Source organism: Uranotaenia lowii, chromosome 2 (genome assembly GCF_029784155.1).
Source record: "Uranotaenia lowii strain MFRU-FL chromosome 2, ASM2978415v1, whole genome shotgun sequence".
Lineage (NCBI taxonomy): Eukaryota > Metazoa > Arthropoda > Insecta > Diptera > Culicidae > Uranotaenia > Uranotaenia lowii.
Window position 1 is genome coordinate 83893658 of NC_073692.1, and position 144179 is coordinate 84037836.

A 144179-nucleotide genomic window follows, 5' to 3' on the forward strand; every position below is an offset into this window, starting at 1 on the left:
AGGGTTTTTGTTTGTTCAAAAGATGGTGTAATTGCATAATACACCCTATTGAAAGTGACTTGTTATTGAAACAAAATGTTTAACCTGAGTGAAAAAATCAAAAATGTGAGTAAAAAAGAAGAAGATTTGTGCATTATCATAACTCAGGCTTGGTTCCTCATATGAAATCTATTTGAAGGCTTTAGATCTTCTGCCCGTATGGATTATGGAATTTGTCGAGAATGGTACTTATTGTAGAACCAATTCCATCTGTTATTTTGCTCCACCTGCTGGGCGAAAATCAGCTGCCGAGAGATAGAAAGGTTCAGGAAATGCGATGATTGCTGTGATTGACAGAAAAATACCAATTTCCAAATATGTTTTGATCCAGGATATTCAGATTAGTAGCTGTTTCACGTTAAATTTTTTTACACTTTTATTTGAGAAAATGTAAACAAAGAATTGTTCGATCATCAATCTAACGAATTAACAGAAGAGTAATGAATGATTAATTGAAGAGTTTTCTATTATGAGTTATTTTAAAATGATTCTTTTCGATCACAACCCATTTTTAAGATTTTCGAAAGGGGATGTTTTTTTTTAATTTGAGTAGACGAAAAGATACGATGGCAAAATAGCTGATCTACAATAACATTCTAATTATTATTGAGGTGAGTACAATGTTGGTAAGTTTTGTAATTTTCTAATTCCTTAACAGCATTTATTGTTTCAATATTCCATATATACTTTCCCAAATGACATAAATTCATATTTAGGTCTTTACATATTCAAAATATTATATGAAGCGTTCGGTAGGGATCTCCACGCTTCATTCCTCCCCTGTATCCTGTATCTTTCGCGGTTTTCATCACATGGTTGGCCTGGCCGTAGTAATATCTGTAATGCATAGAAATATGTAACAGGTAATACGCTGAAAAGAAAAATGGTAGACGCAAGTCTTCCATTTTCCAGGATGCCTACATTTTTTGGCCTTGTTGATGTAAGAAGAAGAAGAAGAAGAAGTAGGGTGAAGTGGAGTATCATGGACCTCTTTTTATATTTGGTTCATAACTTCTTTATCATAAAAGATAAAAAGAAATAATAATTTATGGACAGGTTTTCTACATTTTGAAGGTAAGGCTTTTTTTATAATTTTTAATTGCAGTAATTTCCCGAGCTCTGGCTGATTTAAAAAAAAGTTTTTGGATTTTGTAAAACTGAGGAAAAACGTGGACCACCAAATCCAAATTGACTAGATAACGTGCAAAGTTTATGAGTTGACCCAAAACTGAAATTTTAAAACTCATTTAGAGTTGAGAGTTGTGTATGAACGAATAGTTCCTAAAACCTGACACGTGAACGTTTCGGCAAAATTCCATATATAGGATTAACGTTGGTCTCTATCGCATTAGAAAAGATTGACAAAACATTTTTCATAACTCTTAATTTGGCATAAGAAAACTTTACATATAGTAATAAATAACGTATTTTAAGTTAGGAATGTGTATTAAAACACCAAAATAAAGGTGGCCCAAGTTACCCCACAAAATGTGGCCCACGATTCCCCACAAGCAATGATTTGAAAATTGGTTGCGTTTGTGTCACTTATGTTTCATCAAAAATTTCTTTTCCACGTGAAAGAACATGACAAAACTCAGATCATAAGCGTATGAGCCTATTTTTGTTAAATACTTTAGGTCTACCACGGATGCAATTTTGCGGGTGCTTGTTCAATTATGTAAGTACATTTTTCCAGGCTAGTGAAATAAAAGAAGCATATGATACGTACATAAGTCAACAACATATAGAAAAACATGCTTTGGCCAGCGGCTTTGGCGTAGTGGTTAGAGTTCAAGTCATCTACGCCGAAGTTCATGAGATCGAATCCCGATCATGGCATACAAAGTACACTTTCTGCGGTCTGGTGCTTTTAGCATTTGTAAGATGCTAGCCATCATTACTTCGAAAGATGTGCGCTTAGAATTAAGGATAGAAGATCTCTTCAAAGAAACATGAAGTGTCACTGAGATCATATGTGTGTGTGTTCGTTAAAAAAAAGCGACGACGATGACAGTTGGATTGGGATTTTTATCTCAACACACAGCTGAGATATGTAGAGTGGCCCACGTTTCCCCATGGCCCACGTTACCCCACTCTCCCCTACGGGTTTGAAATATTTCAAAAATCAACATCGAAAACATTCACACTTGTGTAAAAGTATTTTGTATGTATGTCAAATTTATAATGTAGTGAAAATCAAAAAAGATACCTGTTCGGGCTCGGCCGATGGGGGGGTTCGGATTCGGGGTATTTCTTCCCGTCTCTCGTCGACGGCATCTACCAGCAGCAGAAACTCAAGTAAATCACCAATCAACTTTGCACAACAGCTCGTTCACCCGCTGGGGGAGTGATTTTGTTTCACTTCGGTGTACCTTGATTAGGATTTATTCAATAAGCACCACTGCACAAGCCGCGAATTTCGGATGTTTTATAGATAAGTCGCTTGATTGGACTTTAACTAATCGGTTTATTATGAACGAAGTGAAAATCCGTGCGATTCGTTTTACGTTACTTTCTATTCTCACTACTAAAATGGCTTACATACTATTGTGTGTTTCTCTCTCGGCGAAAGTTCTTATGTTGCGAAAGAGTACATATTAATGCTAGGGTACGTGTACAGAATTTGGTGTTTACGAGCAAATGGATTAAAGTGTCAAATGAACATAGAACTAGAAACATGTTACAAAAAAAAACTTAGATCCTATTTCCTGACCGGTACAGTACCGATCAATGCCACTGAAATTATTTTGCAAAATGAGGATTCTTAAAAATATCTTAAATTATTTCTGAACTAGGGCTCTGTAACTTTGAAAAGCTTTCAATTTTAATTTTTTTTTTTTTTTTGTTTCGATTATAGTCGTTTTACCATCTTTGTGGCATTCGCGACTTTATCAACGTTACAGTTGGCGGATCGTTATTGAAAAACTTATCCGGTACAACTGTGTTCGATGTTTACTCTTGGGCTCGATCTCGCGGACATCGGCTCAGGAGACAACAGACTTGCCAACTGAGCTATATCACAAGCCCATTTCAATTTTAATATTCTTTCTCCATAATATAAATTTTCACCAATATGAGGAAAATAAATTTACGAACTTGAAATCCGAATGATGATTGAAATTTTAGATAAATAATTCAATATTCACGATTCATAATTCTTTGTTCAAAATTACATTTTTTCTGAATTCAAAACTCTTAAATCGAAATTGTGAGCTTCAAATTCTCTTTCAAAAACTCATTGCTCACAATACGAACACTATGTTTTTTTCTTGTTTTCATTCTCGTATTACGAATAACAGTAATATTTGAGATATTATGTGTATTCAGTGAAAATGATGATCATATTAACAAAATAAAAAATATATTTCAATTTGGAAATCGGTTTAATTAAGAATGAGATACAACGCTAAGAAGCAAAAGTTTAGAAAAAGAAGCCTTTTTTCAGAAATTCCAGGCTAGCAACCGAAATTTCCATATGATTCTCAAATTTTATGTATGTTTGATAAGATTTATTTTACACACTTTCAAAACTTATAAAATAATTTCAATACGCCAAAGCGATTAGAAGATATGGGAATTCTGAGAAGACATAATTTTCGGGTTTTTTTTCCGTTCGGAGCAGAAGCCAGACGTTCTGATAAGTTACAACAACTGAAACTTTATATATTCAGAAACTAATCTGAATCTCAAATCATGAAAATCGGTTGACATATATCATCAGGGGAACGTGCGCAAACTCTCGGGTCATATTGATTCGAACGGCAAATGTGTAGGTTTTTTCTCGGCATGCCAGTTGGGGCACTTCCGGTGGTCAACGGAAGTTGCTTTTTCTACAGATTATTTATCTCTCTGTTTTAGTAATATGATCCAAATTTCAGATTTTTCGTTTTTTTTTCGAAAGAGTTACGACGAATGTGAAGTTCGCTTCGGGTCATATTGACCCGAACGGCGTGGAAGGTTAAAAGCGAAGTTATAGAGTTTGTAGAATGTTTAGACTTCAATGACATTGTTAAAAAACAAAAAGACTCTGAAACATTCGTATAAATTTCGTATGCCACATGTTTGGTAAATCGTGTTTATAATCAAAGGTATAAGTATAACGATAAAATAGATTATTAACTCAGAAGATGAATCAAAAGTATGTACTTATGTATGTTGGTTTGTTTTTGTTCTTTCCCAACCCAGCCTTCAGACGGTGTTTATGTTCCATCTCTTCTACCGAACTTCATTTTTTAGTAAATAAATCAATCCAGAATGGTTGTAACTCTTGAACCTATCTGGCAATAAACTTTTTAGATTGAAAAACTCGTGGACCAAGGATTTATGAGGTTTTATAAAAGATAATTTTTCGAAAAATACATACAGTTTTTCATGTTTTTTAGCTTCTCTTAGCTGTGGCCTTTGAAAAGTGCCAGTCAAACAGTTTTCATTAGTATTGAAGTAAAAAAAAACAATGATTGGCTTTGGTTTAAAGCCAATTTTACTTAGTAAACCCCCTCAACACACGAGATTGTGATTATGATAAGGTTGCCAGAATTTTTCCAGCACGTATCCGGGCCGGACGAATCCGGGCCATTTTATCTGAAAACCCGGCAAAATTCGGACTCTTGATTTCCGGGCAAATTTGGTCAAAACGTAGGAATCACTTATCGAAAATCACGAAAAAAACCTCTGCGAAATATTTTTTCATTAAAATTTATCAGTAGATTTTAAATTGTATTTTAGGCTTTCAATTTGTTTTCTTAATTTGATTTGAGAATGAGAATGAAAATAAACCCGGACAAAATCAGAGCTTTTCCAATGATATCAGGGCAATCGGGACGTATCGAACTTAAACAAATTTTATATTAAACTAGCTGACCCGGTCTGCATTGCTACACCTCAAATAAGGCCGGAACAAATTTCAAATCCATCTTTTGTCACCCGGAGTTGGAACATCGCGAGGGGGGAAATTTTAAATAATGCAGAAAACTGATAAATTGGAGTAAATTGCACGAAAGCTTGTATGCAACAAAATTGCATACTATATCATTGCTCCTATAAATCAAGTGATTTTCTATCAAAAATATAAAAGGTGATGAAACTCTCACCTTCCTAAATAAGATATTGCTCTTGTAATCTTTTGAATGATTGATAAATTTTTCAAATTTTCCATATAATACTTGAAACTTTATTTATTCCCCCCTTCGAGTTTTTTTTTTGGAAATTTCGAAGAAGGGGGGGGGGTGGGGGGTAACAAAAGAAGAATTTGATATTTGTTTCGGCCTAAATGAAACTTGTGAAAGTTATTAAAATACAGATTTGTTTAGTAGGCATTATTTTTAATCAATTCCAATGTTTTAAAATCATATCTTAATCTTATTCAGTAAAACTTGATTTTAAAATTTGTTTGAAAAGATCTGAAATTTTCACTGTTTTTATAAGTATCATGAGTTCTTTTATTATAGCAACGTGTATGTTTCATTGGCATAGATTTTCCACCCTTTCCGTCTTCCAAAATGAGAAGAGCTCATAAAATACCATAAAATATTGTTTGTAGATAAATTTCGTCATATACCACATTTGGCGTTATTGGTTTGATAAGGTTTCGAATTAATCCTAATAAAATATGGAAAAAATTGAGTCTTTTCCGACTCTGCCCTGAGTAAAGAAAAGTTTCAAATTATTCGTTCGCAATCAACCTCTCTTACAAAAGATGGTTCTTTTTGATTGATAAGTACCAAAATGTAGTATCGAAGTCACCCTCCCCTTTTCTCTTCCTCTCTCCCACTATGAGGGGTATGAGTTTCCAATAATCACCCAAAAACCTTCTAAAATCAAATTTGGTTCCATTGGCTGGTAAGTTGTAAGCGATACAATCTCTCCTTTCTGCAAAGTGGAAGAGTTAACAACAATCATAGATACATATCTCGAACTTTTCCATGCCAAACTTGATTCCATTTGTTTGATTTATTCTCAACGAAATTTCATTAGGGCCCTATCTCCCGATTGGAAGGAGAGGGTGGTATCAAATATCCAGAGAAACCTTTTTGTTCTCAAATAGCCTGTCATGCAAATTTCGTTCCATTTGTTCGATTTTTTTCTCCTCTTTCTTCTTGTTTCCACTTAAACTGCACCTCGCAGTTCGGGTTTAAAAGGCCACTGATTTTTTTTCTAGATATGCAATAAAAACTATATGGAAACCCCATTCCTCCCTTCGTATATCCCTGATAGAACAGGGGAGGGTCTCAAATAATCATAGAAATATTTTTCGCATTCAGATACTCATGCCCATGACAAATTTTGTTCCATTTGCTTGAATAATTTTCGAGTTATGTAAAAAAATATAGAGGAGCCTCCTTTCTCATACTATCCCCCCACTGGAAAAGAGGAGGGATACCGAAGATTAAGGGCGAATCTAGATAAAATCGGGCAATCTGGCAACCTTTGTTTAAAAGGATTAATTCATTTTAGTACCCGTTAAAAAATTCGCATTTCAGGTTAATTTAAAAAAAAATTGCAGCATTTCGGGCAAATGCTTGTAAGCTTGTTTCAGCCGTTACGTTCGCAGACACTCAGATGGTTATCAATAAGTTAACTGGATTCGAAATATTTGCTGCATTCATCAGTAGGAGAAAGGCGGACTAAATGCACATACTCAGGAAAAAAACACATTTTCTCCAATATTCCAATAGATAGAAATGTGAAAACTATACGCACATGGTCAGACATCTGTTTTATATTCGTTAGAACAATTTTACTGGTAAAATCCCCTACGATTTTTGAGAAAATGGTTTTATTGAAGAAGTAGTCGAAATAGCTGATTTCGGAAACCGGGCGGCTAAAAGCGCTTATTTATGATTTTAGCTGTATTTAAGTACGACTTGAAATATTTTCGTCTAATTTAACTGAAAATGGTAGAAACTGATGTAAAGCATACGTCAAAACTGAAGTTTAGGCGAAATTTTAGAGATCACTAAATAGTTCTTTTGTCTAAAACATAGTTAGGGAAATCATAAGGCCATATTTCATAGCAATATTTGGTTGTTATCATATTTTTATCAGATCAGTATTAAACTCTCCTATTTTCACTGTATGGTTGTTATAAATAAGAGTGTAGATTTAATGTTTCAGTGATGAAAAAAAAATATGGCTTATCTCTTTTTTCTTGATAGAGGCATTTAACCTACCTGATATGGGCATCCAAAACCTGTCTCTAATTCAATTCATTCATAGCTTAGTCTTAAAGCTTCATTTTGTTGAATCTTTGATTTTCAGATGAATTTGGAAGAAAACTGTACACACAATTGATAAAGTTTGATATATTTTAACAAAATGTGAAAAAATTTGTATTTATTTTTTTAATTTTTTTTGACAATGAATTACAATGAAAAAATTCATGCCATGTATCAAATGCGGATAACCCTCAAGCTAGTGCTCAAACTGCACCGATTAAATGCGTTGATCTATATAGATTAAATTTATATAGATTATATATACATATGATATCAGCCATTTCGTCAATCGGCTGTATGCGTATATTACCCAATATGCGCATTTAGAAACAATCCCCTCTACAAGTCTACATCAGTTACAATTTCAACCGCCAACTCTAAAAAACGGCCCTATGCGTTGTAAAATCGACGCGGGACCATTAGGTAAGTAAATTTTAAATACTTTGGCAATCAAAAAAAAGGTTTAATCAATGTTATTTCATTAATATGATAAAACAATGTGTCTTCAAATCATAAAACCAAATGAGTATGATTTATTGTGCAAACAATTGTTCAGATGAACTTGTTTTGTTAAAGTAGACCAGATCAACTGTGTGTTGTATTTTATTCATTAGTTGGATTGCTTCAACGCTATAAATTTCGGACATCGAATGTTAAGGCACTTGTTTAATTGTACAAGAGACACTTATATTTCATTGTTACAGGATCAAAACTTATCGCTAATTTTCGTTCATTTCATCTGCTAGACCTCGCGATCACGAACACAGTCAGGTAACGATGTTGTATTGCTGCTTACTCTCTACTGTAGAGAAGTGTCAGCTCTTAGTTGGCTCGCAGAACCTGCAGGGAGCGGAGGATTTCCTCTGGGATTGGGGGTGGAGTTGGCAGATGGGTTCCGGTGGGCTGGAATCCATTCTCATCGGCAACATAGTCGACGCGGTACTTGACACCATCATCGGCAACGAATTCGTAGTATCCCTTGGCACGGAGCACTTCGTTGTCGCTTCCACGGTTCTCAATGCGGCCAGATTCGGCGAAGTCGATGTTGTTCTCAGTCAGGATGCGGTAGTTGTATCCATCTTCGTTCAGGTCACGGGTATCTTCCTTGACTCCGATGGTGTTTCCGCTTCCGCTGCCTGAGCCGAATCCGCTTCCACCACGGGTTCCGAATCCACCGGAAACTGGAGCAGCGAACACTGGAACTGGAGCCGGGGCAGCAACGACTGGAGCAGCTACAACGATGGGAGCAGCCTGGAATCGGTTAGCATTGCCACCACCGAATCCAGCACCACCTCCGAAACCGGAACCGCTACCGAATCCTGAACCACCGCCAAATCCTGATCCACCTCCGAATCCTGATCCTGTAATTGGTTTTAAAGTAAGTGTTTGCGGAGATTAACTGTCGGGAATGAAGCATACCTCCAGAGCCACCTCGGTTGGAAGACCCGCTGCCAGTATAGGCACCACCGCCATTTGGACGGTACTGACCATCGTCGTATTTGCTGTTCAGGATATCTGGACGGTATTTACCATCGTCGAAGTTCTGGGCGAGGGCACAACCCACAACCATCAAAGACATCTGCAAAGCACATTGAAAATACCGTTTAGTTACTGTTATCTCACAATTTTACACTTTGAGTTCATCAGGCGAAGAATCCGTGTATGAGTTCACTTGACATTTATTTTTTGATCAAACAATAATTGATATTGCATCGAGATGGATCATCAAATATCACTTCTGTCGTAAAAATATAATCTTTTTCCATCAACTTAATCCAGTTGACGCCCCAGATGCATCATCGGTAATAAAACGATCCAATCCACTATTCAAACAGTCCATGTTTGTGCCGAATCGATTCGAAAGCCCCACAAGCTTAATCGCACTAATGGCCAAATAAAATGGCTCTTACCACAATGAAACACTTCATCTTTATTGACACTCGCGGTTTTTCTTAACGGATCACGAAGAAGGAACGCGTAACTTTCGATTTCAGAACTACTCTTCGTCGAGGGAGCAGGTGAAATGATGTGCTGTTTCCAATTTGTGGTCCAGTTTATATACTAATGGCCAAAAAGGATCCCAGCCATTAAACCTCAAAAGGCTTCTCTATCTCTCTTTCCACTTTTCGATATCTCTAGCACTAGGCACTAACGACCGGCTAGAAGAAGAACCCACCCGATCCGGACAATGCTATATTCCGGCTGGACCGGAGACATTTCAAATGTTCAAAGTTCAAACAGCAAAAAAAAATCCAAGAAGCTCCAATACATCTTCCTGCTGAAAAGCACGAGACATTTCGTACCGCTATAGAACCAAACGACCGCCAAAAAATTGTGATCTAGATATGGTATCAATTATGCATACATTCGGCCCCTCTCCGGTTGGTCCCTCTAATAAATAAAACAGTCTCGTACGCACGCGCCTTCTCGCTACTGCCGGGTTAGAAAAAAAGCTCGTTATAGATAGCTGGAACCGGTGAAAATTCGAAGAGAATTGCAAGGCGTTTTCCGATGAATGCGATCGTGTAAGGTTTTTTTTCGATTTTCGCCAAGCCTAAACCCCGGGGAGGACGACCGGAATGGCGCAACCTGCAACTTCTGGTTTTCGGATGGTTTTCAAACTTTTCAGTATCAAGGTTGCAGTTGAGGAGAAGTCCGCACAGCATCCCCTGAACCAGTTTAAAGGCCCCTCTTCAAACAAATCTTCTCTTTTTTCGAACACCCAACCCCTAGCCCAAACAACAGTGGTTAATGATAACGGCCGCCGGCAGATGGTCGTCGAAAGGGAAATTGGCTTAAAAATTCATTCACCCGACTGCAGCCAAAAAACGGTGGGATTCACACCGGTCATATTTGCATTTGAAAAGGGCGGATCCTTCAATGGGGGCCCTTTTGTCTACCTTGTGCCCATCCGCGGGGTGTGATAAACTCTGTTTTGGACTAGTAAATTTCGGAAATCAGACCGCGTCTTCGCCGTGGATGGCACAGGTTGTAGCACAAAAAAAAAAAAATATCTGGTGGCTTACAGCCACTGGCTTGAATATATTTTTTATGGAGCCACTGACCGAGGAACGGTGATTTTCAATGCCAATACTTGTGACTTCCGAGGGCCATCGATTTTGGTTTTATCACTACTGACAGATGAAATTATGATTTCAAGCTCACGATTGATGAGTCCACCTGATTTTGTCAGGCGGCACCGGATCGCATTTCGTTTTTCAGTTTATGGCAGTTCGGAACAGACGTGTGAATTATCGTGTTTTACCGTATGGCTGGGCTCTGGGAGCTTTGTTTATTCAAATCAACTAATATTTGGAAAAGTTACTACTTTACAGCTCTTTGTAGGTTGGCCGGAATAGAATATTTTAAAATAAACAACATTGTTTGGCGTTACCGTTTATTGACATATTTTCTAAAGGAACTGTTTTAAAACTTTAGGGCATAACAGGGACATTAACAGGGCTTCTTAGAAAGTTTGATGGATTAAACATATTTCAGGGACATTAATAATATGGACATGACATAAGAAAAGTTTTTTCCTGGAAACTTTAATGAAATAACACCTTGAGGCATTTTAAAAACAATTTTTCCCACCAAGAAAATGGCAAATTATTGCAAAAACGATCAAGTTCAAATGTAGCAGAAACCTTATACCGAAAAAAACGCGCTCTCATCGTGTTGAAATCTTTCAATGGCGGTGTCATTGTCATCCCATTAACAGGCCTCGATACGATAATAGGCGTGTAATTCGATCAATTAGCAGAACCATGTTAACTGCTGGAATTATCTATTTGGATTTGTAGTTATGATGCAGTATTCTGTTTGTGGCCAGTGTTTATGCATGCGTAGCTGCTATTGAACTTTGATTCAGACGATGATATAGGCAATCAATGGGTGGAAATTCCTCAGGCTTGTTTTTCATGTAATTAAAAGCTGAAGCTGTTCAAGAACTTGCAGCTTAAAAAAAAACTACCAGAAATTTAGTTTTGTTCATTTAGGGATCGAATTTTAGATACGGCAAAAGCGCAAAAATCATTTTTTTGAGAAAAATGCATTGAAGGCTTTCAACAGAAATATTATTTTGTTTTCTATATTTCTTGAAAACCAAATATCCTTCAAAGAACTTCGTAGATAAACAAAAATTGATACAATTAACAACAAGATTGTGAAAATTGACAAGATTTACATACTTGACAAAATTGCAAATAAAAATTATCCTTATTGACAAAATAAACAAAAATGGCAACATTTACCATGATGTCAATAATTGACTTAAAAAAGTCAAAAAAAAAATCAAATTGTCAAAATAGACATTTGAAATTTTTTTAATTTTGTCCATATCTTCCATTTAGTTTATTTTGTATTAATTTCTCCAATTTGTTACTTTTGTTAATATTTTCAATTTTGTCATTTTGCCAATTCCGTCATTTTTGTCGAAATAGAACATTTGAAATTTTGTTAATTTTGTCCATCTCTTCCATTTTGTTTATTTAGTATTAATTTGACCAATTTGTTACTTTTTTAAACACTTTCAATTTTGTCATTAATTTCAATTTCTCCAATTTCATCATATTTTTCGAAATTTATATTTATGTTAATTTTGTACATTTGCCCATTTTGTCATTCATGTCATTTTTGTCAATTTTGTGCATTGTATAAATTTAGTCAAATTTGTCCTTTGGCTTTTAGAAACTTTGGTCATTTTGAACAATTTTGTTTGAGTCAACAATGGTAGTTTTGTCCATTGCGTCAAATTTTCAATTACGAAAATCATGTTCATCACCAATAATTAAGTTAAATTATTTTTTATCCAGATTGATACACAAATCCATCTAAACTAAGGTTGCTAGAATTTTTCCAGCATGTTTATTTTACATAGCATTTTCTAGCATGTAGACGGGACAAATCAAGGCTATTTTATCTCAAAACCTGGCAAAATCCAGGCATTTGATTCCAAAATTTCGCTTAAAAATTCGGTTGATATATGGGCAAATTTGGTTAAAACCCAGAAATTACTCAACACAAATCAAGGAAAAAAACTTGAATTTTTATTTAAAAATTTGCATCCTGCATCTTATTCTAGGCTTTCAAAAAATTTCGTTTTTGGCGCATAAATGCAAAATTTTGCTACACAATTGTTTTTTTTTTGTTTGTTTTGGCAAATACAGTGAGTAAATCCGGGCAAAATCCGAGCTTTATTCAATGGATCCGGGTAACCGGGCTGGACCGGACTTTTGTCAAATTTGAATTAAATATCCGGAAAATCCGGATAAAACCGGGCAATTTGACAACCTTAATCTAAACCAACATTCAAATCCATGTCAAAAACTCATGAGTTTTAACATCGAAACATGACTGAACCATATTACAATATTCTATTTATAGAAAAGCCAAATCAAGTGTTGCGCTAATCCTGATGTTGGATTGTTTTTTGCGAGTAATTTTTCATGCTCCTGTTATTTTTTTTCAAGCATTCTATCATTCTACCGACAACATTTCATTGTTCTTTAGGGTCTTTCATTTTAGTGTAAACTTCGTGTTTAATTTCTTCTTTCCATACGCTCGATTTTGTTTAACCACTTATGGTTCTTGAATAACCATTTTATGGATTTTGCCACGAAACCGCCAATATGGTTATTTTTCAACAATTTTTCGAAGAGGAATTTTAACCATTTTAGAAGTTCTAGAGCATTAACCGAAAAACGGTTGAAAAATTGAAGTTTTTTCATCGCCATTTTGAAATAAGTTTCAATGGCGCAAGCCGGAGACATTCCAAGTTTTTTTTTTTCATGCATGAAGTTTAATAAAGTTAATTTGTGTTTGTGAATCGGGAACGCAAATATTAAAAGGTAATTAACTTATCTTAAATTTGGTTCTTTTAAAAATCACAACCAAACAAAATAACATTTCAATTTCAGTGTACCGAATCCGCTCCGGTTCCAATGGCAGCAAGCTCAGATGGAGGAATCACTACCGGAACAAGCTCACCTTCTAATCCCGATCAAAAGGATCAAGATGATCAAAGAATGTTCAGCCTCTGTTGATACAGAAGGAGCTGCTGACTGTTGCTACTATGGATGTGGTTGAAGCCGGTCTGTTTGCCTGGGAAACATTACCCACCAGCCGAGCTGGAATTGCGGTCGATATATAGTGTCTGAGTGCCAGCTGCTTCAGGAAAGGAATTGGTAATACGTACACCAAGCAGAAAATTATCGCGGAATATCGATTCTCAGCTGTTTTCCGAAAATTTTTGAGTGTCTCGTTTATGATGTGCTGTACCAAACTGTGCGACAAACAATCTCTGAAGATCAACATGGGTTCATGAAAAGAAGATCGACGACCACCAACCTCATGACGTACGTATCGAAATTAGTTGACAGGCTTGATAAACGTAAACAAGTTGACTCCGTGTACGTAGACCTGAGTAAGGCTTTCGACAAGGTACCGCATGATTTGGCTGTTGAAAAATTGCAGCGATTGGGGTTTCCTGATTGGCTCTGCAATTGGACAACCTCGTATCTTGTAAGCCGAACTGCTTTCGTAAGACTGGGCTCTGTTTACTCGACACCTTTCAAAATTACCTCGGGAGTGCCTCAGGGAAGTCACCTGGGACCTCTGATATTCCTTCTCTTTATCAACGATTTGACTGCTACTCTTGAGTCAGAAAAACTGCTGTACGCCGACGACCTCGAAATTTTCCGAACTATTTCTTCGTTAGTCGACTGCTGCGTTCTCCAAAAGGACATTGACAGTCTGCTAGATTGGTGCCATCAAAACGGCATGACTCCGAATATTACCAAATGTACTACCATCACGTTCACTCGACAACGAAGTCCCATCACTTTCGAGTACAAAATGTTAACGACTAACTTGAATCGCACATCGGTCGTCAAAGACCTTGGCATCACTTTAGACAACAAGGTCAACTTCTCCCAGCATATTTCCACGACAGTAGCCAAAAGTTTCGCAGTTCTTGGCTTCATACGACGGAACACGCAGTTTTTTAGTGACTTCTACAGTCTGAAATCACTGTATTGTGCTCTTGTGCGTAGCATTATCGAATTTGGAGTGCAAATTTGGGCACCATATCAGGCGGTGCAATCGAAAAAAATAGAGAGAGAGTGCAACGATGCTTCGTCAGATACGCTCTACACCAGCTACCTTGGAACGACGCCCTTGAACTTCCGCCTTACGAACAACGTTGCTTGCTACTTAATCTACCGACGCTGGCATCAAGGCGCGTATTCTTACAACGACTCTTAATTTTTGATATCTTGCACAATAACGTGGATTGTCCAGAACTGTTATGACTTCTACCGTTTAATGCTCCTCTGAGGACTACCCGATCCCAGGAATTGCTGAGACTCTCTCATCGTCGAACTCAATACGGTCAAAATAACCCTTTAGATGTATGTTGTGTTAGATTTAATGAAGTTGCTAGTGAATTTGATTTTAATATTTCGAAATCTGTTTTCAAATCTAGAATAGGATAGTTTAATTTCTGTAATCTGCAGCATCTGCAAAGATTGTTAAATAAATAAATAATTATTTTTCTGACGTTCCGTAAAAAGATTCCGGAATTGAAATAATAAGCAGCGGGCTAGTGCAATTGGTACTTAAATTCAGCTAGGGCTATGGCCTATAATGAAGAACAAATGTTACTCAGAGAATTCTTCATCCGTCCACTTCCGGCACTGCCTCGATTCGTCGTTAGATTCCGTTTCCGGTGAAAATCGACTTCATAACAGCTCGCAGGTGATCGCATATATTAGAACATACAGTCAAAATTATGTTAAAACCATGTTTGCATTAAATCAGAATTTCTATCTGGTGAAAATATATATTCCAGGATTCTTGAATATTGTGTTTTTTTAATCTCAGATGCAAGAAAAAGAAAAAAAAAACATGTTTGCAGCTTGGTTTCCAAAGTTTAAATTTGCTTAAAAATAACCAATTTTTACTTCTCCGCTCTTTCTGGTTAAGGTTGAAAAATAACCATATTTCTATTTCTCCCCGAATAGTCATTTTATGGGTTCTCATGGAGAACTCATAAAATGGCATTTCCCGGGAAAAGGTCAAAAATGGTTATTTTTGAATCTTAAATGGTTCAAGAACTTCTAGCTTCTAGCATTTGATAGCCAGTGTCATATCATGTTTGACTAGTAATTTTTGCGTTTTTCACTTAAACATGGTACATCCCAGTAAACATGAATCGGCAGAGAGGTAACTCAAATCGCCAGAGGGATCGTAACGATCTCTCTGGCGATTTTGCATCATCACATCGGCAGACAGGAACACACCATACGCGTGCTTTGAGTGAGTGCCACGATATAATCTAAGACACGCCCTCCAGAGAAACACACGAAAACAACCCGAATCGTGTTTGTACGTTTCCCTTCGAGACGCGTGTTTGCCTGTCTGAGAAGTCGACTGCACCGTACGAGCGTACGATTCAAACTGATTTCGCATGTACGCATTAGCATTCGTTGCCTCTAGGTATCTCGGCAGGACAAACCGAATGAGAATATTTGCGTTCTTGAAGTGTCGCCGAAATTAACCGTTTTATTCTAAGTTCGGTGACTCAACTCTCAATTTTTTACATGCTCTGTCGATTTTTGAGAGGACGCGCTTACTGGGATATGGTGTCGAAACATATTTCTTAAAACCATTTTCTTTATTGTTTTGTAATGTGTTGTAGTATTTGTGTACCCTTTCCTTGATGATCGAATCAGTAAAATATGTCGGGTAAAAATCGTTACTCGAAGTCGGATTAAATGGTTTAAATCGGATATGATAAAAAGTTCGCCATGACCCAGTAAACATGAATCGTCAGAGAGGTAACTCAAATCGACAGAGAGATCGTAACGATCTTTCTTGCGATTTTGCATCATCGTATCGGTAGAGAGGAACACACCATACGCGTGCCTTGAGTGAGTGCCACGGAATAATCTAAGACACGCCCTCCAGAGAAACACACGAAAACAACCCGAATCGTGTTTGAATGTTTCTCTTCGAGACGCGTGTCTGCCTGCCTGCGAGCGAAGTCGACTGCTACGATTGAAAGCACGCATATAAAAAACACAGATATAAATGCGACCACACCGTTCGAGAGTACGATTCAAACTGATTTCGCATGTACGCATTCGTATTCGTTGCCTCTAGGTATCTCGGCAGGACAAACCGAATGAGAATTTTTGCGTTCTTGGTGTGTCGCCGAAATTAACCATTTTATTCTAAGTTCGGTGACTCAACTCTCAATTTTTTGCATGCTCTGTCGATTTTTGAGAGGACGCGCTTACTGGGGATTGCTGATTTTGATAAAGATTTCGTTCCTTTTTTTCTTCCGCGCAGGTAAAGTGAGAGAACAGCTTTGATGTTCTCTCTGCGACCAGCAGTGCAACCAGATTGCTAAAAATCAGATGGTGTATTAATAAGAATTGCCCAATGACAGATTCAGCAAAGATTGTCGCTGGCAACGGTTCGCATGCGATGAGAGAAAAAACTTGTGCTCTCTTACATTCTTTCAGTACGTATGAGTATGGTGTCGAATATCGTCCAAATCGTAAACTCTTATCGCTTTTGTCAGAAGTTGAAAATATGTAGGGGAGAGTGGGGTATCGTGGGCCATGGGGAAACGTGGGCCACTTTTAATATCTCAGATGTGTGTTGAGACAAAAATCTCAAACCAACTGCAATCGTCGTCGCTTTGCGTGATAATATATTTCTATATGTTGTTAACTGAAATACACATCATATGCTTCTTTTATTTCACAAGCTAAAAAAAGTTAGAAAAATTTAGTTACATAATTAAAAAAACACCCGCTAATTTCATCGATGGGGAACCTAAAGTGCATAACAAAAATATGCTCATACGCTTATGATCTTAGTTCTGTCATGATCTTTCACGTGAAAAAGGAATTTTTGATGAAACATCAATAAGTCACTCAAACGCAACCAATTTGCAAATCATAGCTTGTGGGGAATCGTGGGCCACACATCTTGAACCTCCTATATTTTTATGTTTTTATACACATTCAGAACTTAAAATACGTTTTTCCTATCTGTAAATTTTTCTTATGCCAAATGAAGAGTTATGAAAAATATTTTGTCCATCCTATATAAGAAATTTTGCCAAAACGTTCGCGAGCCAGGTTTTCGAATCTATGCGATCACACACAGCTCTCTTTTTTATTTCATCATCTGAAATTGCTTTAAAATATCGAAATGAATTAGGAAATCACAGTTTTGGGTTAACTCATAAACTTTGCATGTTATTTGCTCAATTTGGATTTGGTGGCCCACGATTCCCCACCATTTTTCAAAATCCAAAAAATATTGCTTTTTTTCAAACGGTCAGAATTTGGAGACAAAAACTTATTAAAAATTATAAAAAAATATCTTATGATACCTCGAAAATGTAGAAAACCATACCATTTTTTATTTTCCTTTTATCTTTTATAACAAAGAAGTTATGGAACAACGAAAAAAAGTGGCCCATGATTCCCCACTCTCCCATATGTATATTGCCTCCACTTTGGTATGTTAATGCTATTTTTTCAAGTTTCATACGACCATTCTATAATGTAAATGAAACGTATAACAAAGTTGTTGAGAAATATACCTACAATAATGTTTGCTGGGAAGTTTAAGGGTGATCCAAAATAGAAACATACAATACAGACTAGAGTAATTATCGAATAAACGAGTTTTCTGGCTTGATGTATGGCAACAAACGATATATTTCGATAGAAATAGTCTTGATCATCGTAATTAATGGAAAAAGCAGTCAAAAATTCTATAATATACATTCTTATTTGAAAAAAAAAAAAAAAATGCATCGCTACTTCCCGAAGCTAGGTCCCTAATTGGTGACATTAAAGGGTGATTTCATTTTCAAGTTAAATTAGTGGTAAATTCAGAAAAAAAAAATCCGGTTAGGCTAGGGTTGCAATCCGTCCCGCCATCCGTTGCCATCCGGGACATGTCCCGCTTTTTTGTTGAATGTTCCGCTTTTTCCTCAAAATGTCCCGCTTTTATTCTTGGAAAATTTTTACAAAGTTAACTGACTGACATGGAAAAAAATCAAAATTTAGTCTCAATTTGAATTCTATGATGAACAGAAAAACTTTCAAATAAGCATTTTCCATAGCTTATATAAAACAATACAGAATAAATCTAAAGCTCTTAGCATTACAGTAAGATTCCAATTCACTTAAGTGTTCTTGCAGCACGTAAGCCAACGTAAGAAAAAAAATGTTGAAGTTGCCTCCAGATAATTATAAATTATACAATTATAGAGATAAACTTATTCGATGGAATCTTAGTTAAATTTCCAAATATTATACACCACCTTATTCGACTCAATTGTCCAAAGTATATAAAGATGTAAGTTTTCTTGATGTTTTCAAACTTTTGAACAAATTACCAAACAAACTAATTTTTATAAAAATTACACAATGGTTTTTAACGTGGTATCAAATCCGCTGTTCACATGTATAACTTGAAATATTTTCTCTTAAATAACGTGTTAATTTGCGGGATCCGTGAAAAAAACGGTGCATATGGGAAAAATCACTGTAAATATAAGTCATGTAAGAAAAACTGAGCAAAATCAATCTGCGTTAAAAAAAAACCTAAGTGTACTTTCTATGAACAACTTTGGCTTATGGTAAACGTTTAAGTTTGGCTACACATAGTCTGTTCTATGAACTCTGGTCGAAACGGGTCGAAACAAGTAGAAATGGATTGACAGTTGAACACCTGTCTCTTTTCAATTGATTTCGACCAATTTCTACCAGGTCGAAAGGAATCCTGCTGCCGAGCTGGATTGGTTTCGACTAGTTTCTACTTGCTCCATTGAACAACGACCTAATTAGTTTCGACCAAAACATTGACTCGTTGAACATCTACCAGTTGACAGAAACCAGTTGAAACCGATTTTTACCAACCATTGAACGAAGCTACAATCAAGCTTTTTTCCAATTTTCTTAAATGTCCCGCTTTTTTCTACTGTGTCCCGTTTTTTCATGAAATGTCCCGCTTTTTTTCTGAAAGCATCTGGCAAGCCTAAGTTAGGCTTCCGCTTTTCCAAATCCGAATTGCCGGGCCTCAAGCTTAACCCCTGCCATCAGATTTTGTACAGCCACCTTGTCCACCTTCTTCGCCACAGAAAGCCAGTTTGTCTTGAACTGCTGCTCGTCCTTAGCAGTTTTTTTGGTCTTCTTTAGGTTCCGCTTGACAATAGCCCAGTATTTCTCAATTGGGCACCTGCACGTTGTTGGCGGCGTACAAACAGTACGGAACAACCGTGTTTCTTCAGGAAAGGCAGCAGACGATTAGTCAAACACTCTTTCACGTAAATTTCTGTAAATGCTGCTTTTCAAGCCACAGTTACAGATGGCTTGCTAAACCAGATATTTCTTCGCGAACTTTGACAGTTTCATGTGTTGAAAATATCTGCTACATTTCCCCTTCCTTTGCCGTATAAAACTCCTGTCCCGGAAGCTGCTTGTAGTCGGCTTTGACGTAGTTTTCGTCGTCCATTACCACGCAGTCAAACTTCGTCAGCATCGTCGTGTACAGCCTCCGGGATCGCGCTTTGGCCGTCGTATTTTGTTTATCATCGCGATTTGGAGTCACTACCTTCTTGTAAGTCGATAGTCCGGCTCGTTTTTTGGCTCGATGCACGGTTGTAGACGATACACCCAGCTTATTTTCGGCATCTCGGAGAGAGAGGTTAGGGTTTCGCTTGAAACTACCGGCAACTCTCTGTGTCGTCTCAGCGGCTTCCGGTTTTCGATTTTCCCCCGATCCAGACTTTCTGGCTGTCGACAAACGTTCCCCAAACACTTTAATTACATTTGTAACGGTTGATTTGGCAACTTTTAGCTATTTTGCCAGCTTTGCGTGTGAGTAGCTCGGATTTTCGCGATGCGCGAGCAAAATTTTGATACGCTGCTATTCTTCCTTGGACGGCATTTTGACTATTGAAGAGTGAATTCCAAAATCAAAACAGGAGTAACATTCTACACACACACATCTTTAAAATGAGGGGTGTTCAGGTTTTTAAAATGCGAAATTGAAAGAAATACGTCAAGTTGATATTGACCAAATTATGACCGTATCACCCTTTATTATTATCTTTGGTTTCAACTATAGCCAACGAGCTTGTTCGGAATCACCTCGTATTTATTATTACTACAGTTGAAATTTCAATGGCATTTTAATAAGAATTTCGAAGAATACTACAAGTGAAAGGCAACAATTTTTCCAATATACAAATTTATGACACAATTCAATTATATAATACACACTCTATTAGTAGAATCTCATAAGAGAATGACTGAAGGTTCTGCTCGAAAGATCAGAACAAAAGCTCTGCGACTTATTGTTGCAGTTTCCGCACATACTCAAGTGCACGAAGAATTTGCTCCGGAATAGCGGGAGCTACTGGCAGATGAGCACCTTGAGGCACAAATCCATTTTCATCGGCAGTGTAATCAACCCGATACCGCACGCCATCGTCTCCAACATATTCGTAGAAGCCCTTAGCCCGCAGAGCTTCGTTGTCTGTTTCCCGGTCTTCTAGACGACCCGATTCGGCTACCTGTGCGTTCTGTTCGGTAAGATACCGGTAGTAGTATCCGTCGTTGTTGTACTGTTTAACCTGTTCCTTGATGCGATCAAAACCGGATCCAGCCAAATCGTAGTTTTTGATGACCTTCTTGGGGGCTGGAGCTGGGGGAGCGATTACGGAAACTGCAAGTTTTTGTCCGGAGTTTGAACCAGAACCAAATGCGGAGCTTGAAGCTGAACCAGAACCGGATCCGAAACCAGAACCCGAACCGGATACGAAAGCCGATGCACCAGCTTTGGTGTTTCCGGATCCAGAGCTGCTGCTAACGATGCCAACGACTGCACCCGAAGAGCCTCCCGTACGAGTTCCTATTCCCGAGCCTCCCGAACCTCCTGAACCTCCTGAACCGAATCCTGAAAATCATACACGGAGTAAAATTGGATGTTTCTTTTTACATATTTGTTCTTAGGAACTGACCACCCTGTCCGCCTCGTCCTCCTTGCCCTCCGAATCCACCCCCAGCACCACCACCAGCACCTGATCCTCCTTGTCCACCTACTCGGTAGTTGCCCTCTCTGTTTTGAAGAAAGTTACTTTTACTCTTTGACGTAACACTTTTGACCCTTGCTTACTTGTACGGTACATATTGACCCGAATATCTACCGGAACCATCTGGTCGATAAGCTCCACTGTTATCCGGACGGTACTTTCCATCATTGTATTTTCCCTGGTACAGTTCTGGATAGTATCGGCCATCGTTGAACCGGGCATCCTTTTCTTGAGCCAGAGCACAGCTCGCGAGCACCAACTGTAAGAATTTCCATTCGCCATAGCATCACTAAGTGTATAAACGCTCGTTTCCGCAATGCGCTGCAACCTGTCACAAACTTACCAAAACAAGACACTTCATTCCTATTCTTTGACGTGCAACCAACCCCTTATGCAATAAAAACCTAAACTTTCAGATCCAAACCCCGCTAAGGCAACCGAACTAATGCAGTATCCTCTGAACCGTAGCATGGTTTTTATAGTACGATATAAATATGGACTAAACGAAACATTTGATTCTTTCCGATTCTGATTTGACGAAATGCCAAGACAGTTCACCCCTCGGATGACGATTATGTGTCACCGCCAGCCAAAGCACAAACATAAGCTCATCCCGCTTATCGATCCGGTCGAGTTCACCCGTTGTGCACAGTTAATCCATTACACAGAGAGGCTTGACACAACTATACAAGTTTGAAGCCAAGTTTTTCTCCAAAAACTTCGTTAGAATAAAATCTCGTTTTCCTCATCGCTCGAGCTCAACCTCTGGGCCTTCACACCCGCGGATGAACTCGTGGCACATAAACCATTACGCCTGCTGCCGGTGGCTTCGAACCGGAATGTTTGATGTTCAGCATAAAATAATGATTATGAATATAAGCAATCGTCGTCTTTGTATACCCGAGCGAGCTACCCAAAGAAATGGCAACCATTTGCTCCCGGATTCGGTTCAGAATTAGAGTCCTGGAGGAAACCGACTAAATTTAAAGTTCAATCGGTCTGACGAACGGATAATTAAGGCGCTGGCGCCTCAGATTTTTATTGTCGTTTGCCAAATTTCGCTTTTGACATTATTAGTGCTTAATGGGGACTTTTAAGATAAGACATGTGTGTCGTGTGGCAAAACGACAGTGAACTGGAAAAAGAGTAGTCTCCTAAGTTAGGAGTAGAATTTCAACTAAAATGCGTCTCGTCATATACCAATTCATTCTGTGTTAATTTATGACATAATACTGCACCTAAGTCAAAATGTTAAATGTAAATCACAATATTTTAAATTGATTTTTATTAAAAATGTTAAATTGACGATCGAGCTTCTTCAGAGATAATCAAAAACAAGGTTTGTACTTATGTCTTTTTTTTTTTTTTTTTTTTTTTTTTTTTTTTTTTTTTTTAATTTTTTTATTGATGAAATTTTTTTTATATTTACATAACAAACTTAAAACTAGCACTTGTTCCTTAAATCTTATTGCACTCTTATCAACTAATACGCCTTAGTCAAATCATATTTACATAGTTCTGAAAATGTTTCTGGAAAATAAATTTATTGTTCCATCTTAGGGATCGTACTCTTTCTTTAATTCCATTTATGTTTATATCTTTTCTCATTTCTATTATGTATGTTATGCATTCTAGAGTCAACCACAATCCTGCCTTAAACTTATAATTGTTCTTATTAATTGTACATTGGAATAAATCTTCTGCATCGGTTATATCTAATTTGAATTTCGTTTTTAGTTCGTTGTTTAACCAGGACCAAATAATTTTAGATTTTTCACATTCTTTAATTCGATGCAGAGAACTGTCCTTTAAGTTACAAAGATCGCATTTCGAAGAATTTAGCCCCCTAACATTGTGCCTGAACATTTTTTCATTTGTTGGAATCAAATCTCTCAGCAGGATAAAAAAGGAAGACTTCTGACCCGAGCTAAGGTAGTTTTGATTGCAATTTTCAAAAATAATTTCCCATTGAAGGCTCGGCAATTCCTTTTCCATTTTAATATCAATGTCTAATCGGCTTAATAAAAAATCATAAATTAATTTACTGGTATTGAAATTTGGAAAGACTCGTAATTCATTTGCCAATGCTAACCATTCTCGCATATTTCTGGAGAAGATATTTTTATTGACAATGCGCAAGATAAAATCATTCGGATTTAACTGTCCATTTCTAGTGTATAAAACATTCTTTATAAATAATGCCTTTGATTTTGTTTCAACATCAGCAAGTGCAATTCCTCCTTTATAGACCGGCAGATACAATTCTGTGTGTGATACAAAATAAAAATAACCTTTCCGTATAAATTTACTAGTAAGCTGTCTCAAAATACTTATATGTTTGTTGTCCATTGGTAAAACTTGTGCAATGTACCAAAGTTTTGATAAAACATAGCTATTTAGAATCCACGATTTTTGAAACAAATTTAAATGTCTTTTACTATGATGGGCTAATGTCATTTTAATATTGTTTATCAGGCTGTTGTAATTTTTATCTATTGTAGTTTTAAAATTTGGAAAAAATTGCAATCCTAAAATTTTAACACTTTCCTGTTCTTTAATTTGCTGTGGTCCAAAGTTACAGTTATTTAATCTTAAAAAATTGGATTTGGAAATATTCATTTTCAGTTTTGAATAGATACTAAAATAACAAATTAACTGCAAAACTGTATCAAACTCATGATCATTTCTTATCAAAATATTGATGTCATCTGCGTAAGCAATAACTTTTATAAATTTATTGTTCAAGAAAATGCCATCAACATTTTGATAAATCATTCTTATGAGTGGTTCTACGTAGAGTGTGAATAAAGCCATGCTCAATGGACATCCTTGTCTTACTGAACTACAAATTTGAAATGAAGAAGTTAATAAGCCATTCACTAAAACCTTTGATGTTGCGTTTAGATAAAGTCTTTTCAAAAAATTTATAAATAAATCCGGAAATCCAAACTGATTCAAAATTTTCCACAAAAAATCATGATCAACACGATCAAAAGCTTTTTCTAAGTCTATTGTAAGTATTGCACATTTAAATTTTTTATTATCATTGGCTTTGAGAAAAACATCTCTTAGGTCCAATAAATTTTCAACACAAGATCTTGACTCTATACAAGCTGATTGTCCATGATCTATTAATTCTGTTAATAAAGGCCGAAGACGAATCCACAGCATTTTAGTCAAAATTTTGTAATCTGTGTTTAACATGCTAATTGGTCTTTTATTGTGAATATCATATTGATCTCCTTTTTTAGGTACCAGTGTGATAATTCCTTCTGTAAATAAAGCTGGTGGATATTGACCATCAATAAAATAATCGTTAAAAAGTTTCAACATTTCTTCTTTAACTTCTTCAAAGAAAATGTTATAAAACTCATAATTTATTCCATCTGGTCCTGGGGATGTTTTTGAAGATGCATGTTTTATGGCAAATTTCAACTCTTCATAACTAAAAGGGCGAGTCAGAATGTTCACCGATGACTCATCTAGCTTTTTAGTGATATAATTTAAAACACCTGCTCTATCTTCATCAACTGAAGAGATTTTTTTAAAAGTCTCTGCGAAATGAGCATGAACAACTGATTTTAATTGTGAAGAATTATGAATTATTTCGTCATTTATTCTAAGTTTTAAAAATTTTGATGGATCGTTTCTCTTCAAAAAGGATGTAAGCTGGAACAAAGAGATTATTTCGTCTGAATGAATAGTATTCGCTTTTAATTTATATTTAAATTGAGATAATCGTTGCTGTTCCAATTCAATAATTTTGGACTTAACAATCTTCATTTCATCAAGATCAATGGGTCCTGAATTTTGTTCCTCAATAATTTCCCTGAGACAATTGTAATAGAAATTCTTTGAATTATGGAATTGCTCATTAATATTGAAATTTTCAAATTTAAATAATTTTTTAACATTTTTCTTAAAATCATTATTCCACCAAAAGCTCAAATTTACAAAGGAATTTCGTAGTTTTAACTGCCTATACATATTTTTAAATTTTTCTTGGACTGATTCATTATTCAATAACGAAATATTCATTTTCCAAAAACCACGTCCAATGAATTGGTTTCCAAAATTTAAAGAGTTATATTTCAAAACAATACCATGATGATCTGAAAATGGCAAAGCAATTGTGTCTATATTGATAACAGAGGAAAAAATATCAGAAGATCCATAAACTCTATCTAATCTTGATTTGGAAGAACCACGACAAAATGTAAAGTGAGTTTTTCCCTTTTTAAATTTAAACTCAAAATCGATTAGTGAGAGCGATTCAACAAGAGTTTTCAATCCGTAACATAAGTTTTTGACTAAGGAGTTGGAATCACTTTTCAAAAGGATACAATTAAAATCTCCAAGTATGATATTTTTACTAGCGCTTTGTAAATGAATGAGCATATCATTGGTAAATAAATGATCACGTTCTTTCCTAAAATTTGTACCAGAATGGGCATAAACGTTGATAATATTCATTCCCTCAATTTCAACCGAAGTTATTCTGCCATTGGAATTTAGAATTGGGTTTCTGAATTCAATGTTTTTACGTATTAGGATAGCTGTTCCTTTTTTATCCTCACTGATGTTTACAATAGCAAAATGGGTTGTTAAAAAGCTAAAATCTTCGAAAGACACCTCTTGAACGCAAACAATATCAATATCATGGTTCCATATAAATTCTCTTAAAAGAGATTTTTTCAAAGCTGAATTAATAGAATTTAAATTAAGTGTTGCAAGTTTTCTGACTAAATTCATTAAAATAAAAATAATCGAAAAATTAAAAAAAATTTAAAAAGTTTTAATATTTGAGTTACTAAATAAAAACTTATTAAAAAACTACAAGGTTGAAAAGCAAAGAAGACAAATTAAAAAACTTTATTTAGATCGTGTTTTCAAATTACTACGATCTTCGATAGCTTTTAAAACAGACTCTTTTTTTGTCGTCTTCTTTCCCCTTTTACCTTTACCTGTTACCGACTCATCGCTGTCGGCCACTGAATCCGTTCGTCTTTTTTGGGTTGTCCTTTCTCGTCGATTTTCGTTGGCACCAGGATTGTCGTCCTCTTCTGTCGATGAAGCATATCGTTCGGGTTTCCCAAAATTTTTGCCAGCATTAGTGTGTGTAGCGGCAACTTCCGTGGGTTCCTTTTCCTCTGCTTCTTTGTTGGCTGTATTGGAGATGATAGGATTGGTGGCTAAATCGTCGTCCTCATCCAAATTCGTGCTGGTTTCTTTTGTATTTGTGTCGTCTTGAACGACCGCTGCTTTATTCGTTGCAATTGGATCCCTCTCGGTGTTTTCCAAGTTCTTAGTAGTGGTGATATCCGGAGATGATCGGCGTAGAACATTTCTCAATGGTAGTGTTGTCATCGAGGTAGTCGGTTGAGGTTGTTCGGTAACGGCTACTTTCAAGCTGGCAGCAACATGACTGTACAACGGTTTTTGCTGTTCAACAGTTTTTGAGCTGCCTGCTACGTTTTTTGTCTCGCCTTCTCTTACACTGATGAGTTTCGGGCAATCCACTTTCAGATGACCTTCTGCTTTGCACAAAAAGCAACGATTTTTCAGGCCATCGTAATAAATTCTGGCGCGAAAATGTCCGATGAATAAACTGGCCGGTATTTCTTTTTCCAGTTCCATATGAACACCGCGGATTCCACTGTAGACTGGATATTCATATTCCGCTGGGTATCGTTCACGAACGAACTGATGAATTTTCCCGTAGCGACTCATGGCGGCAGCAATTTCCTTATCCTCCGTTTCTGGTGGCAAGTTGAAGATCCGAATGTAGCGAAATAGCTTGCTGGCCATTTCAAATCTCACTTTTGTCACTTCTCCATCTTTATACTTAAACTGGTATTGGTCGTCCATCGAGTTATTTATCTCGTTGAAAGATTGTTCGTCTATCAGTTTCACATAAAAACTTTGGTCATTTTCATTCTTGTATACACTGTGCACTTTTGACGCCGGAATATTCACTGTCTTTGCAAAGAACCGTAAAACTTCCAAATGACTGGCACTTTTAGACTTGCTTGTAAATACTAACTTTAACGTATTCTTTCTGGATTCCATTTTTATTTTCCGTTTATTTTTCCGTTTTTTATTAAAGACTAACCACTCACGAGGAGTGAACGCAGGTAAAACACTTTCAAGGAGCGCGCTGTCTATACGTGTTGTTGCTTCCACGTCCAAAACGGAACTAAGTTGATATTGACCAAATTATGACCGTATCACCCTTTATTATTATCTTTGGTTTCAACTATAGCCAACGAGCTTGTTCGGAATCACCTCGTATTTATTATTACTACAGTTGAAATTTCAATGGCATTTTAATAAGAATTTCGAAGAATACTACAAGTGAAAGGCAACAATTTTTCCAATATACAAATTTATGACACAATTCAATTATATAATACACACTCTATTAGTAGAATCTCATAAGAGAATGACTGAAGGTTCTGCTCGAAAGATCAGAACAAAAGCTCTGCGACTTATTGTTGCAGTTTCCGCACATACTCAAGTGCACGAAGAATTTGCTCCGGAATAGCGGGAGCTACTGGCAGATGAGCACCTTGAGGCACAAATCCATTTTCATCGGCAGTGTAATCAACCCGATACCGCACGCCATCGTCTCCAACATATTCGTAGAAGCCCTTAGCCCGCAGAGCTTCGTTGTCTGTTTCCCGGTCTTCTAGACGACCCGATTCGGCTACCTGTGCGTTCTGTTCGGTAAGATACCGGTAGTAGTATCCGTCGTTGTTGTACTGTTTAACCTGTTCCTTGATGCGATCAAAACCGGATCCAGCCAAATCGTAGTTTTTGATGACCTTCTTGGGGGCTGGAGCTGGGGGAGCGATTACGGAAACTGCAAGTTTTTGTCCGGAGTTTGAACCAGAACCAAATGCGGAGCTTGAAGCTGAACCAGAACCGGATCCGAAACCAGAACCCGAACCGGATACGAAAGCCGATGCACCAGCTTTGGTGTTTCCGGATCCAGAGCTGCTGCTAACGATGCCAACGACTGCACCCGAAGAGCCTCCCGTACGAGTTCCTATTCCCGAGCCTCCCGAACCTCCTGAACCTCCTGAACCGAATCCTGAAAATCATACACGGAGTAAAATTGGATGTTTCTTTTTACATATTTGTTCTTAGGAACTGACCACCCTGTCCGCCTCGTCCTCCTTGCCCTCCGAATCCACCCCCAGCACCACCACCAGCACCTGATCCTCCTTGTCCACCTACTCGGTAGTTGCCCTCTCTGTTTTGAAGAAAGTTACTTTTACTCTTTGACGTAACACTTTTGACCCTTGCTTACTTGTACGGTACATATTGACCCGAATATCTACCGGAACCATCTGGTCGATAAGCTCCACTGTTATCCGGACGGTACTTTCCATCATTGTATTTTCCCTGGTACAGTTCTGGATAGTATCGGCCATCGTTGAACCGGGCATCCTTTTCTTGAGCCAGAGCACAGCTCGCGAGCACCAACTGTAAGAATTTCCATTCGCCATAGCATCACTAAGTGTATAAACGCTCGTTTCCGCAATGCGCTGCAACCTGTCACAAACTTACCAAAACAAGACACTTCATTCCTATTCTTTGACGTGCAACCAACCCCTTATGCAATAAAAACCTAAACTTTCAGATCCAAACCCCGCTAAGGCAACCGAACTAATGCAGTATCCTCTGAACCGTAGCATGGTTTTTATAGTACGATATAAATATGGACTAAACGAAACATTTGATTCTTTCCGATTCTGATTTGACGAAATGCCAAGACAGTTCACCCCTCGGATGACGATTATGTGTCACCGCCAGCCAAAGCACAAACATAAGCTCATCCCGCTTATCGATCCGGTCGAGTTCACCCGTTGTGCACAGTTAATCCATTACACAGAGAGGCTTGACACAACTATACAAGTTTGAAGCCAAGTTTTTCTCCAAAAACTTCGTTAGAATAAAATCTCGTTTTCCTCATCGCTCGAGCTCAACCTCTGGGCCTTCACACCCGCGGATGAACTCGTGGCACATAAACCATTACGCCTGCTGCCGGTGGCTTCGAACCGGAATGTTTGATGTTCAGCATAAAATAATGATTATGAATATAAGCAATCGTCGTCTTTGTATACCCGAGCGAGCTACCCAAAGAAATGGCAACCATTTGCTCCCGGATTCGGTTCAGAATTAGAGTCCTGGAGGAAACCGACTAAATTTAAAGTTCAATCGGTCTGACGAACGGATAATTAAGGCGCTGGCGCCTCAGATTTTTATTGTCGTTTGCCAAATTTCGCTTTTGACATTATTAGTGCTTAATGGGGACTTTTAAGATAAGACATGTGTGTCGTGTGGCAAAACGACAGTGAACTGGAAAAAGAGTAGTCTCCTAAGTTAGGAGTAGAATTTCAACTAAAATGCGTCTCGTCATATACCAATTCATTCTGTGTTAATTTATGACATAATACTGCACCTAAGTCAAAATGTTAAATGTAAATCACAATATTTTAAATTGATTTTTATTAAAAATGTTAAATTGACGATCGAGCTTCTTCAGAGATAATCAAAAACAAGGTTTGTACTTATGTCTTCGAATCATAATCTAGGGGACTGTAATATGTCATAAACCCAACACGAGACAACACGCATAATTTCACCTTATTTGGTCATTTTAAAGGGTCCTAAACATTTAAAAATAGGGATAAATCTTTCCAACAGTTGAAAATCTCGGAAAAATCGAATCCGGAACAAAATTCGTGTATGGTTTGCTAAAACTTTTCTCATTTTTTTCTTCTCCTCTCTATTTTGTGCATTCCTCGTTTTTGTGCAAAATGTGAGCTACAGTCGAACCTGGATAAGCGAAAGTCCAGGGAACTGAATTTTATTTTCTCGCTCAGGAAGTAATTGAAGATATTTTGCCTGAAAGAAGTATGTAAGAGCATAATATTACCTTAAATAATTACTAAGTCATATGAGGACGAATGCAATAGTCTTTCCTACTTCTTATATAAAATCACCTTAAGCATGCGAATTGTATCACTTATAATTAATTTTCAATGAGTGTTTATTTGTGTATATCGACTTAAATTCTTCATACTAGTTCATTTGAACGACTCACCCCAAAATAATTTTTATATATTATTGTTTAAAAAAAGTACAACACAACTGTTTTGGTACAATGACTTAATTTTCTCTTCATATTACGTTGTCAGTTTGGTACAAGAAATTAGTTTGATATAAAAACTTCAGTTGGGAATATTTAATTTCTAAGATTTCCTCAGTATAGCCAGAAATAAAAACAACTCCCGCTTGAAGAGGTTTTCAATCTCACATATAATGGTTTTGTGGTATAAAAATCACGGGACCTGTCGAATTCTCTCACTTATAAAGGTTTCTCGCTTATCTTGTTTTCGTTCATTCAGGTTCCACTATTTTTGTTTGACGCTTCGTTCAAGTCCTTAACACAATATTGTACCTCCCTGGAAAAATCCTTATGGTTTTACCATATTATTGTGCTAGTTTATTTAGTGCGCTACAAAATCGAAACACTTGTATCAGATATACTGTAACCGATATAAACCTCTTAACGAGAAAACGGGAGACACGGATAGCGCTATCTGGCGACAGAAATGGAAGTATTACACTGTGATTTTTTTCGGAACTTCGATCAGAGATGCCAGGTGTCCTGATTTTTCAATTGAAAATCGCAAGTGTGGCGTAGCATATCGAAAAGGCGGAAGTAAATTTGAATACATATGAATCATTAACAGCGCAAATTCTTACAATTCTTAGAACGTTATACAAACCCTTAAACATCGTTATTTTAATATTACTATCGATTCAGCGCAAAGTTTTAACAGAAGAAAGAATGGAATGTTATTAGACTTAAAAACGTCAATGCCAAATATAATAAATGACTAATTTATTATGACTACATAAAATACTTAAAACACATTGAACTACGAAATTAACGATTAAATCTGCCAGCACAGATTTGAGAATTTTGTCATAGCATGTATTGAGAATTTCCTCCAGCGCTTTACGAGTAAACAAACAAACTACATATTCTTAATCCAACATTTGCGCCTTTTAGTTTCTTTAAATCGATTTCCACAAAATTTATTTTATCTCTGTCTTCATTTCGAGTTTTTAACAAAGATCCGTTACCTCGAATATGTGCATACAAATGGGAAAACTAAAATAAGCTGAAGCTTAATAAAAATTAAAAAAGTTCACCAAGGAGACAAAAATGAAATATAGATAAAGTTTAAAAAAAAAAAGAAAAAAATGATTATTATTTATTATTCCTGGTTATATTTAAATAATTTTTATGTGTTTTGGATTATCATTTGTTTTGTAATAGTGAAAAATTAAGGAATGATAAAAATGTTTCATTTCAAAACCAACATTCATGCCATTCGGAACCTGAAATGAATTTTAGTGAAAACTTCGTGACATTCCATGGAGGAATAAGATTTTTTCCTTCTTGCTTATAACAAATCACATGATGCTTACTGTGCACTCAATTTTCGTGTTAACTTAAATAAAATGTGCTGAAATTTTGTTTTCTCCCCGATAATCGTTTCTGTGAAGCTTCTTCAGCTTTGATTTTTCATTTGCTTAGGCTTTTGTTTTACGTTCACGTGCAAAAATTAATGATAGGAAAACATTAAGAAATATGTCATATTCCAATTATTCATTGAGAATCGAAAGAGTTGTTCTGATTTATTTCATACAATTGGCTTAAAATGGAAGACAAAAAAAAACTCTGTTGCATACATTTGTCCCTATTAATAAAAAAAATCAATTTGTGCCCTTTCAAAATATTAATCTGGAGCTGCCAAAATGCTGCTCAGAGATGCCGCCCGAACCCAGGGGTGGAAAACAGTGAACAGGTACCAAATTTTGTTTCACTCGAATGATCATTCTTAAAACTTTGTTTAAGTCTTTGAGAGAGTATTGCATTGATTATTGTATTGATAAGTTTACAAGTATCGTATTGATTGTATTGTATTGATAAGTTTACAAGTATCGCCAAACTGAGCATGCATCATCTATAAAACAATAGCTTTGTTGATTTTGCTTGGTTTTGGCACGAATTTTTATCATAAATTAATTAATTTATGTTTATTAATTTCTGTTGAAGCCAAGTCCGATTTGTTTTTATTTAGTTTTATGATACAATAACAGGGGAAGGATTTATTCTCATTTATGCTTGTTGCAAATTTATTAATTTTTATTAATTTATGGAAGTAGCGAATTTTTTATCAAGGAATTTAACAGCAAGCTATAATCCTTCCCATAAGACGTTGCGATAAGAAAAAATATTTCAATTCAGTTATATTTTCTATTCTTTTCAAAAATCGCACCACCAGCCTACACTTCTTTCATGTTATTCGAAAACTTAAAGATATGTCACAAGTATCTTACGCATAAAGTCAAATCCATTATCAGAGTACATGGATATTAATTTTAAGCTTTTTGTTTTTTGGAGCACTGGCACTTCGGAACGATTTGTAAGCATTGATTTTTTTAATTAACTCATTAATTATGAACATTTAAAAAAAATTTCATGTCATTGCTGGATAGAAGCTCGGTATAATATCCTTTGACCTAAGATCTGGATTTGATAAATAATCTTTCAAACCTCATAGTTTGATGATGTTAAACCAATTTGTTTGAAAATTTTCAAATTCAAACAAGAAACATCTGGAATGAGACAATATCAATACCATTTTTTAGTTCGCCGAAAAATCAATTTTTTTTGCTAAATTGAAAAGCGAAACCTGTCAGAAACCAGAAATATTTACAATCATGGTATGGATATATTTTCTAAGAACCCCTTTTTGTTTGTTGATTCACTAAAATTGTTACAGTGCAAAAATAGAAAAAAAAACAATTTCATTTATTAAAACTGGCATCCCTGATCAGACGAGTCCGGAATACACGCTATTCACAAGTTAGACGAATTTCTCGAGTTAGTGCTTCCATTTAGTCCGCTAGAGGATGCTGATGATGTCGCCTTCTCATTATATGAAGAATACAAGTGTGGTGAATGTTGGTTTCTATTTTATTTGCTATTATTTTTGAGTAAGTTCTTGAGGTACATAATATATGAAAAAAACTGTTATGAAAAATGATAAATTTTCGTGTAATTTGTCGTTATTTAACGATTCTTACGATTCTCAATTCAGAGATTCATTCAGACACGTCGGTCGCCCACAAAAATGGTTCAATGACTGATTTTGATTTGATTGTTTTGCCTAGTGTTTTAAAAATAACGAACGTTGCCATAGAGATTTACTTTATTTAAGCCCAGTTCAAACTAGGCAACTTGAACTGCGATTTTTGTAATGAGATGAACTTTGTTGTCTGTTGTTGTAGTTGGAAGCCTGAGACAGTCTCAGTGTCTCCCGAATAAAATGGGAGTCGCTGAGGCCGTCTCGAGACGAGTTGTCTCCTAGTGTGGGCTAGTCTTTATTGATCTTCAGTGTTGCCGAATATAGTTATTATTAAATTTTATTTTATTAAATTATATTTATTTTCTGCATATCTTTCATCTAATCTCTACATTGTTTCTCACCTCTTTTTTCAATTGAAATTTTTAACTTATCAACTTTATTTTTTTCTAAGACAAAATATAATATGAAATTATTTTATCGACTATATTGGTGAAATTTTATATTCACAGAGAAAAAATATTTAAAAATTGATTAGTTATAGAAACTTTTTTCTATATCTAGCACTCCAAGGTAGTAGACCCGTTAGGAACAAAGTGATGAAATGTGATAAAATGTTTTTCGATTTAAAACAACCCTTCCGCTCATTTTCAACTTCTTTTACCTTATTTTAATCTTCTATGCGTCTAAATCTTTAAATTCTTAAATATTCTTTATCTAAGAATATAAAATTTCACAGATATATTCTCTAAAACAATATATTATTTTTCATATATCCTTCATCTCATTTGTAGACTCTTTTGTTACCAAAGGTTTTTAAAATTTTAAAAATTTCATTTATTTTCTGCAAATAGTTCATCGTAACCGAAAATATTCTTAGCAACAGCCTTTCTAATCTGTGCTTTTTCCGTCTCTCAGTCTTTGATTTTCCGAGCCAGAACAATCCGAAAACCATTCTTAGCAACAGCATTCCCAATTTGTGCATTTTCTGTCGCCCTGTTTTTGTCTATCAAAGCCAGAAAAATCAAAAACATTCTTAGCAACAGCCTTCCAAATCTGTGCGGTTGTTTGTAGCAGCAGCCTTAAAAATTTTAGCTTCTTTTGCCAATCCGTATTTCTATTGGTGGTCTCATCAGAAACAACCAATTTTGATAGCAGTTTGAATATCTGCGCAACCTGTGCCAATTCGTCTTTCATCCGCAGAAGAAGGCCGAATCAGAAACTAACAAACAGTAGCAGCAGCCGAAAAATTCAGCGCTTCCCGAGCCAACCTGTTTTTTTTTTCAAAAAATATTCCAGATTTTCAATCAATTTGAACAAATTGGGCAAAAACTTGCCTGCAACAAACTTGAATACAATTAACCAAGCACAAAAAAAGTTGTTCGAATTATTTTAGATTGAAAATGTGAGAAAAGTTCTTCTAAAATTTGACTTTCGCTCTTTCAATTGTTTGAACTGTTGGAAAAATATCAAGTTTTCCAATAAAATGCCTTAAACTTTAATTATTGCTCCCTTCTGGATTTTCGGACAAATCGAAGTTGGGGAGAAGAGGGAGTGACAAATGGAGAATTCGATATTTACTCCGGTAGAAGATTGTGAGGCGATACGAGTTGATTGTGATGAGTTATTTGCAATTGAATGTGTGATTGTAGCATTTCTTTGATAAAGCTTAGTTCTTTTAGAAATGGGACACTTTCTTTTGCTTATAGCTCGTTTAATATTAATCGGACATTCAAAATTTTGACAGCATTTTGTTGCCTGTAAAAAGTACTAACCGACCTATTTTTTTCAAAATTTAAAATTTACGCGTTTTGGAAATATTTACGATGTAAGAGAAAAAGGAAAAAATAATTTTGCACAGTTTCATTCAAAACCCGTCATTATCAAATTGATAGCCGACAAAACCGTTGATTATTCAAAGAACTACTGTGTGTGAGTGGCGGAAAAGTATGGAAATACTGTCAAAAATGTCCATAAAGTTCAAGTCAACCAATGGAGTGAAGCATATGATTGGGAACTTCGGCTAAGGGTCATCAGGGAAGTCAAGTCTCATACCAGCATTTTTAATTTTCAATAAGCGAAAAACTAAGGGTAGATCACTGCTATTCGCTGAAATTTCCAAAAAAAAAAATTTCCGATAAGCTGAAAGTGTTGCCTCTTAATGAGTCATTCAAACCTAACGTCAAACAATTTTTTTTTTGCTAGATCCACAGCTCGTATGCTGTATATCTGGTTCCGAGGCTATGGGACAGATGATTTCTGATGAACGACAAAACTTATGAAATACCCTATTTTAAACAAATTCCAGCGTTTGAATCCTATACCACGTCTGCTCGTGGCAAGGTCCCGAGTATATTAAATTATGTATTTGCTTATTATTTTGAATAAAATATAATGATTTGCCAAAATTCTGCTCCTGTGGAAAAAAAAACAACAATTTTCAAAACGAAAACTATGGTTTTCACTCTTTTCAAAAGCCTAAAAAGAGTAATCTTTTATGTACCCTTCGCATCCTACGATCTTTACTTACCGATTATACTTTAAGTTCAATCTCCTCATGGTTTTACTTCGTTAAGGCCAGATTTTGCCAGCAGAAATTCCATTAAAAACGCTCAAAAAGTGGCTCAAAAATAATCAAATTTGTTAATTTCAAAACAGCTGTATCCACTAAAGTTGCCTCAGTTTCTTTAAAATTAGAAGTATTGGTCCAAAAAGTATCAGAAATTGAAGGAAGGGGATATAGCCACTTAAAATACAGATTAGATGAAGTATTAGTTTGAAAAACTGATCATTATCATGACTGGAAAAAGTGTGCGCTGGCCGAAGGGAGGTACCAATAATAAAGTAGAATTTATTCTTACAAAAAAACGATAAATAATTTTTTTCAATTTTTTTCATAAATTATCATAAGATTACCTTCATTTCCTTCATAGAAAGTATTTAGATCAAACGAAAGGTTTTTGAGATACACGCATTCGTAACTGTCCCATTTCTAAAAGAACTAAGCTTTATAACGTGAACGGTGTATGGGCTAATAATCGCACTTATTTGATCGCGCAATGAGAATAAAATATATAAAATTTGTTTCCCGGCAAAGTTGTAGCTTATTTTATAACAAATAGTTGCAACTATGCCGAGGACACAAATTTTCTATCTGTTATCTCATTGTGTGATCAAGTTAGTACCACTAATAATCCACCTATTTACCGTTCACGATATATCGATGAAATGCGAAAAAAATCACACATTCAATTCAAAATAACTCATCACAATCAACTCGTATCACGTCATAATCTTCTACAAACTTGTTTGTCATTATTTGAACTACAATTCCTGAAACACTGAGCTTTCTAGTATACTGGAAACATATTTTAGAAAACAAAGAGTGAAGGTTTGTCGATTTTCCATACATTTAGCTGAAAATCTCCATACAAATTTCAAGTCCTTTGCGCCAGCTCGTGCTTCTGCCAAATGACCTGAAACTTTCAGAAAGTCTTTTTTTCACCTAAAGGCACCAATCTAGGGGGTGCCGCGTTGGAAACAATGTTGTAAAAATCATCCCATACAAATTTGGGCCAGTCTAATGCTAATGCTATGCTAATGCTATGCTAATGCTATGCTAATGCTATGCTAATGCTATGCTAATGCTATGCTAATGCTATGCTAATGCTATGCTAATGCTATGCTAATGCTATGCTAATGCTATGCTAATGCTATGCTAATGCTATGCTAATGCTATGCTAATGCTATGCTAATGCTATGCTAATGCTATGCTAATGCTATGCTAATGCTATGCTAATGCTATGCTAATGCTATGCTAATGCTATGCTAATGCTATGCTAATGCTATGCTAATGCTATGCTAATGCTATGCTAATGCTATGCTAATGCTATGCTAATGCTATGCTAATGCTATGCTAATGCTATGCTAATGCTATGCTAATGCTATGCTAATGCTATGCTAATGCTATGCTAATGCTATGCTAATGCTATGCTAATGCTATGCTAATGCTATGCTAATGCTATGCTAATGCTATGCTAATGCTATGCTAATGCTATGCTAATGCTATGCTAATGCTATGCTAATGCTATGCTAATGCTATGCTAATGCTATGCTAATGCTATGCTAATGCTATGCTAATGCTATGCTAATGCTATGCTAATGCTATGCTAATGCTATGCTAATGCTATGCTAATGCTATGCTAATGCTATGCTAATGCTATGCTAATGCTATGCTAATGCTATGCTAATGCTATGCTAATGCTATGCTAATGCTATGCTAATGCTATGCTAATGCTATGCTAATGCTATGCTAATGCTATGCTAATGCTATGCTAATGCTATGCTAATGCTATGCTAATGCTATGCTAATGCTATGCTAATGCTATGCTAATGCTATGCTAATGCTATGCTAATGCTATGCTAATGCTATGCTAATGCTATGCTAATGCTATGCTAATGCTATGCTAATGCTATGCTAATGCTATGCTAATGCTATGCTGATGCTATGCTAATGCTATGCTAATGCTATGCTAATGCTATGCTAATGCTATGCTAATGCTATGCTAATGCTATGCTAATGCTATGCTAATGCTATGCTAATGCTATGCTAATGCTATGCTAATGCTATGCTAATGCTATGCTAATGCTATGCTAATGCTATGCTAATGCTATGCTAATGCTATGCTGATGCTATGCTAATGCTATGCTAATGCTATGCTAATGCTATGCTAATGCTATGCTAATGCTATGCTAATGCTATGCTAATGCTATGCTAATGCTATGCTAATGCTATGCTAATGCTATGCTAATGCTATGCTAATGCTATGCTAATGCTATGCTAATGCTATACTAATGCATGCTGATGCTTTGTTAATGCTCAAATATTTATCCAATTTTCGTAACATTCAGGGCTGCTTGTTCATTCAAATCTTTGCTGTAGGTTGTCAATATACAGGCTTAAATTGACAATCTGCACACAACTTCCACGTTTATCACTCTGTACACTATGAACTTATTACTATGAAAGTAGCTATCATTTTTGTGATTATCTTCATGACAAGTACCGAAACATCTAGGAACTTTCAAGTGCTTGATCATAATCGACGAGTCAAACTAATCAACTAGTTAAACACTTTGCGTAGCAATTTATTTTATGTTGTAGTAAAGATTTTTGAAAAATTTGAGGATTTATTGTTTTTTATCAGCATTGTTTTTTTTCGACTTATTAAGAAAAGCTTTCATAAAGCATTTTTTTTATAGAATCAAGCAAAATATCTTTTTGTATTCCTCTTGTTAGCAAGAATGGCAACGACACAAAACTTGTTCTGTTTTTTTTGCCAAACCTCCCAATTTCGATCCAAATTTATATGATAATATATACCAACCCACTCGCCCACGGCAACACACGTTTCACGAAAGAACATCCCAGCAACGCATCTTCGTAGATCCATTTTTTCAAATCAACTTTTTCGATTTAACCTAAGCACATTTTGGTGTGAATTGTGGGCTTTGTTCAATTGGCAAATGGTGGTTCCAAACGGTTCAAAAACCGCATTCGGTTGCACTCAACTAATCAAGACCCCATGGAGCTTTTTATAATTCGTTCCGCCATTAAACAAAAGGTTCTCGATTCTAATCATTCGAAACACTTTCGTCTAAATCAATTTAGTATTCAGATACGGATCGAGGCAGAACGCTATCAGTCCGGTTTTTTGTTCGCTTTTCATTTCCAATTTTCAAACACTGGGAGCTTTATTAGCATAGAAGATACCGGGTGACATGGGGTAAAGAGACAGCGAAAAAAAGCAGAAGGAGTGGTATCATCCGATTCGGATCGGAGCAACTTCCTGGAGTAGCGAAATGAGATCAAGTTTTGTGTTTCGGTGCGGAAAACTGGTTCCACCACATCGTGACCTTCAAAAAGCACATTTTGAGGAATTTTATTCAAATTTTAAAACAAAATCGAGTGTCGACTTTTGGCGAGAACGCTTCTTGGCAATACTTGGTGTTTAAACTGGAAATAACCGAAACTGACGTTATTTCATACGAAATAGTTTAGGTAGCTATCAAAAATTCTGTGCAGTACAGTTTTGTCAAAAAGTCAATTCAAACCTGAAAAGTAATATTCATTTTGAGCACATTGAAATAATCTTATTTCTATATATCTAAGAAATGATCTAACAAAAATTAAAAAAAAAAATTAATAAAAGGGAAAATGTTGGATAAGTTTGACTATCTACCTCCTTCCTCTTAGGTTTCCTTATTTTCTGCAAATGTGACTGTTCCTGATTAATCGAATAATTAAATCCGCATTGATTTTATGAATATGCCACTTAAAAATCAACTTGAGAAAGCAGTCATGGATTATAACTTAAGTGGTTTGACGTTGATAATGGTATGGTTTTTTTTTCACGTATAATCCTGATTGTTTTACAAAACTTTTCCGATGTGTGTTCCATATGTCGCATTTAACCACAGCGCAACCCGGTTTCTACTATTTCCCATTTTGTTAAAAGAAAATAATAAGAACGTAGCTTTCAGATTAGAATTAAAGAAATATCTAAAGCTTTTTAATGTTTTGTATTTGTCAACTTCTATTTTGGGTTGTGAAGCTGGCAAAGTGCCCGGTTTTTTCCGGGCTTGCCCCCAGATTTTTGATACAACATTTTAGATAAGTCTAAACCGGCCCGGTTTCCCGAATTTCGTTAAAAAATGTCCGGAGTTTGCCCGGATTTATTCACTTCATTCGCAAACCCATTCCAAAAACTCGAATGTAGTCAATATTGTTTCAGATTTTATGCGCCCAAAAACAAAATGGTTTTAAAAGGTTTGCCAAAATAATTATGAACGGTTTTTGGAAGCTTAAAGCACGATTTAAAATCTGTTCTGTAATTTGAAAAGACACACACCGTCTTAGCCGATTTAGGCTTTACAGACTGAATAAATGACGTGGACAACTTAAGATTAACATTTAACACCCAGTACCGAGATGGGAATCGAACCCATGCCATCAGTGGACCAGCGATTACCGTCTTACCACGCTAACCACTCGACCACCGAGACGTACGAATTTTCAATTAAAAGAAAAAATGTTTCAGGTGTTTTTCTTCTTGAATTTTGTTGAATAATTCCATTTTTTTAACAAACTTTCCGGGATATTTTTCACATTTTGGGATGAGAATTTTTAAATCTTAATCTAGGATTTTGCCAGGATTTTTGATAAAATAGCTAGGATTTGCTCGGCCCGGATACCAGCGGGAAAAATTCTCGCAACCTTAGGTTAGGGTAAACTTGCCGCGAATTGAACTTTATAATTGTGATATATCAGGAATGGTTAAAGCTAGATAAGAACATGAAATTTCCTGAATTTACCTCAAATGTAAAGTTTTATAATCTCCCATTCGTAGATTTAAAAAAAGCGAATCGTCCCATAAAAAAGAGGAATTAAGCAGTTAGGGCCATTTAATGCAGTCTAACTACTTTAGTTAAAACATGTAAATAACTTAACCGATTTTCATTATTATTGAATTAATATAGTCTTATATCTGATGTCATATAAAAATAAATATTTCAAATATTTTGGTTATGGTTTTCGTGGTCTTCAGAAAACCTCCCTAAAACTGAAAGCATCATTTCAAATAAGCATTTCCATTCAAAAATTTCTAATTTTGCTTAGGAAATATTGGAAAACTTTAAAATTATTAGAATTGAGATTGAGTAAGTAACTATGTAGTAGTTCATTTGATAGTTATACAAATTGATTTGTTTCACATACAGATATTTCCTAATATATTTGAAAATGAAGAATGTAATGCAATTATGGATTATTGATAAAAAATGCTCTCAATACTTTCATGACATTTTATAAAAATGTAAAGAACATCAAGCTTACGAAAAAAGCACTACAAATTCGAAAACCTCTTACCGCTATCTTTTCGCAGTTTCTCATTTGTTGAAAAAATACTGACAAATAAAAACATGTTTCAAATGCTTAAAATCCCGGGAAATCCCATCGAAGCGAATAAAAAGCAGAGATGTTAAAATCGCGAGTCTACATACTCGCACTTTGCCCTTCTTTGCAGAACGATTTTATTTCGTTAAACTCAATCTGCAATGATGCTATCTAAAGTTCAACTCGGAAAGCATCAGGAAGTAAGCTTCGGGTAAACTCGGCAGGAGTAAACAGCAATCGGGGGAGAAACATCAGCGAAGCAAACGAACAGTTCAGCGAACTAAAGAAAAAATCGTTTTCGTTCGGCAGCCGAACACATCAATCGGACAACGCATGGGGGCGTGGCTAAAAGTGATAGATACAAGGGAACTGGAAACGAGCGAGAGAAGGGTGCGAGGAATGTTAACTCGGTCCGTCGGGCAACGATCGCTCGTGAGCATTCGTGTACGGTAAGCTTCGTTCTGTTGTTTCATTGGTGTGATTTTATTCCTGCGAGGAGGGGAAAACATCAACTCGGAACTGTTCTCTTTGTTTTGTGTGCAATCACGTCATGATTGGAACGAAGATAAAATCAATCTGCACACAACAAGTTAAACTCGGAAAAAATCAGCCGAATGATTCTTTCCGAGGCGAGTTTAAACACCGCTGATAAAAAGTACAAATTTATTTGAAATTTATTCGATTTTATTGGAAAAATGTATCAGATGGAGGAAGAAAATAATCTATCTTGATTATTTGGTGGGTGAGTGGGTGGGTGGCAGGGTTCAACAAAACGCACTCTTTTAGACGCGCGCGGCACACGCAAACCATTCCTCTCGAGCGAAACACTTCTTCGTTTGCGTTCTGGCCATTGCATTGACGCGCTCTCGCTCGAAACAAAAACACGCGCGCTCAATCTTTTCCCCTCGTTCTCGTCGACGAGATGCACTATCCGAAATCTGCGCGAGCGGCCGAGTCAAACAGGCACGGCTAGCTCTCGCGCGTCCTAATCGAGCGGCGGGTGAGGCCTCTCTTTTGGCTCAAAGAACAGGACGCAGCGGCTCACAATGCAGCGCGCGGCGGCTCTCCGAATGGTCCGAGGCGGCCCTCTTTTCGTCACCGGGCGGCGCGCACGGGCTCGAGTGAGGGCCTTGTGTTTCGTTCGTGTTTCTGTTTGCAGTGCCGATTGAGAAATCTGTGTGTATGATTTTATCAACAGGATAGTTAAAATATATGTAAGCGCGCAATGGGATTTGGCGGAGGGTTATAAGAATTAATGTAGGAGGTTAACGTTACCCATTAGTAACAGGTACCAGCACTACTAACTATGAAAAATTTACCATGCCATAGTAAAATTTCGCAAAAAACGTCAAATCAAAGAGCTTTACGCAAGGATTGTTAAAATGAATGTTAAAAATTTTTCTAGCCACTAGTAATAGTTACCAGCACTAGTAACTATGAAAAATTTACCATGCAATTGTAAAATTTTCAAAAAATGCCTAATGAAAAAGCTTTACACAAGGATTGTTAAAATGAATGTTACAAATATTCTCGCCACTAGTAATAGTTACCAGCACTAGTAACTATGAAAAATTTACCATGCAATAGTAAAATTTCGCGAAAAACGCCAAATGAAAGAGCTTTACACAAGGATTGTTAAAATGAATGTTAAAAATATTCTAGCCACTAGTAATAGTTACCAGCACTAGTAACTATGAAAAATTTACCATGCAATAGTGAAATTTCGCGAAAAACGCCAAATCAAAGAGCTAAACACAAAGATAGTAAAAATGGATGTTTAAAATATTCTAGCCACTAAAAATAGTTACCAGCACTAGTAACTAGGAAAAATTTACCATGCAATAGTAAAATTTCGCGAAAAACGCCAAATCAAAGAGCTAAACACAAAGACAGTTAAAATGGATGATAAAAATATTCTCGCCACTAGTAATAGTTACCAGCACTAGTAACTATGAAAAATTTACCATGAACGAGTAAAATTTCGCGAAAAATGTCAAATCAAAGAGCCTTACGCGTAGATTGTCGAAATGAATGTTAGAATATCCTAGCAACTAGTTATAGTTATCAGCACTAGTAACTATGAAAAATTGCTAAGTAAAATTTCGCAAAAAACGCGAAATTTTAATATTGCATGGTAAATTTTGCATAGTTACTAGTGCTGGTAACTATTACTAGTGGCGAGAATATTTTTAACATTCATTTTAACAATCCTTGTGTGAAGCTCTTTGATTTGGCCTTTTTCGCGAAATTTTACTATTTCATGGTAAATTTTTCATAGTTACTAGTGCTGGTAACTATTACTAGTGGCGAGAATATTTTCAACATTCATATTAACAATCCTTGTGTATGGCTTTTTGATTTGGCCTTTTTTCGCGAAATTTTCCTATTTCACGGTTAATTTTTCATAGTTACTAGTGCTGGTAACTATTACTAGTGGCAAGAATATTTTTTACATTCATTTTAACAATCCTTGTGTAAAGCTCTTTCATTTGGCGTTTTTCGCGAAATTTTACTATTTCATGGTAAATTTTTCATAGTTACTAGTGCTGGTAACTATTACTAGTGGCAAGAATATTTTCAACATTCATTTTAACAATCCTTGTGTAAAGCTCTTTCATTTGGCGTTTTTCGCGAAATTTTACTATTTCATGGTAAATTTTTCATAGTTACTAGTGCTGGTAACTATTACTAGTGGCGACAATATTTTTAACATTCATTTTAACAATCCTTGTGTAAAGCTCTTTGATTTGGCGTTTTTCGCGAAATTTTACTTTTTCATGGTAAATTTTTCATAGTTACTAATGCTGGTAACTATTACTAGTGGCGAGAATATTTTTAACATTCATTTTAACAATCCTTGTGTAAGGCTCTTTGATTTGGCGAATTTTACGAAATTTCACTATTGCATGGTAAATTTTTCATAGTTACTAGTGCTGGTAACTATTACTAGTGGCTAGAATATTTTTAACATTCATTTTAACAATCCTTGTGTAAAGCTCTTTGATTTGGCCTTTTTCGCGAAATTTTACTATTTCATGGTAAATTTTTCATAGTTACTAGTGCTAGTTACTATCACTAGTATGTATTTTAAAACTTCTAACATGGATTGTTATAACCCTCCACCCAAGGCTATTGCTTGCTTCAATCTGTTTTACCATATCTATTGATTTAATTATTCGCACAGATTATTCCGTCGGCCCTTAATAACGAAAACACGGCGAACACACCGTGTGCTAAAGAGAGCCGCGCGCGCCGTCCGGTGAGCCGCCGTGTCCTCTCGGTAGATGCTCGGTGTTCCTACACGCACGCGGCAGAAAAACGCAAACGCAGTTTCCGAACCGCTCGCGCTCTCGAATAGGCGCGCGCGAATTCGCTCTGCTCAAAAATTTTCAATCTGCGTTTTGGTCGCAAATTTCTCGAGAGAATTTCGAGCAATCAAATGTGCCCGTGAACCGAGAACGAAAGAGCTGCGTTTTATTTGCTCGTTCTCATTGGACGCACTCCTGCGTGTTGAACCCTGGTGGGTGGTATTTTTCCAAAGTATATCGAATTCATGAAAAGTCTAATTGCAGTAGTAACGGCATAAATTGCTCAGAACTTACATCGCAATAGCTTTAGCAACATTTTCAATTGGGAAAAAATGCTCATGTGCCTTTAAATTTTCCCTTTGTCATAAATCTATCATCATCCTTATGCAATCATTTTTATTATCATCATTATTACTCTGTAACACATTATTAAAATTTATGAACAGATTTTACAGATTTAGTTAAAGTTTTTACAGTCTTTCATGAGAATGATATGATTGGATGTACAACAATATATATTGGTAAAAACAATGACTTCATTTGGTCAAACAAAATATAAAACACTATCATAAGGTTTGCATTTCCAAAATTAAAACGAACAAATAGGAATAAAAAACTATTAAAAAATCAGTCGAAACTCAGCAATCAATACAGCTGCATGGATATGATCCGTATGCATGCTCTATCGTTGCTATAAGAATGTTGTAAATTTATGAAAACTTTGTTACTGCTTCGCCTGTAAAAAGGAAATGCTTCAACAGCGTTAAAAATAAAAACAAAAAAGTTCCATCAATTACCAAAAAATATTGATAAACAAATTTCACACAAACATTAAAACATGTGCTTAAATGCTGACTCAGTTGAAACATTTTATGTATGAAAACAAATGAGAAGGTTTCTTATCAATTTTCAACATTTTTGATTCTAAATTTTAAATTTGTAAAAGCCCGATACAAAAATTGTGGATCATGTCATGTGTTCGTATGTCCCCGATGCTCCGTACTAACCGAGAAGCAGACCACTATTATGACCCCGGCAAAGTTACTTGCCGGCTGAATGTTTTCGGTAATCTCTACTGGCAGACGGGCTTAGCTTCAATTGCAGAAACTGGAGGAGATGAAGGTACTCCAGGAGAAGCAACTAGAGCTCGACCAACGTAAACTTAATCTGGAACATTGTTCCGAAAACCAATCATTTTTACTGAGCCATGCTTGACTACATTCAGAGCCAAACATCTAAGCAGTTAATTTTTCCTTCTTCAACCAAATAATATAAACAATCATGCATGACAACGACGCTTATATTTGAAAGATTACCGCTGAACATAATGTGATAAAGAAGCAAGCTGTCGAACGTCTCGACGATTGCCTTCCTTGATGTTTTTCAACTCTATAGTATCATATTTGAAAGATTACCGCTGAACATAATGTGATAAAGAAGCAAGCTGTCGAACGTCTCGACGATTGCCTTCCTTGATGTTTTTCAACTCTATAGTATCACAACTGATATGTATCATTTTTGGGCGATCAGTGGAGGCTACCAGATATTTTTTTATTTTTCGCTTGCGTAGAAAATCTAAATCTTTACTAGGTATCTAGGTAACAGTCCAGCATGTGCTACAGCTTTTTTTTAACATGTGACCCTAGTATTTCTTTAGATTTCCCTTATGAGACATTCATGATCGTATATCAATAACAAACATTATGAATAATGATGCGAGGATAGACTTTAGTGAATGATTGTAGGAGAGACGTTCAAAATGTATCATCTAGTATGTCGATCATTGTTGATTGGCATGATATATTTTCTTGTATCTAGTTAGTGTTGATGTTCGATAAAATCCAACGGACACTACCACGTGCGTATCACAGCACTCGGAGGTATAGTTATTCTACCTTGAAACGAATACTGATTGCTTTTCTTGAGTGATTTTCCGAACATTGATCTGGAAAAAGATTTCGACACCGAGAAGTTCCGGGTGCTTGAGGAGGAACTAGCGGGCGAGGTAGAACGGCGTAGCAGGAACTCCGATCGAAGAAACTCGTGTCAAATTATCCAGTGGAAAGTGGATTGACTTCTAGGCAGCGTAGCGAATTCAACTGTTATTCCGCTGGCCAAAGAGGCGGTTACTATCGTGATGACGACAAACGATGCGATAAGTTCTGATGGTATCCAAGCTCCTGTAGAACCTGCTGGTTCTGCTAATAAATTACTGAAGCAAACCAGCGTCCTCGTAACATAACATAACTATCCACAAAAATCGACAACTTCACTTTACGTGCCTGGTTCTCTAAAATTGTCAAATCCGGTTGCCATGCCGAACCCGTTAGTATTTTCGAATACAGTTCCGATGTCACTGCCTGCGCAACCAACGAACCCCTCAAGGACGCCCCGGTGCATATGATAATTAACCTAGCGCTGAACCCTGGCAAAATCGCCCCATAACAAAAAAAAAAACCTTATATTCCACGCGGCACCCCCTAGGATGGTGCCTTTAGGTGAAAAAATTACTTTCTGAAGGTTTCAGGTCATTTGGCAGAAGCACAAGCTGGCGCAAAGGACTTGAAATTTGTATGAAGATTTTCGGCAAAATGTTTTAAAAATTGACATACTTTCACTCTTTTTATTCTAAAATATGTTCCCAGTATACTAGAAAGTTCAGAATTACAGGAATTGTAGTTTAAACAATGACAAACAAGTTTGTACAAGACCTGATGACTAAATGGCCAAATGACCTGAAACTTTCAGGAAGTCATTTTTTCACCTAAATGCACCAATCTAGGGGGTGCCGCGTTGAAAAAATATTGCGAAAATCATCCCATACCAATTTGGGCCAGTCTTCTGGCCAGATTGCAGCTCGACAAGTCATGGGCCAAGATCTTCCGTTGCTTTCGGGTGACCCCGAAGACTGGCCACTATTTAGCAGCGTGTACTACCATACGCCTCGAGCCTGCGGATATTGTAATGTGGAAAACTTGTCTTGATTACAACGTTGTCTGAGAAGACCAGTTATGAATAATACCGTGAGTAGCTACTTACCATCCCAGCAAGGCCGGATTAAGGGGGGGGCAAAGGGGGCAACTGCCCCGGGCCCCCCGGATCAGCGGGGCCCCCCGAGGGAAAAAAGTTTTAACATTACCTTAATAATACTACTTCAATTTATACAAATCTATGAAAAGAACTAAAACTAGAAAATCGGAATGAAAACTCGAAATACAACAACAGCCCCCGTGAAATAATATCTAGAATAGTTTTCTCAAGTTAAGGGGGCCCCATAGAGTAAACAGTGAAGGGCATTTTGCAGGCTTAGAATCTCGAAATTTCGGTATTGAATTTCAAAATTTTCAACCTAAAATCTGAACAAACAAGGTAAACCGAATTTTTAAAAAACTTGACAAAAGATTAAGAAGAATATGGGGCAATTATGAATTTCCATTCCAATTTCTGTTTAAGACTTAAAATTCGTATTGAAACATTTTCAATTGATTTTACAAAAATTTTATCATCTACTGTAGTAAATATCTTGAATTGCTAATATCATTGAGTGATTTTCTCAGCATAGATATTTCTTTGTTTAAAATCTTATCTTTTTACAGATTTTCAAGTCTTGTGTTGTTTCTTCAATTACTGAAGTTCAGTTTTAATTTTTTTTTCTGAGTTTTGAGAACTCAGAATCTTTGTTTAAGGTGTTAACTGATTTGGATTCCTTGTCTGTCTTTTTCCAATGATAACTCATTATGTGTTTTAAACATTTAATCTTATTCTATTCTATTTTTTTCAATTCATCATTTTTGCATCTATACCCCTTGGGCTTTAAGGACATCGAATGAAACTTGTGACCCATTAAGAATAACAGTTTGATAACAATTTTTTTATCTAATGAAAATAGTTTTCATAAACACCTCATGAAATGTTTTTTTTTGTGTTTCAATGACATTAAATTGAAATTCATCTTTGGTGCAATCCCTGCTTTGGTTCTGATTGTAACTTTGAATTTCTTTTTTATTCAATTGCATTCAAATTGTATTTCTCAAAACTTGATTAAGTGTTGAAACACTGAATTATGGTTCAGAAATTAATCTGATATCAAGCTTTGAATTCTTAAACTCTTATAGGTATCTGTGTCTCTATGGAATTTGATTTAAATTATTTTGTTTTTTTTTTGATTTTGTATTGTATGTTTCAAATCTTCATCTTAATACTTCTCGATGATGCACAAACTAGACGATTTATGGTGATAAGAAAATCTTTTTAAATAAATTAAAAATTTTTTGTTGGTGAGAAGGGTACCAAAAAATGAGAATTAAATTTTGCATTTTGTAGCTGAAATCAGAGATTTCATTTTTGAGAAACTTCTAAACTCTTCCGCAATGTTTACACGTGATTAATTAACAATTTATATTTGAAGATACCAGAAACTATTTTCTAAGCAGACGACATGGCTATTTGAATAACTCATCTCCAGTTCTTTAACACTTTCAAAAAATCGAATCATAGGGGCCCCCCGAGAAAAATTGCCCCGGGCCCCCCGATGGCTGAATCCGGCCCTGCATCCCAGCCACTGTTCTCAAGGTTATGGAACATCTGACAACCATGTACGGCCGTCTCGATATCCTGGTTTACACACTTCTGAAGAAACTGAAGGAGACACCACCCCCGGAACCCGATAGATTAGATTCTTTGAAGTCCTTCGAAATTCTATTCGGAAGTAGGGAGAGGAAAGCAGTTTCGTGAACAAAGAAAATGTGGGTGGAAACCGGGTCCGGTGAACAAAACTTTGGCCCCTAAAGTCATGAACCGAGTCAATAACAAGCTGCTTTCGTAAATTATATGACCAACTGCTGTGTGGAAAATCAGTGTGCGTTATCATCGACGATGAAACTTATTGCAAGTTTCATTACAAAACGCTTCCGGGTGATCAGTTTTACACTGTTTGGGTTGGCCAATGTATTGACGAGACGGATACATAAAGTTTTACCGAAAAATTCGGTAAGAATTCATTAGTTTGGCACATCATATGTGAGTCTGACATGCTTTCCGTGTCGATCGTTACTACTGACACAATGAATGAAGCTATTTATGTCGGAGAGTGCCTGAACCGGCGCCAGCATGATAATCTACTACTGTTTTGGCCGGATTTGGCATCAGTTCACTAATCAAAAGACACGATGGCTTGGTACAAATCCAACAAAGTCCAGATCGTACCGAAGGAGAATGATGGGTTACTTATATTGGTCGGAGTAGTCTTCGTTTCCTTAAAGGGTCAAACTGGTCGACACGGAGAGTATCACCGATACGGGGTTAACGATTGCCTCAGCACTTCTGAGCTAAACCTCACCGTGGAAATTCCTTTGTTGGCCGGGGATCCCTTTGGTAGGGTTTCAAGCCGGACACTAACCATTCTGCTCCGAAAAGCACACTACCGCACAGCACTCGATACGCGGAATCACGCTCCAAAATCAGTAAAAAAAATCAAGGTATCACAACTTGACTCATTCGATTCGCGCGGATTCGTTTTTCTCCCTTCTCTTTTGTTTTGTTTACATTTGTTGAACCATGTTATTCAATACATGATAAGTATGTTATTTCACTGACTATGTGTCTTCATTCATTCCGCGGGTTTGGGATGGGACGTTATCACATAATTCTCCCTCTTCTGACAGAGATGAATCCTACAAATTGTCCTTAAGAGAGACCGATTGCAACTTTTGGAACCCTTACCAAATCGTATTTAAGAAAATATGTAAAGCCTGCAGATTCTATCGATAACTTCGCAGAAGACTGGATAAAAGTGCCCAAAACCATCGAAATACAGTCTGTGCTTAAGCCAATGAGCAGTCTTCTATCAAAAATTCGATCAACGGCTTGCGATAAACTGGAATAATTTTTTAAATGATTCACTGTAGAAAAAGACTATAGAGAACATTAAAGAGAAGAAAATAATTTGCTTATAAATTGTGTTTAAACCGGTCATTTTGAATTGTGCAAAGACATATTAGGACTCTGTATATGAACTTTTCATTTGCCGTGGTTGAATTAAAAGGAATCTTTCGATTGCTTTGATTCAGACATATTAGGACACCCAATAGGTATGTAGAAGGTAAAGAAATTAAGCACTGCTGATAATGATACCTGGTCTCTTACTTATTTTACTTCACGCGATAAACATGAGAAAGCGATAACTTATCCTCCGTTTTCATTTACGATAATGATAACTCGGCAAACGTTTTTTTTTCTCTCAATCCGTTCTAGTTCTGAGTATGTTTGGTGACAAATCTATCGTGAGATACGGATTTTTTTTAAACCTTGCAAAACAGTGAAAGGTGCAATATATATCAACACTTAACTGAGTCTTTTGATGACTTCCTATGGGAATTCGAAAGGTCGATTTTAATGAAAATCGGACACAAAAAAAACTACAGAGCTCTCATTTTACACATGTTATGGTTTGTATAATACTTACTATGTAAGTTAAGAATTCATTGATTGAAGTTAGTACAATAAAAATCAACAGAATTATGGGAATGGAAAGCCAACTCTACAAATAAAATTATTCCTAGAACTTGAGATTTTCGCAAGGTCATTGCAGTGATTTGCTCAAATGAAATTAGTTGTCAAATATTTATAAGAATCAATATGATAGTGTATTTAATTTTTTGCTGTTATGAAGTTTTAAGAAATTTTTAGATTTTTTCTCCTGACTATTTTAAGTTTATTTATCATGTTCCATTGGAATTTCTGCTGTTGAATTATAGTCTTCGATACCTTTCCGTTCAGTTTATTTATAATTTGGCAAAAAACATTAATTCTCTTTATCGTCGCAAAACGTTGTGGTTGTCAAAAATATTCGATTCTATTCTCAAATTTCTATACAGAATCCCACGAGGCAGAAACCAAACTTAGCTTGTGGAATGATCTGCTCAAAATATTTAAATTAGAGTATCGTGGCGAATTAGCAGAGCACGCTCTTCTTTTCCAGATTTGAATTGATAATCAGGCAGGCAGTTCGGTGTGTGTATAATATGGATTCACTTTCATCGACCATTATAGCCGGAAGACGTTGGAGGAAAACAGGTTCAGCTTTTCGGAACCCGGCGAAGATTGCGTCGTCCAAGTTAAATTCGTCCGCGCCGAGACGCTACCTTAGAGCCGGGGCACATAATCCCATAGTTTATGGAACAACATTTTTGCGAGCTGTTACGCCTTGGACTTTTTTTTTTATATTGTCGTTGTTCTTTTGCTTAGTTTTTGCTGTTCTTGGATCCTACAAGCCATCATAAAGATGGCACTTGGCGCTCAGAATGTCGTTTGGATTTGTTTAGATGGAGACAAGGTCTGGTGGAGTTCGGATCGATCGGAGTGAATTGAAATGACATCGAGTCATCATCGATGCCCGGAGTCAATCAAATCGAATATTCCTTTCACCGTCACCACTCCGAATGAAAAGGCAACAATTTTGAGGGGTCGCATTTTTAACTGGGACTGGCAGATTCGAAGGACGATGCGCTCGATCGTCAAGAACTTGGAAGATTTGTCGATTCCGTGCATTGCGCCTATTTTTTTTACCATCGAATAATGTCAAACTGAATACAAAATATTTTAGGGAATCTAAATTTATGCTAAGCCAAATATTATATTTTTAAATTTTAATTTTATGAAGGATTAATCACCGTAATTTATATTTGTAGTTTTAATTGATCGGCCTAGCGGTGAAAAGTGATGTCCTTTTTTAGTAGGGACATCTAAAGATTATGAAAATTTTGTATATAGGTGGATAGAAGGTTAGACGAAATGAAAGAGGTTGAAAATGAGCGGGTAGAATTTTTTAATGTGTGGTGGAAGATGCAACTCTATCTGCATCTACCGCTTCATAGTAGTAGGCCCGTGAGGAACAAAAATTTGATATGTGATGATATGCTTCTAAATAAATTCTACCCGGTCATTTTCAACCTCTTTCATTTCGTCTAACCTGTGATCCCGGTATATTCTTCTTCTCAATGGTTCGTGATCATTGCTGATTACGAGATTACTAATATTTATCCAATAGCTTATATTCATCCATCAATTATCTGAAGAAAAAGGCTAAAATAATTGATTTTCTCTTGTTTATAAAAGATTGCGCCCGTAAGTATGCAATGTCATAAGGGTTGAGAATAAGCTATAGATTTTTTTTCTGACAATTATAGATTGTGAAATGAGAACATACATGACCAAAATAGTCAATTAACATTCTATCTTGGGGTTTTGTTTGATTTTTTCCATGGATTTGGGCTTCCTGAATAAAGGATCAAGTCTCCCATAACCTAAAAAATATCGCATTTTTTTTACTTCCACGAAAATGCTTCTAGTTCATCTACGGGTTCAAGTTTCGTTTTATTTTTAGGAGCATAGAAACTTGAAGTTACACGCTGTCAGAAAATGTAAAAGAGTGCGAATTGCTAATTTTTTCCAAAGAGATATGGTGAAAATAAGAAAAGGGGATCAAGTATCCCCACTCTCCCCTATTGGAGACAGTTCAGAACTTTAATTGGATAGAAAGTTGGACAGCGTACTGTAGATGGACAACATCATGCCCATGATCAGTTGACAAAATTGATTATTTTAAAATATTTTTGGCTTTTTGGCCAGTTTTGGGAATAACTGGAATATGAAAGATCTATGCTAATAATCAAGGTTTTTAGCATTTTTTGGTGGCAATTTTGAATTTAAAATTAAATTTCTCGATAGAATGGCAATTTTCTGAACCAATTGTATTTTGAATTAAGATTACTTATTTTCTATGTCACCAAATGTAAGAACTATTTCTCTTTATTTTTATCTTTAAAAAATTGACTTTGATAAATAATCAATTCAATAAATAAGATATAGTTAAATAAATAAGAAAAATGAGGCGTTTAAAAATGACGATATATCATTCAATAAACCATAATCAGTATTGTAATTTTATTCGGAGATCGTATGATAACAAGTACATTGAATATCAATGAAGGTCTGATCTGCTTTTTCCATCAGATGAATCATCTCCTTAAAATTCACACAATTCTCATTCTTGGCCTTTTTTTTTATATAAAGTTGAAAACACGATACAGTAATAAAATTTTATGGCACCTTATGGCGTTAGATATGTTAAGAATCACCTTGACTTTGCTAAGATACCAAAAAACGGGAAACCAATCATAATATTCCCGACTGTTGAATGGAAGTCATCATTGATTTAGACAGCTTACAGGTTTTTGATGTCAAGTAAAATAGTCGATAAATCTCCTTCAAGCCATAAAATATTGACACGATTTAAATAAACATAATAAATACATCTGTCGAGATGCTTTCATCGTTGGAGGAAGTGACATAATCGAAGCACCAAAATAGCGTCTCAGACCTCAGTCAAACTTCAAAAGAAAAAAAAATGCAGTAGCATTCGAATAAACGAAAATTAATGCAAATCTTCAAAATTATCTCCTACAAAATGAGCGTACATTAAATGACGCATCTTCTTAGCAGTGACAGACATATCTTTGAAGCTTGATTTTTTATGAAGTTTCCAAACGTTAAAACACTACAGATGAAGCCTAAGAGAAGTGATTGATTGAGTCCATTACCATTTGCATAGATTTCGAGGTGCTGAGTGATTCTAATCAGGGAATTGTGGAAAAGTATGAAAGATATCAATCTTTTTCTCATTAGTAAAATTTTCTGTCGATTAAAAGGTTCTTCTCGGGCAGTTTCATTTATATTTCAACAGAATGACTATCTCCTGTTTCGTTTCTTCTGAGTTTTTATCGCTTTCTCTATGGATGCTTAATTTCGAGTTCACTAAAACATTTGACATTATAAAATGTGAACGCCCACTCTAATTCTGGCTCTAAAACAAAAGCACATCTTTTGCGCTTCTCACCGGGGTGGTGCATAAATTTTTGCCAATGACCTGAACGCGCCAAACTTGTTTGGGTTTGCGCGATTCGGACATCACAAATCGACACATGCGTACCATCATATAATCAATCGCGGATGGGATATCAAAAATATCGTGTGATCAGAAAAAGGTTTGGCTGCATGCTTGAAGCTGCAAATTTTTCAAATGACTGACATCGTAAATCTGCCCCATAATCAAGTCCACAGTGACGTTGGAACAGTGTGATAGATTGATTTTTAATGTTGACATTTTTCATTCCGGAGTATAAATAAATTTGTCTTGCTATATTAAAGAATTCAAATATTCTAAGGATCTCAAGTGTTTTTGGGTTGTTACAGTGTTAGTTCAATTTCACACAATTGTAGATAACACTTGTTTTTTTTATGAATATTTAAATCTGTTATAAACTGTGAACTGACATGGACAATATGTTAATATTTGATGTCTGCTAACATTGCTTACTTTGGCAACGATTTTTAGCGTGAAAAAACGGACTAGAATTGGAACTTGGAATGTTTTGATCCTTGCCCAGCCAGATAAGCTGGCTCAACTTGCTAGAGATATTGGGACTGAGCGAAGTCCTTTGGCCAAACACTGGAAACACAAGGCACAGTCCGGGCAAGTTCTGGTTTACTCTGGCATACGAGGAGAACACGCTACTCGGGAACGAGGAGTTGGTTTCCTGTTAATCCCGCAGGCCCACGCGGCCCTCATTAGATGGGAACCGATAAACGAAAGAATAAGCGTAGCCAGATTCAGAACACGGGCATACCAATGTAACTTTTTGAAAATCCTTTCTATACGCTCGTGGCTGCTCCCTTCGGAGAAGAGGCATCCTAACAGGCGGCTGAAATATCTTGTAACCCCTACATGGATGTCAATGGTTTGAGTATTCAATAACGTCAACGCCAAAAAACATACAAAACTATCGAAGCAACCGCTGTTCGTATTCGCGCTGTTGGTATTGGCGATTTGCAGTTCAAAACGACTCTCAGAGGGCCCTGCGATCAAAATGATGATGTTAGGGACTCAAATGTCAAAACAAGTAGAAGTTTTCCAAAACACATGACAATTTTTGAGAATTTCGCAGTTAAATAATATATTTAGTCAGTTGGATTGGAGAATATGGTAAGAAAAAGAGAATTCTTGAATCGCTAATACTTTTTGTAACATTTTCATCATTTAAACTTCATTAATTTTTAGTTTTTCGGGAAAATTGTAAGAGTCAACCTGCAATAACTTGGAAGACCTACCCGGAGAAAGAATGTTTGAAGTGCCGCTATACATTAGCAAAAGTTCTCGAAAAGGAGCGATTTGGAAATAAACGACATGGAAAGAATTTTTTAGAAGCACCTCTGAGAGTTCGTTCTTATTGATTTTTTTTTAATTTTTAGATACATGTCGAGTTTCAGGATAGAAAATTTAACTTCTTAAACTTCATTCGAAAAGCAACTGCTAAAGAATGTTATGGAGCTGCATTCGCAAAGGATGTTTTGTTTTTCTACGGAATTAAAAAAATCTCTACTGACCGAATCAGCAACACAGTCAAAAACAGGCATGTCAAACTGGCTTTTTGCGAGCCGCATGTGACTCAGAGCTTTACAGTTATTATTAATATTTTGGTAAAACAGTTAACAAAAGTACAAATATACCATACATTGTTCGTTACTGATACATTGTTTCATTTTTCATGGACATTTTCTATAGATATATATATATTTCTTCTGTTTTGTTTAAAAGATCGTAAGTAATTGTGCATCCCTCGAGTCCTCGACACCTCATTAGGCGACCCATTTACCCCTCTGAGTTCGACATGTTTCCACCAAATCGATATTCTTCTAAAATAGCTTCACTTTGGTTTTATTTGAATATATCGAAATTAAATTTTATCTGGAAAAACATGCAAATTTATATTTACTAATGCGCAAAGCATTGAAACTAGTAAATTTATGATTTTCTAACAAGATTTAGCAGTTATTTTTGTCCGAAATTTGATAGTTTCCATAAAAAACTAAGTTTTTGAATCAATTTGTATTCACTGCCATATTGAAAATCTGCTATCATCACCCTTTTGTTAGTTCCATTAGTGACAATCAGTTGGCGTTGCATGTAAAACAGCTTTGCTGCAAATCGCCAATCAATTTAAACATTTTTGTATTTATGAGCGAATTGAATCCCAATCGAGCATTTAAAGAAGGATTTTCTTCTCGAAAAGAGTTAAATAAGAAAAGCTGAAATTCGGCTTATTTCAAATTCAACTCAAGTGTTTTCCAGATAGCAATATTAGATTACCAATTCGTCCGAAAAATCAATCAAAATATGTTCTCACCACTTAAATTATTTTAGATGGCTCTGCAGTACTAACTTCCTACAGATATACTTTTTATGCTGATTTGTTATTCCAAGACACACATTGGTTACCATGGCTAGATGTATGAATATTGTTACCGGAACACTTTAGATGACGTCGCTTACATCGAATGTCCATATAAAAGAATGATTATTCGTGGCAAAGCCATCTTCATTATCTTGAAGTGACGTTAGTTTTGACACGGGTTAGAAACCTTTCAAAGGTCCAGTATTATGCGCCAATTAACGTTGCCGATTTGCAGGAATGAGAGCCGTTTTACAGTTAACTGAACAGCGTGGTTGAAAAAATTCCAAAGGGTGATATTCAAATCCACTTAGGACCTTGAGCGCATCATGGGGCGCCATGGTCTAGGACAGATGAAGGAAAACGGAGAGCTGTTTGTAGAATTTTGTGGCAACGACAACATGGTGATTAGAAGATCGCTTTTCCCCCATCGATCAGCACATAAGGTCACTTGGATAGCCCGAGATGATCGAACAGAAAATCATATTGAACACATCTGCATCAGCTGAAAATGGAGAAGGAGCCTTCTTGATGTCCACAACAAACGAAACGCAGACATTGCATCTGCTCATCACTTCGTTCTTGACGAGATACGACTGACAGTTGCGAGTGTCCAACGGCGCGAAGAGAAAGTCGGGTGTCGATACGACGTCCGCTGGTTGGATTATCCAAAAGCGAAAAGGTTGGACAGCTAGAATCCCGAGCCATGAAATTGCCGACAGACGGAACCAGGGGACTGAGATAAACGGAGAATCATCGTCAATGATCAAACAAATTTTACAGCTATGATTGAATTTGTGGTAATTTGTTGCAATTTGTTAGAGAGAATTAGAAGGTTTAAGTTAAAATGAGAGAAACCAGTGCTCAGAGAGAGTGGAAATGTGCTAATTGTTGCAAATTGTTACAATTTGTTAAGCAGTTGTGGAATTTTGATCATTACCATTCCAAATGCAAAGAATTCTCTCTCCACTGCAATCCCTTGGACGGAACGGTCCAAGAACAGTGGTGTGGAACAGGGACGGGATAATGTCATAGTTTGGCTAGTTAACGGTAGACAATGTGCAACTCAAGACCCTATACACCCAACCTTCGGGTGGTGGTCATATCACCTCCTGTCTGTAACTCCGATTCTCTACCTCCCCGTGGTGCTAGCTGGGATTCGAGCAACCCTAGCGGAGATCGAGTACCCAACCCCGGTGGATGCTTTGGTCGCATGCAGACTGAGTTGGGGGGCTTCGTACGCGTCTGTTCTCCATGTCAGGGGCGGCGTGCGGAGTGCAACAACGTCCTGGTGGTGTTCGGGACCCAAAACAGCAACATCACGTAGGTCCTCCTGCGAGATAGTGGGGTTAGCTGCGGGCCTTGCGAGCCCGTGACTACAAAAAACATAAGCAACGAACAACGAACAACAAATTTCGGATGGAAATCGACAAGACCCACGCGACGAAAAGGGACTAGCGATTGGAAACTTGGAACATGGAACTGCCGATCTCTAAATTTTGTGGGCAGTACCCACGTGCTCTCCATCGAATTGAAGAGCCGCAAATTCGACATCGTAGCACTGCAGGAGGTATGCTGGAAGGGCTCCACGGTACGAACGTACCCAGATGGTCGTGCCATCTACCAGAGCTGCGGCAACACACACGAGCTTGGAACAGCTTTTAACAGCTGGAAAAGCTGCAAAAGCGCGTGATCGGGTGGTGGCCGATCAACTCACGAATGTGCCGGTTGAGAATCAAGGGCCGGTTCTTTAACATCAGCATCATCAACGTGCACAGCCCTCACCTCGGATGTACCGGTGATGACAAAGACGAATTTTACGCGCAGCTGGAGCGTGAATAAGACCGTTGCCCAAAACATAATATCTAGATCATCATCGGGGATTTCATTGCTCAGGTCGGCCAGGAGGAGGAATTCAAACCGACAATTAGAAGGTTCAGTGCGCACCAGCTGACCAACGAAAACGGCCTCAGACTTATTGATTTCGCCGCCTCCAAACGAATGGCCGTACGTAGTACCTTTTTCCAGCACCACCTCCCACACAAGTACACCTGGAGATCACCGTACCAAACGCAATCACAGATCGACCACGTTTTGATTGACAGCCGGCACTTCTCGGACATCATCGACGTCAGATCCTGTCGAGGCGCCAACATCGAGTCAGACCACTATCTGGTGATGGTTTAGACGCGCCTAAAACTCTCCGTAGTGAACAACACACGAAACAGGCGCCCGCCTCGGTTAAATATCGCACGACTGAAGCAACCTGAAGTCGCGGCAGACTACGCGCAATCGGTCGAAGCAGCGCTGCCGGCAAAGGGCGAGCTTGACGAAGCCCCTCTCATCAAGACAGCCATCAACAGAACGTGCGGAGAACGTCATCGGTTATGTGGAGCGAACTCGACGGAACGACTGTTTCGACGAGGAGTGTAGGAGGATGATGGACGAAGAGAATGCCGCGCGGGCGGCAGTAGTGCAAAGAGGCACCCGTCGAAATGTGGAAAATCACCGACAGCGGAAGAGGCAGCGAGTCCGAATTTTCCAAGAGAGAAAAAGCGTCACCTGGAGGAGGAGGAGCTCGAGGAGCTTGAGCAGCTGCATCGTTCCCAAGAAACACGAAAGTTCTATCAGAAACTCAACGCATCCCGCAAAGGTGGAAGGTGGAAGCAGCACTTCGATGAACACCTGAACGGCGCACATGCAGGAGATCAAGACGGTGGGGGAAGGTACATCGCTGGCGTAGCCAACGACGTAGAGGAGCCACTCCCAACGATGAGTGAGGTTAAGGAAGCCATTCGCCAGCTGAATAGAAACAAGTCGGCTGGGAAGGATGGTACCGCAGCTGAACTCATCAAAATGGGCCCGGACAAGTTGGCCGATTGTATACACCGGTTGATAGTCCGGATCTGGGACATAGAACAGCTACCGGAGGAGTGGAAGGAGGGGGTTATATGCCCCATCTACAAGAAGGGCGACAAATTGGACTGTGAGAACCATGCTTGGCATCGCTCCTCAGATTAGCCCGTTTAGAGTAAGAGCGTGTAATTTTTTCGCATCGCTCTTCCCAAACGGAGAAGCTTTAGAAAACGCACAGTTAGCTCCAGAGCGACCAAGCGTCCACCAAAGTGTGGGCAAGAGAAGCAAGCAAACTGATGAAGTGCGTTCTCGGTTCAAATAAACTCGTTCGAAAACGGGTTAAAGAGAAGCTTCACAGAAAACTATGTTTGTCTTCATCGGTTGCGCCTGGATCGAAGTTTCGAAGTGCGCCAAAATTTACAATGCACAATGATACAGAACATCAATCTAGCGGAACTAAATTAATAACCCCAAAAGTAGACTAGATAGACTGCTGGTGTCTTCGGCAACTTTACTCTCTATAACAAAGAGCATATTTTGATATAAAATATAAAGTCGAGGGGTCCACCATTAGCGAGATTTCTTTATAACTTTCTTATTTAGCATTTAAGAGCTTAAGTTTTTTCTACAAAGTTTTTTATATCAACAAAATACACAACTTTGCTTAGAATGTTCAAGTTCTTCAATTTTAACCCAAGGAGATACGGTTAAATTAAAAAAAAATACTAGAAAAATTCTTAGCAAAAAAAGTTATTGTTATTATCGCGCTTATTTTGAACCATTGACTTTAAATTTTATAAATAAAAAAGGGAAATTAACTGCTTTGGGCGATTTTGATTTAGTTCCCCTAGATTGAGTTTCTGCACCAAGACCAATTCTTTCTTCGGTCGAAAAATATCAAAATTGTAGCGGTGAAGGAAGATTAATCCTGATTTTTACGATTTGTGGAGGTTTTGCAGTTTTATTTCTAAAATTTGTCCCAGATCCCTGCGTAATTTTCACGGTTTGTTTAATAGACAAAGATTTTCGGATAATTTAAGTAAATGTTACCTTGCGAAGCGGTGCTTTTGTAAATTAATGTTACCTACGTACGAAATTAAAAGTACATAATCTTAAGTTTACAGATTCGGCCGGGCTAGCCCGGTTTTTCAATACTTGGATTTTGCCAGTTTTATTCGAATTATTTGGAGAATGAAACAAGAATATCAAATTCAGTTTTAAATTGTTTGTCGAAAATCGGATTTGTGAAAGTTTGTTTAATCAAAAATCAAACCAGAAGAAAAGCCGGGTTCGGCTACGTACATAAATAGATGTGGAATGCTAATCCATAAACCTACATCTCTTCAACTAATGCACCGTTTCGCACAGCATGACGGCTTTTTTTGAGAAAACATCCCTGCATTGGAATCTTTCTGGCCTGATGCACTGAGCTACACAGCAGCGACGCTAGAGCGCAAGTTTCTAGCCAGCTCCTTCTCTTTTCTTTAGAGCGAATGACGTCCACTCGACCGTCAAAGCAACCGCAATCGGGCGCACTCGGCAAAAAGATTTGTGAACGTTGATCGGCAGAGCAGTGCACTCGGAATCCGAAATGATAAAAGTGTAAGTCGTTCTCTGCTCTGTTCTGTTTGCGAGGTGTTGGACAAGCATGGTGAGAACTACCGAGCGATCACTGTCCTCAATGCCGCCTACAAAGTGTTGTCCCGAATCCTACTCCGCCGCCTAACGCTACAAGCAAACAGATGGGAAGTCATCAGGCCAGCTTCATGGAGGGACGGTCAACGACGGACCTGATATTCACATTACGGCAAATCCTCTAAAAAAGCCGGGAACACCAAGTCCCTACGCACCATCTATTCATCGACTTCAAAACCGCATACGACACGATCGACCGTAACGAGCTATGGAAAATCATGGACGAGAACGGCTTTTCCGGGAAGCTGATCAGACTGATCAAGGCGACGATGGATGGAACGCAGTGCTGTGTGCAGATTTCGGGTGAATGGTCGAGTTCATTCGAATCGCGCAGGGGGCTTCGACGAGGTGATGGTATATCCTGCATGATGTTCAACGTGGCGCTAGAAGTTGTTATTCGAAGAGCGGTGGGCGAAAAGCGGGGCACGATTTTCAACAGATCCAGTCAACTTATCTGCTTTGCCGATGACATTGATATAGTCGGCAGATCATCTGCTACGGTGGAGGAGATCTACCGTAAACTGAAACGCGAAGTCGGAAGGATTGGGTTGATGATTAATACGTCCAAGACGAAGTACATGCTGGCTTGCAGATCCGAGACCGACCGAACCCGCTTGTCCAGTAGTAACAAGGTCACGATCGATGGCGACGAGCTGGAGATAGTCGAAGACTTTGTCTATCTCGGCTCACTGGTGACCGCAGACAATGACACCAGCCGTGAGATCCGGAGGCGAATTATCAGCGGAATTCGTGCCTACTATGGACTCCACAAGCAACTGCGGTCGAGAAGACTTAGCCCTCGCACGAAGTGTAACCTGTATATGACGCTTATTAGATCGGTTGTTCTCTACGGGCACGAGACATGGATATTGCTCGAGGAGGACCTGCGTACACTCGGAGCATTCGAGCGACGATTGTTAAGAACCATCTTTGGCGGCGTACAGGAGAACGGAGTGTGGAGGCGGAGGATGAGGATGAACCACGAGCTCGCGCGACTATACGGCGAACCCAGTATCCAGAAGGTGGTGAAGGCTGGCCGGATACGCTGGGCGGGACGTGTTGCGAGATGGCCGGGCGACTGTCCTGCAAAACAAGTGTTCGCTACGAATCCAGTAGGAACAAGACGAGCGGGGCGCAACGAGCGAGGTGGTTGGACCAAGTCGAGCGTGATCTGGCGAACGTGGGGTGCCCGAGAAATCGGAGAACGGTTGCCATGGACCGAGTGAACTATAGGAATTACTAGCTGATTTTACCCGGCCTTGCTTGGGTTTGCATGAAATAAAAATCAAAATGAGTCTTTGGGCTTCTCAAAATTTGGGAAGCTTTGTATTCATCACTAGCTGATCTCGTACGAACTTTGTTTCGCTTTTAACTTTAAAGCTGATGATTTTGTATTTGGTTGGTAATTGGGACGCATTTTCACCAAAAAAATTGCTTAAAATACTAAACAGAATTTGCAAACGACCTATTTGCTTGTCTACCGAACGGAAGTTTAAAATAAGAAATTGATTGATCGTCGAAAAGAACACCCGTGTACAAATTTTTGTCTTTTTCGGATGCTTAACAACGAAATTATGTCTAATATATTTAAAAGGTAATATTACCTAACCATTTTCTGCCGTCTGATTAAAAAACTTCATTCATAAATCAATTGTCCGTTTTGTAAAACAACCGTGAATGAATTTTTGTCTGGATCTCATGCATAATATAACAATAATTGCAAAAACATTAAACAGTAAATGTGGACGACCCTTTTTTCTTTCGTCTAATAGAAAGTTTGTTATCTGTAATCGATTCCTCGTCTACAACACTTTCGTGTTAATTTTTTGCCTCTATATGATGCCCAACAACGTAATTATTGCAAAAAAAAAATCGAAAATTTTAAGACGAACCCTTTTACTGATTCCTTGTCAAAATTTGACTTGTGAAATCAATAACATGTGCTGTAAAACTTCCATGTGCAAATTTTCATTATAATCTGATGTACAATCAAGACAATGGGGCTTATTCTGAGAGTCACGTGGCGTGATGTGCAAAATTTCACATCGTTGTGCCGACTCCAGAAATCACTCTAGGCTAGAAGTTTACGCTCAAATGTCCTGTGATAAATTGATAAGCTCATTCATACCAACGTTTCTTTTCTGAAACATTTGAAACATTTCCTAGTGTCAGTGAAATTTTGCGAGTCACGTCACTCGACTCGCAGAATAATCCCCACTATAGCCAAAACAGTGAACAGATAATATGAACGACCATTTTTGCCAACCCCAGACTCGAGATTTGAAATCTGAATCAATTGAGCGTCCCTCAAAACTTCTATGTGGGAATTTTCATCTCTATACAATGCTTAATAACGTCAATCCCGCAAAAACATTGAACAGTTTATATGGACGACCCCTTTCGAAGACCTCTGAATTAAAATTCGACTCCTGAAATCAATTACTTGTTCTTTGAAACTCCCACGTACCAAGTTTTCATCTTAATCCAATGTATTTAAGCATTAATATCGCAAAAACAGTGTTAATATGGACGACCCCTTTGGCCGACCTTTGACCCTGAATTTAAAACCTGGAATCGATTGATCGTTCCTCATAATATAATCATGCAAATTTTCATAACATTTTTTTTTAATAACTTCAATATTGCAAAAACAATGAACAGTTTATATGGACGACCCCTTTTGCCAACCCCTTCTACAAAATATGATAACTGGAATCGATTGTCCGCTCCGTAAAATCCCCGTCTGCAAATTTTCATCTCAATCCAATGCATAATTACGCCAATATCGTAAACACATTAAAAAGTTCATATGGATGACCCCTTTAACCGACCGAACCCCTGACCCTAAATTTAATACCTGGAATCGACTGCTCGTCCCTCAAAACACTCATGTGCAAATTTCCATCTGAATCCAATGCATAATCAATATTGTAAAAACACTGAACAGTTCATATGGACGACCCCTTTTGCCGACCCCTGACACAAAATTCAATACCTGGAATCAATTTCTCATCTCTCAAAACCCGTATGTGCAAATTTTCGTCACAATCCGACGAAAAATAACGTCAATATCGCGAAAACAATATTTGTATTGTATGGACGACCCTCTTCAGAAGGGATCATCCGAGAATCTGAAAACATTTTTCATCATTCCTGGTCCAAATGAGCATCCATGCCAAATTTCAGCTCTCTAGCTCTTAAGATGGCTGAGTCTATAGAGGACAAACAAACAAACCCACAGAAATTGCTTTTTATAGGGGAGAGTGGGGTATCGTGGGCCATGGGGAAACGTGGGCCACTTTTGATATCTCAGATGTGTGTTGAGATAAAAATCTGTCGTCGCTTTGCGTGAGCATATATTTCTATATGTTGTTGACTGAAATACGCATCATATGCTTCTTTTATTTATCAAGCTAAAAAAAGTTAGAAAAATTTACAAACATAATTAAAAAATCACCCGCTAATTTCATTGATGGGGAACCTAAAGTGCATAACAAAAATATGCCCATATTCTTATGATCTCAGTTTTGTCATGATCTTTCACGTGGAAAAGGAATTTTTGATGAAACATCAATAAGTCACACAAACGCAACCAATTTGCAAATCATAGCTTGTGGGGAATCGTGGGCCACACATCTTGAACCACCTATATTTTGATGTTTTTATACACATTCAGACCTAAAAATACGTTTTTCCTATCTGTAAAGTTTTCTTATGCCAAATGAACAGTTATGAAAAATATTATGTCCATCCTATATACAATTTTGCCAAAACGTTCGCGAGCCAGCTTTTGGAATCTATGCGATCATACACAACTCTCTTTTTTATTTCATCATCTGAAATTGCTTTAAAATAACAAAATGAATTAGAAAATCACATTTTTGGGTCAACTCATAAACTTTGCATGTTATTTGGTCAATTTGGATTTGGTGGCCCACGATTCTCCACCATTTTTCAAAATCCAAAAAATATTGCTTTTTTATAAACAGTCAGAATTTGGGGAAAAATACTTATTAAAAATTTTAAAAAAATACCTTATGATACTTTGAAAATGTAGAAAACCATAAAATTTTTTAATTTCATTTTATCTTTTATAATAAGGAAGTTATGGAACAACGAAAAATAGTGGCTCATGATTCCCCACTCTCCCATATATATAGAAGATAAGATATAAGAAATTTGGCCTATATTAGGTCATGTTAGCTTTGTAAATTTTGTTAGTCTTTTTTAAGTTTAGATTGAGATTATTTATTGTTTTTCTCGTGTTCATAATTTTGAAAACGAACCTCATAGCGTTTGTGTTCAAAGTAACTCAAAATTATTTCCCTTGAATGCTTGTTCATCCTATCATAACAAACATTTTTTCCACCCACCATTTCTAAGGAAGCTTGAATAGCTTTTACCTGATTTTTTTTCTCTTCAGCTGATGAAACTGTTTGTTAAACTTTCACATCCCCCATTTGATGAAATCCTTTTTTTGGAGATCATCCCACTTTTCAAGCTGAGTGATCTTCCTGTGTTACTCAGAAATTTTCAAAAAAGAATTTAGAATATTGTTCAACCATGTTTAAAACTAACTTTGCATGTTTTCAACAGTATGTGTGCTTTGTAAAATCACACTGCTTTATGAGTACTTGTTTTTAAATGTTGAACTTCAACTTGAAAGTTTTACTTATAGTTTTTTGAAGTTATCGAAAACAAACTATCTCTGAACCGAAGTTACCATTATAATTTTAAGAAAAAGATTTAATTTGAGATATATTTCAGTGTTTCCATTGTTGGACACAATCATCCCTTTAATGATTTCGAAAGGTGTTCAATGCTGTCAAGTCACATTGATGACCAAAAATGACTCAAAACTTAGAAATTGGCCAATGAAATGGAATTGTATTAAACTCAAAACCTTGGATTTAATTTCCTTACCAATTTTCTAAACCCCCGTATGAATTCCTCGAAGGCTATCGAAGCGTTAAAACCGCAGCCTTCGACTTATAACTCTGAATCTAATCAATTTATCTTTCTCTATGAAAAATGCTAAAAATATAAAAAAGGTTGGCTCTTGAAAGCTGGAATTTATGAAAATCGGTTCATAAGTTTTTCAACACTCAGTGAAAATAGTTGTTCCGCTGAAAAAGTCAATCAATTGTTCACTGTTCAGTTCACAGTATGTTTTTGCAGACCCTCAAAGCCCCTCAGAGGCGGTAAAAAGCACTTCGAAAGCCACTACAATTCTAGTCCTTCTAATTATATTCCTAACAGGCTAGTTGTATTTTTCAATTCCAAATGTTGGCATATTTTGCATCCCAATATCTCGTACCGGTACCACGTGCTTTGAATAGTAGGAGGACAAAATACACCCGCCAAAATTTTCTCTCTCAAATTTTTAATACTCAGCAAGCTTTGATTTGCTATTCAGTACACGTAAACTCGGATGGTCGTTTCTAATGCCCAGCCCATGGTGATGGTGAAAACAACCCCGCCAAAGGAAACGAAAAACGGTTGGCAAAATGGGTGCCATGACTTTTGATTCGTGTGAATAAAAACGAAAGTTGTATGGGAGGGTCCCTTTTCTTAGGTGGGAGGGGCTCAAAACTATTACTAAAACCTTACCATGGTCCAAACACATAACTGTACCAAATTTCAGGCTGATCGGTTCAGCGGTGTGGATTTGTATAAGGTGCATACAAACAAACAAAGATATATAGTCCAACTCATCTTTATATATTAGAAGATGTTCGTCATTATGTCGTGATACGGAATACTACGTAAATTAAAAAAGATAAATAAAATAATACGGGCGATTAGCAGTTTTCAAATCCTGATCTGGTGACCATAAATAAAAAAAATTCATCACCCCTACCAAAATTCGCTATACAGACTTTTCCAGACATTTTTTTCAAATCAAACACTAAACATCTCTGGCTCTATTTCTGGTTGAAATGTTCTTCCGAAATACTTTTGCATTCATCAAAACACAGAATAAATTCACCCCATAAAAGTAGATACGAAGCAACGGGGTCTGGGTATGGTTTATTCTGCATTAAAAATATTGAACTAATTATTTTAGAAAAAGCATTTGAACATATACTTAGTCAGATATTGCAGTCAATTCATGCACTCACGGTGGATAACTAATATACTATATATTTTAAATTGTTTACACTCATAATATATTTTTGTCTTGTTTTAATAAATATTAAGTGTTCATTCAATCAATAAAAAAATTCTAAATTTAAATCGCTTGAAACGCCATCGGATCCCACTATATTGGTACAAACGGTAGAAAGAAGACGTTTTTCGAACCACTTTTCGAGGATGCTCATTTCTCTCTTCTTGGAATGCAAAATCAATTCAGATCGGATTTTGTTTTTCGTTCGTTGTCACGTCTGGGGGTTGGCAGATGCAAATGCCAAGGCCATCAACTGCCTGCGTTTAGCTGGGTGTTGTTCTTGTTGGATTTGTTGCTTCTTAGCCGAAGATCAATATGAGAGGAAAACAGGAAAACATTTTCGACATAAATCAGGCATTCAGTGAAAATTTTTTCGAATCCGCAAACAGGATTCAATCGGGAACGTTAACCTGTAGGAAAACTCGATTCGCCAGACGAAAATTCCTAGAGCGGTCGATCGATAACCTTGGAAGGTGTCCAGCAAGTTGAGCGAAATCATAAATTATCCTAAGAGCTATCAAATTGTCATTATGAATATTTATCCCCTACAAGCCTATTGGCTGCACAAAAATATTATAATTGGATTGGATGAGTTAGTTGCCGCTAGGCTACGCCGAAACTATTCTAGAGGAGGGGCTTCATCTCGAGCCCTTATTTGAATACGGCGAATATTTTATGTGAATCGTTAAGAATTTCTGCGAGGTTTTTATTCTATCGTTGGATCGAAGGCGGATTTAAAGGAGTCCGAGAACAGCATGAAGTGGCTGTTCTGATCCTGTTGTGAATGTTTAAAGAAGAGCGTCTGCCTTATTTAAATTAGAGATAACGTTTACAGCTATTAAAAATGGCTACGCATTTAAAAATGAACAGGAGTTTGGATTTTTTTTTATATTTTTAAACTTCTATGGGTTCATTGTAGTTCCGGATAGAAAACTTAGGGAACTAAGAATGTTCATTGTTGATCCAGAAGAAATAATGCTTGAAGTAGCATCAAGTAGCATCCAACAAATAACTGGCAAGTTGGAAATTTATAATCAACGATTTTTGTCATTTGTCATTTTTATCATTATTATTCCATTGTCATTTTTGTCATGTTGTTGTGTTTTTGTCATTTTTGTCATTTTTGTCATTTTTTTCATTTTTGTCATTTTTGTCATTTTTGTCATTTTTGTCATTTTTGTCATTTTTGTCATTTTTGTCATTTTTGTCATTTTTGTCAGTTTTGCCATTTTTGTCATTTTTGTCATTTTTGTCATTTTTGTCATTTTTGCCATTTTTGTCATTTTTGTCATTTTTGTCATTTTTGTCATTTTTGTCATTTTTGTCATTTTTGTCATTTTTGTCATTTTTGTCATTTTTGTCATTTTTGTCATTTTTGTCATTTTTGTCATTTTTGTCATTTTTGTCATTTTTGTCATTTTTGTCATTTTTGTCATTTTTGTCATTTTTGTCATTTTTGTCATTTTTGTCATTTTTGTCATTTTTGTCATTTTTGTCATTTTTGTCATTTTTGTCATTTTTGTCATTTTTGTCATTTTTGTCATTTTTGTCATTTTTGTCATTTTTGTCATTTTTGTCATTTTTGTCATTTTTGTCATTTTTGTCATTTTTGTCATTTTTGTCATTTTTGTCATTTTTGTCATTTTTGTCATTTTTGTCATTTTTGTCATTTTTGTCAGTTTTGCCATTTTTGCCATTTTTGCCATTTTTGTCATTTTTGTCATTTTTGCCATTTTTGTCATTTTTGTCATTTTTGTCATTTTTGTCATTTTTGTCATTTTTGTCATTTTTGTCATTTTTGTCATTTTTGTCATTTTTGTCATTTTTGTCATTTTTGTCATTTTTGTCATTTTTGTCATTTTTGTCATTTTTGTCATTTTTGTCATTTTTGTCATTTTTGTCATTTTTGTCATTTTTGTCATTTTTGTCATTTTTGTCATTTTTGTCATTTTTGTCATTTTTGTCATTTTTGTCATTTTTGTCATTTTTGTCATTTTTGTCATTTTTGTCATTTTTGTCATTTTTGTCATTTTTGTCATTTTTGTCATTTTTGTCATTTTTGTCATTTTTGTCATTTTTGTCATTTTTGTCATTTTTGTCATTTTTGTCATTTTTGTCATTTTTGTCATTTTTGTCATTTTTGTCATTTTTGTCATTTTTGTCATTTTTGTCATTTTTGTCATTTTTGTCATTTTTGTCATTTTTGTCATTTTTGCCATTTTTGTCATTTTTGTCATTTTTGTCATTTTTGTCATTTTTGTCATTTTTGTCATTTTTGTCATTTTTGTCATTTTTGTCATTTTTGTCATTTTTGTCATTTTTGTCATTTTTGTCATTTTTGTCATTTTTGTCATTTTTGTCATTTTTGTCATTTTTGTCATTTTTGTCATTTTTGTCATTTTTGTCATTTTTGTCATTTTTGTCATTTTTGTCATTTTTGTCATTTTTGTCATTTTTGTCATTTTTGTCATTTTTGTCATTTTTGTCATTTTTGTCATTTTTGTCATTTTTGTCATTTTTGTCATTTTTGTCATTTTTGTCATTTTTGTCATTTTTGTCATTTTTGTCATTTTTGTCATTTTTGTCATTTTTGTCATTTTTGTCATTTTTGTCATTTTTGTCATTTTTGTCGTTTTTGTCATTTTTGTCATTTTTGTCATTTTTGTCATTTTTGTCATTTTTGTCATTTTTGTCATTTTTGTCATTTTTGACATTTTTGTCATTTTTGTCATTTTTGTCATTTTTGTCATTTTTGTCATTTTTGTCATTTTTGTCATTTTTGTCATTTTTGTCATTTTTGTCATTTTTGTCATTTTTGTCATTTTTGTCATTTTTATCATTTTTGTCATTTTTGTCATTTTTGTCATTTTTGTCATTTTTGTCATTTTTGTCATTTTTGTCATTTTTGTCATTTTTGTCATTTTTGTCATTTTTGTCATTTTTGTCATTTTTGTCATTTCTGTCATTTCTGTCATTTCTGTCATTTTTGTCATTTTTGTCATTTTTGTCATTTTTGTCATTTTTGTCATTTTTGTCATTTTTGTCATTTTTGTCATTTTTGTCATTTTTGTCATTTTTGTCATTTTTGTCATTTTTGTCATTTTTGTCATTTTTGTCATTTTTGTCATTTTTGTCATTTTTGTCATTTTTGTCATTTTTGTCATTTTTGTCATTTTTGTCATTTTTGTCATTTTTGTCATTTTTGTCATTTTTGTCATTTTTGTCATTTTTGTCATTTTTGTCATTTTTGTCATTTTTGTCATTTTTGTCATTTTTGTCATTTTTGTCATTTTTGTCATTTTTGTCATTTTTGTCATTTTTGTCATTTTTGTCATTTTTGTCATTTTTGTCATTTTTGTCATTTTTGTCATTTTTGTCATTTTTGTCATTTTTGTCATTTTTGTCATTTTTGTCATTTTTGTCATTTTTGTCATTTTTGTCATTTTTGTCATTTTTGTCATTTTTGTCATTTTTGTCATTTTTGTCATTTTTGTCATTTTTGTCATTTTTGTCATTTTTGTCATTTTTGTCATTTTTGTCATTTTTGTCATTTTTGTCATTTTTGTCATTTTTGTCATTTTTGTCATTTTTGTCATTTTTGTCATTTTTGTCATTTTTGTCATTTTTGTCATTTTTGTCATTTTTGTCATTTTTGTCATTTTTGTCATTTTTGTCATTTTTGTCATTTTTGTCATTTTTGTCATTTTTGTCATTTTTGTCATTTTTGTCATTTTTGTCAATGACAAAAATGACAAAAATTTTGTCATTTTTGTCATTTTTGCCATTTTTGTCATTTTTGTCATTTTTGTCATTTTTGTCATTTTTGTCATTTTTGTCATTTTTGTCATTTTTGTCATTTTTGTCATTTTTGTCATTTTTGTCATTTTTGTCATTTTTGTCATTTTTGTCATTTTTGTCATTTTTGTCATTTTTGTCATTTTTGTCATTTTTGTCATTTTTGTCATTTTTGTCATTTTTGTCATTTTTGTCATTTTTGTCATTTTTGTCATTTTTGTCATTTTTGTCATTTTTGTCATTTTTGTCATTTTTGTCATTTTTGTCATTTTTGTCATTTTTGTCATTTTTGTCATTTTTGTCATTTTTGTCATTTTTGTCATTTTTGTCATTTTTGTCATTTTTGTCATTTTTGTCATTTTTGTCATTTTTGTCATTTTTGTCATTTTTGTCATTTTTGTCATTTTTGTCATTTTTGTCATTTTTGTCATTTTTGTCATTTTTGTCATTTTTGTCATTTTTGTCATTTTTGTCATTTTTGTCATTTTTGTCATTTTTGTCATTTTTGTCATTTTTGTCATTTTTGTCATTTTTGTCATTTTTGTCATTTTTGTCATTTTTGTCATTTTTGTCATTTTTGTCATTTTTGTCATTTTTGTCATTTTTGTCATTTTTGTCATTTTTGTCATTTTTGTCATTTTTGTCATTTTTGTCATTTTTGTCATTTTTGTCATTTTTGTCATTTTTGTCATTTTTGTCATTTTTGTCATTTTTGTCATTTTTGTCATTTTTGTCATTTTTGTCATTTTTGTCATTTTTGTCATTTTTGTCATTTTTGTCATTTTTGTCATTTTTGTCATTTTTGTCATTTTTGTCATTTTTGTCATTTTTGTCATTTTTGTCATTTTTGTCATTTTTGTCATTTTTGTCATTTTTGTCATTTTTGTCATTTTTGTCATTTTTGTCATTTTTGTCATTTTTGTCATTTTTGTCATTTTTGTCATTTTTGTCATTTTTGTCATTTTTGTCATTTTTGTCATTTTTGTCATTTTTGTCATTTTTGTCATTTTTGTCATTTTTGTCATTTTTGTCATTTTTGTCATTTTTGTCATTTTTGTCATTTTTGTCATTTTTGTCATTTTTGTCATTTTTGTCATTTTTGTCATTTTTGTCATTTTTGTCATTTTTGTCATTTTTGTCATTTTTGTCATTTTTGTCATTTTTGTCATTTTTGTCATTTTTGTCATTTTTGTCATTTTTGTCATTTTTGTCATTTTTGTCATTTTTGTCATTTTTGTCATTTTTGTCATTTTTGTCATTTTTGTCATTTTTGTCATTTTTGTCATTTTTGTCATTTTTGTCATTTTTGTCATTTTTGTCATTTTTGTCATTTTTGTCATTTTTGTCATTTTTGTCATTTTTGTCATTTTTGTCATTTTTGTCATTTTTGTCATTTTTGTCATTTTTGTCATTTTTGTCATTTTTGTCATTTTTGTCATTTTTGTCATTTTTGTCATTTTTGTCATTTTTGTCATTTTTGTCATTTTTGTCTTTTTTGTCATTTTTGTCATTTTTGTCATTTTTGTCATTTTTGTCATTTTTGTCATTTTTGTCATTTTTGTCATTTTTGTCATTTTTGTCATTTTTGTCATTTTTGTCATTTTTGTCATTTTTGTCATTTTTGTCATTTTTGTCATTTTTGTCATTTTTGTCATTTTTGTCATTTTTGTCATTTTTGTCATTTTTGTCATTTTTGTCATTTTTGTCATTTTTGTCATTTTTGTCATTTTTGTCATTTTTGTCATTTTTGTCATTTTTGTCATTTTTGTCATTTTTGTCATTTTTGTCATTTTTGTCATTTTTGTCATTTTTGTCATTTTTGTCATTTTTGTCATTTTTGTCATTTTTGTCATTTTTGTCATTTTTGTCATTTTTGTCATTTTTGTCATTTTTGTCATTTTTGTCATTTTTGTCATTTTTGTCATTTTTGTCATTTTTGTCATTTTTGTCATTTTTGTCATTTTTGTCATTTTTGTCATTTTTGTCATTTTTGTCATTTTTGTCAATGACAAAAATGACAAAAATTTTGTCATTTTTGTCATTTTTGTCATTTTTGTCATTTTTGTCATTTTTGTCATTTTTGTCATTTTTGTCATTTTTGTCATTTTTGTCATTTTTGTCATTTTTGTCATTTTTGTCATTTTTGTCATTTTTGTTATTTTTGTCATTTTTGTCATTTTTGTCATTTTTGTCATTTTTGTCATTTTTGTCATTTTTGTCATTTTTGTCATTTTTGTCATTTTTGTCATTTTTGTCATTTTTGTCATTTTTGTCATTTTTGTCATTTTTGTCATTTTTGTCATTTTTGTCATTTTTGTCATTTTTGTCATTTTTGTCATTTTTGTCATTTTTGTCATTTTTGTCATTTTTGTCATTTTTGTCATTTTTGTCATTTTTGTCATTTTTGTCATTTTTGTCATTTTTGTCATTTTTGTCATTTTTGTCATTTTTGTCATTTTTGTCATTTTTGTCATTTTTGTCATTTTTGTCATTTTTGTCATTTTTGTCATTTTTGTCATTTTTGTCATTTTTGTCATTTTTGTCATTTTTGTCATTTTTGTCATTTTTGTCATTTTTGTCATTTTTGTCATTTTTGTCATTTTTGTCATTTTTGTCATTTTTGTCATTTTTGTCATTTTTGTCATTTTTGTCATTTTTATCATTTTTGTCATTTTTGTCATTTTTGTCATTTTTGTCATTTTTGTCATTTTTGTCATTTTTGTCATTTTTGTCATTTTTGTCATTTTTGTCATTTTTGTCATTTTTGTCATTTTTGTCATTTTTGTCATTTTTGTCATTTTTGTCATTTTTGTCATTTTTGTCATTTTTGTCATTTTTGTCATTTTTGTCATTTTTGTCATTTTTGTCATTTTTGTCATTTTTGTCATTTTTGTCATTTCTGTCATTTCTGTCATTTCTGTCATTTTTTTCATTTTTGTCATTTTTGTCATTTTTGTCATTTTTGTCATTTTTGTCATTTTTGTCATTTTTGTCATTTTTGTCATTTTTGTCATTTTTGTCATTTTTGTCATTTTTGTCATTTTTGTCATTTTTGTCATTTTTGTCATTTTTGTCATTTTTGTCATTTTTGTCATTTTTGTCATTTTTGTAATTTTTGTCATTTTTGTCATTTTTGTCATTTTTGTCATTTTTGTCATTTTTGTCATTTTTGTCATTTTTGTCATTTTTGTCATTTTTGTCATTTTTGTCATTTTTGTCATTTTTGTCATTTTTGTCATTTTTGTCATTTTTGTCATTTTTGTCATTTTTGTCATTTTTGTCATTTTTGTCATTTTTGTCATTTTTGTCATTTTTGTCATTTTTGTCATTTTTGTCATTTTTGTCATTTTTGTCATTTTTGTCATTTTTGTCATTTTTGTCATTTTTGTCATTTTTGTCATTTTTGTCATTTTTGTCATTTTTGTCATTTTTGTCATTTTTGTCATTTTTGTCATTTTTGTCATTTTTGTCATTTTTGTCATTTTTGTCATTTTTGTCATTTTTGTCATTTTTGTCATTTTTGTCATTTTTGTCATTTTTGTCATTTTTGTCATTTTTGTCATTTTTGTCATTTTTGTCATTTTTGTCATTTTTGTCATTTTTGTCATTTTTGTCATTTTTGTCATTTTTGTCATTTTTGTCATTTTTGTCATTTTTGTCATTTTTGTCATTTTTGTCATTTTTGTCATTTTTGTCATTTTTGTCATTTTTGTCATTTTTGTCATTTTTGTCATTTTTGTCATTTTTGTCATTTTTGTCATTTTTGTCATTTTTGTCATTTTTGTCATTTTTGTCATTTTTGTCATTTTTGTCATTTTTGTCATTTTTGTCATTTTTGTCATTTTTGTCATTTTTGTCATTTTTGTCATTTTTGTCATTTTTGTCATTTTTGTCATTTTTGTCATTTTTGTCATTTTTGTCATTTTTGTCATTTTTGTCATTTTTGTCATTTTTGTCATTTTTGTCATTTTTGTCATTTTTGTCATTTTTGTCATTTTTGTCATTTTTGTCATTTTTGTCATTTTTGTCATTTTTGTCATTTTTGTCATTTTTGTCATTTTTGTCATTTTTGTCATTTTTGTCATTTTTGTCATTTTTGTCATTTTTGTCATTTTTGTCATTTTTGTCATTTTTGTCATTTTTGTCATTTTTGTCATTTTTGTCATTTTTGTCATTTTTGTCATTTTTGTCATTTTTGTCATTTTTGTCATTTTTGTCATTTTTGTCATTTTTGTCATTTTTGTCATTTTTGTCATTTTTGTCATTTTTGTCATTTTTGTCATTTTTGTCATTTTTGTCATTTTTGTCATGTTGGTCATTTTGGTCATTTTTGTCATTTTTGTCATTTTTATCATTTTTGTCATTTTTGTCATTTTTGTCATTTTTGTCATTTTTGTCATTTTTGTCATTTTTGTCATTTTTGTCATTTTTGTCATTTTTGTCATTTTTGTCATTTTTGTCATTTTTGTCATTTTTGTCATTTTTGTCATTTTTGTCATTTTTGTCATTTTTGTCATTTTTGTCATTTTTGTCATTTTTGTCATTTTTGTCATTTTTGTAATTTTTGTCATTTTTGTAATTTTTGTCATTTTTGTCATTTTTGTAATTTAATTGCTTTTGCTTTTTGAAAAATTCTTTCCACACTTTAATATTTCTTTGGATTATCTTTATTGAAAGTTTGAACTTTTTTATTCTGTGTCTGGAATGTGCCATGTCATCTTTCAATGAATTTATACCGACAAAAGCCTTGGAATCAATTTTTATTAGAACATAAACAACTACGGAATACGACCAGAACAATAAATACGCTAAAACTAAGTCGCTATCAGTTCGCTATCGCTACACATAAATTTGGTTTTCAAATGTTATCACTCCAATCGAACAAGATAATCTACGATCGATCGTCCTCAGCTTTGGGCCACGCACGCCATCTTTGCCAATCTTTATCCATCCTAAGTTTTAAGATTGAAGAGAGAGAGAGGGGTGGTCACATTTCGAAATTTGCTACCTCAAGGCCCATTTGAAGACGATCGCTTTGCTTAATATCTGATAATAACTGAATCACACCAATTTTGATACCCTATTACGGTTTCGAATGTTTAAGATTTTCAAGTTCCATTCGACATTGGAGCAGTTGTCGCTCGATGGAAGCACCTGTGATGCTGGAAGAGGCCGTCGAGGTCGATGACACCGTCGTTTTGGACGGTAGCGTGAAGGGGATTCTGCTGCTAGTCGTGTAGGCGTTTTCTGGAGTTTCAGTTATCAATTCTACTTTCGATTCTTCGCCACTGACCGTTGTCAGGGAGATGGTTCTGATGTCGATGTCTAAGTTGTTCTGGCCATTATTGGCTTTTTCTTGCTCCGATGAATCGTGCGGGGGCAGATATTCAATACCGGGGAAGGTGGACATCCGAGGGTCCGACTCGCCGCTTACCGAGGTCTTTTTCACCTGCTTCGAGGATGCTTCCGAGGATATTTCGAACTCTGGGGTCCCGTACTCCAGATATATGGAGGGTTTCTTGTAGTCAAACACCGTCGTCTTCGGAAGAAAATCGGAACTGGAATCGCTGCAAGTGTTGGAATATTGTTCTAGCAACCGAAGACACGTTTCGTTCTTCGGTTTTTGCACGTACGCATAGACCCCGGAGGCGTCGTACGGTGGATTGCGGTATGGCTCGTGGCCACCCTCATAGTTACCGTAGCCGCCATCATAAGGGATGTGCACGTGCACGTAGCGACCGCGATCACCGTCGTCATAGTGGACGTACCGGTACCGGTCCAGCGATTCTACATAGTCACCTGCAAACGGCAGTAGAGATGCAAATTATATTAAGACTGTCTTTCTGCGGTGACATTGGAACAAGGTAAAACCAAACAGCATGCAGCCATGCATTCCGTCCCTGAATAGTGTGCAGAGTAATTTCTAATGTTAGCTTTTATTTTTTATTTTGAGGGAACAATCTCAGTTAGTTTTTCGAAATAAATCATGCTTTGTTAGTTACTATAAGCATAACCAGATGGTCAATAAATCCACGGTGAAATTCACGTAGGCAAAGCGTTGAATCGCGTTAATTCGGCCAAAAGTTTGGGATCACCCCCTCGTAAACATGGAAGTTTTGATCGGCCTTTTCTCAGCCATCGTAAATATGACATATTGCATTTCTATTGATCTCATTTGAAAGATCGCGAGCAAAACCTTATTCGTATGATTTTAACAAAATGTATTCATGTTAATTTTATTTGACTTAAACTTAGCTTAAAGTTTGGACATTTTTCGAAAACTGCACTTAAAATTCAAACCCAATCATCTCAGGGTGGAGTGGACCAAATTTCAAAATTCGAGTTGCATTCGAATCCTTTTTCAAACTTATCAAAACTTATTTGTTTTATTTTGTGCCAAAAATTTGCAGTGAACTTTAAATAAATATAAAATAAATAGTAAGAATATTTAAAAAGATAAAGTTCATTAAACCTTAGCTAAAGTTTGATAATTTTTTTTTATAATTTTCACCAAATAGTCCGACCGTTAAAAACTTGCAAATTTGTTTTGACCACAACTTAGATGTCTTTCAAGTTATTGCAGATCGGTTGCAGGTTATAACGCAGAATGGTAAATATGAACCATACTAATTAACATTTCTCTTCTTCATTTTTTATTGAAGGGGTGATATATTATCATTTATTTTAAATAATATTTTAATCAGGATTTAAAGTGTGAATTTTATATAAGGAAAACTATCTCTATTTCAAACTTAAGAGTATTTATTGAAAACTAATAGATGATGATTGAATTAAAAGTTAGAAAAAATTCTCAATTTGTTTCAAGAATGTCAGTGATCAAAGTCAGAAATAAAATTATTTTTTTATTATTCAAATTCTTCCAGTTATCAGAATTAAAGGCTACAAAAGTTTTTTTCCATTATGTTTTAATCGATTTGAAATAGATGAATAAAGAATACAATAACAAACAATGATAATTAGTAAAACGTTTATAAATTTTCAAATGGATTTATTGTAAATTAAAATATTGGGCCCCGGAAAGCATCAATCTAGATTTCTAAGCATCCAAGAAGATGTTCACATAACACAAAAATTCAGAGTTGAAAAACGAAAGTGAACTTATTTAGAAGTAAACTTCAAATAAATAAGATTTATTTATAAAAAGTATTCATACAACGTTATTACATTACATTTAATTTCTGCCTGCCTGTCTGTCTGTCTGGCTGTCTGTTCCTTATACACTCGGAAACTACTGAACTAATTTACGTGAAACTTGGCAGCTGGAGGCTTCTGGGGTCGAAAAAGGTTCCTAAAAAGTCTGGGACCCCTCTCTCTCACTGGAATGTGGGAGGAAGTCTCTAAATAAAGCAACTAGTTTTCATAACTAGAGAACTGATCATCATGCAAATGGAACCGAATTTGGCATGGGAGAGAATTTTGGTACTAGAAAGATTTCTATGAATATTTGAAACCCCTCCTTCCTTTCAGGGGGAAGATGGGGCTGCCATATAATTTTCTTGCAAGAATCGAAAGCTATTGGAGTAAATGAAGCCAAAGTAAATATGGAAGGGGTGTTTTTTTCTTTTGGTTATGAGGAATATTGATATGATGGTTTTTACCCTGCCATCTTTCCAGGCCGGAGGGAGCTCCCATATGTTTTTTCCCGCAACTCGAACACTTATTGAGTAAATGGAACCAAATTTGACATGGCGAGAATATTCGGTACCGTAAAACGGGGTATGATCGATCACTTTTTTCAATATTTTTCGGTTATTTTTTCTGTTAAGGGGAATGTGAAATGTTTCATATTTTTATAACAGTACTGGACTTCTATGAAGGTAAAACATGGTAGCAGAAATAATTAGACAACTTTTAATTTGATTTAAAAATCGATTTGTATTTTTTTTAGAATTTAATGATTTGGGGTAACATTGATCAGTCTCTATTTTGATAGATTTAACGAGTTTTCTTGATCATAAAGGATAAAAAAAACCTTCATAATATTTACAAATGCTAGTTTATCAAAATATGTAACTTTTGGTCCAGTGAACTCTGAGATATACAATGCAGAAATTTCTTGGTTTAAATTTCTTCGCTGTTCAAAAAAAAAACAAAATAACAACGCGGTCTTTTATGTGTCGAAGCCGAGATACAATTGATTTCAACAGATGGATAATGATACTGCCTAAATTAAAGGGCTTAATTTGTTAAAATTTCTTATAAAATTTTATCTACCAAAAAAAATAAGATTTGGCCTTCATTCAATTTCCTATGCTCTCGCACTATTTCCCTTTATTTTTTTCCGTCAAATTTAACCAATTGATAGAGTTTTTTGCCTTTTGTGCTAGACTGGCTTACTCTTGGAAAATGTCCCTATATTTCAATATATAAAATTTACTTCAAACTAGAACAAAAATTAAACCAAGACTATACATGTACTAACGAAAAAAGTTGAACCCTCACATAAATCAACCTGTTGCTTCTAAACGCTTTGATTTCATAAGAAGGGGTTTTGGTTTGCGAGCCATCGAAAATATAAATATTTCAAGATTTTAAAATTACATTTTTACTTACATTTGAAATTTTTAAAAACAAACCAAGTTTTCCTCAATTTGAAACTCAACTTAACGTAGAAAAAAGAGTTGAGATATTTTTATTTTAGACTTAGTTAATGATAATTAAGTGGAAAAATTTCACGTTGATCAAAGTTACCCCGGTGATCAATGTTTCTCCGTTTTACGGTTCGTTAAATGTTTCTCTGATTATTTAGGACCTCTCTTCTTTTTTTAGTGGAAAGCTAGAAAGGGGTGAGATGCCTTGCTTAAAAATTATGGAACAATTTGAAAACCAATAAAGCAAATGGAACCCAATTTGGTAAGGGAGATTTTGTAAACGAAAAATGTTTCTATGACCCTTCTCTCCTGACATTGGAAGGATAAGGCTATGATCATCTAGTATCCGAGCACTTAATTTCGGTGATTGCTACGTTAATAGAGCTTGGATATGCAAAACTTTAGTAGCGTTGTGTTGTTTAAGAAAAGGAATATCTTTCCTATTTTTGATAGATTTTTAAGTTAACGCGTGTTTGAGATATTTACGATACAAAAAGGCATGGTAAAAATAATTTGACACGAATTTGCTCCTTTTACGCATTTTGCGCCTCGAAAATTCTTCATTGTTGACTTGAAAGCTCAAGAACTATTGACTATTTCTGATTTTTTTTCGGACCAAATGGTTAAGAATTATAAGAAGCCACTCTAGGATCCACACGAAGTTCAAATCAACCATCGGAGTGCAACCCTTGAGCTTAAATATGGTAAAAATACTATGGTTATTGGGAATCACTGAATGCAGACTTCTTAAATAATGCAAAAAATCCATTTCCGGCAGGCAAAAAGTGTTGCCTGACTAGTAGACACCAAGTAAATAACTAATAATGATCAGTTTCAAAGATCGCAATCTGTGCATCTGGTTTTTACGCAATATGAGTTTGTGTAAAATATCATGATTTTGCAAAGGTTTTGCTTCTGTAGTGAAAAAAATAAATCAATACATGACTGAAAAAAGTGTGCTAAGATAAAAAAAGAGATTTCATGAAAATGTTGGAGTATTTCTTGAAATCATTGATAAATATTTTTTTTATATTTTTACATTAAATGTCATATTAACACCTTCATTTTCTCCATAGAAAGTTTTTCGATCAAATGAATAGTTTTAAAAAAAAACACGTTTTTAAATGCCCGGATACTAAATGATCATTGCCTTAGGAATGGGGGAGTGGACCATTTTTTTGCGTACCTCGAACACTTATTTTTATTGGAACTAAATTTGACATGGAGAGATATTAGGGTAAAATATTTCTTAGTTGCACCCCTCTTTCCTCCTAATGGAGGGATACAAAATTCTATGGGAGGGGAGGAGCTTTTTTACATTTTTTTGCAAAATTGGAGAACTAAAAGGAAAATGGAACCGAATTTGGCAAGAGAGGATATTGAAATACCAAAAATGTTTCTATAACTATTTGGTTCATTCATTCCAGTTAGGAAACAGGAACTCAGTGAACATTTTGGTCTGTATATTTCAGTTGTTTTTGAGATATACACACTTCTGTGCTGGAAAAGTTGTATAGAATATTCTATATGAGCCTGTACGTACCAAAGTGGAGGCAATATACGGACCAAACTTTGCTCATCTTAAAAATATAAAACTTTGTATTGCGTTTTCAACAATTTGATAGCAACTTTGCATTGCACAAAATCTTAGGACTTACAACTTTCTATTGCCTGTCTTACAATTTGGTTACAATTTCCATTTGCAGGTAGCCTGAGGTTTGAAAAACTTTCTTCACCATTTTATACAATTTATTGTTACTGTATCCCAAAGCAATTATATTTTTCCCTTTTTACGATTTTACAATGAATCGCCGTGAACTTAAATACAATAGAATTTAATGTTTACTGCAAAAAAAAAATTGAACAATATACAACTTCATCTATACCTTCCCTCAGTCTCGAACTCAAAACGTTCCGATCCCTGTCCTTCGATACTTCCTCGGCGCCATTTCATGTTGATACATACAAGCTAATTTGTTCATGTACAGTTGAGAGTGCCGTTTAAAATTCAGTTGATCGTATAAAATACCAGTGACTGCATCATTTCGGACTCCAAATCTATTTATAGATGCCGTTTTTTGATATACAACTTTAACCTATCTCATAGACGATTCTATTACAATCAATAATTGTATTCAGTGCTGTGCGATCTTAGCTAGCTATTTACTGTACTGTTAAACAATTCAACAATCTGCAGATTGTTTAAATTTCATTATACGATGTTCTTACATTTACTGTACGACCTTTCATGGAAATAATATGTCATTATAGATCGCAAGCATGAAAGATTGTTTAATTGTACAGTGGGAATAAATATTAAGCTTTACACAATTCTATTGCGATTCAAAACAACTTTTTTTTTAATCTTTCTAAACGATTAACAAAATGTTATCGTATATAATGAACTATACAAACCATAAACGATAAAATAGCGGTTTAGCTACAACATGATGTTTATACAATTCCAATTTAAACTGGATGGTTATACAATCTACAATGAACATTACTCTACGATTTCTGGTTATCTGGGAAGGAAGAAGAGGGCCTTATATACATTTAGTTTTTTGAATAACTTCGTGAAGTTCGTGAATACATTAAATGTTTTGATTTAAGATCCCCCCCTTTTCTAGTCAGAGGACGAGATGCGGGGAGGGGTTTTCATATATTTTGTTTTGGGTGACTTGAACACTAATCGAATGAATCCAAATTAGGAATAGAAGGGTATTGGGAAACGAAAAGTGTGCTCAAGATTAGTTGGCACCCAATCTTCCATCTTATTTAGTAGGAATATGTGATGGAGAACTCTAGAACTAATCGAGCAATAAATGATCAATGGAAGTGTATTCCGATATGAGAAATTCTTCTATGATTGTTTGGGAACCCTTCTTTTCTTCCAAGAGATGGACAGTAAGGTGGCTCCCATACGAGGTTTATTTAACAACAATAAAATTTATCAAGCAAAAGGAACCATATTTTACGAGAGAGCATAAATGCATTCGAAAAATATTTCTTTAATGATTTAGGACCGCTTTTTTCTATCTTGGAGTATATGTTTATAGCTCGTGAAGTTTGAAACAATGATTTAAAAATAAATTTAAGATTAGGTTTTTAAAATGAAAAAAAAAATCACCTCAGAAAATTAAAAATATTTATTTTGGTATGACAATTTCAAGCTAATATTGCAGCTCTCATTTTAAAGAGTTTGCATCTGAATGGTGTAAAATTTTAATTTAATATGATGTACTAACAAATCAAAAAAAATTTCCAAAACTTCGTTAATTTCTAGAAGGTGTAGCAAATCACACCGGGTTAGCAAGTCCTACATAAATATGTCTACAAGAGCACAAAATGTTTGAAGGAACATTTACTATTTTTCAGCTAAGAAGAAGCCCCATAAAATGTACGCACAGTTAGAGCTTAGAGATGATATAGGTAGGCAGTGAAGAGCATCACTGATTAATAGCTTCCTACACGTACGCCCAGGAGGTTAGTGCTTCGATTTAGTTTGCGCTATCTATTCAGATGCTGATTTTCGTGACTTTTCGACTTGAAATTCCACACTTTTGGTGGTCGTCGACATTTGTGCTGCGAATGAGAATGAAAAAACCTTGCCCGAATGATTAATAATGTCTTCTGATAAAGCTTAGCGACCGAAAGCCGGTGGAAATTTTCAAACCTTTTAACAAGATCGAGTTAAAGATGTTTCGGTATTCTTTTGGAGGGTTGATAAAGTATAGGGATGATTTATACCTACTATTACGCCAATTATTTTGTGGCCAATTTGTGTTTCCTGATTCGGTGTGGTTGTGTGCATGTCTGAATCTCTACATTAATTGATATGGGGGATTTGAACAAAAAAGCTTACCATCGTTTCGATGAACGTATCTTCCGGAGCTGTATCTTTGCTTATTATATTTTCCATCGTTGGCAGCTCGTGCTTGCACCCACGAAGCAAGGCCGATTGAGGCAAAAAGGATCTGCGAAAAAAACGAAACACATAGAAACACAAGAGATCAGTTGAAAATACTCTATGCAATCAAAATGAACGCATATAGCGCACTGACCAACCCGCGGAATTAAGAAATCTATAGAATAGATCTTCCCTAAAATTGAAAATTTGTTTCATTTTTACGCCTCAAAAATATATATATTTTATTTCAGATTTCTAATATTTTCATTTTCTTAATAAGATTCGGTAAGATTTTTTTGTGGATAGAATAAAACCATATAACTCATAAGCATCATAACTCTGTTATTTTTCAATGGAAATCATAAAATAGCACATTGAAATGCATTGAAATTTTATCAGCTTTCCAAATAAAGTATTTTAAAAATTAACAAAAAAAAATCTAACCGAATCTAACTCAAATTTTTTTTTAGAAATCTAAAAAAAATTAAAAACACGTATAAACGAATCAAATTTCCAATTATGAGGAAGATCTGAAGACCCCCGGCGCAATCCGGTCAAGTAATAAAAAAATAATTCCAAAACCTTATAAGACTTTTCCATATTTGTATGGGATAATTGTTCTTACATTTTTTTCAACGCAGTACCCTCCAGATTGGTGCCAATAAGTAAAAAAATTCTTTAAATTACTTTCACTCGTTATGTTCAAAAATAGGTCTCCGGTATGCTATGCTAAGAATTACTGAATGTATAGTTCAAATAATAAGGAACAAGTTTGTAGAAGATCGTAACCCCATACGAGTAAAGCGCAATGAGATATTTATTCGCAATTGAATGTGTGATTTTTTCGCATTTTGTTATTATTTCGAATATGGTGTAGGGTAAGCTTGTCAGAAAGCCCGGTTTTCTGTCAAGCTTACCCTACATCATACCCTTACCCTTGAATATTTAATACAAAATTTGGGAAAAGTCCAGTCTGGCCCGGTAGCCTGGGTTTCATTGAAAAAGCCCGGATATTGCCCGGATTTATTCACCTTATTTTCCAAATCGATCAAAAGAAAAACAAATTTTGTGATAATTTTTTTTTATCTATGTGCTCAAAACGAACTCTTTTTGAGCAAATTTTTTGAAAATAAATATGAAAGGTTAAAATAAAAATTAAAATCTGCTGATAAATATTTATGAAGAAAGAAGTTTTTTCCTTGATTTTTTTTTAAAGTAATTCTTGGGTTTTTACCAAATTTGCTCTGATACATCCTAGATTTTCGGTCGGAAATTTTGAAATCAAACTCCCGGCACGGTGTCTCTGGGACAAAACTTTATTTAACGAAAATGAGCATCGCTAATTTTTGCATCATTCGAAAGCTCGTTAAAGGAAAAATCATTTGAGCACATATTTTAAATAATCCTTCAGGTTGTCTAAAAAAATTTATTTTTTGTAGAAGACATCAAAGTGATACAAATTGAGGAAAAAGAGTTGGAATGTCACAAACATTCCTATTATTTGATTTGAAAAATCTAATAAAACTTTTCATCACTGATTGTACGAAGATCAGAAATATTATCCTACGAGCTTATTTATTGATTGTAAAGTATATAAATCAAGGGATTGCAATCAAGAGAGAATTCTTCACATTTGGAGTGGTAATGATCAAAATTCCTCAACTCCTTCACAAATTGCAACAATTTGCAACAATTTCACTCTCTCTGAGCATTGGTTTCTCTCATTTAAACTCAATCCTTCTAATTTTCTCTAACGAATTGCCACAAATTACCATAAATGCAATTATTGGTTGCACAATTTGTGTGATCGTTGACAAATTTTCTCTTTTCATTTCAGTTCCTCGATATAAATGCTCAAGATTTACATTAACCAATCAGTTTTTTATAAATTTGTTCAGGATAATCTGAATTAAAGGGCATTTGTTGGGATTTATTATGCAAAAAATGTATCCCGCTTTTCTTGAAAATTGAAATATTTATATTTTGAGCTAAGTTAATGTGAGAACTTTATGAACAGATATTTGGGACTATGCAGAAAAATGAACTTTGTTCTTATATTAACGCCCAAATTTTAATAGCGTTTTTGGAGGCAATTGTGTATGGAAAAATGTGGACGAATATGATTTTTTAGCAGAAATTCATAATGATCATTTTTGTCGAAAGTACACGAACTGGACCGTATGTCTTTTATTGATTTTTTTTTTCGATAAAAAGGAAAAAAGACGACTACAAAATCTCAACATCAACTTTGTCTTAAACAATTTGATGTAATACTTTCACTTGAAAGTATTCTGTCAATCCAATTTAAATTGTCGGATCTTGAGTTGCCAGATTTTTTGCATTTTTTTTTCGTTTCTAAAAATTTGCATTTGTTCAAATTAACGATTTTTTAAACTTCCTAGGGAAAATTAAAATACATACATGAGTTTTCATCTGATTGTATGGAACTTTTCATACATTTATCTGTAGATTTCTGCATTTTTGGCTTCCCCTGGAATGTTATTTTCTAACTTAAATGTTGATTGTTTGTTTCAATTATGCTCGTTTTACTATCTCCGTAGCATTCGCGACTTTATCAACGGTCCAGTTGGCGGACAGTTATTGAATAACTTATCCGGTACAACTGTGTTAGATATTTACTCTTGAGCTCGAACTCACGGACATCCGCTCTGGAAGCAACAGGCTTGCCAACTGAGCTATACCACATGCCTTTCTAACTTTAATGGAAACAAAATGAAACATTCTTTCATGCATTTCATGATTAAAGCAGTTTCTTGATGCGCTTGAAATAATTTTTCTACATTTATTTGCCCAGATTATGCACATATTTAGGATGTTACATTGCTCAAAGTATATGAGCAACAATATTTTCAAGTAAAGCAGCTGCCATCTTTTTTTTTGTAGGCTGGGACTAATTTTAAGTCCTTCTTTTGTCACTTGGAGTATAATAATAAATATGAGTAATAACAATATTTTGCATTATTTACTCGAGAACCAATCAAGCAAATCTTACCAAATTTGGCATGGGATCTATGATTATTTTTGGACCCCTTTCCTCCATCCAGTAGAGAGATAGAAAAGGGGATCAAGCAAATGGAACCAAATTTGGCATGGTAGGGTATAAGACAACAATAATATTTCAATGAATATTTGGCACCCCACCCTCCTTCCAGAGGAGAGATAGGAAAATACGAGGGCTAATCTTTTACAATTTTGTGCACAACTGGAGAACAAATCAAGCAAAAATAATCAAATATGGAATGGGAGGGTATTTGAGTACGAGAAATGTTGTTCTGATTATTTGAGACCCCTCTCTTCTTTCAATCGGCAGAAAGGAGGGAGGGGCCCTCTTTATATTTGTTTTGTATTGAAGGAGATCAAATCGAGCAAATGAAACGAATAGTGGCATAGAAGTATATTTGGATACATTAACATAACTCCAAAACTATTCAAGCTAATTTATCCAAATTTGGCAAAGGAGGGTATTTAAATACAATAAATATTTCCTTCCTTTCAGTGGTGAGATAGGAAAGGAGAAGGAACACTTTTTAAATATTCTGTATATTTTGAAAACTATTCAAGCAAATGGAATAAAATTTGGCATGGAAGGGTATTTGGATAAGAAAAATGTTTCTATGATTGTTATAAACCCTTCCGCCTTGCAGTGTGAAGAAAGAGGGGGACGGAGTAGGCTCCATATAATTTTGTTGTATAGCCTATGAACTTATCAACCAATAATGGGACCAAATTTGATATGAGAGTGTTTTTGGGTACGAAAAAGTGTGTATGTTTATCGGTGTTCAGAGTCAAATGCGAAATGTAACGTTTTTGACATAAAAACTAAGTTTTATTAGTAGTTCGTGAGCCCTTCCAACTTCGGAAGAAGGAAAGGGTAGAGAACCCATACCAGTAAAACATACATTACATACATCAAAATAAAGTTTAGATATCAAACTTCAGTAAATAAAATGAAATCATGTTTGTATTGGATCTCGAAATTCCAGCTGCAGCTCTCAATTTTGTTTAAATTTTATTTAAAATGATGCTACAAAATTTAAATCTATATGAAAATAACTTTTTCAAACTTTATTTATATTTGGAAGGTGCAGCCAAGCACACCGGGTCAACTAATAGCAAGTAAAAATTTGTAAATGTGGTAATATAGTCTTATACAGTGGCTTATGTTTAGATTTTCCTTAAATGCCTTTTATAAAGTTTTAACGATCATATATTCACAAACATTAACAATTTTTTTTTTCTTTTTTAAACTGCGACCCAGAGATGAGTCTTGACTCAAACATTCAGTCAGCGAAACTTTTTTTTGTAGAGAAATGAAACCAACTGTGTTAGTTGAAATTTCAGAGACTAGACAAGATGAATCAACATTAATTTTCATCTTGTCTAGTCCCTGAAATTTCAACTAACACAGTCGGATTCATTTCTCTACATTAACAATACTGTTAATCGTACACAAAAGTGAATGAAATGAATGATAGCAGGTTTATCCTAAGGTTGTCATATTTTTTTCGGCACGTATCGAGGCCGGACCAATTCGGGCTATCTAATCTTTAAACCTAGCAAAATCCGGGCATTCAATTTAAAAAAATCTCGACCAAACCAAGGAGTTACTCGACAAAAATCTAGGACGAAATTTTAATTGTTCTTTCATAAAAATGTATCACCAGATTCTAAATCGATTCTAAGGCTTTCAAAAACCTTATTAGGATTATTTTTTAAGAAACTTGTTCAAAAAAATTCTTTTTGTACGCATACAAAATTTATACAGCACAGTTTGTTTTTTATAGTTTGATTTGATAATGAAAATGAGGATAACCCCGGGCAAAGTTCGGCCGACTCCAATGAAATCCGGGCAACCCGGCCGGACCGGAGTTTCCTCAAATTTCATATTAAACATCCGGGCAAACCCGTACAAAACCTGGCAATCTGGCAACCTAAGTTAATCCACATTCGATATGAGGGAAAAACACGTACACGAAATATCAACGAAATGCGGAGAAACCACACATTCGGTTGCGAATATTTCACCACAGTAAACACGTATCGCGTTACAATTTTCTGCAAACGTTTTCCTCAATTTTCGCTTCAAAACTTGTAATTATAGGTTTTTCGACAAATGAAGGGAGATCTCTTTATTGGCATTCTGGGATAAAACGTTTATGAAGTTAGAAGAGCCGTTGCTGCATAACAAAGATTCGACCATTGAATACAAAGCACTGGAACAGTTAAAGCAAAACCAAGTCCATATTCACTCAGTAGAGAAGCTGGTGTACCTTAGAGTCAAATACTTTGGCTAGGTAATGCAAGAGTATATAGTATATAGTCATCCAAGGCAGAATGTCGCGTGCATTTGAGGTTAGCCCCATGCATCGACGGTTAGTATTCGAGTAACGAAACTTACTACGAGTGAATCTCCGGGAATAAGATAAGACCTTCTCAACAGTAGTTTTGTGCTTAGTGCTGTGACAGGCACAAAAGCGACATTTAATCTGCACGAAACGAGTAGAACTGTGGAGTTCTAATCATAATAAGAAAATATCAGCACTTGGTCAGACGCTAGAGAAGGGGTTTAGCCTTGAGTTGTCCTCACATAAGATGCGTGTCTTTAAACCTTGTGTATGACAGTACGAACTTTTTCCGGAAATCCAGTCCCAACTTTAGAATCTGAAACCTAGTAACGATGGCTAGGTCTAACATTGAGTGCTTGAAAGGCTTTCATATTTGCGTCTGTTCTCTGTATCGCGATGTATTAAGAAAAGTTGAGACTGAAGATTCAAACAGGCACGCAGATAGTCATATTGAAACAGAATTAAATGCCAATGATAACTGGCGACGATACAATAAAGCAGAAAGAAGACCTAGCGAATAGCGACTGAGTATGTGGAATGGCAAGGAATCTGGATGAGATTAGTAAAGCTTCCGATAGTCCAACAAAAAACTTTTTTGGTCAGTCTTTTGAGAAATTTTCGATATGATATTTTATCAAATACGATATGCCGAGAGCCCAAAAAGTTTCATTCGGTCTCGCTTAAGGGCAATATATCGGATAAGATCTAGACTTTGTTGAATTTGTACCAAGTCATCGAGTCTTTTGAGAATTGAACTGATGCCAAATCCGGCCAAAACAGTACTGGATCATTTAGCTAGCAGATCATGGGCAACAGGTGACAGTTCAAGCACTCTCGAACGTTAACAGATGTATCCATTGAGTCAGTAGACACGAACTGCTCGAAAAGCATGAAACACTCACATATGGCTTGCAAAACAATAACCTCTTTAGCGTTTTTTCCAGTAAAAATTGATGTGTCGTCAATACTTGGACCATCCTAAAAAGTGTAATTCTGATCACTCGAAAGTGTTTTGTAATCAAACTTGCAATAGGTTTCGTCTTCGGTGATAACGCACACCGCTTTTGCACACAGTAGTACTGATAGAACATCCACATCCACATCCAGCAGTTAAAGGAGTTCGATGAGAAAGATATGCTGAACTTAATATACGATACGAACTTTTTGCTATACGGAAGATTTTGGTCCTCGTTCTAGTATCAAACCTTCATTTCAATGCAATACAGCATAGGGTGAAACCCCAAGCCAGAATTTAAGGTGTTGTGAGCCTTAAAACGAAAAGTATTGGGCTATGGTCTATCTTGTAGTAGCTAAGTGGACACTAGGGTTAGTGATGACGGTGTATTCACTTTCAGAGTTGAGAGAATTCGCCCGTCACCTTTGACTAGACTAGCTATTTTCCATCAACATAACGGCTTCGTACTCAATTGACGGAACCTCACTACTCACTGGCGAAGCTCTCCAAACTTCGAATGAAGAAGGCAGGAATGACCTTGAAAGAAAACAAGAAAACAACCGTTCCAGTTCGGCTACTGGCAGGAAGCAACAATAGCAATAACAATAAATGCTTTTCTTATTCGTCTTTGGTCATTTGAATGTGATTGGTGAATGTTTGAGTGTCAAATTCTTTTAGTTATTCATGGGATGAATAAACCCAAGAGGCTTAAAATCCCAAATAAAACAACAAAACGAATCAAGCTTCACACGACTGAGGAATGAGTGACCGGCAAACGAAGAGGAACCTATTTGAGGAACAGTCAAATGAGTATGATGAACCAAGAGGCAGCACAGTCACAGCTTCACGCCTCATGACATTGAATGATCTCTAACCTGTCCACTTGCTTTGCTACTCCCAAATCGACATATCTTGTTGACTCATGATAAGATGGAAAAGTTTCACATGTTTTTCTCAAGTCATTTATACAGATGACTTGAAAAGTATTTTCTCTCATTACAGTTTCATTACTTACCCTGGAGAACTTAGTTCTGAAAATGTTCAGGAGTCATTTTGAACGCACATTAAAGTCCCCTTTTAAAATCTTCATGCTTATTATTGAGAATTGAAGCCTTCAGTTAAGCTATTCAATTTTATTATTGAGAACTGTTTAGACCACTTCAGCATTCAATCGAACTTTGCAGCTTGCTCACATTTGAAGCTATTCCATTTTTGCACCCAATGAAACAAGACCAATTTTCATGAACTTTATCTTGACACTTACAACTTAAGCAATAAGTTAGCTTCCTAGTTCTGCACATTGTAATAAATTAGCAGCAATATTGCACCGCCGCTAATTTGTCGTGGGAGCACAATCATCGGTATTTATTTTTTTGCACGAGTTGCAAGGCCATTTGCTAGGCTGCTGCTAGCAACAACAACTGTTAGAAACTAAACTTTTTCCACGAGGCAAACGCGCTCTTTCCCATGTGCGTTCTTCCACTTAGCTAGTGAGTAACACTTTTTTTCTGATATCGAACATTTGCATCTTAACCAGTCCATATATCGGATGCTGCCGTTAAATAAATCTTCACTTGGTAGTTCGGCCTGATCGTTACCAATTAACTACACTCGGACTGGGCGGCGGCTTTTTTTTTCCTTCAACGACATCAACAGCCGGGAAAAAAGTAACATCCCCGATATCTTTCCCGGCTTAGATGTGTTCGCAAGAATTTGTCTAATCCGTCTGGAATTCCTAATGGTTCCATGATGGAGCAAGCACACGCCTTGTTGCCTGTCAGTTGTGGACCCTTGGCATTCGGGACTCGGCTCCCCGGCATAAATTAGGAGGAATTATGATATTTGACTCACCAGAGGTGTTGACGGGACGATTTTCATCTTGAATATTCGATGTGTTGAAGCTACTGGTTCTGGATCCCAGGTTCTGGAGGAAAGTATATAGAGGTGTGGGTGGGACGATGGTCTTCCTCTCTCGGGTTTGTTTTGTGAACTGTGGACGCCCTCTGGAGGACGTTCCTTGCCACGTACTTCTGAATTCCTTAGTAAGTTAAATCAAACTAAACAGAGCTTCCAGCAATGTTCTCGTTAAATAGCTGCAACTATACTCACTCAGTAGGTACATTGTCCAGCTTCAAGTAACTAGACGCTGCACCGATGCACTTAGCGCCATGACATGACGTAGCGTCCCCAACGTAGGCGTCTCGTTCTCGTAGTCGTTCGTTGTCAAGGAATTCGAAACTGGCCAATTCGTGGGGCCATTATTGAATAGTAAAAGTGACGAAGGACCTGACGGTCATTATTGATAGGTGGTACCTGAAAATACAATTTAAAGTGTAATTGATGGATATGTCAGGGTAGATGAGTTGGTGCGGAAGGATGCGCATTTTTTGGCGGATATCTCACGATCAGATCGGATATCTTTTGAGCTGGGATTGAGAATGGCTCCATTAATATTAGCAAATATATTTTTTGTTATTGATCGTAGTGGTTCGTGGAAGACGAAGTAGCGTATTTTACTTGATATCAGGAGAAAACTATTCCTTGAGATTCTATATATTTTTTGTTTTCAATAGGAAGATGATTAGAATTTGTTTTCGCCAAGTCTTTAATATTAGATTTATAGAATTCCCCTAGAAATCCAGAGTTATCCTTTGTTCGGTGAAAAAACATGGTGTTTCTAATAGTTTTGACTTTTCTTCGTTAAAGGAAACAAATTTCAATAACAATACAATTAGTTATTTTGAACTACCGAACCGATCTGATAAGGCAATAATAGCAGTTTTAGATTTAGTCAGCGAGAAGCCCTGCAAAATTTTTTCCAAAGGAATCCTATAACCACAGAGAACAGACGTACAAGCTCGAACAAAAACTCTTCAAAAAAGTGTTTAAAATTTCAGATGCTGTCATCCAAAAAAATAAGTTGGAAATTGACTTGAAACAGTGGCATCTATCGCGCCATTCAAAAGTTACAAATCAAATTTTCAAGTGCCCAGTTTTCAAAAAGGCGTAATCGTATATGAACTGATTAATAATTAAACTAATGCCGCTTTAAAATAGACGGGTTCAGTTTTTTGCTAGATAAATTCAATAAGAGTAACTTTAGACTGGACAGAATTTCACTTTCTTTATTTTATAGGGTTTTTACTTATTGTCCTTTTTCGGTGAGTGAAATACCTTCTCTTTTTTTTTTCTATTTTAAAATTTACGTAACGTTTCGGCTTTACCCATCATCAGATCGCCCCCAGAGTAACCCGGAACGTTACATAAATTTCAAAACAAGTTTCACTTTTGCGTCCCATTGTCCAAAATTTTGCACTTCTAGCTTAAAGCAAAAAGCGATAAACTTTTAAGATAATTTTTCATCATGCAACCGGACAAAAGTGTTACGAAACTTTAACAGCAATTTGCTTGAAACATTTCTTGAAATTTTTCTCAGTTGGGTTTTGACAGTTTTCTATGGTGTGTTTGGTGACAGCTGGTGGCCCAGCCAATAAACAAAAATAGGTTCAAAACGTTTGTTGGAAATTTTATACAAGTTTGGTGGGCTAGCATGTACATCATCTGTTCTTTGTGCTATAACCTCAATTTCTGTTAACCCTCAAGTTCAGCCTTAACAATCAGATTTTAAAAATGATGTTTGAATTTTTAATTTATTTTTAAATAAATTTCTCTGTGTACACAAAAAAATAGGAAAAGAAAATAAATCATTTTTTAAAATTTTTTTAAATATAAACTTATTTTGGTATTCTTTGACATAACTTCAATCTGATTTATTTCTGGATAGTGATTTGAAAAAAAAAATCGTAGTATTTTCTTAATATTTTAAATTCAATCCGAGTTGTGAATTTTGGTCGAAGGATTAATTTCTAAATCAAAATTAAATTCTATTGAGTTATGATTCTGAACTTTGGAGCTTTCCCAAGTAACACAGATTATGCCAACTAGCATTAGGAAGTTTTATTATGGTTTAATTATGGCATTTTTTGTGCAGCTCGTTTTATGACGGTTTTATTATGGTCATGCAGAATGCTTATATTTTTTTTCGACCATATGTTTTCAGATGGTTTTGAAAACGCTAATAAAACTTTTATTAAACATACTGTTTTAGTTATTCTGAAAGAGTTATGAATGCTCTTTTTAAACTATAATAAAACACAAACTTTGAAGTTTGCTCCAAGCTTTCTTTTGCATGTTCTATAATAGCACTCAGTGCATGATTATTAAACCGCCATAAAACTTAGTGACAGTTCTCGATCAAGGTGTCAAAACAGGACACGCTCAGATTAGATAGCACATATTTGAATGGGAACTCCCATTTTTACACATTTTTTGGTAAGTTATGCGTGTTGGTTTTGAGTTAAATTGAAAAAATACATCTTTGAAAACTTGAAATCACCGAAAGTGATATGAATATCTTTACAATATGAGTATTGAGTGAAAGGGCCCAAATAGTTGGAAAAAAATTGTTGCTTGACGCCATCATCAATTCAAGATGGCGGCTTCCGCTTTTATTTTCAAAGCTGTAAATTACTGAAAATATCGTGAAACCTTCACAATATGGTTATTAGGTAAAAGTAATAAACGAGTAGAAGTCAAATTTCGTTGCCCGTCGCCATCTTAAATCCAAGATGGCGGCTACCACTCAACTTGAAAATACTGTAAATGACTGAAAATCGCATAAAACCTATATTATAGGGGTATAAGTTGAAAGAAATCAACCGGTAGAAGTTGAATTTTGCTATCTGACGCCATCTTGAAATCCAAGATGGCGGCTTCCGCTAAACTTTAAAATGTAGTGAATGACTTAAAATGACATGAAACCCAAATTGGTAGTGGGTGAAAGGACTTACAGAGTAGAAGTCGAATATTGCTATCTTACGCCATCTTGAAATCCAAGATGGCAGCTTTTAATAAACTTTAAAAATGCTCTAAATTATTGAATATCGCATGAAACCTCCAAAATATGGGTATTTGTCAATTAGGATAAGCTATAAAAAGTTTATTTTTGCATTCTGACGCTATCTTGAAATCCAGAATGGTGGCTTCAGCTGAACTTGAAAATACTGCAAATGAATGAAAATATCATGAAACTCCCAAATATATTGTATTGGGTGCTAAGGCTAAATGATAGAAGTCAAATATCTCTTTTCGCGTTTCTCTGAAAAGCTGTAAGTGACTGAAAATCCCACAAAAACCACCACAATACAGACCCCGTTCGTTTTTGACAACATTCGATTTTGGCAACATCGAATTTGGCACATTTGCCAAATTCAGACGGTTAACAGAAACAACATAGCCTTATAGTTTTCGCTAGAATAAGACCAATACAATTTAGACATAATAGCATGTTATGAATAATAGAATTATATAAATGGCAAAAAAATCACAAACTATAAACAAAACAAGAAAAGTTCAAAATGCATTAGAAACATAATGAAAAAACAATAAAAGTGATTTAAAATGATCTAAATTGTCTTATAATAGTAGTTTAAATGTAGTATTACGTGAAAAAAAGTTGTGTTAAAGCGATTTTCATTGATTAACAGCATTTTAAATTCAGTGGAAACTGCCATCTTGGATTCCTAGATGGCGTCGGAAAGAAAAAAAATCGACATCTTCTAGCTTAGCCTTTTCATTCAATACCCGTATAGTGGTGGTTTAATGCGACTTTTTGTCAGCATTAAGCATTAAAAGTTGAGCGGATGCCGCTATCTTGGATTTCAAGATGGCGTCTGATAGCAAAATTCAACTTCTACTCGTTTAGCCCTTTCACCCGATATCCATTTTGTTGGGGTTTCATGCGATTTCAAGTCATTTACACCATTTTAAAGTTCAGCGGAAGCCGCCATCTTGGATTTCAAGATGTCGTCAGACAACGAAATTTGACTTCAACTCATGATTTATTCCACGGGTCATTCAAAACCAATTCCTTTTCATTCGAAAAGTCTGTCCTTATTTACTGTACTTATGATTAACAACTCAGAAATGAGGAACTCAACCTTAGCGTGTAATTGGTTTGCTGGCGAGAGAAACGTCAAATCGTAGCTTTTTCTGGGGTCATCATTAAACCATAATATAACTATGAATTGACTCACGCCATGTTGGTTGCAAAATCGAAGGGCACAAAATGACGCCATGTTGATGGATTCACAATGCAAGCATTGGTAAATATTTTTTCAGGCCTTTTTTCTATCAATTCCATCATGATTGACCATCAGATTTGACGAGGCGCATTTATTTTTAGATACTATTTCATATACATTTTACCTAAAATCTTTACTGGCAGTAGAAAAGTCGCTCATAATATGGTTAAAACATTAGTATTTTAGCTATTAATTTTACCAGATCATATCTGAATAATGCAATCATCATTCATCAACCATTATGGTTGCTGGAAAAAATAAAAAAAAACTCCGAGAACTCACAGAACCGAAAGAAACAAAAATTTCCAAAATGTTTTATAATAGCTTTTTAAAAGCTTTGGTGACCAACATTGATGACCAACAATGATATGTCTTGATGACGTATCTAGGGTAGGGCCAAATAGCCTGATTTTGGCTTTATTAGAGTCCAGGTGATGTTATAGAATGCGCTTTAGCTTTTTATGAAGATTAATGCGATAGTCCAAACGAAATTTTGCTGACCATAATAAAGCTAAAATTGTTACTTGCGTTTGGAACCCAATTTTACCCTCATTTGCTATTTAATTATAAGATTTTCTTCAAGTTTTTTTTTTTAAATTTATTTTATTTCAAAATAATAAAAGGATGTTTTAACCCTTCGTTATGAATAGTTATAAATTTGGAACAAAGAATGTACGAATAAAGTGAGCAATTGTTTTTTATTCATTGAGAAACACATTATTCCACATTATTACCAAGGTTACCGAAATCACAGTTTCAGAAAATTTTCAACATAGAATCAGAACACAGAATTTCGGAAATATTCACAGATTTCACAGATTTTCTAAATTGTGTATGGGAGAGTGGGGAATCATGGGCCACTTTTTTTCGTTGTTCCATGACTTCTTTATTATAAAAGATAAAATGAAAATAAAAAATGTTATGGTTTTCGATATTTTAAAGGTATCAGAAGGTTTTTTTTTTTAAATTTTTAATAAGTTATTTTCCCCAAATTGTGACTGTTTGAAAAAAAGCAATATTTTTTGGATATTGAAAAATGGTGGGGAATCGTGGGCCACCAAATCGGAATTGACCAAATAACATGCAAAGTTTATGAGTTGACCCAAAACTGTGATTTCCTAATTCATTTCGTTATTTTAAAGCAATTTCAGATGATGAAATAAAAAAGAGAGCTGTGTATGATCGCATAGATTCCAAAACCTGGCTCGCAAACGTTTTGGCAAAATTTCTTATATAGGATGGACAAAATATTTTTCATAACTCTTCATTTGGCATAAAAAAACTTCACAGATAGGTAAAACGTATTTCAAGTTCTGAATGTGTATAAAAACATTAAAATATAGGTGATTCAAGATGTGTGGCCCACCATTCCCCACAAGCTATGATTTGAAAATTGGTTGCGTTCGTGTGACTTATTGATGTTTCATCAAAAATTCTTTTTCCATGTGAAAGATCATGACAAAACTAAGATCATAAGCGTATGAGCATATTTTTGTTATGCACATTAGGTTCTCCATCGATGAAATTAGCGGATGTTTTTTTAGTTATGTAAGTAAATTTTTCTAACTTTTTTTAGCTTGATTAATAAAAGAAGCATCTGATGCGTATTTCAGTCAACAACATATAGGAATATATGCTCACGCAAAGCGACGACGATGACAGTTGGTTTGAGATTTTTATCTCAACACACATCTGAGATATTAAAAGTGGCCCACGTTTCCCCATGGCCCACGATACCCCACTCTCCCCTACGAATTTCCAAAATTACAAAATTTATGTCAACATAAATTTTGGATTCTTAACTTTGTTTTTGGCAAAATCATGTTAATATCGGTAATGTTAATTTATTTTTCTTATGTAAAATTTAAAAAAGACCAATTTCTTCATGAATTTTCAAAGAAATTTATGATGTTTCCATCACAGAAAACCCTCAAAGAATTTCTTGATAAAATCACAGAAAAACTGAATTTTATTTCGCAAAAACACAAATTTTTTTTCGGCAACTTTGCCCTCTACCCTTTTGATTAGAGATGTACCGAATAGTGGTATTCGGCGAACGGCCGAATACCGAATATTGACCTTTTCAACTATTCGGCCAAACGAATATTCGGCCGAATATTCGGTTGAATATTCTGTTAGTTTTTCAATAGAAATACTTCTATTTCTACTGCTATTTCTAATATAAATCTTCTATTTCTGTCATCTGAATGTCTCTCGTGCTTTTAAGTCGATTATTTCCAACCAGATGTATCATATCTTTTTCGAGTAGAGGTCCTTTGATCTTCAAAATGTCACCATTAACTGAGAGGACATCAGAAGACTCGTCGCTTCTAGGACGTTTATCACAAAAGAGATTGGATTCAAGTGAAATCTGGGACAAAACATGTCAGAACATTTGTTAAGCTATTTGAAATTGTTTTTTTTTTTTTTTTTTATATCGAATTAGATTAATGTCTTATTTTTGCTAGATGTCATCAAAATAGTTGCCAAAACGAACGATGATTTTTAACCTTAAGCATACAATTTCTTGGAAAACTTGTAAAAAAGGGAAAATCTGAACAGAAACTTTGCATTATTCTCAAACATACAAGAGGAAAAAGAAATAAAGTTACTTGAAATTTAAAGTTTTCATCGCATTACAACAGCAGTGTTCAAATCGTATCCAACGAATAAATTTACTCTTTGAAATCGTTTTGTAACAAAAAATTCGAAAAATTTCAATGATATATTTGATTTTTTGATTTTTGAATAAATCCGGATAAAATACGAATTATTTAAAAAAAACATATGGCCTTCCCGGTCAGATTTAACTCATCTTTAATTCTTTATTGGTTTATTGGCAAGTCTGGATTTATCAAGAAAATTTTAAATGAATGGTAATCAAAGTATAAAGCTATCTACTACAGTGAAAAATACACGGATACATCTAAAATGTTTTACTGAAATCATAAGTTTTTGATGATTTTTAAGGTTTTTCAACATTAAGTTTGGATATTTAATAAATTATCCATTATCAGATGAAACATTAGAGAAGTCTATGATTGTATAAATTTGAAAAAAATAAATATTCGGCCTATTCGGCCTATTCGGCCGAATACCTAGCTCAACTATTCGGTGAGCCGAATATTCGGCTTAACTGTTTTTTGGCGATATTCGGCGCCGAATATTCGGCCAACCGAATATTCGGTACATCTCTACTTTTGATGTTTTCGAAAATCCCGAAGGGGAGAATAAGTAAAGTTCACAATATGTCAAACTTGTTCCAATTTATTTAAAATCGGGTTTATTTTTTTTAGTATCCCCCTTCCCGCCCTCGTGAATCGTCTATTCCAAGTGACAAAAGAAGGATGTCAAATTTGTTCCTCCTTTATTGAAAAATCATGAAATGAAGGCTCAATTTGTGATAACACGGTAACAAAATTCTCATTTTTCGAAGCTAACATTTGAAAAAAGGTTGATATTCTTTAAATAAATTATTAAATAATATAAATAATATAAAAATTTTAAACCAATTTTTGATTTTTATATTGGTTTATCGGTTTATCAGGTATCATTGACTGATTTATGATAAAATTTGTGAATCTTAATGTTTTCACAAGCCATAGCACCAAAACTGATGAAGTCTTGAAACTTATGATGCCAAAAACTTTAAAATCAGTTGTTGAAACATTAGCAAAAAAATGCGGTTCTCTTATGTAGTTAATCAAAATCTTTAATGTCTCAACCAATTCAAAAAGAAACAATCAACTTTATTTGGATCAAATCTGAAACTGGATCATAACTTTGAAGTTTTATTATTATTGTGTGAATGATCTGCAACGATATACCTGATGTGAATCTTGAAACTCCGAGGTATTACAAGGAAAGGCCTCGTGCCTAAGAAAATAGTGGACTGATAACGAGATAGTTTGAATCTGGGTTGAGCAGCCTTTCCAACCAAAGAGGGAAATTCAAATTATTAATCTTTCCGGCAGACTGCACCCAGAGTGACACTTATTGATAATTGACAGCGCTTTCTGCATAAATAAACACAACAAAGAGAAATATAAAAAATATACCTCAATTTTTAATATCGAAATTAATTTTTCAGAAAAAAAACTTCAAGTGGAAAAATGAAACGACTTCAAAATTTTTATATCTTAAAGAGATATTTCATAATGAAATAAGTGATACCAGGGTTATACAAGCCGAAATTCATTTGGTGCTGTTCTTAGTCAGTTTTTGTTGTTATTTCAGAATAATTTAAACTTTTTAATAAAATAATTTAAACTTCTTCGCAAACAATAATTTTCCGAACAGAGATATCATTTGGTTCGCTTTTTTATCAAACACTGAAATTATACAGTTTTTTTAACGATTCATTAACGATTAAAATATTTGAACCATTTCCTGTTAAAATGCTTTTTGTTGAATCAGTGTCGAGAGATTTGAATGAATCTTGACCTCTGATACTTGTTCTTTTCTTCTTGTAAACAGTTAATAAATAGTGTTTCACTTTGAAGTTCTGTTTGTTAAAATTCAATTGAGATTAACATTGAGCAAGGTTGTTGAATTTACAGAAAAAATATATGATTTCTTAGATTTTTCATCAAATTTCGTCAAAGAGGTTACAGCTTACCTTCTTGATGCTTGAAATTATAGACAGACTTAAAAGAATTTATTTATTGAATTTACTGAGTTTGGAAAAAAATGCTGTTTAATCAAAATCTTATGATATTGGTAATGTGAATTTTCCGATGAAATTTATTTAAAAAGCATTAGATATAATTCATCGCTACCGACATTAAAGTTCAAATCACAAATTTTTTTGTAAAGGCACTTAGAATTTTTAACGGAAACTTTGTTACTGAGCCATGTCGCTAATTAACCTATAAGGCGATATTGTACAAAGTCATATCCGTTGATATTCAAAGAAAAAAGTGCTACTCTTGGTTAATTATTTTCGATATTTGAGTGCCAAAGAAATAAGTCATTTTTGCCAAATTCGATATATTACAAAAAATCATTCAATTTTATTTTTGTTTGAATCGAATAAAATAATCACTCTATAAATGGACTTAAAAATGTCCGTGATCATCTGTAGCCTACCAGTTGTTTTGTAACTTTTAAAACCCACTTTCATTTCTTTTGAATTTTTAAGTGGTATTGAAAAAAATATGAAAAATGTTATCTGAATAAATAAAATTAAATTTTTAACGTTTGAGAATAATATTGCAGTTGTACCTGTGAAAGAACAAAATAAATGCTTGAAATACTGGCATTTTTATGTAATTCATGTCATTTTTTAATTTGGAATATACTTTAAAAAAACACCTTTAGACCCAAGCCAATAAGAGAAAATTGAAAACATGAGATACTGGGAATGGATCTTTTTTCGAAAAAAAATTAATTTGAAAGCCTCCGAAATCATTGGCCCATGTGTTTTTCGACCTTTAATAGCTATTGGAAGTTAGGTCTAAAACTAAACACCATTCTGGATTTTTTTAAAGGAAAAAATGATCCTAAGTGAGGTAGAAGAGAAGAAATCAAAATTCAGTTTATAAAAGGGGTTTGTAAAAACGACAGCAAATCGATAAATTTGTTCAATATTTGAAACCGAAAAAGAAACTTCTGTACATTTTTATTATATCTAAGATTTCTTGGTGATGAACTAGAGTATGGTGGGGAAAAACAATGACTGGAGTGCAAGAAAGTTTTGAAATTTTGAAAAAAACAGTGAGTGTTAAATTGAAAACGCTAGCGTTGATAAAATATAATTTTTTTTTTTGCACAGGTTTTAAATATACTCTGAAAATGAGGTGAAATTATTTTTTTTCCTTTAATAATGATTAGGGTTTGAGCATTATATATAACACCACCTTTCGGAAACTTAAAGATTGAAAATTATTTCCTTAGTTCTTTTCGACCATTTGTTTAGTATGTTTTAAGATTTTCTTTCGTGTATTAACTCTTCAATAAAAAATATGATTGGTTCAGTGATTCTAGAATTTGGTTTTGATTAATTATGGTTTTAATTCAGCTCGGATTCTCATTCAAATTTTCTCATTTGTTTAGTGTATTTTTATTGGCCGAGTGTTATATAACTTTTCCCCATTTTTCTTATGTGAAGGCAAGTCGGGGAAAAGAAGGATTGATTTTCTGAACAGAATTACAACTAGTTTATTTTTTCTTTGAAAGAATATTTTAATATGAAGAGATTTATCACCGTTATTCATGTGTGTTACTTAATTTATCGGCCTTATCGGTGAAAAGCGATGTCCTTTTTAGTAGTAACATCTTTGGATAGTGAAATTTTTATAGACGGATAGGAAGCTAGAAGAAATGAAAGAAAATGAAATGAAAATGCGTCTTAATATATTCCACCCGCTCATTTTCACCATCTTTCATTTCTTTCTTTCCATTCAGTTTTAAAAATTTTATTATCCTAAGATGTCCTTACTAAAAAGGACATCACTTTTCACCGATAAAATAAAATGAAATAACAGAATATTTTAATTTTTCGGAAAATATCAGATGCATATAGAACATATAACTACATTTTTAGGCAAATCAACAGAGCTTCAGAGAAAAAACTTCAGCATTAATTAAAGCTATTAAATAAACCATACGACACATTCCACCGTGACGTGAAATCGCTTTTCCGGACTTTTCTGCACTGTTATCATTCTAGAAGTCAACCAATTTACTTAAAAATGAAAAAAAAAATGTAGCAAACGGTCGCAAATTGAATTTCCTTCAAAATGAATATAATTTGGTCATTATAAAATTCAAGTTGTTTTTGTTGTGATCGATTACTTTTGTGACGTGAATTCACGCTAGAATTTACCATTTCGGACTTTAGGATATACATCTTTGATTTCCTGTTCTCTCTGTGGAAATAGAATATCGGTGTCTTCAAATGAGTTGTAAAGAAAACAATTACCCACAATTTGATGTACGGAACTTCTCGATTGAACAACAACGAACGAAGTTATGCTTATTTGAAGTTGTGACGTGAATTCACTCAGTTCAAACAGATCAGGGTAGTTGACTGAATTCACGTCACGAAATATAAAGTTATACTGTGGTTATACTGAACCATTCGTTGGAGTCTTAAAATTTTATGTATATTTTCAAAAAAGATATTTTGTTACTCCGACTTTTACAATCATAAATTTTCAGTATCTGCACCTAACTTTTTCCTTATTTTGATTGGCACTTGAATAGCAACATATTGAGGGATCATATGTTAAAATTACTACTGTCTTCATTTAAAGATTTACCAAAAAGAAAATTATTATTTTTTCAATCTTCTTGTATTTTTATTTAAAAATAATGAACTTATTAAAAAAAATCAACTAAATTATGCTCGATTTGTAAAAATCCGACCATCTGGAGGGTCAAAACAGCTTTCAGAACACATTTTCCATATAAAATTTAACAAAAAATCAAATTTTGAGACGTGAATTCACTCATTCGCACTGTTGTAACTCAGCTAGATTCCAACCGATTTCTATAAATTTCAGAGTTTTAGAATCGTCTTATCATTTTCAAAGAAAATCTCATTGTTTTATTTAAAAAAAAGTCAGTGTTTTCCGTAAAATCTAAACTTCCCTTTTTTTGTGACGTGAATTCACTCATTTTCGACTGTTTTTGTTCGCTTTTCAAACCAACTACATTGGATATAAACAAATTCTTTTTTCTACGTGTTTTTTTAGCTTCTAAACATACTTAAAATATTTCCAAAAAAAATCATCCATATATTAAAATTAATGATTTTGTAAAAGTTATCAAAAACATCATTTTTTTCATCGAAAAAACTCATCATCTAAAACATGTGTAAAAAAACTTTTTTCTTTTTTTTCCGTTGGTTTTGTGTGATTTGAATTATCAAAATTTTAGACAATTTTAAGATTTTTTGATACGCGAGCGGATAAAAATCACTTGTGAGCGGTACAAGCGCGTGGAATGTGTCATACGAACATTGAAATGTTCCACTATAAAAAAAACTTTTGTTATCATCGTGGTAGAAGTTTTAAACTCTACTCACTATTTTATCCAACTTAGATTGGTTTTGGTGATCATCAATTTGTTAGCTTGATTTTTGATCGCAACAAATTTGACGAGCTACTTTCAAAGGACTGTAAGGATTATAATTTGGTTGATGTGAATTTAAACTCTCGATAGTTCAATGCCAGAAACGACTTTTGCTTTTCTTCCACAGCCCCATTGTAAAATCAAAATTACGCCTCTGCCACAACCATAACAGTCATAAGATGTCCGAAGTTTATTCACTGCATTAACCATTTTTGGGGGGCGTCGTGTCACATTATTGGTTTTATCCGAAACTATCGAATCAACAAACCTGGCTGGCTGGGGACCGATGTATGTGACCGGAACCAAGGTCACTGAGCTTCTCGGTAGATTTTTTGCTTTTTTTGCGGATGAGAATTTTGCCATCCGAAATGATGACGGAAGAGCACTTTCCATCATTCACGAGCCAGTGGGATATCGGTCCTACCTTTAGGTGAAACGGTAGTCGGTTCTCTGAAAGGGTGATAACAAATTAATTTTCTACTGTTTCACGAAATCAATCGCTCGTTTCGCTCTGTATTGTAGGGAAATTTCTCGAAGTTTTGTTTTTGCTTTTCTGTCTGAGATTCAACGTAAAACACAGTGAAGCTCATTTAAAGATGCCTTCAGGCTTTTTTACTGCTGTTTTCCTTTTTGGTACATGCATGAATAAGAGCCTCACAGCCAATCTTGAGGTTCGTTGAGAGTTGAGATGTGCAGTTATTTTATGAACGAATGCCCTGCCATTTGCATATGACATAAACGGAACATGAATGTGGGAATCGGTTTGTTTCGATTATTTATGTGACTAAGATGATCTCCTGAGAACTCAATTGGTTGGTGGTAAAGGAATATTATCATGTAGTATTTAGGAGTTATGTCTGAAGACTGAAACTTCGTGTCAGTATTCATATGAAAAAATATTTATCGGCTTTTAAAAACTTTATTCACTTTTTATCGAATTTTTATTTTAAATCAATTCAAACGTTTATCAATATGCAAAAAATTAAAGTTGAATGACTCAACAGCTTTCAAAAAAAATTAAAATTCTTCAATTTGGCTGTGTTTAACTATCCATCTATTCAACTATCATTTTCCAGTAATGAATTTAAAGATCAAATGTCAACTTGCAACATATGAATTTGTGGAAAAAAAAGATCAAACTTAAACGAAACTAAAATGTTAAAAAAATTATTTCAACCGAAATATTTTTAATTCAAAACTGTTCTGAAAAAAGCTTACTTATGAATTTCTTCTCGCATAAACAGTAAAAACTCTTAAAAACGAGATATAAAAGCTTCACAATTATTTTTCAGTTTTCCAGAAATGCTGATCAACATTTTAAGTGGCAAATGCTGTAAAGTCAGCGAAACAATATTTTTGTGTTTCTCTACAAAAAAGAAGTGTTTCACAAAAAAAAGTTCGATATCGCATCATTTCAGATGTTCAAAATATTCTCTTTTGTTCCTTGGTCTGGTTAGAACATGAAAACATAAATTAAATTTAAATTTCAAATCAACATCCTTCCACTCTAATCATCGATGCTAAACATCGACCATCAAAATAAATAACTCATTTTTATGCCATTTTAGTAGATTTTTTTTTCAATTTCTTCAAATTTACAATGAAATGTTAACACATTGCGGACCAAATACGAGATATCTCGTTTTTTGCTTGCTGCAAATGTGCTACATTCAAAAGCTTAACTCAAATCTTATAAATAGAATCATTATACTACTTTCTACAATAATGATCATTACACTTTCTGTAGCTATCGGTGATTTTGCATCGCGGTTTTTAATCCTTTTAGCACCGAGCAAAAAGAGCATACACTGGCGGAACTAAGCGACTCAAATCTGTGAATTTTCAGAGATTTCCTTAATAGTTCAGAGAAACGAAAGTAGAAGACTGTTTAACATTTGAAGATTTATTATAGAAATATGAATAGTGTCCGTAGTAAAACGAGACAATAGACCGTTTTCCTTTCTTCACTTGAGTTGAACTACGACTTGTTTGCGTTTTGTGAAACAAATCTTGGTGCACTTCCACAAACCATCCCATCCGAACCAAAACGGTTTTGGAAATATGTAAACTCTAAACGTAATGCAGAGTCTTTGGAAGACGCATCTGAGCCTTTCGCCAAATACACCTACAGTGTAGGGGAGAATGAGGATAATTGATCCCGTAACGAACTCCAAGAGTTTGTTTCACGAACTTCACTGAGAATGATGCTAGGTTTCCAAGATGACGCAATAGGGTAAGTGAGCCTTAATTTGGCATGCTCCTTATCTTGGCCTGCCAAAATGCATTTTGGTGTTTTTGATGTCAAACATACGCCAAAAAATGAAAAAAAAATCAAACATAACAGAAAATCGCATATTGCAACATTCTGCATAGCATTTGTTCACAATTGAATTCAAATGACTACGAAATAAATTTTTTCCACATGACAAACTGCAAATAAAATTATGATCTTCGGAAAAAATCTTAAATGAACCTACCTTGCTAGTGCATCTGCCAACTTCGGATTGATTTTGAAAACACACCTCTTCACGGAAAAATCACTAAAAATCATCGTTGGTTACAGCGAAACATGGCAAAAAATATATAATTATTATTTACTCCAAACTACGTACATTTTTATTTAGAATTTAAGAAAATATAAACATTTTTTTTGCCTAATCTTGGCATGCAATTCCACAAATAGAAGTATGTATGTATGTGTGAAAACGACATCAGCAGGCAGCCGGCAGCCGGCGGCCGTTTGTCGAACGACGGTGCACAGTGGTCTGGAAATTGAAAAGCCGGTCAAAAGTAAAATTAATGATTGAAATAAATTCAAAATATCATGAATGTATTTTGGACTAAAATTAATTCATTTATCTCTCAAGTCGACTCAAGCTTATTTGGCATCTTAGTTGGAATTATAATGCTACAACTTGAGCTGCTCTTTTATGGTAAATTTCGAGAACTTTTCTTCTCAATAAAATTTACCTCTCAATAAATTAATTTTCCGGATCCGAATCCGAATTGATATCTTGGATCTCGATGTTGATGTTACTATATCCATACCCAAAAAATTCCACATTTGGAAATGAGGTTTAACGTATTTTGATTTAATTTGATTTGCTGCATATGTGTCGCTTTGAAAGAAATTGTTGTAAAGCTCAAATTATGACACTCTAAATATTATGTTTATTTAAAAAAAATTATTGCACTGCAATGTTGGAATACTATGTTGTAACGAACTTGAATTTTTATTGTTTGCAGTTTCATGTGAAATCAAAAATAATATTTTGACCAAGTTTGTTTTTAATTATAGATCACTGTGCATCAGCAGGAGGTGATGACGTTCGGTCTCTGTTGGAAAGAAATATGCGAAAGAAGCGCTGCCGAGTTTGGGTGATGATTTTGCATGAGTGCGAGTGGGATGCAGCTTGAATTTCACCCAGCTTTTGAATTTGCTGTTCGCTTCCATTGCCTATAGTTTCCAAACGAATGAGTGAGATGCAATCTATTTCTATCAGACTGGCTGGAGTGTGCGAAAGTTTATCTTGTCTTGCTTTCCCGGTGTACGCAAACGATTGCTAGAAAATTCCTAAGGGCGACATTTTAAATATGTATGATTAAAAGAATCTTTCGCTGACTTAAGTTTTAGCTTTAGCTTGCTTCTTGCCTCGGTCATAATAGTTTTTATAAGGTCGGTCCTCCTTTTATGGGAGCGGAATAAAAAAATATGAACATTTACTATCTTATGTTACCCTGTTAACTTCACTGGAAACATATCTACCATGATTGCATGTTACAGATTTAGCAAACGATTTGTTTGCTTGATTAATGAACATATTTATGTTATGTTTATGCCATAGTTTGGAACTTATAATAGAAGTTATGAATACACAAAAACTGAAATAAACTAGTAATGCTTTTTGACGTAAGATAATAATTTTACATGCAAATATCAATTAAAAAAATTGATTGACATTTCGTACTTCCGACTTTTTGAAAACAATACAGAACATTGATGTGCTTCCTTCCGGGATATTTGCAATGAATTCGTGGGGGCTGTTGTTGTATTAGTGAGGCAAGTTTTTCCTAGAGACGGCCAATTTAAGGAACTCATAAAGGGCCAAAATTCAGCGCGGGGGCTACAATAAGGAGCATTTCGATCAAAAGTTTGATCAGGTTTATCTAAAATTATCAACCGTTTTCAAGCAAGGACATATTTTTACTGCCTTTCAGGCTAGTAAGCAATCATATTTGTCAAAGGACTTTTGAAGGACACATTACAGGTATACTGCAATCATGGGAAATCTAGTCAACCATGCCTTAGGGGCCAAGATTGGGTACATTCACCCTATACACGGATATGTCTAAAGCTTTAGACGTGATCCACATGAACGCTCTACTGCCGATTTTGAGCAAGAATGGAGCAACCGGTTCCTGTCTTTAATGCACAGTGGAGCAGAACATCAATCTAGCTGTACGAAATTAATAGCGCCTAGGGATGAAGAGATAGACATTTGATGTCTTCAGCAACATTGTTCAGTTTTACATGGAGCACATTCGAGTATCAAAACTTTTGCCAAGGGGTTCACCGATAGCGAGATTTTATTGGCAATTGCCTCGTCCATCAAACAATGTTGCTGAACACATGAAACGTCTATCTCTTCATCCCTGGGCGATTGAATTTCGTACAGCTGAATTGATGTTCTGCACCACTGTGCAATGGATTCGTTCGTACCTGATTGAAAGAACGCAATGCGTTAAACTAAAGAATGAGTGGTGCAATACTTACCTTCCACAGTGGTGTATCACAAGGGAGTTTTTTTCCTTGTTGGGTTCCTACCACTGCGACCAGATGTTAGATCTTTTGTGGTTTGTCCCCTGTTTAATGTGGCTAATCAAGATAGATCACTCTGATTGATTTCAACAGTGTCACTTTCTTGTTGTTTAGCATTTTCCCAATCTGGAAGAACTACACGAATGAAGTTGACAACCTTCTTGGAACTTATAGAATATATTTCGGAAGGATCCAATATACCTTTTCCGAGTAGTTTTGTTCTTTTTGATATAAGACAAGGGCAATCACACAGAAGATGCTCAGATGATTCCTTCTCAGCCCTGCAAAATCGGCATACGTCTGAATGACTCTTGCCTATTAGTTTTAAGTGATAAAGACATTCACAGTGTCCTGTTATTAGTCCTGTAAATGTTTTTAGGTCTTTTTTAGATAATGCTAGAATTTTTTTCGATTTGTAAACATTAGGAACAATCAAACGCTTTGATTGTCTTGCTCCTAAAATATTCTTCCAGTTTGTTTCAACCATTCGTTTTTCAATATTTTTGAATTCCATTTTTAGAAAGCAGCGAGAGACGCCGCAGAAGGGTTCAGGACCTAAAAGCGATGTGAGGAGCCCTGTCTAGCTAGCATGTCAGCTTTTTCATTACCCTCAACTCCACAGTGTCCTGGTACCCAATATAAAGTAACTGAATTATTTTGAGCAAGTTTTTCAAGTGCCTCAATACATTCCCAAACTAATTTTGATGAACATTTCATTGACTTTAAAGATTTAAGTACTGCTTGACTATCTGAAAAAATTACTATATTTGTATACCTGTAGTTTCTTTCCAAACATAGGTTTGAACATATGAGAATGGCGAAAAGTTCGGCTTGAAACACTGTCACCCACTTTCCCATTGGTATAGAAATGTTTGCACCTGGACCTGTTATTCCTGCGCCAGCTGCATCATCCATTTTTGAACCATCAGTATAGAATAAAAGGGATCCAGCTCGCAATTCGGGACCACCTGAGTGCCATGTACTACGATTAGGTTCTAAAACCCTGAATGAATGATTGAAGATTGGTTTAACTAATGTCCAATCCTGATTACAGCAAATGATTGGATTTATTTTGTATTTGTCGAGAAATTTTGAGTGTCCTCTGTTGGCTCCCTCAATCAGTAGTTTGTTGTTTTCTAGCCTTAGAAATTGTTTTTTTGCTTCAAGTTGTACGCATTGATGAATAGGTAGGAGCCACAGCATCGCTTCCATGGATTTTGTTGGTGTACTACGCACAGCACCTGTTATGCATAAGAGTATAGTTCTGTGAAGTTTGTCAAAAAGTTTTTGTGTGGTCTTTTCTTCTGTTTTAGGCCACCACACCAGAGCTGCATAGGTAATTCTTGGTTTCACAATAGCCGAGTATATCCAATGTATCATCCTCGGTTTTAATCCCCATTTTTTACCAAAAGTTTGTTTGCTGATCCACAAGGCCTTAGTAGCTTTTTCAATTGTATGTTTTATGTGAGCATTCCAATTAAGCTTTTTATCAAGCACAATACCTAAAAATTTAGTTTCTGAATGGAGATTTAAAGATTGTTCGTTCAGTTTTAAAGTCCCCAAATCTAGCTTGGTTTTCCTTGTAAAAGGAATGATTGTTGTTTTAGAAGGGTTAACTGTAAGTTCTTCTTGATCACACCATTTTGTTACGTATTGCAATGCTCCTTGCATTCTATTCATTAAAACTTCGGGAAATTTTCCTCGAACAAGAATCACTATATCATCCGCAAAGCCAATTACTTCGTAACCTATGTTTTCTAAACCCGATATTAAGTCGTTTACTATCAAAGACCATAACAGCGATGACAGTACCCCGCCTTGAGGACATCCTTTGGTTGCTTTAATTGATACTGAAGAGCAACCCAAGGTGGCTGTAATTTTCCGGTTCGATAACATTGTACTGATCCATTTTGTAACAGATAAATCAAAACCACGATTTGTCATAGCCCTTTTCATTGATTTATGAGAGGCGTTATCAAAAGCTCCTTCTATGTCGAGAAATGCCGCAAGTGCTACTTCTTTTGATTCTATTGACTTTTCAATTTTTGTAACAAGTGTGTGTAGAGCAGTTACAGTACATTTTCCTGCTTGATAGGCAAACTGATATTTATTGAGAGGAGATGCTACTAAATATTTTGATTTAATAAATTCATCTAGCAGCTTTTCTGTTATTTTCAAAAATGTCGATGAAAGGCTTATCGGTCTAAAAGATTTTATTGATGTTTTGTCTTTTTTATTAGTTTTGGGTATAAATATAACTTTCACTTCTTGCCACAATTTTGGTATGTATCCAAGAGTTAGACTTGCTGTTAGAATCTTTATTAGTCTTGGAATAGCATAGTCAACCCCTTTTTGAATCAAAACCGGGAAGATCCCACCTTTTTCCCAGGAGATTTATATGGTTCTAGTGTAGAAATGGCCCATTCGAGGCGCCCTTTAGTAATTATTTTGCCTATTGTTGATATTTGGCTGTCTACGGTTCCTTCCGACTCGAATTCGTTTACTGCCGGTTCAGGACCATTTGACCCTGATACAGCAGATTCTATCGATTGAGGAAAGTGAGTTTGCATCAAAACTTTCAGAGTTTCTTCTACGGATTTGGTATAAGTGCCGTCAGCAAGTTTAATAGTACCCAAACCATTACAGTGATCTTTAGAAAGAACTTTTTGTAGCCTGGCTACTTCGCAAGTATTCTCGATATTTTCACAAGTGTACTTCCAGTGTGTGCGTTTAGATTTACGAATTTCCTTGTTATAATCAGTTAATGCTTTCCTGTAAATATCCCACTGAGACGTTATTTTTGCTTTGTTAAAAAGTTTTCTTGCTTTTTTCCTCAATTTTTCTAATTCTCTATTCCACCAGGGAACATCCCTGTGCGTGTTGCGTTGTCTAACAGGGCAACTTGCTTTAAAGGCTTCTGACATTCTACTTGACAACAGTTGTGCTGCCGCTTCCAATTCGTGACAAGTTTTAATTTCGCTTGGAGCTTGAGGTTCTCCTTGTAATAAGTTTGATAGATACAAGTCCCATTTTGTTTTACGTGGATCTCTGTACTGTTCCAATTGGTTTTTTTGAGCATTCAATTCAAAAAGAATATGATTGTGATCAGAAAGTGATATTTCTTTAGATACAGTCCAGTATTGAATATTCTCTGACAATGAAGGACTGCATAAGGTCAGATCAAGAACTTCTTCTCTTACAGCGTTTCTAAAAGTGGGCGCAGAACCTTTATTACATAATTGTATATTATTAATTGTTATAAACTCAAGGAGTCGTTCTTCCCGTTCATTGATATCAGAACTATTCCATACTGTATGATGAGCATTTGCATCACATCCTATTATAAACGATTTATTGTGTAAATTGCAGTACGCCACCAGGGATTCTACTATTACAGGAGGTGCATCATCGACATCGCCCGGAAAGTAAGCAGAGGCCACTACTATTTCGGTTTTCCCCTTAGGTGTTGGCGTCTCTAGAAGGATGGCCACGATGTCTCGTTTGACAAATTCTGTGATGGGAAAAAAATTAAGATTTTTGTTCACTAGAACAGCCGCTCTTGGATTGTTCTCTTGTGAATCATATAACAACTTACCATTGCTTGTTGTGATTCCTAATATTTTGTTATTATGCACCCAAGGTTCTTGTATAAGTGCAACATCAGATTTATTTTTGGAAAAAGTTTTGCAAAGCACCGAACTAGCTGCTTTTGCGTGGTGAATATTAGCTTGAATAAACTTAATCATCTTTAGAACAATTGATTACAGCTTCCAAAGGATTATCAGGCGTTTCCTTTCGCCCTGAAGAATTGGTCCAGGCTTGTGGACCGTTTGTAGGCTGGACCATTGTCGCAGCATGTGGAATTATATTTCTGTATTCGACTTTTGTAGCTTGAAATATGTTTGAGTCGTTATTTGTGCTTCTTGGTGCAGGATAGTTGTTTTTATATTGCCCAGCTGAGTTTGAATTCATCCTTAAGTTTGTACGGTAGTTGGTGTATTCAGAAGCTTGTTGCTCATATGGATTATTATTCATCGATGCTGTATAGACGTCAGCAGATTCCGGTATGTTCTGGTTTATATTTCTATCAGAACGGTATTGTCGCTGATAATTTCTGCGATAGTTTGTGCCGCGGTTGTTGATTTGCCATTTCCGATTATCTCTTTTTCGAATAAAAGCTGTTCCGTATTTGAAATCCAGCTGAAAGTTGCTTTGTCTTATAGCATGTATGGATTGACCATCTACAACAAAAACCATTTCCTTGTGTATCTGATTGATCGTATACGTGTCAAGAATTCGCCATGCGCTAACGTTTAGCCCTGAATTCTGACTATCAATGTAATCTAGAATTTCTTCGATACTATCTTGCGCGCTCCCTCTGAAAAATCCTATTAATACCTCTGATCGAGGGATTCTTTCTTCATCGACAACTTCAAGTTCGATTCCTACGTCATCGCTAACCGTTGAAATGGTTTCTGAAAGCCAATTGGCTGTGGATTGGTTTTTACAGGTGATAATTAAATAGCCCGGTTTAATGGAACAGTTCTCAAATTTAGATTTTATTTCTTTATTTTTTTGTTGCTTAACAAGTGACAGGATTCTAGACTGTGTATGAAATAACTGTTCAGCGGTAAGTATGGCATTAGGATAGTTAGTCGGGAGTATTCCCACCTTAACACGACTAACAACGTCTTTAAAGATGCTTCTGGGTTGCTTTCCTATATTTCTCCTTGATTAGGGTCAAATCTTAATTGTTCCATGCGAAAATTGAGCGATTTGCTCTGAATAGTATTTTGTTGAGCACTGCGATCAGTTTCACAAAATCTTTTTGGTTGTGGGTTTCCTCCACTACTAGAACAGCTTTGATCAACATTACGATTTCGTTTATTGATGTCGGATTGAGGAGTGTTGATCGATGTCAAAAAGTTAGATTGCACAATTTGGCGCGCCACTTCCGTGCTGTGCCCTTCTGCAATAAACTTTTTCAGGCGTTTTTTGCCTGCACCGCTTAGATAAATCCATTGGCTGGGCCCTTCTTGAGTCCCTGGCTGCTGAACATCAACTGCATTAATTTTCATTGGAGTGTTGAGGATTGTAATGTTTGCTGGATCATTAGTGATGATATTTCCCTCATCATTTGAATAACATGGCAGCGGGCTATTCAAGATTGAAGAGGAACACGATAGAATATCCTCTGCTGATAGAGATTCCAACATATCGGCATCCTCGCCCGATTGTTTACCCGTGTCAGCATTATTTCGTTGATTATTTACTTTAGAATCTTCTGGATTCATGCCTGTTGGTTCGTTAGAAGAGTGATAAGATTACCATTAATTTGGCAAATTAAATGAACGTTTGATCCGATGATAATCATTATCAATAGAGAGAAAAAAAAATCGATAGAAGATAATCTTAAACAAATGAGAAGAGACTTACTGGTAGTTTTTTGTTCTGGGTTCGTTCCGGTTTGTCCGAACTTTTCGTTTATGATGAGCTATTGTAGTGAAAACGACTCAATTATCGATTTCCCGATCAGCTGATACGCTTGGTGGACGTGAGCACTATCTATTTCGTGATATTTACACTTTTGTTATTAGTTCAATTCGTTCCTTCGTGTCCGAATTGCCACAAATTGCTGATATGTTGTTCTTTTGGCGCACTTACACTGGCTATTCCTCTGGAGATTTGAACTGAGAAATAATGTAGATTATTATGAGATTCCTTAATTGAATGTATCGGTTGGTTGTAGATTTTTATTAGCCATCTTATGGCTCTTTTGATGTGATAGAACTCAAACTTGATAGAAAACATGAGAAAAAAAATAAATTAATTGATACATGAATAGCATGCATCAAACTGAATCACTACACATATGCTACAAAGTGAACTTACTGATAGAGTCTGTTATTGGTTCGTTCCTGTCTGTCCGAACTTTTTATTACGATGAAATTCTCCGGCAAAATTACGAGGGATCAATTCACCGATCAGCTGTTAATAGCCTTGGTGGACGTGAGCACCAACGATGTTGTGATGTTTTCACTATTTTGTTTTGTTCGATTCGTTCCTACGAACCGATCAGACTTTATTGCCACAGAATTCTCACAATTCCGTTATTCTTCAGGGCGCTGACACTAGCTATTCCACTGACGATCGTAGGACTGAAAATATTAATTTCTATGAGATTATGAATCTATGAGATATGAACACCAGCAAAAATGTCTAAATTGTTAATATCTTGAAACAACAAGTTGTGCAGTTGCTGTTTCTCTTTCTATACGACGATAAAATTTAAAGAGAGACAGAAGAAAAATTATGGTAAACTATGATGTGACAGATCAATTGATCGTTTTTATCGTTTACATCCACGGTGTGAAGTATGATAGCTACCATGGCACATGAGCCATGGGTGAATGAAAGGGCTATAAAGCGAATAGGTTCACTACAAAGGACAAATATGGCCTTTGTTCTTTTGGCGTTTTTTTCACAGCACTTTAAACAGTTATATTTACTTTTTACTCATATAAAACCAGGTTGTTTTCACTTTTGAACAGGTTTCCAGGTATTAAACTACACTTCTGAACACTTTGTAGCAATTAATGCTGTGAAATTTCCGCTAAACCGAATAAAAATTACCACTGACGAAAGAGCCCGATGATTACGATAGACAGTGATGCCAGATGCCACAAGGGAGTTACTTAGGACCTCTTATCTTCACCACCACCACCACCACCAATCGAATTTCCCGAAGTGCTTTATGATGTGTTCGTGCTGGAACATACTGACGATTTAAAATGTTCCTATTCGTCACTTAAAAGATTGTGTTACATTGAAAATGCCTTAAATTACAAATTCCTGCAAATGCATTTTTTCGGAAAATAAGCAATATAACTCATGAATACCGCTTAAAAAACGACTCCATTATTGCTCGGCAAGACTCAGTGAAAGACTTGGGAGTGGAGTTGGACTCGGTGTTAAATTTTTCAAAACATGTAGAAAAAGTTGTAGCAAAGACAAATTCTATGTTCAGAATGGTCAGTAGAATCCGTCACGAGTTGGATGATCCCTACCCTATACAAATAATTCAGTCTCCACTAGATTAGTTCGGACCGTCATCGAAATCGCCAGCATTGTGTGGCGATTGTAAGTACTAATACATTCACAACAACAGACTAAAGAGAGTTCAGAAGAAGTTCTTGAAATAGGTAAGGGCTTTGAGAAACCTTGGGCTGCACAGTGCGGTGATCCCATAAAGCCGATGGACAAAAGTCTTAAAAAGATTAAATGCGATAAAATTTTTTTTTCGATGTTCAATTATTGAAAGTAGGCCAATAAATGTGTTTTTAAGTTTTCAGCTCAATTTAGATTTTTAACCCTTTAAATCCATGCCTAATAAGTCCCAAATTTTGAAGATTTTCATTTTTTCTTATGAAAGATCCGTTGTACATAGTATTATTCTGGAGCAGAGTGGCAAAAACGCTAGCTGAACATTTTTGTCACTTATTTCTTGAAATAATCAAACTTTTTCAATCCATAACTTTTTTCTCTCACAGTAGATTTTGTTGACCACATAGTAGCTTTTTCTTGTCTCATCGAGATCTTTCGAACCGTATATTGCTCATTCGTGTTCATCCCTTATCCAAATGGCCTATTCTGCTTTATCCAGCTATTTAAGGAAAACTGAGGGAAAATAGGGGAAATGAGGCTTTCAGAATAATCTGATCTAAAAACTGGTTAATCCATTCGATTCCTCGAATGGATGATGATTTTCAAGAATTTACCATACATACATATATTCCAAAATTATATACATTTATTTTAAACAAAAATCTTTTGTGTTGTAACTAGAGTGTCCATTTCCCGGGCTTTTTAACGTTCTCGGGAATCGGGACATTCGATGACACATCTCCCGGTTTCCCGATAAAAGTGATAAAGGAGATTTTCACCCTCTACTACATACGAAAACAAGTATTTACAGTTGGTAATTTCATATTATTTAACCTTATTTAGTATTGTTAAACATTTTACATGATTTAAACAATTAGAGCTATTAAAAAATTGCATAAATTTCATTCATCTTTCATAATGTATGTTGTCTAGAGGTTTGAAACCTAAGAAATTGGAGCTGAAAAACGATTTAAATAAAAAAATAAATTACAAAATCAGTTTGAAATTGCTAACTGTTTTTAAATGCATCAGAATATTTCGATACACAATATTGAATTATGCTAAAAATGTTAAATACATCGGAAAAAGATATACACAAACTTAATTTATAAGTGTTCTTCAAAATACATGAATTCAATAAATAGAGTTTATTACTAATTTGATCGACATAATTGACTGTACTTTTCTGCAAAACATTGAGAAGATGGATGGATTTTTTTTCACTTTGGATAGAAGAAATTGGTTTGTTAAACTTCAAAATATTCTTCAAATCTCGAAAAAAATTTCAGATAACTACCCATTAGTTTCAAATAGTGTCGTTTCTTTGCTACAGTTTTATTGTCGTTTTTGACTTTTAACAACGCGTTCTCAGATGAACAAAACCTTTTCTTTTTATTTTCCTTTCTGAAACTGGCAACTTTTCAAATTTAGGTCGTGTTAACTTTTAAAAATTAAGCTCTTTTTGTTTGATTCGGGAATTCCCGGGATTTTCCATCCGTGGTCCGGAATACGAGAAATCCCAAATTTTCTTAATTCCTGGGAAATCCCGGTCGGGAAATGCTGGATAGAAACTCTAGTTGTGACGGTTAAACAAAAAGTTATAGATTTTTTTATTGGAGCAATACGTATGGTTAAGTCAGTTTAAGCTTTTGAATTCTCGTTTCATTTATTTTGTCAAAATTCAACACTTAAATTTCTGATGAAATTTGCTTTAGTACTGTTCATTAATGTTTATAATGTTTTTAAATTGATTTTATTTTACAACATACCGAACATTTTTCAATATATCCCTCTACACAAAAAGAAATATTTATTTTGACTGACTGAAATGGATTTATCAGTTCTACTTGAATTATGAGTATTATTTTAGTTTCCACCTGTGTTTCTACCAACCGACATTAATAACATATTTAAAACGATCCGGCATGACAACATAGTACTAAAATATTCATCCGCCATGCTAGTACTAAACTTCGAAACAAAATTTCAACTATAACTTTAGGCGCTTTAAAATTGAACGGCTACAACTGGTTTCCAACTGTTATAAATCGGATATCCGTCGAGAAGGGAAGCTCGAAATGATAAACTGAAAGCTTCACGGTTGATCTTCTTCGAGCTAAGAGAAAACCTGTTTCCCACTTTTTCTACTTCGGCTGGCTCGCGAGATACTGCAACAGCTTCTCGATCGCCGGTGGAACTTTGGGAATGTGATCTCCCTGCGGCACAAATCCATTACTATCGGCCACGTAGTCCACTCGATAGAGCTGCCCATCATCACCCACGTACTCGTAGAAGCCCTGGGACCGCAACCCTTCCGATCCCTGGCCATCGGGTTCGATTCTTCCGGATTCTTCTGCGTTGATCCCGTTTTCGGTTTCGAAGCTGCGCAAATAAGTGTTTTATGAATTAATAGTAAGTTATAATTAAAAATATTAAATACGTACACATAATTGTAGCCATCTCCTCGAACTTGATTTTCCAGGCGAATAATCTTCCATCCATCTCCGGGAACAGGTCGTGGTGCAGTTCTCACCTGGGCTTGCTTGGCTAGAATTGGAATCGCAGTCGTTGGGACAAATGCTGGGGTTGGAGGTTGTGTAACTGGTGCTTCCGGGACAATCGAACTTCCGGCGCTCGGGGCATCAACTCCTGATCGGCCTGCCACATGGACGTACTGCCCTCGATCACCGTCTCCGGTATGTTTGTATCGGTTATCCACATGCACGTAGCGTCCATCGTTTCCGCCATAATAACGGCCATCATTGCCACCCACATACCGGCCATCATTTCCTCCCACGTAACGACCTGCGTTTTGTCCGTAGTATCTTCCATAGTTCCGATATCGATTCGACTGATCGAAAGGACGATACGTTTGGTACCTCGTGGTTGGACGAGCTGTACTCGTGGTTGCTGGCGGACGGTATTTTCCATCATCCTGGGCTAGCACCTCCAACACACTCACCAAAACTACAATTCCCACCTGTGAACACAACACAACAACACAAATCACCTTACTTAGAATCCAATATTTTGAACAAATTAAGCCCTTACCAAAAATAAATTCATTGTTGCCAAGTTACACAGCACGAGTAGAAAATAAACCTATCCCTAATCACTGGCTCAACTGATAATAATTTCCTGCTGAAATTGCGTTACTCTTATATAGCTGACAAGTTCCATTGCAGGGTGTATTCCTAGGTTCCTGAAACCAGAAAGTTGAAATTTAAATTCTAATGCACCTACCCGGTAGCCGAGCGTTCAAAAAGAAGATACAGTAAACACACCTTTCTGGCCCCGCGAAGGTTTCTCGCGGGAAGGTTCCAATCCGATCCGGGTTTCGGTCTGGATGAGCTCACATCGCCTATCCATCATACCCGGACCGGTATGCAAATCGGCGGATGCGACAAAATATGATTTGGCCTGGATCGTAAAAGTGAAATGTTTAGCACTTTAAATCGACATTGTGTCTGATGATCTATTGCATTTGTTGTGACAACGGCAACAAGATTCCGGTGCACACGCATTATTCTAGTCTCTGGGATAGGTGCGAAATCAAACTCAGATAAGCTAATTTTCCTACTAGAGTGATTTACAAAATTCACGGAACTGCAATACAATTAAAAACAAAAAAGCTCTCCCGGATTTTTTCATTATATTTGCAAAAATCAACAACAATCTATTTCTCAATCAACTTTCTATTTTGGGATTTTCCTATTAATTTAATGTTCTCTTCAAAAAGTGATGATCTAGACCTAAGCAAACAATTGATATCAAAAATACTGAACGAGCTTGGCTCCTTAATGTCTCAAGGTATAAGCCATTTCAAATAAAGGAATTACAAAAAAATTAAGTATCATAATATTTTTTTGTTTCTTAAAACTAAACTTTGTTGAACAAGTATAATCAAAATACACATAAAAAATTTTTGAAAGCCTATGTTACGATTCAAAATCTGTTGATCTGTTTTGATTAAAAAAAAAATGATTCAACTGTTTTTCTTCTTGATTTTTAATGAATAATTTCTGGGTTTTGCTTAGATTTGTCGTATATTGCCCACTTTTGGGCTGCAAACTCTCAATTTTAATGCCCAGATTTTTCCAGGTTTTTTTTTTTGAAAAAAGGTCCGGTTTGCTCTGATCACCTACGTCTAAGAAAAAATCTGGCAACCTTATTCATCTATATATATAAAAAGCAATTTCTGTATGTTTGTTTGTTTGTTTGTTTGTCCTCTATAGACTCAGCCGTCTTAAGAGCTAGAGATCTGAAATTTGGCATGGATGCTCATTAGGACCAGGAAGGATGAAAAATGTTTTCAGATTTTCGGATGACCCCTTCTGAAGGGGGTCGTCCATACAAGAGAAATATTGATTTCGCGATATTGACGTCACTTTTCGTCGGATTGTGTTGAAAATTTGCACATGAATGTATTGAAAGACGAGCAATTGATTTCAGGTGTCAAATTTTTTGTAAGGAGTCAGCCAAAGGGGTCGTCCATATTAACTGTTAACTGATTTTGCTATATTGACGTTATTATACATCGTATTCAAATGAAAATTGGTACACGATAATTTTGAGTGACGTGCAATCGATTTGAGGTATCAAATTCAGTGTAAGGGACCGGCAAAAGGGGTCGTCCATATCAATTTTTCAGTATCTTGGTGATATTGACGTTTTCACGCATCGGATTGGGATGAAAATTTGCACATAGGAGTTATTAGGGACAATTAATCGATTTCACTTATCCAAATTACAAATAGGGGTCAGCCAAAGGGGTCGTCCATATTGCCTATTCAATGTTAATGCGATATTGTCGTTATTATACATCGGATGCAGCTGAAAATTGGTACACGAGAGTTTTGAGGGACAAGCAATGGATTCCAGGTAATATATTTGGTGTAAGAGGCCAGCAAAGGGGGTCGTCCATATTAACCTTTAAATATTTTTGCAATATTGTCGTTATTTGACATCGGACTGGGATGAAAATTTGCACACGGTAGTTTTGGGGGACGGGCAATCGATTTTAGATGTCAAATGATTTGCCAGGGGTCGTCGAAAAGGGTCGTCCATAAAAATAAATTTTTCACTGTCCTTAGCAATATTGACGTTATTATGCAATGGATTGCTTTGAAAATTTGCACACGGGAGTTTTGAGAGGCAACCGAAAGAGGTTTATCTTTTTGGCAATAATTGCGTTGTTATTCAACGATCGAGTCGAAATTTATAGACGGGGGTTTTTGTCACGGATAATTGATTCGTGATTTCAAATTCAGTGGTAGACGACAATATTTTTTTAAACTAAACAATGAATTCGGAAGTACATCTGGAAAATACTTGGCAGTTGCCTTTCATACAAACTGTTCATGACATATTCCAAGTTATAAGAATGGTAAAATGTCTTTAATAAAAATAATAATAATAATATTCCAAGCATTTCTGTGGGTTTGTTTGTTTGTTTGTTTGTTTGTCCTCAATAGACTCAGCCGTCTTAACAGCTAGAGAGCTGAAATTTGGCATGGATACTCATTAGAACCAGGAATGATGAAAAATGTTTTCAGATTTTCGGATGACCCCTTCTGAAGGGGGTCGTCCATACAAGACAAATATTGTTTTTGCGATATTGACGTTATTTTTTGTCGGATTGTGATGAAAATTGAGATATGTGTGTTTTGAAGGACGAGCAATTGATTCTAGGTATTATATTTAGGGTCAGGGGTCGGCCAAAGGGTTCGTCCATATCCACTATTCTATATTTTTGCGATATTGACGTTATTATACATTGGGTGGAGATGAAAATTTCCACATTGGAGTTTTGAGTGACGAGCAATCAATTCCACGTTTTGAATTTATGATCAGGGGTCGGCCAAAGGGGTCGTCCATATAAACTGTTGATTGTTTATTCGATAGTGGCGTTACTGTACATTGGATTGTGGTGAAAATTTCTACATAGGAGTTTTGAGTGACGAGCAATCAATTCGAGGTATTTAATATAGGGTCAGGGGTCGACCAAAGGGGTCGTCCACATCAACTGTTTAATTTTTTTTTTTGCGATATTGGCGTTATTATACATCGGATTGTGATGAAAATTTGTACATGAATGTTTTAAGGAACGTGCAATCAACTCCAGGCTTTGAATTTAGAATCAGGGGTCAGCCAACGGGGTCATCCATATAAACCCTTTCTTGTTTTTGCGATATTGACGTAATTCTACATTGGATTGAGATGAAAACTTCCACATAGAAGTTTTTAGGGACGCTCTATTGCTTTCAGGTTTCAAATATTGAGTCAGGGGCAAGCGGCAAAATAGATCGTCCATATTATATGTTCACTGTTTTTGCGATATTCTCTTGATTGTACATCGGATTGTTATGAAAAGTATGCAGCAAGTTCCGGATTACGGGTCGACAAAAGGGGTCGTCTTTATTAATTGTTCACTGTTTTCAAATTACTGAAGCTATTATACATATGATTTTAGTAAAAAACATCGCACAAGGGAGTTTTGAGGGACGTAAAATTGGTTTCAATTATTGAATTCCGGACCATGGGACGGTAAAAGAGTTTTTCATTAAATAGTTAAGTGTTTTGTGTAATAATTTTGTGGGAGGCAGTCAATTGATACTTGATAGCCAATGAAGGTCAAGCAAAGAGGTCGTGCATATAAACAAATAGTACATGTTTCTGTCATAATGTCGTGATTTTGCAACCGATTGAGAAGAAAACTCTCTCACAAAAATTTTATTAATAGCAAATAAACCTCTTAATTTGAAATTGAAACGAAGTTCGTACGGGATCAGCTAGTGATCTTATAAAATTCATAGTTGTTAAAAATTATAGGATCAAATCTGCCAGTATTCGACATTTTTCATATTAAAATATCTCATCTGATTGGTTGATGAAGATTCTCATATGTTGAAACAGGATGGTTTTGCATTTCTTACAGAATGGTTGAGTTGGGGTATTCTTTAAAAGTGCTTGTGACTAATTTCTAGTCCTGAAGTTTGTGAGATTCACATGCTGCTATTCTTTCAATTTGGCATATTTCCTTTTTTTCTTCATTTTCATCCTTTAGGGCAGCGGTCGGGGAAGTGTTTTTGAACTTTAAACCAAAATATTTTAGGGCAAGTTGATATTACTCTCTGACGAAGAGCAAAAAAAGTCATCGCCTTTTTTGGCATCTTTCACACAACGTTGATTTTTGCACCTAAACCAAACACATGAATTTTTACAAGGGATGTGCAACCTTTTGAAGCAACGCGTCTATTTGAACTTGAAATCTTCTAGGCGGTCCGCACTCAAAATATTTTTTGTTATAATTAGCAGAGTTTTGGGTTATTTTTTATAACTACAATTTCTGACGAAAACAAAACTGAAAAAGAAAACAAAATAAGTTCAAAGAAAACAGAAATCGATCAACGTTGTCAAAGTAGCCGGAATTATAGAGGTACATCTATCACTTAAATTGATTTTTTAAATTGGCTTCAACTTTTTAGTGAATATTTCTTCTAACTAACAGAAATACTATTTGCTTCTCTTTTTTGATTAGAAACGAAAATTTTTGAAGGTCTTTTTGTGATTCGTTAAACGGTTTGAACCGGTTTCTAGAAAAAACACTTTATTGTTCGAACTGAGAATATAAATTGTCATCATTACTTCAATTTCAAAGTCTCGTCGAGTCAAATCACAGCGAGAACTTACAGTGAGAAAAATATATTCTTGAAAATTCAATTTTCTTAGCACTGGACGTTTAATCGATATTGAAATTTATAGACTTAAAATCTTTTTTTCTGTGCGCATTTTTGAAAAAAAATTCACAAATCAAATTTTGTCCTCGAAGACTGATTTTCAATTTGAAGTTTCTTTTAAGATCAATGCTTTGTTGCATTGCATGTTGAGGTTGTCAAAATCACATGAAAAATTATAATTTCTAAAATTTCTAAACAAACTTCGTCAATGCTACAGTTGACATTCTTCATTCTAGAGATTTTTGCAGTTTTCATGGATTTTCTTAACTGAATTAAGATACAACTAGAATAGGCTTTCTTTAGCTGGTAAGTGGATTGATTATCTTTAAATAAAATTACTCAATTTATCGTTGTTTGGCATGATTTATCTATGAAATTTCTGAAAAAAGCATCACCGTCAGATAACCATTACAAACTTTTTGGGTCTAATCACAGAATAATATTGTATTTATCGAAAAAGCAGTTTTTTTTCGTTGACTTTTATGCTGATCATGTCGTTAACAAATCTTGAATCGAAAACCGTATCTTTATTGTACCCCTTACCTCTGAATTAAAGCAATCGAAAGATTCCCTTTAATTCAACTACGGTAAAAGAAAAGTTCAGATACCGGTATTTCGATAGCATCTTACTATCTTCTTCAGTGAGCGTTTGAATTAAAGGGAATTTTTCGATTGCTTTGATTCAGTTTTTTTCTTGATTTTTGTTGAGTAACTCTTGGATTTCGACAAAATTTGCCCGGATATTGCCTGGATTTTTCAGGCGACAACTTCGAAATCAAATAACCGGATTTTGTCAGGTTTTTAGATAAAATTGCCTGGATTAGTCCGGCAACCTTACCTTAAGCTTTCCATACATTCAACCTAGGTGTGTATTTAGAGGAGGTGTTACCGTATGTCAAATCCCCATTCAGCCATTTTGGCCATTTTCGTTTTGCAACTGCGGAACTCATGGACGTTGTTCACCAACAAAGCACTGATCAGCTGAGCAAATTTTCATATGTTTGTAAACAAACTCATTGAGCGCCTTACGAACTCCTCGCCTACATACTGGGTAAGTCGGAGAATCTTGTGATTCTAAAAACCTTGCATTCAATCACACGTATCCACACGGTCGGGCAATTAAGGATGATTTTCGAAACAAAAATAATTAAAATAGGGCAAATCTGAACAAAATTAAGGCTTAATTCTAAACCATACAAAAGAAAAAGGAAAGAAAATTACTTGACATTTGAAGTTTTCATTGAATCACAGCAGCAGTTCAAAAGTCGTATCTTAAGATTAAACAAAATTTATGTTCATTTTGGAATTCCGTGAAAGTCGATGTTGAACACAAAATCTTAAAGTTATCAGAGAGAAATTTGTATTTTTTTACTTAGCAAATAATCTGAATAGACCTAGGCTAAAACCGGAAAGCTTTGAACAATATTTTGCATCCCGGCCAAATTTGACTTATCTCGAATTCTTTATTGGATTTATGGACAAGCCTGGATACATAAAAAAAATCTTTAATAAACGATAATCAAAGTATAAAGCGATACTTGTCAGCATTCTCCTGTACGGTCTACAGTTAAAAATATACGGATACACCTAAGATGTTTTACTGTAACCATAAGTTTTAGATTATTGTGTAGTAGAGTGCCCCAAATGACCCGACTTTTGAAAAAGTCATGTGCTGCAGGCTAAAATTTATCCTAAGCCTAGTGCAAGATCTTATGCCAAATCTGGGCCAGATCGGATCACGGGAAGAGGTCACTCAACGAGCCTGAAGTTTGTATGAGATTTTGAGACATTTTGTCAGGAGAAACATGAAAACCCAGTTTTTCATAGAAAACTTTGGTCCCTTCGGCCGATTTCTTTCGAAAACGGGTTTGCTTAAAGCCCAAATCATGACAAATATTTTATCCGAAGACTGCCAATCGATTTGAGTTAAAATAAAAAAGCTATTAAGCTTAAAAAATATGCTAACTTTTAAAGGGCGATATTCATCACGGATAATGCTGCGTCGAAATGTTCGAACATCCCGACTCATTAACTATAATGAATACCATCCTTAAAAAAGTTAACCCGTTTTTTGAAACCTAATAACTTTTTTATTTTCACTCGAATCGATTTGCAGTCTTCGGATAAAATATCTGTCATAATTTGGACTTTAGGAAAATCCGTTTTCCAAAAAAATCGGTCGAAAAAAACCAAAGTTATTGATGAAAAACTAGTTTTTCATGTTTCTCCCGAACAAAATGTCTCAAAATCCCATACGAACTTCAGGCTCGTTGAGCGACCCCTTCCCGTGATCCGATCTTGCCCAAATTTGGCATGAGATCTTGCGCTAGGCCTATGATCAATTTTAGTCTGAAGCGCGTAACATTTTAAAGGTTTTGAATTTCCCATACAAATTTGGGGCAGTCTGTTGTGTAGCTTATCCACACAACTTTTGGATATTATATAAATTATAAAAAATCATTTGAAAAATTTGACAAGTCTGTTATTGCATAAATTGTAGTATTAAATGAAATGCCAATCTGATACTTTTCTGAAAATTTCATAAAGTTTGGTCGAATAGAAGAGCAGTGAAGAACGGTTTGGTAAAAAAAAACAGAAAAGTGGATAAAGTGACGTCACGATTTCTCTTGTTTATATTTTGATAACGAATTGTTGCTTAAAAATACATTTGATTCCAAATTTTAGCGCTTTAGTGGTATATTTTTTCAATGTGCTCAATGAACCGTAAAATTATTGTACAATTTACCAAAAAAATGTTTTGGGAACGACGTTACGCTGGAATGGGTCATATACTTTTTGCCAAATTCACTAAGCGATGTGCATGTGCATTATTGCTCAGTCCAATGAGATTTGTAATACGCTTTAAGACGTTATGATTGATCACTTTTTTATGTTTTTGATAGAGTTGACCCACAGTACTTTGAAATATACAAGGAAGGCTATTCCGCTCTCTTTGAACGTATTGGTAAGAGGCCCCGAAAAATTGTTATGGAAAAAATTGGCAAATGTATGAAATTTATCAGAAAATTATATTTTTCTTCAAACTGACAACCATTAAAATTATGAGAAAAATATGCACTGATGCATCTTAATGCATATTCCGATAAGTAATATGTTACATAAAATGGGCTTTTTGTCGATTTAAGATCAAATTTTGGTGATATTTTTGCCTTGGTCACCTTTTTCCTGTGCGATTTGAAAAAAAAAATGTGACAAAAATTGACTTTTCATCACAGAAATATGAACTTTATTAGATCATTAATCAATTGTTTAACATAGTTAGATGAAAAAAGTACATTGCTTGCTTTCAACAATTTAGATTAGAGGTGACAACAATGTAGTCAATAGGCAGATAGTCTCCTGTAATTTTAAGACAGCTTTCGACTCTGTAATTAAAAAATTGTCACAAACACTAACATACAAATGTAAACGAAAATCAAAAGAAAATGTCCCGAATCAAACTAGTATAGACGAAGGCCAGTAGTTTGTAAGATTTTAAATATTGTAAATTAAGTTAAAAACTCATTTTTTTAAATATAATTTTAGTGTCCACTGACGAGGAGCGAAAGCCATAGTAGCTCGAAACGTCTGGACAACTGGTAATAATGTTTTTGATTCTAAAATCCGCCGATAAACGTCGATGGTTTAAATCACATTTCAACAAAGAGGGACAGCGATGAAAACTTCTCTTGAATACTCATTATCTATGGTTCAGGTCTGAAAATCCAACGCAAAAAAAAGTTTCCGATGAGCCTGAAGAATCAATCTTAAATTTGAAGATGGAGCTGGGAGATGGAGAAATTTTGATTGCCATTCTTTATAAAACCGCCAAATTTTCATAACTATTTTTTTTAAGTATGCGGGCATGTTGTGTACATACACGGAGCTATCAAGTGAGATTAAACGCAAAGGCCTACCTGTTATTTTCCATGTACTTCGGGCTCTCATTATCAATATACATATTCTGAATATTTTCTCGAACAAATCGTTGGAGACGTTACGACGACACGATATTTATGTATGATATTGCCCTCGGTGAGGAAGGGACGTAAGCTTTCAAGCTTTAATGCATTATGCTATAAAGCTTTGAATTCGACGATTCAGCAGAAAAAGGAGTCATTGAAACTTAATATCCCGATAAGATAATTATACCAATAATGAACATTCGACATTTTCTCTTAACACTTTACAAATGCTTCATCTTTACAATTTATTGCTATTTTAATATTTCTTCTAGATGTCATAAGAATCATCAATGGTTGATGTTTTATTTGGAATTTAATAAACATCTTTCCATTCCAATTCATACAGAAGAAGGATAAAATCCGTGAAAATAGCCAATATACAAAATCGGAAAAAATGCAGATGATAAACAGAGCATAGATATTCTATGTAGAAAACTAAAAAAAATGCCCACAATTAACAAATATTATGGTTCAACAGAACGTCAAAACTCATTTACCCAATAAGCTGCGCATAATTAGAATATTGGTTTTGTGAAAATCTTCAACTCGATAACCCTACTTAACCCTTCTACGCTTGGTTCAGCTTTTGTAATTTTTTTTTTTAAAATTGTATGGGAGAGTGGGGAATCATGAGCCACTTTTTTTCGTTGTTCCATAACTTCTTTATTATAAAAGATAAAATTAAAATAAAAAATGGTATGGTTTTCTACATTTTCAAGGTATCATGAGGTATTTTTTAATTTTTTAATAAGTTATTTTCCCCAAATTCTGACTGTTTGAAAAAAAGCAATAATATTTGGATTTTGAAAAATGGTGGGGAATCGTGGGCCACCAAATCCAAATTGGCCAAATAACATGCAAAGTTTATGAGTTGACCCAAAACTGTGATTTCCTAATTCATTTCGTTATTTTAAAGCAATTTCAGATGATGAAATAAAAAGAGAGCTGTGTTGGATCGCATTGATTCCAAAACCTGGCTCGCGAACGTTTCTTATATAGGATGGACAAAATATTTTTTATAACTCTTCATTTGGCATAAGAAAATTTTACAGATAGGGAAAACGTATTTTAAGTTCTGAATGTGTATAAAAACATAAAAATATATGTGATTCAAGATGTGTGGCCCACGATTCCCCACAAGCTATGATTTGCAAATTGGTAGCGTTTGTGTGACTTATTGATGTTTCATCAAAAATTCCTTTTCCACGTGAAAGATCATGACAAAACTATGTATGAGCATATTTTTGTTATGCACTTTAGGTTCACCATCGACGAAATTAGCGGGTGTTATTTTAATCATTAAAGTCAATTTTTCTAACTTTTTTTAGATTGATAAATAAAAGAAGCATATGATGCGTATTTCAGTCAACAACATGTAGGAATATATGCTCACGCAAAGCGAAGTCGATGACAGTTGGTTTGAGATTTTTATCTCACCACACATCTGAGATATTAAAAGTGGCCCACGTTTCCCCATGGTCCACGATACCCCACTCTCCCCTATTATATTCTCACATTTTCGGAATGAGAAATAATTTTCATTACAGGTTTTTAAATAAATAAGAAGTTAAAATTTCCACTCATGTTATCTAATCAAAGTTATTTGAGCATATGTGAACAATCGGGTCATTTTTTTATTGATCAGAAGAAAACAAAACAAATTATACACCATAGCAAGATACATGATTACACGCAGAAATGTTTAAGTAGGCAGAAATAACTTTGCCAAAAATGAAATTTTAAAATATATTTATGTGTGTTTTGAAATTTTATGAGTAACTTTTATAGCTTAGACACGAATCTCAGGATGACGAAAACGGTGTCCAGTGTTAAATCAGTTCATCACTGGTTTAAATATTATCCGTAAATCGTATTTTGGCGCTAGTGTTTTGTTCCTCAAAAATTGTCGAAAGCCGAAAGGGTCTGGGTTAACTTAAACTTTTGGCGGGAAGTGTTTAAGGTTTCTTTAGTTTTAATTCTGCAGTTCCTATATCTCAGTTGAAAACGTAATTTGAAAATAATTAGAGCATTCTTGGAATCAAGACCACGGAAACTGTCAAAAAAATCTTGAATGAACTATTCGGCAAATTGTATCGACTAAATGATATAAGACAAAAAAAACTTCAAACTGGAACATGAGTATTTCTCGCGTGAGCTTTCATTACGTCGTGTGATACAAAATGTAAACAAATAGTTTTATTACGAAAAATACAAAAACTGACATAAATCAGTCGCAACTTCTTTCCATTTAGAATATTTGTAGCATGGAAAACATATTCTATACGTGAAATAAAATCATTATCTTTTCAGATCACATTTTGAACTAATTATGAGTATTTTCAAGCGAACGGTACACATATTAATCAGTTTTTTTTTTAGAAGTTTGATTACTTCAGGTGTTATTTTATAAGTAAATGAGCCATCATCCACTTTACAGCACCATTCTATAAGTTCATTAAAAATATCAGCAGCCTCAGTGGTGTTCACCGTAATCATAAAAAATAATCTTGTAGAGATATTTTCTTTGATTGACTACTCGACCGACTACAATAACTTAGTTTTTAAGCTCAATAACCTATCTTGAAAATACCACAAAACTCTCTACATAGATAAGTTACTATTTAAGTATCCATCAAGTTGAACTCAGCTAAATGGGTTGATTCATCCACACCCGAAAAGATCGTCCGAGTGCAATAAAATGAAGAGTCAGAGCGGCAGTGTCAATCAAGTGGCTATCGGTATTACAAAAACTCTCAAACAGAATCATCTGCAAACCGGTTCATCTCACGCCTTCCAAGGTCAAGTTCAGAGTCATCTCTTCAATCGGCGATCTTTATAGGGTCACACGAATGATGGGGAAAGTTTTTTTTCCTTTGTGAGTGTTTGCTTTTCGGTGTTCCGGGTATTTACCTATTTGACTTTGAAAGGTAAGTTTTTGAGTAAGACGCATTTGAAAGTAATTCCACAACGAAAGACTTAAACGGTAGACCAAGAAACGAACCCTCGGAATCCAAAAAATATTGTGATAATTTGTGTTTTTTTTATTTGTTTCTTATTTGAATGAGCTAGATGGGACACATGCACATAAATTTATACTAAGTGTTGAGTTTTGGTATAGAGACTTATTGTTGGGATTTTTCAGCCAAAATTCGTAGGGCTTTTTCGATCAAAACTGGAATTGGAGGAGGAGTCGGCAGATGGTCTCCCTGAGGTTGGAACCCATTCTCATCAGCAACATACTGGAGGGAGAATTTGTTACCTTCCGGATCCGTATACGAGAATTGTCCCTGAGCAACCTAAAAGTTCAAAACGTTTATCACTTTAACTATTTCACAGAAAGAGCAGTAACAGTTATTTCACCTGAGCTTGCTCATCGCCGACATTTTTCAAAGCACCTTGCTCTTCGTGGGTAATTCCATTTGATGTTTCATATGCAAACTGATAGGATCCATCCACATTCACTTCAGCGTCATGCCTGAGGACGGTCGCATCTTTGTCGGCAAACACTGGACCGGTTAATCCAATGATTAAAACTAGAGCAATCTGTAAAATGAATCAAACCAATAATACACTTTCATCACATTTCAGATCATATCACTCACTTGTTTCATTTTTGTTAAGTTTAAAACACTTTCTTTGACCAAAACCCAGCTTCTCCACAATAGATTTCTCGTCAGGTCGTTGAATTTGCTATATCTAAACGGACATTCGATCAGAACAGACTATTTATATCGAACAATTTTGTCATCGCCATTCAAAAATGGTGTGTGATTTCGTTCTACGCCGAAAGCTCTAAGAAGAATCCGCGACCCGCCCGATCAAATCATATCTATCAGATCTCCACACGGCTCCAAATTGGGGATACTTTATCTAGCAAGGCGGAACTCGAAGCGCCTCGATAAAGAGCACCACGCATCATTCTCGGCTTTATGGCGTTTGTGGTGTTGTTCTGATGATGACAACACAGATGCTGAGCGCTAGACGGAACCATTTTCGGGTGGTTTTTTTTTTTTTTAAGATTTCACTGAAGAAGTGTTTGCTGCTTCAGCCGGAGATATCTTCGGAATAATTCACCTAACAGTGGTCAAGTTGTTGGCAATTGGTGGCAGTTACAAAAGTGTGTATTTTAAAAACTAATATAGAAAAAAATAATTTAACGTAGATTTCAAGAAATACTCTTACTTTATCATAAAATCTCTTTTTTATGTATGCACACTTTTTTCGCTCATGTATTGATCTATTATTTTTACCACAGAAGCTAAACCTTTGCAAAATCATGATATTTTACACAAACTCATCTGGAAAAACTAATTGAAATCTTGTTGGAACCTTTTCATGAGTAGGCATCTCGAAGAATTTGATCACTTATATTCTGTTTTAACATTAATTTCTTTGTCCATCAACACCTGTCGTATTGCGTAAAAACCAGTTGCACAGATTGCGATCCATGGAACTGCTCATTTTTAGTTATTTGCTGGGTGTCTACTAGACCGACAAAACTTTTTGTCTGTCGAAAACTAATTTACTGCATAGTTAAGGGGTCTGCAGTAATTGATCCCCAATAACCATAGACTTTTTACCAAAATTGAGATCAAGTGTTCCACTACGTTGCTTGATTTGAACTTCTTATGCATCCTAGAGTGGCTTCTTATACTTTTTAGCCATTTAGGCTAAAAAAAATTTCAGAAAAAAATTAAGAGTTCATGAGTTTTCAAATCGATTATGAAGAATTTCGAAGGCGATTGTGCAAAATTATTTATATCATGTCTTATTGCATCGTAAATATCTCAAACACACGTAAATTTAAAAATCTAAAAAAATAGGCAAGATAGCCCTTTTCATAACCAACACAACGTTGCTTAATTTTTGCATATCCGAGCTCTAGTAACGCTAGTAAAGCATTCACCGAAAAAAAAAATACCCGGATACTAAATGATCATAGTTTAATGTTATGCCGTGGCCGGGATTCGATCTCATCACCTTTGGTTTAGAAGGCTTGAATCTTAATCAACTTATTGTTTTTGCATGAGCCTTATTTTAAATGTTTCTCACTTTTACTGAATGGGATGTTTTGGGACGATTTGTGTCTCTCAGAGTAAACCTCAACCATTTAAAAAATTAAAAGCTTCGGGATCGTTTTATGTTTATACGCACTGTCTGCTATAATAAGTGATATCACGTGATCATTAGGGTGTCCCAAAATTGCATTTAGTTTGGGAATTTGGGGCTCAACCTCTTAATAATAGATTAGGGTGTGGAAAACGACCTTTTGTATGTGGAAAACAAAAAAAATATCATGCTTAGAGGTTCCGTAAACGCAATATTTGAAAATGTCCACTTAAGTTTAATTCAAAAATATCTAAATCCTAAGAATTTCGCAAAGTTTGAATATTTTATATTTCTGAAATTTGTTTACATTCCAGACTACACGAAAAAAATTAAAAATATCCATATTTTAATTACAATTTTAATCAACAACTTATTTTTTTAATATAAATACCGTCGAAAATCGAGGATTTTTCTACACTTAAGCTTTGCTGCATCACGATTGGAATAATGACAAAATGTTATTGCGGCTAAAATATTGTATTTTGGCTACAAATGGTCGTCTGACATGCAATAAGTACATTTTACTCATTGCGTGTTAGACGACCATTCTTAGAATCACAATAAATTTTTTTCTGACAATTTAAATTATGATTCGGTCTTCGGGTAAAATCTTTGTCTGGATTTCAATTTGAATACAATTAACATTTACAAGCACTTATCGATTGCTAAGAAAAAATAATAGATGAAAAACCCGATTTCTTATATTCTTTAAGAACAAGATGTCTCCGAATCTCTTTTACACTTCAGACTCAATACAACCCCTTCCTGTCGCAATGTTGGGCAGAACCTATAAATGGTTGGAAAAATCCCCGTTTTTAGTTTTTTGGATTGGAATTTAGACAAACAAACATTTTTTGGAAATTAGATTGAAAGTGCATCTCAAATATACATGAAATTTTGAGAAATTCGATGCTTTAAGCAACTTTCTATTGAGTTGCCGTAAATATTTCATTAAAAATGAGAAAAAAGTAAAAATATCTTAATAACTATTTAAGATACAATTTATTCAAAATATCAACTAACCAATTTTATTAAATTAATTTAATTTTTTTTCAGTTTTCATGTTTTAAGTGCATCTATATCTTTGGAAGATTCAAGGAAAATTTCAATAGCGTTCATGTAGGATAACTACCCTATGATATCTTTTCGATGAAAAAAGTTTCGATAGCAAGAATATTACGTATATGACCTCGAATTATAAGTGGAAGGTTTTTGAAAGTAGGTTTACAAAAGTCAAAGAAGAGCTTAATTTCTACTGTTTTTTGAAGCTTTGAATACCTATGACACTGAATAACAGCTAATGAAAGGTCGTAGCAAAATGGGTTATTTTATTTTGAGCACAAAGATACAAACAAATAAAATTAGTTTTAAAAAGTGCTGTTGAGCATAAAAAAAAGAATAAAATGTCAGTTATTTTCAAAATTTAACATTGATAAGATAGAAGATACAATGAAATGAAAAAAAAACGGAACTCTCATCACTAAACTGAAAATTGCTTCTTATTAAACATATTATTTAACAAACTCAGAAACACTTATTCAACACAAAGCTTTTGGAAATGTGTATAGTGTTGCCGAAAACATTTGTGGTTGTTATGATTCGTTTTTTACAATGTTTTACAATGTTTTTTTTTGTTTCGAATTCTAGAATCCTAGAATTTACAAATATTGTCGAAAAATCGTTGGATCTTTTTAATTATTGTTTTGCGTTAAATTTGAAAGAAATTTAAAACATTTATTGTAAAAAAATTAAAATTTCGATATTTTTTGGATACATAATGACATAAAATTTAACGAAAAAACGTGTTTATTTGCACAAAAATTCATGAAAAAGTTGTTTCGAACATCTTATTAATTTTTCTCGGAAAAAGTGCGTTGGATAAGGCATATTCTCATCTTTTATGTAGAAAATTTCAAGACATTTCATATTTTTTTCATTCCGAAGTGGAGGTTAACTTATCATCATTTTACTGATGTATATTTTCAATTTTGTATCTTTCAAAAATGAATTGAAATGTCGAGCAAGAGATATCTTATATTACCGAAAACATTTCATCGGGAGACATCAAATCTCTATGAGTTGATTTAAAGAAGTTACGAGGTTTTGTCCAGCACAATATGATATAATCAATCGTATGATCAAATTATTTTCTGAAACCATCAAAGTGTTTTACACATGATTCTTGAGTAGGATATTGATAAAGATATTCAGAAAACAGTAATTTTTAATAACATTTGAATGTTAAATAGCTCCTCACACTTTGATACCAACAATATACTTTGTTGAGACAAGTTAAAGTGCACAAAAACCTGCGCCATTAAAAGGTATCGATATTAAAATTAAATTACCCAAAGTACACATTTGGATCAGTTGAAGTTGAAATTTATGTTCTTAAAAAAATTTTTTTTGGGAGATAGCGTGCTTATGGAAACTGTGATACAAATTTGGATCATTTTTGTTTATCGTGTAGTCTGTAGTCCAAACTTAATCAAACAAATATAAAATATATAAATTTTGTAAAAATTTTGAGGATTTTTAAGAAATCATTTCTTTAAAGATCGTTTTTGCAATACCTCTAAACGTATATGTTTTAGTTGGCTTTGTTTTCCCCACTCTAAACTATCATTGGAGATAAATCTCCCAGATTCTCATATATATTGCAATTTTAGAACACCCTAGTGGTAATGAGTATATAAAAAAAAATAATGAATAAATTTTAAGATTTGAGAGTCAATAGATTTGCGATATTAATTACTGCTTGAAGGATATTGAGCATTTAAGCAAGTTTATGAAGCGTTTTGTTTATTCAGTAAGAAATTACCTGTATGACGTCTATATGGAACACACTTAATATATATCTAAAAATTATAATTTCAAAGGTATTTTCCTAAATTAACACTTCTGAACGCTTCAAATTCAAATATTTTAAACTTTCATTCAGGAATGAAACATATTGTACATGTTAGAACAAGTCTTAAGTTGTGCTTGAGTATTTTAAATTTAATTCTTAAATTTTTTGTTCTTAACAAATATGAGCAATCGATGAACGTTTAAATACTGGCTTTTAAAAAGTGATGATTGATTAATTAATTAATCGTTATAACAATTACACTAGTTTACAAAATTTAAAAAAAATCGTGAACTTGATTAACTGACCAACATTTTAAATGTAAAATCGGGCGCCGAATCCGAAAATGAAATTCAAAAAATCTCAGTAGAACCGTTTTTGAGTTATGCTCCAAATATGAAATTTTGAAAAAATTAAAAAAGTTCATGTACAGATTAAAATATCTCGGACGGCATAACAGTAATTTGAAATCCCTCTTTTGCATATTGAAGGTGAATAAGTTTTCTATTGATCATCTGAACACTGTTTTTGCGTTTGACCAACAGTATTGATGATATTAGTGACTTTATGAGAAATAAAAATTATAAAAAACGCATTTTTTTAGAGAAAATTTTGTTTCAACGATAGTTTTAGACTCGATGGTAATATTTAAAAAATCTGATTTTCTTTTGCGCTTGAATGTCAATTTAAAACAAAGATTTCAAGTGGTTATTTATCAAAATCTGTGAAAATTGAAGAAGTTATGGCTACTTTACCATAATTGAAATTTTTGAAGTTTTTAAAAATTTAACGAACCGTAGTACACTTATCATAGTATTGGAAGAATGAAACATGATAAATCTCACTCGCTCCAAGTCAAAATTATTTATTAGCTTACCAGAAGGTCACATGCCAAGTTTCAGGAAGATCTGACCATAGGAAGGGGTTGCTTGAGTCTCAAACGTGAATAAAATTTTGAGGTATTTTGCCCGGAAGGAACAAAAAATACTGGTTTTTCATCAATAACATTTTTCATCACTAGCTGATTGTTTTTTATGGTTGATTTTTTTAAAGCCTAGTTGAGACTGCAAATTTTGTCCAACACGCAATGAGTACTTTTTACGCATTGCGTTTTATACGAGAATTTTCGACCAAAATACAATCTTTGAACCGCAATAACTTTTCTGTTTCAAATCCAATTGAGTTACAGTCTTCGGGTGAAATATTTGTCTCAACTTAGGCTTTGAGAAAATCAACCATAAAAAACAATCAGCTAGTGATGAAAGAAGTTATTGATGAAAAACTAGTATTTTTCGTTTCTTCCGGGCAAAATACCTCAAAATTTTATTCACGTTTGAGACTCAACCAACCTCTCCTTATGGTCAGATCTTCCTGAAACTTGGCATGTGACCTTCTGGTAAGCTAATAAATAATTTTGACTTGGAGCGAGTGAGATTTATCATGTTTCATTCTTCCTATACAATTATAAGTTTACTGCGGTTCGTTAAATTATGAAAAACTACAAAAATTACAGTTATGGTAAAGTAGCCATAACTTCTTTAATTTTCAACCGATTTTGATAAATAACCACTTGAAATATTTGTTTTAAATTGACATGTAAGCACAAAAGAAAATCAGATTTCTTAAATGCTACCATCGAATCTAAAACTTTCGTTGAAATAAAATTTTGTCTAAAAAAATGCGTTTTTTATAATTTTTTTCTCATAAAGTCACTAATATCAACAATACTGTTGGTCAAACGCAAAAACAGTGTTCAGATGATCGATAGAAAATTTATTCACCTTCAATATGCAAAAGAGGGATTTCAAATAACTGTTATGCCGTTCGAGATATTTTGATCTAAGTACAAGAACTTTTTTAATTTTTTCATAATTTCATATTTGGAGCATTACTCAAAAACGGTTCTACTGAGATTTTTTTGAATTTCATTTTCTGATTCAGCGCCCGATTTCACATTAGAAATGACCTTCAGTTTACTGAGTTCAAAAATGCTGTAAACTAGTGTTATTATACGTTTCGAATCGGCAGTATCGTTGTGTTGTAAACAAGCTAAGAAAAATACTCTGATGAATCTCATCACTATTGGTCACCCTGAGATGATGATAACGCCGTAAAGTAGACTAGCAGGCAAACAATTTATCCACCGCTATAATGATGCCAGTTGTTCATTCTTTTGTAATTTGGTTCATCATTAAGCGGGAAAAGTTGTAATTAAGGCAAAAGATAAAATAAAAATTCTCTTTGGTTTTTATTCTTCCCGAAACAACAACTGTTCTTTTCCCTATCCGAAACGGTTTGAAACAACATACTCCTTGAAGAAAAATCATGCATAATGTGAAGCAACTTCGCAAATCTCGAAGACCATTACTAGAATGGACTGGAAATGATTTATTTGGTACTCTGGAATCACAAAACCTGAGAAAATAAACATTTTGGAGAATTTGATGTGATAAATAATTGGATTTCAAAATTCTCAACTTAATTTTTCTCCCTTAGACTGTTTTGGATTTCAGTGTACAATCATTTCTGGTCACCGATCAAGGATAAAGCGCCATTACACGCTCTAGAACATAAAAAACAGAAACGGAAAATATTAGAAGAAGATGAAACCTTTCGAAGTCTGTTTGAGCTCGAAAGGCTTCATCAAAAAATTATTGTTCTCATTTGATTACTTCGATTGTTTTTACAAGCATATATAACACATACTTCATATATTTTGATACAATAATTTAAAAGAAACAAATAAAATATGTGATTAAATGCAATTGAAAAAAATTTATTTTCGATATTCGTATCAGCGTCAGAAAACTTTGAGAAAATCTTCCAGCGTACATGAAAAGAAAACAACATTAGCAATGTAAGCACACTTTCCCACAAAATCCTTTCTTTTTAAATTATTGCAAAACGCCGTTCTGAAAACTCTCAATGCCTAGTTACCAATTTTATTTTTTCCCTCCTCTACTAAACCCTCGATATGAAAAAGCGGCCATTCACAAGCTATGCACTTTTCGCACACATTTTCCTTTAAACTGCTCTACCGCACTAAACCATTTTTTTCGATCGACTAAATCCCTTAATGCAACTTTTCCGGACAGTCCCTACATAAAGCACTTTTTAGAACCCAAATAATGATAGGAAAAACCGTTGCTTACGCAGCCATAAGTTAAGCATCTTTATAAACTTAAACTTATCTTACAGGGAATTCACAAAACATTTGTTGCACACTTTTAAATTTATGCCACTCATTATATTTTTACACTTTTGACAAAATTTAAGATTTATAAAATTTTTGCGGACGAGAGAAAAACTCGTGGATTGGCTATAAACATCGCCTACTTCATCAAACATTCATGGGGTTTTCGTTTACTATTGAACTATGTGGTGCCACAAAATTAGGTTTGAGAATCTAACTTTATTTGCTGTGTATTGATTTATTTACAGAGGTTTTAATTTTTGTAACAATATCTTATGTTTTTACGATTTAATTATGCTTCTTAGGTTGGAACAAATTAAAAATTCTTCTTTTCTCACTCGGAGGTAGAACATCGAAAGAGCAGTGTGAGGGAGGAAAGGGGGTCGCTAAAAAAAATATTGCGAAAAACAATTAAATTTGAATGCATTACACGAAAGCTGGTATGCGACAAACTTGCATACTATATCATTGAACAACATCTATAAATCAAGTAACTTTCTATAGGAAACATCAATTAAATTAAAAATACAAAAGGTGATATAACTCCCGTCTTCAACAATATTTGTTCAGGCCTTTTGATAGATTCTAGCTTTCTTTAAGGATTTTGTTTTAAATTTCGATATTGTATCTGAAAATTGATTCTGTTCGAGAGATTCAGACTGAAACACATGAACATGATTTTTTTCAATTTTTAGTTGATATCATTAGAATAAAGTGTTTGCACTGAAAAAGCAAGAGGCTGGAGCTGTTTTTTCATCTTTGTTCGGATTATTTTGACGATATAAATATTTCTCAGATGAAGATGAATTTTGTACTACGGCACAGGCCTGCATCGAATCATCGATTAGGAAAAACTTCAGTGGATGAGGTTTGTTTGAAATCAAAATATTACTTTTGAATTTAGGTATTTAAATTAAAAAATCACAGATAAAGTTGATTTCTTGCTTTTGGAAAACCCATGTTTTGATAAATCTTGAATTTAATCTAATCAATTCTGGAATATGAATTAATCTTTCAAAACATGTTTTTGAATAGCTCGTTGAAGTGAAAGTGAGGTTTTGTCTTTCATGGATCCGTCTTGAATTGTAAGCATGAATTAGTTCTTTTCAAAAAATTGGAATACTCATCAGAAATTAAAAAAAATTCCAATACTTTTCCAAACTACCTTGTCGCCATAAACTTTTTGATTTTTCATATTTTTTTTTCCTAACTAATCTAGAAGCACCTTCCAATGATCAAATTTCACGCCGATGTGCTAAGCCGAATGAATGACGCGACACCCAGCAGCATCCAGAAGGCGTCATCCCAGTTAACTGCAGCGTTTGCATAAAATTCGCATTATCCAATCAATAAACCAATAGTTACCCATGCGAGTTGTTAGAACAACATAACGAGAGTTATGGAATTCAATATGCTTTCGAATATTAAGTTTTTTATACTCTCTAGATCGATTTTCAACTAGAAAACTATCGTGTGTCGAGAAAATTCACACAGTGTTCAACAGATATACAAACTTCATCATACCAGGAAGTATTACTAACATATATGAAGCAAGATTTATAATCGAAATGGAAAGTTAAATAACTTTCAAATAAATCAATATTCAAGCTGCTTACGCTATGCTATATTTGGATAAGTGGCGCCAAATGTTGAATTAATAAACAAGCTTGTATCGACAAGCTTGTTACAGCTCATCTTTCATCCAGTGCTTTTTTTTTCATACCGTGCTCAAAAACAAACTCTTATGGGTACCTAACCGATTCATCGATGTAAGTTCTTTCCTGTGAAACTAAAAATTCCGGTTTCTCCAGCACAATTGTTGCACAGAATTCGACCAGTCCGGGGGAAAAAAGAGAGAGTCTTCACGTCACTGTCACTGTCAGCCACACGTACGCACAGGTTTGTGACATCGGCTTTGATGAGTTTGATGAAGCGACTTACCTTGATATTAACATTTTTATTGGCCGGTTATTTATGATTATGCTGTGATTGACCAAATCAATCAGATAGGCGCTCTCGGTTCGGGCTCGGATGAGGCTGGCTGTCCAACGAAATCGGATGCTGTCAGTTTTCGGAAACGCGATGATGTGTTGAAGTTGCACATGGATCGTAAACTTGTCAGCAGATTTATTGTTCCGTCTGTTAACGCTGGACAGCTGAATTATGAATCATTAATACATCAGAAAAAAAAGTTTTGACTAGTTATTATTGAATTTTATTTAGTTCAAATTTGACACATTCAGTATTTACAAATTTCAACTGTATTTTATTTTCTCTTTCATAGTTAATCATGCATTCTACATCATAGAATTACAGTCACAATATGTAATCAAAATTATTGAATTGAATGTTGGTTTAGTCAAACGATTTATAATTGATGAAATATTTCAAAGATTCCAGTACGAATTAAATTTGATAGCCGGATTCTAATTTTTGTCTTATTCTATGTATCTTACTATTTTATTATTATTTTGAATTTTTGAACAAAAAAATCGTTGAATTCCGGCTCTGAGATTAATTTTCAAATCTTTGATTTAAATACTGAATTTGAATTAAAGCTCCCTAAGCATCTTTGCGATGCAACAAAATGTTATTAAGAATTATATGTGTCATGCAGAATAAAACACGAGCCTTTTTTCAAACGGTAATATACTAATCCTCTAATCATTTTCATTGATCAACCTTATGGATCTATGCATAACTTCATTTGAAATTTTCATTCAATCATCTTATGCTCATCTTCGACCCATATTTATTGAAACAGGGAGCAACGCCTTCATAAACAACTATTTGTGAGATACTGGTTACAATTTCGATCTTACCTTGCAAGTGTCATCACATATCTTAGTTACACCTGTGAATCGACAACAACCCTTTTTCGGATCAGAAAGTGGAAGGTATGCAGCTGACATTTCGAGAAGGTCAGCAGCTCAAGCAAAATTCAACGCGTCTCAAAACACTGACCTTTTGGCCGTCGTCGACGATGATCATCCCTCGGATTCCGCCTTATGAACGGATGTAGGTACGAATGAAGGGCTCATGAATAAAAACAATTTCAACTAATCATCACTTTATTTTTATTTTTCGTTTCCTATAAATGCTTCTCAACGAAACTGCAAAAGCACCAGTGTGGTGGGTTGGTCGAAATCAGTGTTCGATTCTCAAAATAAAAATGCAACAATCGTGACTGGGACCTATTCTATTCTAACTCTAACAGTTGTCTAGTAGTTAAAGCCTTTTGAGTAACGATGGAGAAAAGCAGTAGTATGAATCATCTAACTAAAGTGAGCCTAGAACCTCCGGGAGGGTTCTTCCCTGGGAGGTAGACTGGCGAGGTACTCTAAGGCCCGCTGAATTGCCGGTGGGATTGGCGGAGGCGTGGGAAGATGATCGCCGATCGGTTGGAATCCATTTTCGTCGGCAATGTACTGCACCCGGATCAGCTGCCCATCCGGGGCGGTGTAGGAGTATTCACCTTGGGCCACCTGAAAAATTAATAAAATTTATGAATTAGCCATAGTTTGCACCTTTTTAGACCAACACAGAGTGATTTCGATTGAGAAGATCAAGGTAGAAATAGATCAGAATATTTTAAATGCTAGGCGTAATTCTGCTTCTCAATAATTTACGAGGTCGATGCGCCATGGACTGTTTGACGTACATTGTTTGAAAGTTAAACGTAAAAGTTTGAATCAGATTCCGATTTCATCTCGCACAGATCTACCTTCTTAAAATTGGAAATGTCATTCTTTCTTACGTTGTAAAAGCTATCAATTTAGGTGTGTAATCCGAAATAATTTTCAATGGACTTCGTTTATTAATGCTCAGTGCTCCAAAATATATGACACGTTGCGTATGTTTAGATTAACCTCCTACTTCTTACCAGTCAATACTAAGCTTATGTTGGTAAGAACGACCATAGTTCCGCATTTTGTGTTTGTAGCTCAATGTAGTGATTTGAAAAGGCATTGAATTACCTCATACTACATGTTGAAAATAAATTAATAAATGAATATTAATTAATTAAATTTTTCATATCATTTCAACAGCTCTGAAAATTCCAATAACTGTTTTTCTCATTTCTGAGGGAATGTTAAAATATTAAATTTTTATTCGCTTTATGTTTGAATTACAAATTCAAATTATTTCAGTTGGCTAAATTTCCTCTGAATTAAAAAAATTAACAGGAATTTTTAGTTGATTAATGGGTAAAATAGGAAATTACAACTAGGGTAAATGATTTAGAAGGGAACTAGTTAAAATCTGACCTTGAGCGGAACCATGTACTTTTCCTAAGATCTAGACAAACTATATGAATCTTATGTATATGTTGAAAAAAAACTTTTCAAGATCTTTCCAACAAGCTGTGCCATTTTTGCTTAAATTTATTAAATGAAATAACGTCATTAAAATCTTTTAAAAAACATACGCATTTCTGGTGAAATTTTCACCAATCTATACTGATTTTGAACGGCAATTTATGTAAACTGATTATTAATGAATAAAATGGTAGAAAAACTCATAAAAAAGCACTGTTCGGGTTTTTGTAACAAGTTTTCCAAAAATATCAATCAATTGCTAAGTTTTTAAAAGTAAATATGGTGAGCGGAACTACTAGCTTCCAAAATAAACCGCTAAGTGCGCTGCCTTATGTCTCACAAGCGG

General features: G+C 34.7%; 5 protein-coding genes across 5 annotated transcripts in view; all 5 read right to left on the bottom strand.

The window, feature by feature from the left end:
• Positions 1 to 8075: 8075 nt before the first annotated feature.
• Positions 8076 to 9181, bottom strand: LOC129741611 (pupal cuticle protein 36a-like). The gene is made up of 3 exons (XM_055733350.1): positions 9164 to 9181; positions 8673 to 8832; positions 8076 to 8590 (listed from the first exon to the last, which is right to left on the bottom strand). The coding sequence occupies exons 1-3, from the start codon at positions 9179 to 9181 to the stop codon at positions 8076 to 8078; spliced, it is 693 nt and encodes a 230-aa protein (XP_055589325.1).
• An 11456-nt stretch (positions 9182 to 20637) lies between these two features.
• On the bottom strand, positions 20638 to 27186 carry LOC129741612 (uncharacterized). Its single transcript, XM_055733351.1, has 4 exons — positions 26350 to 27186; positions 21462 to 21637; positions 21310 to 21404; positions 20638 to 21227 (listed from the first exon to the last, which is right to left on the bottom strand). The coding sequence occupies exons 1-4, from the start codon at positions 27184 to 27186 to the stop codon at positions 20638 to 20640; spliced, it is 1698 nt and encodes a 565-aa protein (XP_055589326.1).
• A 680-nt stretch (positions 27187 to 27866) lies between these two features.
• Positions 27867 to 119841, bottom strand: LOC129741613 (uncharacterized). The gene is made up of 16 exons (XM_055733352.1): positions 119712 to 119841; positions 119105 to 119640; positions 118807 to 119042; positions 114373 to 114792; positions 113483 to 113986; positions 112831 to 113007; positions 109252 to 109397; positions 104946 to 105101; positions 92310 to 92501; positions 84093 to 84204; positions 76703 to 77414; positions 29387 to 29570; positions 28691 to 28866; positions 28536 to 28633; positions 28236 to 28471; positions 27867 to 28154 (listed from the first exon to the last, which is right to left on the bottom strand). Exons 1-16 carry the CDS (start codon positions 119724 to 119726, stop codon positions 27867 to 27869), a joined length of 4188 nt encoding a protein of 1395 aa, XP_055589327.1. The 5' UTR covers positions 119727 to 119841.
• An 11645-nt stretch (positions 119842 to 131486) lies between these two features.
• LOC129746504 (endocuticle structural glycoprotein SgAbd-2-like) lies at positions 131487 to 132086 on the bottom strand. The gene is made up of 3 exons (XM_055740178.1): positions 131967 to 132086; positions 131725 to 131907; positions 131487 to 131660 (listed from the first exon to the last, which is right to left on the bottom strand). Exons 1-3 carry the CDS (start codon positions 131973 to 131975, stop codon positions 131487 to 131489), a joined length of 366 nt encoding a protein of 121 aa, XP_055596153.1. The 5' UTR covers positions 131976 to 132086.
• Positions 132087 to 142566: 10480 nt separating this feature from the next.
• The window catches only part of LOC129745849 (endocuticle structural glycoprotein SgAbd-8-like), a 16049-nt gene continuing 14436 nt past the window's right edge, over positions 142567 to 144179 (bottom strand). The window contains exon 3 of the mRNA XM_055739210.1: positions 142567 to 142999. Coding sequence (XP_055595185.1) covers positions 142805 to 142999 — 195 coding nt within the window. The 3' untranslated portion in view covers positions 142567 to 142804. The remainder of the gene's footprint in view (positions 143000 to 144179) is intronic.

Bases quoted from the DNA above. Each gene is read 5' to 3' on its own strand.
- LOC129741611 (XM_055733350.1), bottom strand. The intron at 8,591-8,672 runs GTATGCTTCATT...GAGGTGGATCAG, and splicing joins CAACCGAGGTGGCTCTGGAG to GATTTGGCGGTGGTTCAGGA.
- LOC129741612 (XM_055733351.1), bottom strand. From the start codon at position 27,186: ATGGCCAGCAAGCTATTTCGCTACATTCGGATCTTCAACTTGCCACCA. The intron at 21,638-26,349 runs GTAACAGGTAAA...AAATTCTTACAG, and splicing joins TGGCCGACAGCGATGAGTCG to TTGGTGCTCGCGAGCTGTGC. The intron at 21,228-21,309 runs GTGGTCAGTTCC...TCGGTTCAGGAG, and splicing joins AGGAGGACGAGGCGGACAGG to GTTCAGGAGGTTCGGGAGGC.
- LOC129741613 (XM_055733352.1), bottom strand. The intron at 92,502-104,945 runs GTTTGTTGATTC...TGATTTAACTTA, and splicing joins ATCGGTCCCCAGCCAGCCAG to CTAAGGAATTCAGAAGTACG. The intron at 77,415-84,092 runs GTAAGCTTTTTT...TGCCGTTTGCAG, and splicing joins ATACGTTCATCGAAACGATG to GTGACTATGTAGAATCGCTG.
- LOC129746504 (XM_055740178.1), bottom strand. The intron at 131,661-131,724 runs GTGAAATAACTG...TTGAACTTTTAG, and splicing joins TCGGCGATGAGCAAGCTCAG to GTTGCTCAGGGACAATTCTC.